Consider the following 144,179-nt stretch of genomic DNA (forward strand, 5'->3'; position numbering starts at 1 on the left):
ATTTGAGTTCCATGTATTTGACCTCAGTATCTTTTCTTCGAGCTAGGGGACGCCAGAGGACAAATACTGAAGGTGGCAGTCTTTGTTGACGTTGGCGCCCCTTAGTGTAACCAATGATGCAGAAACCACAGACTTAAATGATTTATCTTTTGCTCCGCGTGATATGAAGGATTTTCAAAGCATTAAAGAATATAATGATTTCCATGAACTACCCTTATCTATCCGGTTTTGCAATACTGAAAAGTCTTTAATTTTTCATCTATTAATCTGATTGTATGGTTAGATGTTGTCTGGGTTTGTAATGTTTTCTAGCTTTATTTTTGAGGGTAACATTAAGTGTGTAACCTGTATTAATTGAAATTAAAATGATTGAAAAAAAAGTGTCTTTTTTGTTGTTCCAACGATAAACATACAATTTAACAATCATAAGAATCATTTAAGTCGGACTTAAATCTTAATTTGTATTGTCTGAAATGTCACTTCTGTGTAGGTGCAAAGAGGAACTGGAGCATAAAAATAACACTTGTTTATGTTCAGCATTCCTTGAATGTTGCCATGCAGGTTGCCACCATGAACACAACCTGCTCAACTTGTGCACTAAAATAATTGGCAGTTGCTTGCCAACATTACCTAGTGACTAAACCTGATAACAAACATTGGACACCTCCCAAAGGTGCAGCTTTGGTACACCAGCACCCCACCCAGCTAGGAATTTTTAGATAATAGGAACACATTACTGTACAGGAAGTAAAGGCTAATTAAAGTGCACTTACAAAAGATTTGTGCATAGTCACGCTCTTGTGTCTGTAATCATTACAGTATGTTCAAAATGAGAAAAGACACAGTGACATGAAAAAGTGACAAACAACAGCGCAGAAAGACCCATTACCTTTATTTAAAGTCTACAGTTTTGACATCTTGAGTGAGCAATATGAGATGATTCGTAGTGAAGGAGCGGACATCGAATCGTGTGAGAGTTGACAGACCAGTCGGTGGTGGTCTTCAGAAGCACTTCTGATGATTGCTCTATTACCTGACCAGTTTATTAATGACCGCAGTTTATCATAAAAAAAAAAAAAAAAACTGGAAGCAGAAGTTTAAAACTATTCAAATTTGATATGGATAAAGAAAGAAAACCATTGCAAAGCTTAATTTTGCATTCACCAAACACAAATGATATAACATTGCTTCACTCTCCACAAACCTTACAGTAGTCAGGGTTGGAGTTATCAGTTCAGACAAACAGTTCTCAAATCTTAGAACAGATTACCATCAGATTATACAGTATAGAGCGATGCAGAGGCAGAAACAGGTAGTCTCCCTTTAAAGAAAATGATATGCAACTACTTTGCACGGTCCTTGCATTCAATGAAAATTGGTAATTGCATGTGAGATCAGTAAACAGAGACTTGGAAAAACAAGAAAAATCAAGTAGGCAGTTAGAGAATGCCAGCCAATGAGGCTGTGGTGAAGTAAAGTGAACTGCCTTCAACCCTTTCTGACATCTTCTCCCCATCTCAGCGCCTATAATAAAGGGACTTCCAGGAATGGATTCATCATACTATAACCTTTAACTTTTTAGGCTACAGTAATCATTAACAGCCTGGAGCACCACAATGAGAACGGAGAGGGGGAGCCAGATGTTTGGTGATCTGCGTCAAAGACAGCAGCTGCTGGCCGTATTGCATCTCTGCTGGGTTTCTATGAAACAAGGTTTTATCCCAGCCCGTTGTTTAGCAGGGTTGGGGCTAGACCTGAGATGGCGTTGGCAGTATACAGTTGCACTGGCCTGTCTTGATGCTGCAGGATTGAGGGAGGTTTACATGATGACGCAGGGTGAACGGGATTTGGTGATCTTCTGCATAGGTTTGCCATCGGCGGCATTCTGGATTTGTTCCATTACCTGTGGCAGGAGAGGAAAAACATAAAATCAGAGTGTTATTGTTGCGATTTACCAGCGATGAAGTAGAATCCAGATCCTTTATCTAAAGGAACAGTGTAACATTTCGGTGGATTTATTAGCAGAAATGGAATATAATATTCATAACTATGTTTTCGTTAGTGTATAATCACCTGGAAATAAGAATCATTGTGTCTTCGTTAGCTTAGAATGAGGTCTTCATTTGTTGGAGGCAATGTGGAACCTCAATGGCTGATCATTTTCATATTTTTTAGGCATGCACTAAAATACAACCATATTGGCAAGATGCGGCATCTGAGATCCATAAAATAATGGGAATAAAGTTAAAGTACTCATTCATTACACTACACTTAGGGAAAAATACCAGAAATTGTTTTACACAAAGATAAATATTTAATAAAAGATTATCTTGGCAAGTAGTAAGAAAGCCATAACTCGAAAGTGGATGCAGACTGATCCTCCAACATTACACAAATGATGGGGTATTGTAAATGAAATATATTGTATGGAAAGACTCACATTTATTTTAAGGCTTAAATTGGAAAATAAAGTATTGAGTACTGGGAAAAATGGATCGTGTATTTACACCGTTGATTGAAGTGTCACATTGTATATTAAGTATCTGACATTGTAACACCCATGATGACCTCATGTTCTTTGTTCTCAAATAACATTTTAAAAAAGAAAAACTGGAAGTCATAATCTTCGTTCTATGGACATTTTGCAATTTGTTGTTCCCAAAGTACGGACTGAATTGGGAAAGAAAGCTTTTCGGCACCTACTGCTTGGAATAATGTACAATCTGATCTTCAACTTCAAAACTTAGTTACCTTGAATGAGTTTAAAGCTCTGGTGAAATCGCTGCAGTCCAGGTTGTCTGTGTGCAAGTGTTTTGTAGGAGCAAGTTTTAATGTTGTTAATCTATGTGTTGTCTGTTACTTTCACTATAACTGTGTTGCTGCTATCTTGGCCAGGTCTCCCTTGTAAAAGAGATCTTTGATCTCAATGGGACTAACCTGGTTTAATAAAGGACAATAAATAATAAATAAAATAAATAAAGAGTTTAAAAAAAAAGAGAAGAATGAGCCCTTCATATCTACATAGGTAGCTTATGTCTGTGAACCAACAGGTGAAATGCTATTTCACTTGTTTAATTGGCTCATATCACAATGATTGTATATATATTTTGTCCTCCTTGATTTTGAAATCTGTGATGTTGTACCCTAATCTGACATAACCTGATATTTTCAGGTGGACTTTCATTCATTCATTCTCACTGTGCAATTTTGTTAATAGTCTGTTTATTGTCAATACTGTATATACTGCTCCTATTTTTATACTTCCTTCTATTTAAATGGTTCATATTTTTGTTACACATATTTTTCCTATTTTTACTGTATTAGCTGATGCATCTTGTTTTTTGCACTATCCTCTTTGCTGCTGTACACTGCAAATGTCCCCACTGCGGGACTAATAAAGGAATATCTTATATCTAATGACACTTTTATAACGTTGAATATAATAATAATAATTAATTTATTTATATAGCACTTCTCAAAACAGATGTTACAAAGTGCTTCACAAGACAATAAAAGCAGATAAATAAAATAAAAGATATGGTAACTGTTAAAACAGAACATATCAATAATAATAATAATAAAAGAAGTGGTAAAATGGTAGGACAAGTTCATAAAACAAATATACAGTATATATACATAAATGTGTATAAATGTACACATGCGTCCAGAAACGGATGTGTACATACACATATTTATACCCTTCTACTTATAGGAATGCTATCCTAAAAAAATGTGTTATCAAAAGAAATATACTTGGTTATATATTCCACCACTGTGGTTTACATTTCATGGGCATGTTAATATGTTTACTCACGGCATCCTCATATGGGAACCCCCCTAGCTCCTTCTTGGAGAAGACCAGCTGCCCATTGATTGTAATCTCAAAGCTGCCTGCAAAAAATCAAGACAAGACACATTAAGATCAGACACTAATAAATCTGATCAGAGTTCAGTTATCATGCTCTCTCTCAGCTGATAGTTATAAAGGTTACCTTGTCTTCCCACGGAGCCGGACACATCCGCTTCTGGAAACTCAGCCTTCACAACCCGGGCGAGCTCCTGATAGCGGGGTCCGTATCCTCATCCTCCGCTACAGGGAAACAAACGCACCTAGTTTAAACACCAGTTGTTGCTAGGTAGCGTAGCTTAGCTGTTAGCTGTGTGAGCTAATGCGAGCTAATAACCGTCTGTACAGAACATAGACAAACATAAAACAGACAGAGGTTAGATAAACACTTTCACAAGACAAAAAAGATGTAATTACCAGTATTCAACTTCTATTTTCAACAACCCCATCGTGTCTGTTGTTCGTCCGTTGGTCCGCGGTGAGAAGCGGAGCTGTGATGTGTTCGGTGGTTTCCTTGGATGCGGAGTGCTCGCTGGTTTTGTAACACGGGGCAGGGCAGGGCCGGGCAGCGGGGCGGGGTTTAAACTGGGAGACGTCACATCAAGACAGATGAAAGTAGTCAGACCGGAACCCCAAATGAGGCAGTTTCATTTACAGTATAATAGTCCATGATACCTACATACACATATATGCACACACAGTATATACACATACAAAAACACATATACATATAATCAATTATAAAAAAAAATCTGTGTACAATTCAGTCATCATCCTATTCTATTTCCCTTTTCACAATCATCCTGCTCCAGCAATGATATTATTTTTATTCTTAAAAACAATACAAAGTGTAAATTCATTCAGATATGCTTTCAGGAGTAATTATAGAAATGTCATCAAAATGTGGTTTTCACCACAAAAAAACACACTTTACACTTTGTAAATCACAATTTACACTTTGTATTGTTTTTAAGAATAAAATTAATATCATTGCTGGAGCAGGATGATTGTGAATAGGGGAACAGAATAGGATGATGACTGAATTTTACACAGATTTATATGTGATATGTGTATGTAGGTATATATGTATACAGTATATATATGTATATATAAATAGATTTTATTTTCATGTTTTTAATTATTTATTTTTTTACTTGTGTATATATTTTTTTACTTATTTATCTATTTTTTGTATATAATATGTTTTTCCTGTATTTATACTGGCTTATTTTGTATTAATATTAGGTTTGTTAAGTTTCTTTGTACTGAGAATGTTATTATTGGGGACGTTTGTGAATGTTTGTTCTGTTGTTTCAAAATGAACAAAAAAGCAATAAATATAATATTGAAAAAAAAAAGAATACAAATAATTTTCATGAGTATATTATTTTGAAAAGGCATCACAGGAAACTTGGTCTTTTATTCTCTTATTCTAACTTTACAAAAGTCAGCATAATCATTAACTGGGGCCACATATCAGTGGTGGTGCGCCAATACAAGTCCTGCATTCAAACTCTTTCTCCAAAAAAAAGGTCACATTCCACCAATGATGACTACCAAAAATATTTATGGCCTCCTCCTAGTTTCCTGTAGTCTGAACTATTTCAGTTTTCTTCATTCACTCACCCAGTTATTTTGGTCATTTAATTGAAAATTCGTGATGGAGTTTGTACAACTAAAGTCTATCATGTGAGACGGGTCACCTGCTGTGGTCCTGTGTCATAAAGTAAACAAAAGTTTTATATTGTGCTCACATGGTGCACATCCCTAAATAAAGCTGTGTTTAATCAGATTACCACACGGGGTGACTCGCACAATACACCATAACAGTTACACAATACACCATGACTCTCACCATATAAGTGTACATGATGCATCACTCAGATACAAAGCTTTGATATGAAGCATAAATGTAATTGTGTAGGTATCAGGTCACAAGAATCATTATCACTCAACTTAAAATAAAATAAGAATGTATGTCTCAAACCTCAAGAAGAGCTAATGCTAACTGAAATATGAAACATACTGTACAAACAACTTCACAAAATATGCATCAGAAAATGTCACGTCGTCATGTTTAAGCTTATATATTCAGTGAAAGTAGCAAAACTACAATTTAAAAATACTCAAGTAAAAGTCAAAATTGTCACCAAAAAATCAGTAGGCCTATGTATGAGCAAAATGAAATTAAAGGAACCACATTACTCATATTTCTAAGTTATAGTATTTGCATATTATATTTAAGGATCATGATTACTTGGCAATGGGATGGCAAGCAACTGCCACAACCGCTATGTTCATTCTTTGCGATGGGTGTGCCGCATATTTTGCATATCTCCAGAACAAGTACTCTACCGTGTGCGGACATTTTTACTACTGCGGATATTCCGTATCAAAGCAACCAGATACAATCAAAGCGTCTCAGCTGGAAAAAAAACTGCTGCACCTTATTGTCCTTTTGTGTCCTGCATTTAACAATAAACAAGTATTTAATTAGTTTTAAAATGGTCATCTTTATCATTTAAAAAGCAACAATATACCTAATAATAGCCTAATAATAAAGCTTATTCATATAGCACTAAAATCAGGATAAATTAAGTCATTTGCAAAAAAAAAACAACATTGAGCCAATCCTACACCACGACACCAAGACCCTAGGTACTAGTAGCATTTTACGGTCAGTAGTCTATTACTGGAGCCAATTGGTAGTCAAATGTACTTTAACAAAGGATATTAATCAAATAAAGAGACAGAAGAAAAACGTAATTATTGTTAGAGAAGTAAAGAAACAAGTAAACACTCCTTCTGTTGTGTTTGTGACACACTCAAGTTTTTGGAACTGACCTACATGACCAGGGAAAACTACCCACAAAGACATTTTAAAGAGGAAGAGCACTCCTTCTTCTCAAAGAGTCAGGGAAATTCCTCTGATCATGCTCATGTAATCATGTTAACCTCCCCTGATCATGCATAATGTAATCGTGTTAACCTCCCTTGTGTTTGATCATGAGGAGAGGACTCACTGTGAGGGAGGGAGAGAGGCGGACTATGTTTCTGTAAGTTATTAATAATAATTTGAATGTCAACATTATGAATGAAACTTCAAATTTTTCGGTACAGCCCTTATTATAAACTCGGAAAAAAAAGTTTGGAAATCTGTGTTTGGTTGATTATTTCTCTGTTGTTACGATGCTAATTGGCATTGTATTTTACATCGTTGGAGAGCCTGTTTATTTACCTTCACAATGATGTCCAACTTGAAAAGATCATCCATTTGTGGGATTTGTGGGATTCGTGGAAATTTGTCTTTGAAGCCAAAGAAAAATTGATGCTGGACATTCTTAGGAAAACGCACTAAATATCGTATCCTACGAACCGTTGAATGAGAATATGTTAAGTCTATACACATATCTTTTGTTTTAGAGACATTTAGTTGTAAAAAAAACAAAAAAAATTACACCAAGAAATAAAATCGCCAACGACCAATTTCATCACCAAAAATGCTAACAATTACAGTCATCAGTTGACGATGTCTCTGTTTTCATAATGGCTACAAGAGAGGGGAGAGAAAGCCACCCTGAGGTGAGCCGTTGGATGATGTTAGCTCACTAGACTGGTTCCCATTCAACCTTACTCTCTGGATTCTGTTAATGAGGACATCAAGAACCCAGCCTTCAATACTTGAGGCTAGGTTAACTCGTTTTTCAACTAGCATGTGAGACTGAATAGTTGTGAAAGCCGATGACGAGTCAACAAAAAGCAGCTTAGCGTGGTTCTTGCTACCTTCCAGGTGCTTATATAGGAAGTTAAGCCAGATGATGCTAAGCCTCTCCTTTAACTAGTTTTTCAAATGCCTTCATAACCAAGGAGGTTAAGGCAACAGGCCTGAAGTCATTAAGGGCTTTGGGGGATTACCTTTAGCAACAGGCACCACGATAGACCTTTTCCATAGAGATAGCACTCTCTGCTGAGTAAGTGACCGTTTGGGGATATGGTTAAAAATGGAACCGAGTTGCTCTGCACATAATACAAGCAGACGACCTGTATTAGCTGTGCCTGAGCTTTTCCTGGGTCTACAACCTTGGAAACATTTTATCACACTACGCTTATCAAAAAATTTATTAAAAGGGGGCGTCGACAAGAGACTACTTCTGAGAGTTTGTCACTGAAATCATCAAATCTCACATAAAATTAATTAAAATCCCGAGCCAGCTGCTGGTCTGATTTGTAGCCATTAAGCTCTACATTACCCCTACTACCTTCTTTGAGCACTACACTTTTCTGTAGTAGCACTTTAAGGGTCTTTGATACATACTTGCTGTTTGGATAGACCGTAACAATTTTATCTGAAACATGTGCGACCCATTAATAAAGGAAATAATGAATAATATCAATGAATGTCAGGTCTAAGAATTAACTCTGTTTGCAGGGTAGGTGATTGACTACAATTTAACAACAAAAATGGGGAAAAGTGGTGGCAAACCTTTGACTGACAAGTATGACGGTGCTGATTCCTGTAAACAGCTTCCTTTGTGGGTGAAGAAACGTGGATTTCCTGAGAGTTTTAGTGTAGTCAAATACAGAAGCTAGAAGATAAAATGGAGAAACAAGAGGAAATGAAGGGTGAACGCAAAATAGACTGGAGAGCATTTATGATGTGGAAAATTGAGTCAGACACAAGAAACAGACAGCAAAGTAGGGGCACAAGAGGGAGGAGGGGGATTTATAAATGTTCTCAGCTCTCACATTCACAGAAAGAACTCTCTCTTCTCTGCCTCAGACGCACATCAGAGATGTCAAAACCAACAACCTCTTAACTCGTACCGAGAAGCACAAGACCAGTTGGCAGCAAATAAACCAACTGCCTCCGCTCTACCTCCTTATCGCCTGAGTGCAACCGAGGCCGCAGCCCCCCTCGCGTGCTGAATCCTGAGGCTGGCTCATTCGGCCCCATCTCCTGGAGATCACAGACAACCCACGCTGTTGTACAGTATGTCTACAGAGCCTGGAACACCAGACGAGATGCGCTCAATTGCCAGTGAGGGGTTGTAGTTGTTTAAGTGCTGTCCCAGATTGTACAGCAATACAGACCAAGTTTGAGAGAAATCAGAAATCTTCTACTTCAGAGCATGAAACTAATAATAATAATAATAATAATACATTTTATTTAGTGGCGCCTTTCTGGACACCCAAGGACACCTTACAAAAATCTGTTAAAACATAGACAGATAAAAAACAATATAAAAACAACAGGACATGACAGAAACATATTTGTACAAACACATAGGATGGGTGATGATGAGTTCTAGAGAGAGTAGGCCAGTTTAAACAGGTGGGTTTTCAGGAGGGATTTGAAAGATGTGATATTGTCAGACTGCCGGATGTGTGGGGGGAGTGAGTTCCATAACCTGGGAGCAGAGCAGCTGAATGCCCTGGCTCCCATGGTGCTGAGGCGTGAGGTGGGGGTGGTCAGAAGTCCATTCCAAACTGGAATGGGGGAGAGTACAAGGAGACTGGCCTGAGGAAGACATGCGTTATAACTGGGATGCAGGCGACGCTGGATATGGTGGACATGTAGACAACCTCTATGAGAAAACTGCCAGCATGAGATGGGGAACGATAAAAGACTGTAAAACAACAGCCTGGTGAGATGGTGGCAGACTATCTGTTCAGAAAATCTTCAAGGAAAATAGTGGAATGATGTCACCAGCAGTCACATTAACTGACTCCTATACAAACAACAACTAAAGAACTGTTTCCTGGAAGGTATGGATGAGCAAATCAGCAAGCAGGTATGCAAACATTGCGTAGGCTGGGATACAGATGAGAGGCACAGCAAGCTAAAACCCGACTGAATGACTCCGGATGGCACAAACTGCTGGTAACAAACAGAGGGCGTGGTGGTCCCCCTCGGAGCAGAGGAACACGCAATGCAGGCCCTCGGGATGACGGATGCTGGAGTTGTGGAGACCCTGACCACTGGGCAAGAGACTGGAACAGATCAAAGAAGAAAAGGGCCCCCACGCCATGTGATTGTCACTAATGCGAGAGGGTACACATAAGATGAGGCATGACTAGCGATGGAGGCGGAGGAGTTTCCAGAGTCTGGTGAATGCAACCCCAACACCACACACACACATACACACACAAATACTTGGATTTGAGGTTTTCCCTGAAATAACTCTACTAAATATTACATTTCTGGTTGATTCTGGAGCTGCTGTTTCAGTTATAAAACAATGTGAATTCCTTTGAAATTAAGTGACAAATATATTCATACTGTAGAGGCATCAGGCAACACAGTAAAAGCAGCATACACAACACCACTGTCTGTAGTCAAAGAAGATGCAGACAGGGAAAAGCATTCCTTCCTCTTTCCCAAATGTTGCTTTAGGCTTGGTTTTGCATTTCACAGAAAAAGGAGCTTTGCAAATCAACATGTACAACGAAGGTGTTGTAAGCCATTCTACATATACCTGTTGGACCTGCTACCCTCGGGGCCCAGGTCTCGCACACACACACGCAACATCACACAACATCAAAGCACATGTTCATACATCTGATTAACATTGATTGTTGATAAGGTCGGTTAATAAATTTAAAGATAAGGATTGGGGAAATTTTTCTCAGACAATCATTGACTCAGTTACAGGAAGTGCCACAAAAGCTATGGGATAAAGATAAGGATGAAGTGGGATTAACACCTAAAAGCACGTACGTTAGATCACCTATCTTTCCTGTTAAAAAGATAAGGCCAGAAAATCAACCAGCAGGGTGGGGGGTTCGTACAGGATCTGCAGGCCGTGAATGCAGCAGTATTGTACATGCACGAGCACCCATTGTGCCTGAGTGCCAGAGTCCCAGTACAACAAGACTCTCAGTACTGGTTTGCTTTCACGTTTGAGGGTAAGATTTAGACTTTCACCCCGATGCCTCAAGGTTACATGTGAGTCTGAAGGACTTGTAATTACCAGCAGGGAGTGCGCTGATACACTATGTTGATGCTTTAAGAATCGGTTCCCCAACAAAAGAAGCCTGTAAGATCGACGCAGTAGCATTGCTAAAATATTTAGCAGACTAGGGCCACATAGCCAGTCTGACTAAACCACACTTTGTTCAGGAAAACGTAGCTTTCCTAGGTCATTGATTTTTTACAGTGGTAAAACATTGAGCTCAAAGAGAGGAAGCCATCCTAAAAATTCCAAAACCGCGTACCAAAAGACAATTAATGACATTTTTTAGGGATGATAGACTACTCTTGTTTATTATGCATGGCCATGGACTGAGACCAGCTGACAATCTGACAGGGACACAAGATGTTGACACAGCATTCACTCGACTTAAACAAACTACGACGACTACACCTACACTGGGATTACCAGATCCAAACAGACCGTTTACACAGATATCTGCTCTATGCACACACAGGTGACAGCAGCACTTCCACAACCAATGGAGGGTCAGCAGAATGACCTCAAACCAGGAGACTGGGTACTGATAAAGGACCTGAAGAGGAAACACTGGAGGAAAAGTGGACAGGACCCCACCAAGTGCTCGTCGTCACACCGACAGTGGCTAAAGTGGAAGGGAGAAACAGCTGGACACACAGCAGCCGTTGCAGGAAGGTGCTACCCCTCGAGACGGAGGTTCAGAGTCCCGCTGTGCCCACAGACGAAAGGGAGGCCGCTCTCACTGTGATCGAGAGCCAACGGCTGCTACGAATCGGGGAGAGAAAGCAGTGGAGAAGAAGAAGAAGAGTTTACTTTTATGATTAATGAAGCATAATCAAAAGAATGGATTGTGAGGAAAATTCTCATGATCATGCATAATATAATCGTGTTAACTTCCCATGTGCGTGATCATGCTGAATCGTGTACAATATAACCTTTGACTGAGTGAATCTTGGCCTAAATCAGTGGTTCCTAGCCTAATTTTGAACCCCCCCCCCTACTTGTATCTAGGAAAATTAATATATATAAAATAAAAAATAGTAAATGAGTTAGTCTTTTTTTTTAATTAAATCAACTTTTTTGTAATGAATGAATTAATTTACTATAATAGTGTTATAGGGTTTTTTCCTGGCTAAAAAAGGGGCGGAGGTGGTACCATCCAGGATTTTATGAGACTGTCTTCGGCGGACCTCGGACCCTCTAGGGGGGTCGAGGGGAGCAAAGACATTTTTTTTACATTTTAAAGTTAAATGCATCAATCTGGTGCATGTTAAGAGCAAAATTAAGAGGCTAGATCTATTAAAAGATCTTCTGCTCTTGTAAACAACTTTGTGCTCTAACAGTGGTGGAATGTAACTAAGTACATTTAGGCCAGTGGCGGCTGCTGACTCAAAAAATTGCTGACCGCGTCTCCCCAACCATTTCTCATTCCGACTCGTTTAGCCTTCTACTTCTGTTTTTTCTCACTGCAAAGCATCACTACAGAAAGTTGTAGCACCACGTCAGTCTCTGTTTAGTTTACATCTGCTTCCCTATGAGATCACACGAGGGATCATGTGAGGTCTCTGCCTCGGGCACGATAATCTTAATAATAGCCTGTAGTGTGTGATGCGCCATTATTTTCAAATCTTGTTGTGTGTGTGCATGTTTGAGATTAGAGAGAAGAACATACTGTATGTGTAAATACTCTTTATGTGTGTGATGCAACCCAATTTCAAAATCGTCTCTTTAGTAACAATAAATCTTTTTAAGTAGTTTTATATACAGAGTTTTGTATAAATCATCCAGTAAGTGTGTTATTATGATTTTAGTTATACATGTGTAAATCTAATTTTGACAACTTCAGAGCAGACAAATCCTGGCGCACCCCCTGTGATCTTTGGCGCCCCCCTATGGGGGGTCCAAGCCCCAGGATGGGAACCAGAGGCCATTGTTGCCCACCTGGATGTCATCAGAAGATTACCAGAAGGCTAATGAGCCTTTTGTTTTTTAACAAAGACATGCAAGATACTAACTGAAAGAAGCCACAAGAGTGGGATGACCAAGCCAAGGTATAAAGAAGGAGAACAGCTTCCCATCGGGGTGCACATTTCAACCAAACCCTTGTCCTGTGTACCATGCTCTGAGCTTTAAAACGGAGATTTTTGTCTCGTTCCTTGTGTCAGATTACAAAATTGCCACAACATCCCTCTACTGTACAGAAAACCTGTGTGAGCAGAAAGACTAAACATAGGTGGAGCATTTCTCAAACATCACAAGTTCACGGCTCAAATAAATGTTGAAATAAAAAAATAAAAAATAGGCTCCATGACATCAAGGTAGAGGTAAATTTAACCACTGCTGTGTACTGGTGGTTTAATCTACAACAGAGCATCATATTTCATAAACTCATCATATGTTTTGTGTTTAAAATCTTAATCTAGTAGTCTAATTATAGCAGTCAAATATTTCCATTCGCACAGTAGTGGAGTAGAAAACTAAAGTGGAAAAGGAAATACTCAAGTGAAGTACGAGTACTTCAAATTGGTACTTAAGTACAGTACTTGATTAAATTTATGTATCCAACAAAAGCTCAGTGATCATTAATCACCATGACGACCAGCTTTATATATTTACAGTCCTGTATTTTGATTATTTTTCATATTTTTTTCCATATTCAATGTCCTGTGGTTGTAAATTCACTTCACTGTAATGCTCAGTGGATTATACAAACTGAACTGTCTTCACTAACTGTCTGTGTTTTTGGTGAATAATAAACGTTTCTCTTCGGAGTGGACTGTCGACCTGCTGCTGAGAGGTGTGGTTCTTATGGTCCACTGCATGTGTGTCTGATTACTCATTACAGACGACCTTCAGACTCATAAACACATAAAACACAAACTTCTACAGTATCGCTGCTTCTACAGAAAGCTTTGCCCACATTCTTCACAAAGAACACGGAAACGTGGACGTGACTTAAGAATAAATGATATTTGTTTTATAGTCTATATGTTTTTAGATGGTACAGAATGTGAGATGGCGACCGGCGAGATGTCACCATGTAAGTTTTAATTCTTGTTGTCTCATAATAACTTTAAATGGCTTTTTAATATTTTATTTATAATCTATTGTTTTTTTACTTTTTTTTCCTCCACATTTTGACTTTTTTTTCATCCCAAGTTCTTACCTTATTTTTTGTGCATTTTAATTTCACCAATTAGCCTATAGTTTTTGGATTTTATATCATTGTCAAAGTGTGATATAATGTAAGACAAGGTAATATTATAATTTGTTCAGTTTATAGTATTCATAAGACAAAACAGAATCAACTCAGTGTACTTTTCTTTGTAGTTTTTATGTTATTTTCGGGACTAATGTTGCACATTTTTACAATTATTTTTATCAACTAATCTGCCACTTATTTCACAATTAATTGTTTGGTCTATAAAATGTCAGAAGATAGTTAGAAAATGTTTTTACATACCTTAAAAACTTTAAGATATTAAATTCACTACTATAAAAAAGAAAGAAAACCAGCAAATATTCATATTTGAGAAGCTTAAATCAGTGAATATTTTGGCACTTCTCCTTAAAAAAAATGACTTAAATTATTAATTAATTATCAAAATTGTTGCCACTTAGTTTTCTGTCAAATATATTCAAACTCAAAGATATTTAAAGGTGCTCTATACAATATTCAAAGTGCTTTATTTACCTAGTCAGGCCGGCGCGTGCCTTTTAGTGCACTTATTTTTTGCCTTAAATACGATCATTAAATTATCAAAGTTGTTGGTGCTTAATTAAAAGTAAAGTGACTAATTAATTAATTGACTGATTGTTTCAGCTTAATACATCTGGCTCGTGTTTGCTCGTGGCATGAATGCATTTGTTATTTTCCTCCTCAAATGAGAATCAATCCATTTCTTTTCTTTTGTCAGGGGACGGCTGGTGCACATCACAGTTAAAGATTATCCTTCTTGGTGGCAGAAACTCTGGAAAGAGCTCAGTGGGGAACTTAATCCTGGGCAAAGAGGAGTTTGTCACCAAAGAGAGGACCTCGTGCTCCCGGAGGCTGGGTGTGGTGGCCAGTCGGTGGCTCACGGTGGTGGACACTCCCGGCTGGTGGTGTGACTTCAGCTCACAGGACACATCTGAGCTGGTGAAGAGGGAGATCGTAAGCAGCGTCTCTCTGTGCTCACCAGGCCCACATGTATTTCTAATCACAATCAAGGCGAGCTCAGGCTTCTCTGAGAAGCGTCGGAGGGCTGTGGAGGAGCATGTAGCACTGCTGGGTGAGAGCGTGTGGAGTCACTGCATGGTGGTCTTCACCTCTGATGACAGGTCCAAACACACAGAGCCTGAAGAGCTCATTCAGAGGGGGGGAAAGGCCCTCCGCTGGCTCAGAGAGAAGTGCAGCCAGAGGTGTCACAGTGTTATCTCGAGCGATGATACTGAAGAGCTGATGGAGAAGATACAGCAACTTGTTGCAGGAAATGGAGACGGAGTGTTTGAAATGCAGGAAAACATTTTACAGGCGACTGCAGAGGAGAAGAGGAGGGTGGAGGAGAGGGCTCAGCAGAGGTTGGTGAGGATGAAGAAACACAGATCTCTCATGAGAGGTGAGTTCATCATAATCTTTGAAATGTTTTGCTCACAGAGAAATCTCCACAATCCGGCTTCCGGTGTTTGTACTGTCTTTATATGTTCTGCTCCAGGTTGGGGTCAGTCCTAATTTGTATGGCTGTTAATGTTTAATACTATTGCAAAATCGTAAATGCTTATTATTCTGGAACCTCTCAGTTCATCTTTTGATTTCCAGGTAGGGTCAGTTCATTGTTGGTTTTGGTCTTTTCATAAGAAAAATATAAAATATCACCAGACTTATCCTGAAATATAGTCTGAAATGCTGTTGAAACAATAGTTATACAGTAAGTAACCCTAAAGTCTAAAAAACTTTCACTATTTAAGCAAAAAGCCTGGTTTTAAAGGAATAGACAATTTAGGAAATACTCCAGGAAGTTACTATGCCCAGACAAGAAACAGTCCTGCACATGATCGCCTATAAAATTACAAATTGACATATTTACACTTCGGTTTTGTACAGATTTAACAAACGTGATATAATGTGTTAATTGTCAGTGGTATCAATATTGACATCTAACTCTGTATTTATCTAAATGTTGAATTACTCCTGTGTCTCAGTGGTTTCTTTACCTGAAAATCATTAAATCAGTGCTACCTGGAAATGGATTCAATATAGAGGTCTGAAAAACACTTCATTCTTTCAGAGAGGTCGCGGCCCGTTACTAATATCCGGATTGTGTTGGTGGGAGCAAAGGGTTCTGGGAAAACCTCGGTTCTGAACACAATCCTGAGCAGAGAGGGCAGCCAGCGAGTGAGGAGAACGGCCCGGTGCGAGGTTGGAACAGGAGTGGTGTTTGGGAGACAGGTGACCGTGGTGGACACGCCGGGCTGGTGGATGAACTACTTCTGTGACGAGAGTCCCGTCTTCGACCGGAGGGAGCTGGTGCTCAGTTTGTCTCTCTGCCCTCCGGGGCCTCACGTCTTCCTGCTGGTGATCCGTGTGGACAGAGCCTTCACCGAAACCTACAGGAGGGCGGCACAGGAGCACCTCCAGCTGATCAGCGAACACATCTGGAGTCGTGTCATCGTGCTGTTCAGTTTCGGGGACTGGCTGGGAGGCACGACCACGGAGCAGTGCATCGAGAGCGAGGGAGAGCCACTGCGGTGGCTTGTTGAAAGATGCAACAACAGGTATCATGTCCTGAACAATAAAACTAAAGGGGATGGATTTCAAGTCAGAGAGCTGATTGGGAAGATTGAGGAAACGTTGGCCGGCTGCAACGCTGGCCAGCATTATGAAATGGAGAGGGAAGTGGTGGAACAGCTGGAGGTGAAGATGAAGAGAGAGGAGGAGAGAGCCAAGGAGAGACTGAGGAGGAAGGAGAAACAAAGACAGATGGCGAAGGCTCAGCTGGGTGAGTTAGATACACTTAAAAATGATAAACAATGTCAGCGTGATCTTGTTTTACTTATTTAATAAACACTATTTAATTCAGCTGTTGTTGTATTTTTGGACACATCCAGAAGGACTTTGTTTGATTTGTAAAACCTTTCTCCAACAGAGAAGCTCAACCCTCTTCCAGAACTGAGAATAGTGCTTGTTGGCGGCAGGAAAACAGGCAAGAGCTCATGTGGAGACACCATCCTGAGCAGAGAGTGCTTCCACACAGAAACCAGAACCACTTCCTGCTCCGAAAAACGAGCCAAAATCAGCGGCAAGACGGTGGCAGTGCTGGACACGCCGGGCTGCTTCTCTGTGACCTCTGACCTCCTCGTGGCATCCTGTGCCATCCTCCTGGTGGTCAATGTGAGCGCCTCGTTCAGTAGTACCCACATGGAGGCCATGGAGAAACAGCTGGAGGCAGGAGGAGGCCAGATGTGGAGCAGAGCCGTGGTCCTGTTCAGCTACGGCGACTGGCTGGGCGACACGAGCATCGAGCAGCGCATCGAGAGCGAAGGAGAGCCGCTGCGGAGGCTCGTTGAGAAGTGTGGGAACAGATATCACGTCCTGGATAATAAACACCGAGGCGATGGAGGTCAGGTTGACGACCTCATCGAACTGATGGAGGAGACGCTGGTTGGAGAAAGGCTGGCGATTCTTCAAAGAGGTTATCACATGTGGAAAAGTGTTTCATCACAAGATGCAACGCCGTGCCAAAAAGATTTGAAGATGGTCACGAGCTGCAGACATCAGCTGTCCCTTGACCGGGGTGAGTAAACCTAATGCACTTCTTTTCCTCTGATGTTTGTAATGATGTGGTTGTTTTAGATCAGTGGTTCCCAACCTGGAGGTAGTGACCTCGCATTGGGGTCGCAAGACAAATCGAAGGGGTTGTGAAACAATAGAGGATAGAAAGGAGAAATTATACATTTCACTAATCTTGTCACGGCCGTTGAATTCCGGAAACAGTAGGAGGAGGACTCAAAAGAGTGAAGGGAAATAAGAGACAGACTTACAGGTTGGCAACAGGAAGTCGGTCCGAACCGTCAAACAAATCCAAAGGGGGGCACGACAGGTGAGCAGCAACCTCAGGAACGAGGTCACACAAGAGCAGGAACTGGAACAGAATCAGGTTTGGGTTTGGGTGGCTGGAACACACAGAGCAACAATTGACAAGCTGTCAGTGAATGAGTGGAAATGGGCCATCCAGAGGCCATCTGGTGGATGGAGGGAGAATGGCATTGCAGGGGGCTGAAGGGAGTACCTACTTAGTAGGTGTACATTATCAGGAATTAATGGACACCCTGCAGCCAATCAGAATCAAGTATTCACCCAGCCCATGGTATAAATAGGATACAATCATGTAACAAATACAGAATATGCACTATACAAAACAACATATTATCAGGTATTAATTAAAACATACAACAGAGACGTATACAAAACACAGAGTAGGCAGCACGTACAGCATCAGGTGTAACATAGGGAGGGATCAACTCAAAACTGGTTTATGGTGTAAACAGTGAGGTAGCAGTAGTGAGATGGGCAGATTTATATCTCAGGACGGGTGGAGACGGTTGTTAAAGGATTTGTTGGAATTTTTATGGCTCTCATGAAATCACAGCGCCTTTATTATCTCCTTTACAGTGTTTGAATTAGCCAATCCCACCACTCAAACACCACTAAACTACCCAGGAGGCCCAGGAAATGGTGGTCAGATAGTGGCACTACCAGCAGGACGGACTGGAGTCAACACCCTGGACAGAGACAGCTTCCTGTCCTGTTTAGCCTCTATGTTCTCTGGTAAAGAAGCACTGAGGTGGACTATAAATCTGCCTGTCTGGTTCCCTGCTGATGATCTTCATCTGAACGGTGAACGCCGTCTGTTCTCATCCACACATCCAACGATGTTTCTGGTTTTACCTCAAACACAACGCAGGATGCTTGCGGAGGACATCAGTGTGCGTTCCCTCTGCCATCCTGCAGTGAGAGAGCGGACTCTCAGGAGGCTCACTGAGTCCGGAGGTCTGCAGGCGCTCATGGACCGGTGGGACGACAGCAGCCTGGAGGAGCTGGAAGCCTTCATCGACTCGTACTTTGAGATGATTTGGGAGCAAACCATGGGGTCATTTCAGGAACCCGTCTGTCCCACCGCAGAGCAGGATGCTGCCGTCGAGGAGGAGGCCGGACAGCAGGACGTGCTCTCATCCATCGACAGGAAACTCTCAAAGCTGGAGCTCCTGGAGGACATCAGGAGGGATCTGGCCGAGCTGAGGACGAGTCTGGACAGCAGCTGGAAGGTCATACAGGAACTCAGAGAAAAGAGTAAACAGGATGAAAACAACACATGTTGATATACAAAGTAATCAAAGATGGAGTAAATAGTTATCTCATACTGTCTAAATTAATTTATGTTTTTCTGACTAAGAAGTAAAAAAACAAATAGTCAAAACATGTCTTTGACTGAAGGAACTACATGTTTGTTATGATGTGTTTGTTTGATTAGCTGTATTTATCCACAAGGGGGAGCTGTTGTATAAGAGTAGATTGTCATGTGGCTGCTGAAACATCACGAATGTGGTGATGGAAGTACTCACATCTTTTATTTAACCCTTGTGCATCACTGGGGACATTTTTGTCCTCAAAGACAGTGGTTCCTAAACTTTTTCTAAACTGAAACAAATTATACCACGGACCCCCATTTGATAATATTTTGTCCCAGGGTCCCTCATCTGGTAGGACTTTTGCTTTTAGATGTTTTATTACAGAAAGTGTATGAAACCCAATGACCAAAATAGTCATTGTATTACTCATGGATGGAATTATAGTGGAAACAGATTATTCCCTGGACTCCTTGGAGCCCCCTCAAGGACCTCTGAGGGTCCCCGGACCCCACTTTGAAAAACACTGCCCTAAGGACATCAGAGAAACTTAAAGTGAGGCACAAGAAAGTAGCAATACCACAGTGTAGAAATACTCTGTTACAAGCAAAAGTAATGCATTCAAAATGTAAGTAAAAGTACAAAAATATTACCAAAAGTACCAAAAGTAAAATTACTCATTATGCAGTATGGCCCAATTCAGATAATGTATATTATATTATTGGATTATAATTATTGATGCATTATTGTGTTCATCACTTTAATATTGCAGCTGGTAAAGGTGGGGCTAATTTTAATTACTTTATTATCCATAATTATGTACTTTACACTGCTGGATAGCTTGTGGATCAATAAAGTTTGATCTTAATCTATAATAATACATAATAAATGTATTTGTTGATTATATGTTGTATTAATAATCTCAATCTGCAAATTGATAAATAAATGCAATTGAATAGAAAGTACAATATTTCCCTCTGATATGGAGTAGAGGTATAAAGTACTGAAGTAAAGTTCAAGTACCTCAAAATTGTACAGTACTTTAGTAAATGTAGTTAGTTACTTTCCACCACTGTACATAGAAGAATAGAAACACATTTTCTCATATAAACAATATGCACTACAGGATTTGGCCAAAGGTTTGTGGACACACGAACTTCACTTTAGTTGTTTGTGTGTTGACCCAAATGTCAGGTAAGTTTTAAGCCCCGAGACATACCATATGGCCAAAAGTATGTGGACATTTGGACATTACACCCATATGTGATTATTAAACATGTTATATCAAAACCATGGGCATCAATCTGCCCCTATAACAGCCTCCAACCGTTGGAATTTAGTGAGGTAAGGCAGGCATGCAGTCGGCGTTCAAGTTCATCCCAAAGGTGTTGGATGGGGTTGAGGTCAGGGCTCTGTGCAGAACAGTCAAGTAAAATCTGTACAGCATATGATACCCTCAATCCTTCCCTCAACTTAGGCTCAGACTCCCCAACAAAACCTCTTTAAGAGGAAAAAAAGGAAGAAACAGAAGATAAATCCCTCTTCCAATGCAGACAGACATGCAAGCAATGTCGTAGACAGACATAACAATAGTAAAATGACAATAGGGAGAAATTAATCAACAATATCAAGTAGATAGATTGTAAAACATACCAATATATGAAGAATATAGATCCTGGAAGATGTCGAGGAACTTCCAGGTGCTGCCTAACAAGTAGGACATGAGATGCATGACATCCTCTCTACCATGAAGACCTGGAAAGAGTACTACAAACACACAAGAAGCAAAAAGAATGAAAGGTAAGATATGAATTATTAAAAGACCATAGAACAAGATAACATTTCTAAAGCTATTGGGAACAGTAGCCTCTCATTTGTGATAAATTAACAATATTCGGCATTGTAGGTCCCAGAAATGGCCAAAGATCTTTAAAAAGTTTAGCTGTTAGGGGGTCGAGAGAATATTTATGAATCATTATATAAGTTTGGCAACACAGGGTCTGTGGAAGTAACCGAGGATGACGAACTTTAAAAAGTGTAGACAGAGTGATCGTCATTAGGCGTTTGACCCCATGTTGGAAGCACACTAGTTGTGTCCAAATACTTTTGGCCATGTAGCGTAACACTCAAGAGGAATGAAACAGGATCTAAATACAAAAGTTAAGATATAACTGACAATGAAAGGAAGGGATGTGACTATTTGTTTCTCACGTTTCCTATCAAATAATTCCAGCTTCCTGCACACACATTAAAGCTTTGAATGGTTGACATTAACCGTGTTCATCTGTGCAGGAGAGTCCACATGTGTGCTTCTCCCTGTTTACAGCCAACCAGTGGTTAAAAACAGGAACCGACCCCGCCGACTATTTTCTTTGTTGAGAAAATCTGTTGCGGCTTCCATCGTCGTTTTTCTCTAATGAATTTATCGAGAGCTTTTAAGTGAGTCACACACCGAAATACAAACCACTGCAGAGGCTAAAAGGGCTCTGGCAGAGTAAACACTGCGCTGTCAAGAGAGAATAAAGATGTATGGTAACACCAGCAGGCAGGTGGCCATTTATGATGTAGCTAAAGCTGTTTGATCTAGTTTCCTCATCCGGATGTGTGAACAGTGAAATATCTGAAAGCTGAAATCATCAATTTAGTATTTTCAGTTGTATCTCTGCTCAGATCTGATGGGTTCATTCATTTCCCTTTTATTAAAGCTGCATTAGGCAACAAGAGATAACAGCTTGAAAAATGTTAACCTCAGTAAACATATATCATGTGAGGTGATGTCACCACACACTCTGCCTGCAGTGTGATGCTTTATACGTTTGACTCGCTGCTGTATAGGAGTTTTGATTTTGCAGTTTGAGCGGTCCATTGACATGTGAAACCAACGCAACGCAGACTTATTTTGCTGTAGTTGTTATATAACTTTCGTACTTTACTAACGCCAGTTACGTAACAAGTCTTTTATTTTACATAACAAATGTACTTATTTGAAGCCAAACCACGATCTTTTCCAAAACATAACCAAGTAGTTTTGTTGCGTACGTAAACCTAAAAACTAAGTAAATCTATGTTGGAAGTGTATTTTCAAAAGATACTGTATGCATGTAACAAGCGGAAGCTGACACGTTGTCCCTGACAAACTCTCGCTATAGGGGTACCTAGAGCGTCTCAGTTTGAAGCGTAGGGACACTGTCCAAGCTGTGGTAATTGACGCGTTGGGAGTGACAACGTGTTGGATAAAAACCTTGTAGTTCAGCTTTAAATATACCTCTCCTGTCGTCGTACAAGTGAAGTTTTCTTTTCCCGCCTCTTATCATCTACGGTTGTTTAACTCTGACAGATAACCCTGATGTTCAGCCCAAAAGCTCACAAAAATGTTGTGTGATAAAAGACAATAGGAACCTCAACTGTGGGGATACAGGACAGGGACAGAGACATTTGGAGGATGGACTTACTGGAGGCATAATAGCAACGGAGTGATTTGTAGGCAATCATGGTCTATTTATCTCTGTCAGTCTTCATCTCGGGCCTTTCTCTCTTTGCATTATACCTCTTTGAATATCATTATTCCTTCAATCCCCTCTCCCTGCTGTCTTATCATCTATCTTCCTCTGTTGTCAACATGTCATTCCTCCACTCCTTTCTGCTGCCGCTCATTTTATCTCTTTTCTGTCTCCCCACATGTCTTTTCTGTCTGCCATCCCATTCTCTCTGCATCCCGCGGTCTCCCCTCCTTCTCTCAAATCAAGTCGTGAGTGCTCAGCTCCCCCCCCCACACCCCACCCACCTCCTACTTCCCTCTCATTAAAGGAGTTCTGCAGCCTGGGAGGAAGCGCAGGAGAAATGGATCTCCCCTCTCTCTCTCTCCGTCATGGAGGCTGTTCGGGAGACAATTCTGAACCCGCATCCATCTCCATTAGCGGGACAGAGCAGCGACCGGCACGACCCCCCCCCACCCGTCGCCTTGTATCACGTTTCACTGCCTGCTATTTTTCCAGGTGGAAAAAAAGAAAACCAGTCGGAGAGATGGGCAGAGGCTGAGAACATGGATGGAGAAGGGATGATTTAGACCTGGTGTAAAGGAATCGTCCATCCTCCACTTCCCTTCATGCTCTGATACGATGACGTCCCCCGGGGGGTGATGTCTGGGACACGGTACGGCGTCGACCAGTGCACCTCAGCAGGAGGACTGAACTTTTCTACCCTTTCCAGCCCATAAAGAAAGTCTGCATCAATCGCTTCACAAGAGTTATAAGCCTGAAACAGAAACAGCTGTATCAGGTGGTCAGGCCACGTTGTGGTTGTGTGATGCAACTTATCAGGTTGTTAGGGCTCAATAACTGAGGCTGAAGCTAAAGTCAGGTCAAAGCTGTGATAAACAACAGGGAGTGGTTTTAGTAATGCCACAGGAAGTGTGGGCAGGGAAGCATTATTCTTAATTTTCTTCCTCTTTAGGCTCCAGTAGTCAATTTCACATTTATACCAACAACATTTTCCAACCAGAGCTTTTTCTTTAAGTGTTTTGGTGCTCGTCCAAAACAAGACTCATTTAAATCAAGACAAGTTCAAGTCAAATCTCAAACATCTCGAACAGGTTGTGGGGGTCTTTTGGGCAACCCGATCTCATGGGAAGGCGTATAAATAGCACGACATTACAAGGACATGAGGACACATTTTAGGCTTTTCACGTGTCATTTGTACGCCACACAACAAAACTGAGGTAATGTCCGCAGTTAGTTTATGAAAAAAGTCATGGTTGGGCTTAAAATACGTACAGAAACAATGCAATAAATGTACGGAAAACACGTCACAAACGTCACTAACGTAAAGTCCTGTGTTTTTGGTTTTTGGCTACTCTCCCGCCTGCCATAAACAGTCTTTCTCACGTTTTTAATCTATGTCACTAGCTCTGACTGTAGCATATTTACACGGATGCGTTAACATTGCAGCCAGTGCAGACTTCATGGCGTAAAAATGACACGCCAAAAGCAAGAAAGCCGTTCTTATTGCAAGCTATATGCCTTGTGAATTATTGTGTCATTCATGCGCCTTTTCGTGCGACCGGGCTGCAAGAAGAGACGGTCCGAAGGTCTCGCAACTCTCTATGTCGGCAAGCTTTTACCTATTCTTCAAGTGTGACCACTCAGAACAGGTATAAACAATTTCACGTTCAGATGACACTTTGTACGATCTAGATGGTTTGAAGCATACCGAACCCTTTACAGTAGTCAAGTCCAAGTCCCCATTTAAGTTACACATCTGCTCTTAAATCCCAGTCTACAGTAAGTGGTGTCATTGCAGTTAATCCTGGAAACATCTTTGCTTTATTCTGTTCATTTGGGTCAAAGCACTAATGATGATGTGTAGCTACACAAAGTCCACCTGTTGCTGTCTTTTTATTTTATCGTTTCAGTATTTTACCAGATCAAAAGAGACTTGAAAGGTTTTGCTTTAAAGTTTCAAATGAAGTGATTGAATGACTGAGAAAGCCTCTGGATCCCCCAGGAGGAGCTATAGGGAGAAAGACTTCTGGGCTACCTTACGATGGAGAATAGATGGACAGAAGGATGGATGTAAATCAGGTCAAATCTTCATGAATCAGTCTCTCAGCAGCCAAGTCCACGTCAAGTCCTTGTTTTAGTGACCTAAAGTCTGAAGTCTTCAGCTCTGATTCCAATCAATCACTCAAGGAAACACAAGACATTAACGTGGGAGCTTCTGGCCTCGTTGAGAACCCATTACAACGTCACATTCATGGGAACAATTTAATGGGAATGGTTCAGGAATAGTCTGAATAAGTCCAGGCTTCAAGGAAGTGATGGAGGAGTGTGTCAGAAGTAAATGAGGTACATTTGACTTTGCTGCCACCTGGACTGGACCAGCACCAACCACACACACATGTGGACTCACCCTCTTCCATCTTCCCAAATCCACGTCTGTCACTGAGCCCCATCAGGATACGCCGGGTCAGGGAAAACCCCGAGGGCAAAGTTCAGGAAACAATTAAGGGAAATGACTGCACACCAGTGGTCCGAATTCCAGCTCCATTTGAATATGTTTCTGTTTCTCAGAAGGTCTCACTCGTTAAATCATTAACCTTCGCGACTGGAGACCACAAAAGAGGGAAAGCAACACAGTTGTACGTTAAAAGTTTAGACGCCATCTGCTTCGCAAGTGGCTATTACAAGAGCTATTACGGAGAGGGATGAGAGGAGAGCCCCCTGTAAATCAATGGAGGCTTACTGGGTTCGTGGTTTGACCCTGAAGTCGATTTCACCTTCAGACATTTAGCTCCCAACGACGGCCAACGAGGCAGAATGCTTTCACAGCGTTTTATCACTGCGATATGTCAGAAGCACTTAAATAAGATATATATCATACAGAATCTAAACAGCTGTGCTCTGACAACATGTCCACTAGATGTGTGCAGATTATCCAGTTCAATATCTCAACATCTACTGAATGCATTGTGACATTCATGGTTCAATGAATTGGTGATTTTTCCTCCAGTGGCACCATGAGGTTGACTGTAATGGATTTAGTGAAACTATTGAATGGATTACCATGCAATTTGGTTCAACCATTCTTGTTCCCCTTGGGATGAATTGTAATAACTTTGGTGATCCCTTAGTTTTTCTTATAGTGCCGTAGTCAAGTAATTTTTTCCCCCAATACTTATGACTAAATACTTGCAAAACCAATGGCATTCCCATCAGCCTTAGAAGTAACTTGTGTTTATTAGTAATTAGCTAATGTTAGCAGATTCGCGAGATGGTTAAGGTTAGGCATTGACCTTGAGTTAGGATATTAGGGTATTAGGTTTTTGCAAGTTTTTGTAAGTTTTCGCAATTTGTGGGGTTACCTTCAAAATACAACCATGAAAATCTATCTAGTCAGCCTTCAAGTAATGCGTTTCTGTCCGGCAAGCCAGACCACGGGCCAATCAGCATCCTGTGAGGAGCTACTGGCAGCTACAGGTGTTAGAACTGTTCGTTCTAAACCAACAATGGTGGCTCCTGAGGAGGTTGGCTTAGATGCTGCAGTAGCATCAGTTATATCAGAACTGGAGAGTATTTCTTCTTTGAAAGAAGAGCAAAGAACGGCACTGAATGGCTTTTCCCGATGGAAAAGATATTTTCGGTCCTTTCCCAACTGGCTTCGGGTTTGATTGACAGATTCCTGCCGGTTTCCAAACCATTTCCAATGACGGCTTCTCAGAGCTTCCAGCTTGGCTGTAGACTTCTAGTCTTGTTTTATTTGTCTTGTTAAATAGGCTACTGGACAGTTTTCCCTCTTTATGCCTCCAAATGTATTGTAATGAAACAATCTCTGGAGGGAAAATCACTTTATGGTTGAACTGCATCCAAACATGGTAGGAGTCATAAAGCCAGAAAGTGTGGGAACCACATATTTATTGGCTGGAGTGTGCATGTGTTTATTTGCGGTGACACATTAACATGCTAATAGTGGTTGTTTTATACATGGCGGGATCCATTAATTTATTCTGCCATCGATACAATCTTTAGCATTATATTTGGATGGCTGATTATAATCGTATATGAAACTGCAGTTCTTCTTTTTCCCCCGAGGAAGAAAACGTATGGTTGAGAGGAGAAGCCTGAGCTCTGTGGCTTGAATGACAACAACGTATAGGGACGTAAGGAGGTTATTGAGATGCATGTTGTGTAAAGAGAGATATGTGATGGCGCTTACTGGAAAACGAGATAATGGGAAAAACAAGAACGAGGAAGAAAACCAGGCGAATGAATACAGATTTTATGTTTAGAGCCGGGAATTATAGTAAATGCAATAAATACAATATATGGCCTCATAGATACGCACGTACACATTCATCCACCCACACACACACACACACACACACACACAGCAAATGTTTATTTTGTGTCTGTGTTGAGGATTTCCAGGACATTAGCAGCCAGACATGTACGCTGGTTGAGTGAACATGACTGGCCCAAACAAGGTCACGGCCTTTGATCACTGCCAATGAGACGAAAAGCATGCTGGGACGGGAACACGACGACACACCTGACAAACATGATACCCAAATGCACCTATTAAACCAACAGTGTGTAACATTTCGGGGGATTTGTCAGTAGAAATGGAATATAATATTCATAACTATGTTTTCATTAGTGTATAATCACCTGAAGGCCACCGTAGTTCTCCAACACGCTTGTGAAACCGTGGTAACGTGAGCTGCAGAGTGTAAAACCATGGTACCGCCAGCCGCCGTTTGACTTCCGTTGCACCCAAAGTAGTTCTCTAGACTAGAGTTGGAGAGGGAGGAGTGAGCGGAGGGGAACTCAGTTGGTTGCGATCTGCAACTTCACCACTAGATGCCGCCAAATCCTACACACTGTACCTTTAACTTTGCACGTTGCATGCAGTAATAAACTCCAATCAAGTCGAGGAAATGCCGAAATGCACAAATGGATTTACAAGAAGTGATTAAGCATCTGAATTAAAGCCCTCATTACTCAATATTATTTATTAGTATTGAGCTGTTTGTGGAAGTCCGGAGCTCAGGAAGATCACATTTTGGAAGTAAAGGATGCTTGGAGGAAGATAGAGGGAGAGGATCAGGTTATCTATGATTGCTATTCAATACCACACAACCAGCTAATCGTATTACTCCCCTTTCTGTGCCCTGCTGTCAATACTCATCCTCGGGTTGCTCCGAGTCAACAGCTCACCTTTTGACTACCATCTCTTTTTCTCTTAACACCTCTTTTCATTTATTTCGATTTCTCTCCTGGCCCCTGCCTTGTCTCCTTTCACATGATGTTCCAGGTGCTTAAGAAGTCAAACAGCAGCGGCCTTTATGATCCCAGGATGCTCAGTACAGACCAAAGGAAGCCTAAAACCACAATGTCTTGCTTTGTTAAACTCCTTTGATCACAAGACGTCGGGCCTGCGTGAGACAATGCATGCGAGGCAAGTGAAATGTAAATGTCTCCGCCTGCAGGGGTATTATGCAGATGCTCTATTTCTTCTATTTGAGCAAACAGCGAGAATATAATTGCAATTCTCAAATTTGAATATATTTGAATCACAATTTGTGCGTCATAACAATGGCTCTTCTGATTGATGCCGAGGAAATGGCACATTTATCTGCCGAGGTGCTCGATGCACTCAGAGAGCAGGGAATATATCAAGGTTTAAAATCACACCAACGCCATCAATATTCCATCACCGTCACCTTGAGTGAAGCAGCTCATCCATTTGGCTGATTATAGTGGTTAGCTGAAGAGGACAGAGGAAAAAGCCGGTAAGAAAAGCAGATAAGAAGTACTTCTCTCGATTACAGCGGATCATAAATGGTCTCATCTGAGGCAGCGCTTCGCTTCACTGCAGTGAGAGGAGGAATAAAGGAACTGTGTTATTACTTACTGGCAAACGGATGCTCTCAAAACCACTTTATGAACTTATCGTTATTGTCATTTTCAAGAGGAACAAAATGATTATGGCAATAACTCGGATGATTAGACAATGAAACATGACAATTAAATTTAAAGTAGGCCCTCTGGGATAATTAAAAGACTGGATTATCCAAAAAAAAAGATAATATACAGCAGAAGGAGAAAAAAAAGTAAACAGACATCAAAGCATCATTTGGTCCTCTGAACACTATCAGACAGACGACATGGGCTCCAAAACGGCATCGGCTGCTTTCAGTCAGTGTGTTTTTCTAATTCTGTCGGTGGGATTTTTGCATCGATTGGACCCGTTCTCGGCACACAAAAAAGCCATTGTGAAAATAAAGAACACACGAAACAAAGGTGGAGGAAACTAAAAATAAAATGAAAACCCTCAGTTTGCTAATGTAACAAGTTGGGCAAGTTAACTACACCTAACTGACAGACAGATAAACAGATTTATCAGTATGCAGCTGCTCAGACGCAAACGAGCATGACGTGGGAGGATGACGTATGACTTGCAAGTTCTACTATAGTCAGACGTCATATTCCCATTTTAGGAACAACCCTCTTTATTTTTCTTTATTTTACTTTGAGCACAAAATTCAGTTACTTGTCAAAAACAAATTGGCAAACAGTGTGACTAATCAACTTAGTCTGGAAATGACTCACACAAATATGAAATATCACAGAAATGCCAAAATACACTGCAGGGGGTTTTAAGTGATTTACCATCACAGTTCTCCAGTAACTTTTAAAAGTCTCAACTTTTGAAAAACGAATCAAGCTTGTTTTCTAATCTTCTTATCTAAAGCAAGGTCAAAAGTCATCTCTTGGAAAATTCCACATAATGTTCCCAACAAAACCATTTAAATGATTTTCTCTTAGTTCAGTCTTTTTGTTTTAATTTCTAAACTTTTAAAAAGACAGCAATAGCATTTTAGGCATTAAATCAAATTATTGGTGGAGGACAGCAGATGATCTGAGTATATGATCCTTCCTGTTTACTGTAAATGGGAATAGAGTAGTGCAGGAATGAGCCCTAAAACCCAGAAATGAGTTATTAGTATTTTAGCACCTCTGGTTCCCTTGTCTCAAACTCAATGGGTTTTTAGTTAGATGCCTGAAATAAGGTCTGTGGTTAACATAAGCTTAAGAGATTTAACATTTTGTTTTAGGACATGAAATAAATCAATAAATACTCCACTCATGAATTTTGAAGCTTTTAAGTGGTTTCAAAAAGGCGGTTGCCAACAAGTTGCTAAATTAGACTACTTAACATCATCATGCAGAACATTAATCCACATTTAGCTAAGTGGTGGTGACGTGAAGTCATGCGATCGTAAATGCGACTTCAAAAATCGTAAAAGTGGTGTTCATTTGTGGACATTTTTTTATGGAACAAAACGTGTAAGTATCATAAACGTTTGTTTGCCACAGAGTTTATTTTCTTCAATTATCCAAAACCCAATGGAAACATCCCATTGGCTTTTTGTTGAGGGAACCCATGCGTTTCTAACTTCTGTGTTGGCCTACAAAAACATGTCATCCCTGCATTACTTTATTGGTATTATGTTTGAAACTATTCTCAGTCCAGCTACAGAACAGCAGAACAATGTCTATGTAGTCCCCAACACTAAAAATACAAGATTTCATTTAAATAAATACAAATTAATTAAAAGTGTTAAATGGGCAGTATAACATAAAATACATATTTTTCCATGTACCCTCCTGATTTGGTTACCTGAAGCCTTTATCTAGCCATACAGATAGTGTCTGTTTATCTTCCCCAGTTTTGAGAGATCTATATCTTTCTGCTGCTGCCCCTGATACAGTGTGCAAAAAAGTAAATTGGATTTTGTTTGTGGTGCTCGAAGCACTGAGGAAAATGAAATTAAAAAAACTCAACAGGCGCTTTTCTTTCCAGAACAAATATCTTGGGTACTCGGGATAATCACAGGCCTCACTGTCAACACAGAGGACTATTTCTTCAGTAGAAAGTAGTTCCAACTGTTCAGTGAGGTCTGTGATTATTCTGAGGAGCCGGTACACATTATTGTTTTTCTCGGTTACTCTGGATAATCCAAAAATGACTTACTAAAAACAAAAAAAAGCACCTAACAACTAACCTCAAAAGATTCAAATTATGTGCATGGCTTTACACCTAGGGGTGCAGCCTGGTTGCACGATAATGTGCAAGGCAAAAGTGTGCAATGAGAACGGCGTTCTTGCTTTTGGCGTGTCATTTGTACGCAATATAGTCTATACTGACTGCAATGTAAATGTATCCATGTAAATATGTTACGCTCAGAGCTAGTGACGTAGAATAAAAACTGAGAATACAGTCGATGGCGAGTGATAGGGGTTAGTAGATGGGTCCAACAAACACAGGACTTTCAACCAGGAGACCGGTGTTTTGTTTTCTAAGTTACATTAGAGACGTTTGTGACGTGTTTTCCGTACTTATGTTACGTTGTTTCCTTACATGTTGTACTTAGTTTACATATTACTTATTTCAAGGCCAACCGTGATGTTTTTGTTGCCCCCTGCTAGTACTGCACCTTCATACATGGGTGTAATATTCACGTCTCCTCGATGCAAAACATGACACTGACACGCTGTCATCTGGTGGACAGGCGGGTCTATCACACACTCTGGCGTAATACGGGGTTGGGTGGTATGTGAAGTGATCCATTAAGTCTTATTTTCCTGAAATAAACACATGTGACTTATCTCCCCCTCCTGAGAGAGACTTTCCACTTGTACCAAGAAAAATAATTCAAAAACTAAACATGAGATGAAATGAGTCGTTAAAGATGGACATTTTTTGCAGCGAGTGTGTGAGTAAAATGATCTGTATACAGTTTTTCCTGAGCATCACCTGTGTAAATACAACCTGTCTTTGCACCTTTCAGCTTCTGGCTCCCAGCTACATCAGGGTCATCTACTCTGAGGGGGTCACATGTTTTACAACATGGTGCTGCTGCCTCCACACACGGTGACAGCAGGGGATCTGAGGGTGAAGCACGCTCCGACCACCCGCCATGTGGAGACAGAAACGGGAAGACTGTTTTTTTTTTTTTTTAAACGGCTGTACGGGACTGCCACAGTGCACCTGCTCAGTGATACCATCCCCTGTATGTCTCAGTCTGGTTTTGTCAGGTATGAAAGCATTGGTGTTTAGTGTCTGTGTGCGCTGGGTCAGCAATATGACACTAAAGTTGGACTCGAATGCTTCACTGCACCTCTGCTGCATCCTGTGGCTGTCTGGGACACAGAGGGAGGGCAGAACACGAGCCTCTGGGGTCTGCAGAGAATCCAGCCACTCTGTCAGGAAATATAAGGCTTTCTGACAAGATATAGTCGTCCTGCACATGTGGATCAGAGTCATGAGTACCACTCTGATGGAAGTGCTTATGCAGGACCTGTAATTTAAATGTCAATTGATGATAATTTACAATTGGGTGCACAAAACTCTGAGTAGGAAGAAGGAAGTTAAATGAATAGCCTGCCAAAAATGAACATGTCACTTATTTGCTCTCACTCACAACAACTAATGCCATTTATTTAAGGTTATATTCCTATTGTTATACAAGTTGGAATCTCACCTCGCACCATGATGTCTGGAGATTTTTTTTATTTTTTTTTATTTCTGCATGAGATAAGTGAGTTTTTTGGACCAAACGCCACATTTCCCACACAGAAAGTTGGATGCAAAATGTGTCGCTTAGTCCAAAACACTCTCTTATCTCATGCGTCATAAAGAACAACCTCTGGAGATCTGGTGTGCAGTTGTGCTGGAGTAAATAAATTTTTCACTCCAGTCTAAATTATTGTTCTGATTAGAGAAATAACTTACATTCAACAGGAAATACATGAATAGAGATACAGACCACATTTTTAACAAGCTTGCCAGCCCCAAAGCACCAGTTTTACTGTATCAAGCTGGAACATAAGCCATGGTCTTAATAATGACCACATATGTCATGGGACAAGAGGGGTTTTATGCTTGTTACTGGGAATGTATGACACAAGGCAGCATGAGTCTACAGCCGAATTCACGCCAGATCAGTGGCGAACTGTGGCCTGTGGCGAGCTGCCATGCATTGTCTATATAAAGTTACAGTGGCTGCTCCCAAACTCAGCGAGGTTCGACCGTTTGACTCTGCCTAGAAGTGTGGACAAACTAAAAGTTGGGAAAGGTTTAACACTTTAAGAAATGGACGTAGTCACCGTGACGTCACCCATTAGTTTGTGGACTGCCGTTTTGAATACTCGAGTTCGGCATTTTGGTCTTCGCCATCTTGTGTTTTTGCAACCAGAAGTGATCTTTCGGAGGTTGTTGCAGGCTCAATTTTAAAACTAAATCATATGAAACTAGAAAAAACCTAAGGAATCCATTGGTACCAACCATGTCATACTAACTTGTCGTGAAGGAGGCTAAATAACGCTCCAAACTTGCACTCAATTTTGGTGAGGAAAAACTGACATGGCCATTTTCAAAGGGGTCCCTTAGGGACCAATGGGTTCTATGGGTACCCACGAGTCTCCCCTTTACAGACATGCCCACTTTATGATAACCACATGCAGTTTGGGGCAAGCCATAGTAAAGTCAGCACACTGACACACTGACAGCTGTTGTTGCCTTTTCATGTTAAATGCAGTACCTGTGAGGGTTTCTGGACAATATTTGTCATTGTTTTGTGTTGTTAATTGATTTCCAATAATAAATATATACATACATTTGCATAAAGCAATCACATTTGACCACTAGACTGACTGCTGCTTGCATGGCTAAACAGTATTCATCATATGTAGAGCACATTAATGTACATGTTGATGCTTATTGCTTAACATACTTGTTCATTATATAGTATTTTGTAGTCTGTTCCCAAGTAACGGAAGTCTTTAATTCAGATTAAATCGGGAGCTACTTGGTGCTTCTTGTTAATTGGCATTTAGTTGCTGATTTATTCCTTGTTTGTTTCTTGCTATCCACTCAGGACTTTGTGTAATTTATGTAAACTGTTATGCTAGTAATTCTACTTTATACTTTCTGATGTGTGCCTCCAACTTGGCGTCCCACATGAGCTGTTGGCTGCGGGTCAGCTCTCCTGCTCCTTCACTATGGAATGCATTGGAAGTATAAAGAAACAATGCTTTGAACATCCAAGAACAACAGATGAGAGAGAAACTGCATGATGAAAAGTCCTGAATTTTGACTCTCTGCTTTGATTTTGTGCAGAGCAGCGTTTCCAATAAATTTTGCTTGAAGTCGGAGAGAGAAATCTGGCTGTGTAAAAAACGCACAGTAAACATGAGTCATTGCAACACATTACCCAGGGGACAGTTTGTTTCACAAACAAAGAAACGCACACTCCTTATTAAAACAACAGAAAGAGAAATTAGGGTTAATCCTGTTCAGAGGATCCAAACACAGTGGAAGTCATTAATCACTCACCTACGGTAATGAGCAAGGGACTTCATTTATGCTTCACTAATTCACTTAGAACTGCTGAGAGTGAGAAGAGCTGGTAAAATCACGTTTCTTTAAACAAGCAAAGTGCTGGTAGATTAAAAAATAAAATACTAAATATATCAGCCCGTTTGCACGAAAAGGCGTATGAATGACACGATAATGTGCAAGGCATTTAGCGTGCAATGAGAATGCCTTTCTTGCATTTGTGCGCCATGGTGTCTGTATTAACTGCAATGTAAATTCATCCGCGTAAATATGCTACGCTCAGAGCTAGTGATGTAGAATAAAAAGTGAGAAAGGCCGCTTATGGCGGGCTGGTGGGGAGGAGGATGTGTTACAGCGTCTGCTATTTCTTTATAGCAGACCGTTACTATGTACAACAAACCGTTGCTATGGGCGCAGTTCTGATGTTGGACTCTGGCAGACCGTTTTTGTGTCAAATTAAAGATTTTCTTAATAAGCGGGATAATGTACAGCTAGCGGGTCATTGTCGTAAAATAAACTCCTTCAGGGCGATGCATCTTGTCAGGGTTTATTTCACAACGGCTCACTGTACATTATCCCTTACATTTCACATGTTTTTAGTGATGTTTGTGATGTGTTTTCCATACTAATATTACGTTGTTTCTGCACGTATTTTTCATAGTTTAAGTACTTATTTTAAGCCCAACCATGAAATTTTTCCTAATCCTAACTTTGTGGTTTTGTTGCGGACGTTACTGTAATTTTGTTGCGTGGCGTTCAAAGGACACGCGAAAAGCCTGAAATGCGTCCTCATGACACGCTCCTAATGTCGTGCTATTTATACGCCTTCCCATGAGACCGGGTTGAAATACAACAGCAGGAAATGTAGTTGATTGTAGGGAGGCCACAGGAAGGAGAAACCACTTCATTGGCCAAATATTCAAACATATTGATTACAGCTTGTCTGGGGTAAAAAATAAACCAGGAATTTTGAGATGAAAAAGTTCGGTTGGCATTTACTGTACCTGTTTTACATAAATATATGTAATACATGGGGATATTTCTGTAAGAAAAGCTCTTTGGTTCCCATAATAATGCTGTAGCGGCCAGATAAATGACTCTGATAGGGCTTAAAACTCTATTTTTATTCTTCTCTTTGAACCTCGGATATTTGAGCTTAACGTTCTGGACGTGGGCAATCTTTCAAAGTTAAAGTTAACCAAGGAGAAAAAAACCCAAACCATGAATATGACAGCGTAAAGACAGCCTGCCAGGAGAAAAGTGTACGTTCCCTATGCAGCTCTGGCTCGGCTCCAGCTTTCAGCGTGCACTTTTTGTGGTTCATATTTGCGAACGATTTGTGAAGGGTGAATGCATCTCCTCCTATGATTTGAGTGAAAACTATAACTCTTGTTTTTAGATGTGTAACCAGTCACAGGTGATGTCCTATCCCCTACTTGGCAGTGTTCAAAACATGTGGTGTCCACCCTGTGGACTCAATACGCCTCCCCGAGCGGTTTCCTCAATGCATGCTGGGCCATAACTTTATACAGTGGCCATCCAACTCTTATATCAGCTCCAATCTGTCACAGCGACAGCACCAAGATAAGAAATCACTGCACCGTTGTAACATCACACCAGGGTCACACTGAAGCCTCTTGTCTTGCCTACACTTATCTGTGTCTAAACAGTACATCTGTATTTTATATCCACCACCGAGTACTGCATTAAAGAGAAGAAATACATTCCTTCAGTTTGAATACTTCACCGGCTCCCTTCAGATCTCGAGCCACGTTTTTAACAAAGTGGAGGCAACCTGGACTTTATTTGTTTCCCTCCTGCAATCGGGATGCAAATGACAACCAAGAAGTGATTGATTATGTGGATCATTTATTTCCTTTACATGCATGGCCAAAAATCATTATATTACGTTTTGAGCTTGACCCGACAGGAGAAAGCCCGTCTGAAAAAACAGGCAATAAAACCTGAAGTTCTTCTAAATACAAACGTGATGTTTGAGGGGTTTATTGGGACTGATTAGAAGCACAGTGCAGCATTTAGAGCATTTAGAGAGTGACACATTTTCTTTTGGTTTGGCTCTGAACTTATTGGAACCAAAATGAAACGATGACTGTGGTTCAACACATGACTTTCAACTATAATTTGAGGCTGTTTGCACCTAAGTGGGGGGAACAGTATATGAGTTGTAGTCAAACATTAGAGGGAATATGTATATAAAGGCCCATAATTCCTAGACTGTTCATTCAACATGGATGTAAATACCTTCAAAGACCCTTAAAGCTGAAAGTCATTACTTTAACCCCCGTCGTTATTTCATTTCATTTCCAATGTGCTGCAGCGCACAGCCCAAACAATGTGTTTCTGTCCAAATACCATAGTAACATACAGATTTGAGGCATTTCAACGTCTAACAAAACAATGTATTTGACCAAAACCTATGAGTTTTGTTGTACTCACTATTGTCCATCACAAAGAGATGGAAATGTATTGATCATTTAGAAAGTGCCCCAAAGTGACACATGTTTACATTAAGTGGCAAAGCCATCTGGCGGCTGTAGGAGTTATGATGGGAGCAAAGGAAGAAGTCAGGTATTATATTGTAACAAAGTCTGCATAGGGCCGAGGTCAGGGTGGATGGATGGGCCAACTAAACATCAAACTTTAACACATAAGGCCGCTTTTCCTTTCCTGTTTCAATTGTTTTGTAGATTTGAAAGATTATCCAACCGGAAAACTATTTTCCAATGAAAGTAGCTAACAGCACTAGCTCCAAAAGTCTCTAAATCTAGCCAGAAAGATGCCAAGTCAGCAACACTGACAGCCCAACCCTTCAGGCCTCCCTCCAAAGACACTCCCCCAAAATGATCATAATGAACGTAAAAACGTAACATGGCTATTGTTAGTACTCACAGTTGTCAAGCTAGCAGCTTGTGGAAGACTCCGGACCCAACTCTGGATGACATTTTGCCGGTCTGATGTATTATAAACATCACAGCATCTGCGAAAATAGAATGCATTAGGCAAGGCAAGGCAGCTTTATCTGTAGAGCACATTTCAGCAACAGGGCAATTCAAAGTGCTTTACATAAACATTCAAAAACATTGCGACAAAGTGCAAAAGAACATTAAGGCATAATTAAAACAGTTATAAAAACATAAAAACATTAAAGATTAGAAAATAAAAACAAGCTAAAAATAAAAGCTAGGATAGAAGCTGAAATATAATATAACACACAAGAGTAAAAGCTCTAGTGCAGTATAAGATCATTATCTGGTTTAATAAAAGGCAACAGCAAACAGGAACGTTTTAAGCTTTGATTTAAAAGAACTCAGAGTTGGAGTTGGTCCTGCAGGTTTCTGGGAGCTTGTTCCAGATATTTTGTGCATAAAAACAGAACGCTGTTTCTGCATGTTTAGTTCTGACTCTGGGGACATTAAGCAGACCTGATCCAGATGACCTGAGAGGTCTGGATGGTTCAGAACATAGCACATATTATGAACCATCAGTAATCAGTAACCTAATTACTAGTATGTATCATGTATACGGAGAATATGAATTAATCTGATTCTCTGTGCTCATGTAAACACCATATCCTGAATATGATCAAAACCGGGATAAGCCTCATAAACGGGTTATTCATGTCCATGTAAACGCACAAAAATCTCCATTTTAGTGACCTAAAACTCTGTTTGCATGTGGACGAGAAGTCAAAACGTAGAGGATTTTAAGGCTTTAAAAAAAATATATGTATAAGTGAAGACAGGGCCTTAAAGACCTAGTGAAGCTTTTAGAACAGACTCAAAACCGAGACTTGACTATCTTGATGTTATTGCATCCATTATGTACTTTATACAACTGTTTTATGTCTCCGTGCCGGCGACAGCTGTGGCCGGAGGCATTATGTTTTCGGGTTGTTCATTCATCCGTAGTGAAATGTATTTTAAATGTAAAAAAAAGTTAACAACTAACAGCAGGAATAGGCCTTTTTCTCAGAAGACATTTAGACGTGGAATGAAAAACACAGGTGAAAATAATGAAATAAATGATGGCTGAATTCCATTCAGCTGCTTTGATATCAGGTTCCTGGTATCGTGCATGCTTTCTCACTGTCACTGTAACACCTGAACAACAGAGCCATCGTTTGTTGTTAGTAACACCTCTTCCCACTGTGACAAGTCAAGTCTGCTGTTTCCACACAACAAATAAAACTGTGTTCCAGTGAATTTCATGTGTTGCTGCCCTCAAATTACTCACTGTGACGACTTCCGCCGGGCGGCAAGTCGTCTTCATCAAGATTGTATTTTATTAGTGACCTTGCGGGACTGACATGACATTTCCTTTCGCTGACCAATCATACGGCAGGAAATGTGATACGTACAGAGAAAAATACATGTATCCTACCAGAGGCCCCTGTCAGCACATATCCATATATCCATAACACTACTAATAGAGCACACATTCAGAGGACATTTTTCTATTTCTGGCCGTTGGCTGGATACATTTCAGCCTGGAGTTGTAGTACATCTCTGTTACACTGTTGTTGGGATCAAACAATATCAACAACATGCCTGGTTAATATTAATTATTAGCATGTATTTGACGAATGAGGTGGAGCCTATGATTGACTATCTGCTCAACCACGGTGATACAGTGGCTTTACTCAGGCTGTGGTGATTATGGACAATAAATACTGAGTTCGACATGTGAATACAATATCATCGAGGACCGTATTGATGGAAAGGAGCGCTGTCAGAGTCATCAGAATGGGGGTTAGTCGGAGGTGCTTCAGGGGTGATCTCAAAGGAGGATGTAGGAAGTGGGAAAATTGATGTGTCCCAAGATCAATACTGGAGAGCATTTGGATCTACAACAGTGTAACTAAATCACCCTGTGGCTGCGTCTGCTTCAGGGGCATCGGCCTCGCCGTCCCCTGAGCTGGTGATCGGTGTGGAGAAGGTGGAAGTGGCGGGGTCAGGTGGATCGTACAGACTGGAGATCGGGAAAGGTGGGACGCAGATAAAAAAATTTTGGCGACTACCACTGCTTCATCGTCACATCGTCTTGGATCAATATCCATCAACACTGGTTTTCCTTAAGTGTAAAGGCTAAGTACCTCAACGAGCATCAAACACAATTACAATGCTTAGATGTGCATTAGTGGTTTTGGAGTGGCCTCACCAAATTTAGCATCATCTTGACAAAAAAAAACCATCTGTGATGCAGCAGGCGGCGCTTAATGGATTCAAACCTCAACATGTTCAGCAGGTTTCCAAAAAAAACATACTTCAGACTACAATCTCTTCAACAGAAGTGCTAAATACTGTATGGTACATGGAAACGATACTATTAAAATCATCACAATAAAATGTAAAAAATAAATGTCTTGCAATCAAAAAGTGTAGGCTATTAAATTAGACGCCAACTGTTTTGATAATTGGTTAATCAGTTTGAGTCATTAAAAAAAAAAAAAGTTTAAATTCTCTGATTGCAGCTTCTTCAATGTGAATATCTTCTGGTTTCTTTACTCCTCTATGACTGTAAACTGAATATCTTTGAGTTTTGGACAAAACCAGACGTCATCTTGGGCTTTGGGAAACACTGATCAACATTTTTTACCATTTTATAGACCAAACAACTAATCTATATAATCGAGAAAATAATCAACAGATTAATAGACAATGAAAATAATCATTAGTTACAGCCCTACACTTTTTAGCACAACCGACACAGTTACAGTACAGTTCCAGGACACAGATACATGAAATCTAAATTGCCATGTTCTCATAGAGGCGACTGTAAATACATACAGTGCTTTACTGTGCAACAGTATGATACAGTAACACATGAAACCTGAGATCAGTGAAAATGATGCCTTTTCACAGAGCACATCCCTCAGTGAAGTGAGGAGGACAACACCATCCTTCATTGTTAAGCTGCTGCTGATCTGAGCTCAGCTGAGTCGCCCTCTGGTGGTACATGATGAGAATGCACCTTATAAACTGACTGATGGGAATATGCTTGGATTTTGCTGTTTGCTCAGTAATTAGATAAAACTCACAAGCCTTTGTTTTAAACATAAAGTCATTCAGTTCATTTTAAAAGTGAGATTTTGTACAACGTATTCATGAGATAGTGGGAGTAAAGCAGTAGATAGATCTGATATAGAAAAATAGAAACACCTGTTATGCCTGCAGTCCTTGAGGTTTCTTTAGTTGTTCGTGTGGTGACCCAGTTCTCGGGACAAGTTTTGAGGCTCTGTGGTGGTCTTGTTTATGGAAAGGTGTTTCTAATACTTTGCCTGCCTCATTTACATATTTGGGGAAGAAAAAAATATCAGAAACACACGTTGAGATAATTCAATCCAGCACGACGGCGGCACAGACGGCAGCCTCTGGCACAGTGTCAACACTGGAAATTAGATTAGGTGATGAAGGAATATACACTAGCACAGACTGTGTGGCCAAAAGTATGTGGACAGTAAGGTGACTGTTAAACATGTTATTGGCTGCAGGGATCTGCCTCCATTTAGCCACAAGCGCATTAGTGAGGTCAACCACTGATGTTGGCTGATAAGACCAGTTCATTCCAAAGGTTTTGAGGTCAGACCAGTCAAGTTCATCCACACCAAACTGGGAAAAAACATTTTTTATTTATGGAGCAGGCTTTGTGTATGCGGGGGACTGTTATATTGAAACAGGGAAAAGTCTTCCCCAAATTATTGCCACCAAATTTGCTGCAGCATTAAAGGAGCAGTGTGTAGGATCTGGTGGTATCTAGCGGTGAGGTGAGGAGCAACCAACTGAAGCCTCTCCTGTGTGCCAAGCGTGTTGGAGAGCCACGGTGGTTGATGCAAAAACGCGAATGGTCCTCTCTAGAGCCAGTTGGAGCAGAGCCAGTGCGTAGAGTGGGAAGTGAGTGGTGAAACAAGAGAGAGAGAGTGTTGGCGATGGGAGTGAGTAACGACGAGGAAGTATCGAGTATTGGTTTGTCTGTTTCTGGGCTACTGTAGAAACATGGTGGAGCAACACGGTGAACTCCGTGACATGGATGTATAAAGAGAACTGGATACAGCGTTGGAGGCGGGCTCTCGTTCATTCCTATGAGAGTTACTCAGTGGCACATGAAGCCAAAATGGCTCGACTGCCGAGAGATAAAGAACCCGGATCATCCGGCGATCTCTGCAGTCATTGGGCCCACAGAGCCGGCACATTAGCGTTTCTTTTAACTCCGTCTCCCAACCCTCGCTCCAGCCTCGGTCTGGGTCTCATTCACATGAACGGAGGAAGGGAAATAACTCTGGATTCAGCTATTAGTGCATTTTACAACTTTTAGGACCCAATGATTTAAATAAGGGCTATTCAAGTGTTCATACTGGGAAGTTGATTTATCTAAAATAGAATTATCCGTTACAGACGTCTCTTTCCCAATGCAAGTCTATGGGAAAAAAGTCTTTTTGGGCCCAATGGCATCACATGACTGACACCGAAGTTGTAGTACCACCGTTTGACCACTATGAAAATTTGCATCAAAGCCCGGCGCTCTTCCTGGGGGCTTGGTCCGCTCGATATGTAGATATAAACGATTCATTCTAAGGTAACAAAAACACAATGATTCTTATTTTCAGGTGATTATACACTAAAGAAAACATACTTATTAATATCATATTCCATATTGTTACACACTGGTCCTTTAAGATTCCCTCCTAAATTGCTGGGACAAGCCCAATACAGTAGATGCAAAACAGACCCCAGACCAAAAGTACACTAAAGTAGGGGTGTCTACATACTTTTGGCCACATAGTGCAAATAATAAAGAGAGAGAAGTGAAGTGTGCGTAATGCTGCGTAATGTTTACAATGAATGTAAAATCATTTTTATGTCACTTTTTGCACGTTGAGTCAGACCACACAGTGAGATTAAAGCAGGAGAGAGAGAGAGAGAGAGAGGGTGGAGGGAGGAGAGGAAGAGGAGCAGGTTGTATAGTCTTACTGCAGGACTATCAGGGGTAATAAAGTGGAGGAGAGACTTGCCCCCCTCTCTTCTCTCCTCTCCTCTCCTCTTGCCTCCTCCGCAGTGCACTTGCAGCTTCGCAGCACTCCGGACAGGACGGTCTCCTCCTCCTCTTCTTCATCCTCTCTTCTTCAGTGCGTATAGTGGTGTTGGAGGTGTTGAGGGGTGCACCAGACAGCCGCATCTGACTCCGGTCCCGAGGTCCCGGATCGGTACTCGTGATGGTGATGGTGCGGACTCATTGATAAAAAGCTGCTGCCTGCCTCTGGAATTAAAATGAGCAGTTTCTCCTCCTCCACATAGCGCTGCCTCCTCTCTGCTCTACACCGGCTTCTGTGTGACTCCAGCAGGCGACGCAGGATGACTACTACCTTATCACTGCTCATTCTGTGCGCTTTGGTAAGTAGCTTATGCAGCATGTGCGTAATGTGCTGTAATATTCTCATCATGCTGCTTTTTTAGACTGTAGATGAGTTTTATAGTGACCTTATGCACTTTGTGATATGATTTTTTCATTTCACTGGTGTCTAAAATTGTATAGAGACCTTTATTCTAGTGCTTTAATAATCCTGCTGGGACTTTTGTGTAGAGTTTTTCTGGACTTCAGAGCTCTTCATGGTACTTATAATACATTTTGTGATTTTATGATAATTTCATATCAGCTCTGTGGTGTTTCCCTCTAAAAAAAAAAAATATTAAAGGACCAATGTGCTGTTTCCCCCCCCCCTTGCTAAACATGCAGATGCTGCATGCAGCTAAACAACAACTGATTTGCATGTGATATTATGCCCAGCTTATATTATATCCCCTCCAGCTCCACACATACACATGCAGCTACATGCACACACACACACACACACACACCTCCCTCTTGGTTTTCATCCAGGGAGGAAAAGTTGCTCGGATTAGTTTCTGGAAAATTGAGATTTCTGCTTCACATTGGAAAGCATCCAGATATCCAGGAGCAGTCTGCTGACAGACGCGTTGGCCCAGACTCTTAATAGCATTAACAAGAAGACGTATTTACGTCTAATTTTTTAGCTTAATTTGGGGGTATTAGGATAAGAAGAGATTAAGATGCTGCAGTTTACAGAAAGTAAACTGATTCATTAAATTCTTATACGACATCAGCAGATTTTAACGTGAAATTTGTGGATAAAGTTGATTATTGGATGACGATGGTGATAAAGCACACAGAGCAGAGAGGGCACATCCTCCCGGCACTCTGGTATGTCCACAGCAGCTGGTCTAATTGGGCTGTGCAGCTCAGTCATCATGTGAACAGCCCTGGATGTGAGGGGACACTCTGTTATGACAGCTGGTTTAAAGGGTGGCGACGGTCGGGTGCACTTTGCTAGAATTAAATTTAGAAATAAACTCTCAAATTGACCATGAAATTGGGGAGCGTGCAAACCAAGCATATCACAGCTGGGTCACCGTACGTTGTTTTTGTGAGTGTGGACGCATGTTCCCGCTGCTGGTGGACCAATTTCCCGCTGATTCTGCCATTAATCTGTGTTTGGGCTGAGTGGTATTCCAGGGAGATGTCACAGGAAAAGGGAGTTAGGGGACATGAATCCTTCCACTGCATATATACAAGAGGGAACTCTCTTGAGGGTTTTGGACTGCATCCAGAGTTCGTTTTTGCAGACAAAAACGTGACTTCAATCCTGATGATGTACTCAAATAAAACCTGAGATCTGTGCAGAACTGTAGGTTGTAAAGTCAGGAGGAGAAATGCACCTAGAGAGCAGATGACAGAAAGAGGGAAATGTTGAGCAAGAGGAGGGAGAATGAGAGAGAGAGAGAGAGCTGCTGGCTGCTCAGTACATCTGTTTCTGAATGAAAGCAGGGACAGCAGAGCGAGGATGGAGGGGAGGGGAGGGACCAATGAGAGAGAGAGACAAGATTGAATTGATGTCTCAGCAAATGTGAATTAAGTGGAAATGAGCTTTTGCTCGTTACATAATAAGAGCCACAGGACATGAAAGTCTTTCAGTATAATGATTTTCTTTGTTCTAGAAAATGTCTGGGTATGAATTCCTTTTATTTAACATTGTTGCGTACACACCAGTGGAACAAGCCTCAGTTCTTCTGCCAGTAGAGCTGCGTGGCATTTATATCATATCATATATAGCATGCAACAAGAGAGAAGGGAGGGAGGGAGGGAGGGTGAGAAAGTGATAACTGGAGTAGATTAGGCAGATTAGACAGGATGAAGAAAGTTAAACCAATCCATGTATGGATTTATATCAGGAAGACAGAGAAACATACAGCAAATGAATGTGTAATTGCAGTACAATGGCTCCCTGCTGCAAGTGGTTGATATGCAAGTATGGACAGAGTTATAGAAAAGCCTAAAGAGTCTTATAATTAGTGTGTACATGAACCAGTGGGCAAACTCTGCTGTTTCTGAAAAGTGAAGCTAATGCTGAAGTGCATTCAACTTGCATTCTTTCTAATAGCCAGCAGGGGGCGACTTCTCTGGTTGCTAAAAAAGAGTCTGATTGTATAGAAGTCTATAAGAAAAGGAGCCTACTTCTCACAGTAAACATTGTAAACATGAGTTTATGGTCTGAATCGCTAGTTCCAGGTCTTCTTCAATACAGCATGATGTTCATTTCGTAAATTATGGTCCCATTTAGAGTAAAATAGACCATAAAGCAGGGGATGCCTTAGGGCGTGGTTACCTTGTGATTGACAGGTCGCTACCACGGCTATCTGTTCACACAGTCACATAATCTCATTTCCCAATAGGGTATAAAAAAAAACAGTTCCCACAAAGTAAACCATTAAGTTGTGCTATTAAGACTTGGTTAAAGTTGGGTAAGTCAATTCAATGTCCTCCTAAGTTAGAAAAAGTGCTGTCTTTGTGAGGACCAATTTGAGTTTTAGACCTTCAGGACATTTTTGGAAAGTGAGGACATTTTGGTTGGTCCTCACTTCATTATTCTGCTACAGGATTAAGTTTTTCTTTTAGCATTTAGGGTTACAGATGGATTTAGGCTAAGAGAGAGATTTTAGCATGCAGTTGTGATGATAAAAGTTTGGTGGTATTGAATGCATTATTCCCATAAAAAGTCCTCTCTAGTATAGCAGTGCAAGTGTGTGTGTGTGTGTGTGTGTGCCCATGCTGTTCGGAAGCTGGGGTTGGCGTTCACAGCTCCTCTCACCTTTAGACAGTAATTAGGACGGGCATGTGTATAATGTTGTGCACACATGATTTTATGGCCACTGCCTCGACCATCATAAGTTTACCATTAGAGCTGATGTGTCTCCAGGGGAGCTATTAGGGCAGTTTAGACGTGTTCAAAGTGTGTCAGGTGGACACAACATGATTTATGATGAATCCTGATAGCGGTTGGATTTAAAGAACAGGTCGGACACATGGCAGTAATTTTCATCAATTTGTTTTGCTGTGTATGTTTAAGTCACAGTGGCCCTGCGCTGTGTGTGTGTGAAAGTGCTGCTCTGATGTACTGTACCGCTGTCCCGCTGTGCCAGGTGGCGTTAGCGCTGGCGTCTAAGACGGAGCGGTCGGTGCGGCTCCCCTGTGACTCCGGCACGTACACCACCAGTGGAGAATGCTGCCAGGAGTGTCCACCAGGAGAGGGAGTGGTGAAGAAATGCGGCGCCACGCAGACCCAGTGCGCCCAGTGTTTGGACAGTGAGTAGAGATTTTATTTAATAAGTTATACAGTTAAAATAAAGACTGTCAACTACTGCACATACTGATCAAAACAAAAACAAAACTACCATTTTACGAGTTGTAACAAATGGTTTAATTAATTAAATCATTAAATAATGCATGTAAACATATTCTAGTAGAAACCCAAAATACAAGTATGCATGATATGTCCCCTTTAATAGTATAAAATAATGGCAACTTTATTCAATAAAATCTGAAGAATAAGTTTATTGACTTTGGAAATCAATAAAATGCTCTCACGTCCGTGTGAAAAAACATTAACAGAAGTTATAAACTGTTCTTTATTAGAGAAGTGGTACCAAAACATCCTCATTTTCTTGTCACATGGTTTTGTTTTCTGAGGTTTTGAGATATCTTCCTCTGAAGTTTGTGCAGCCAGACCCATATGTGGTATTCAAAATGACAAATTACATTTAAAAAAACTCAACAGCATCAAGCATTTCCCGCAAACAATGTCGATTAAATCTCACTGTCAACAATTGTCCTCTTTGGTACAATGTGGTTCCAATGAAATTTTCTCACTGTCGGATCACCAAAATGCCAACTTCCTGTAATGTGTCAACCGTAAGAGGATTACATTCAATCTGGAGACCATCAAAACACAGTATACACATGTAAACTGCATGTCATCACCAGCGTTACACACACTCACACCCGATTAATGCAAAGTCTCTGCACTTACATCATCTTTATTTATACATCCACTTTCATTTTCTGTGCTTTTAATGGCAGCTCGGGCCCTGAACTCCAAACAAAAACTCCCATTGTCCAATTTGCTCATCTGTATGAAGTGTCTGTTTTGCCTTTATGGAGTGTCCTGAGAAATAAGACAGGAATTCATATGTTTGGCACTTGTAAGTGGGCCCAAATGTGTTCGCTCGCAGCTTCGGCTCAGGCTGTGAACCATTAGCGCTCGCTCTACAGACCAGAGGTTGGTGAGGTGCCAACACCGCAACATCCTCGAGAAGAAGAAGAGCCAAAGCTGGAAAAAAAATGTGTTCTTCTGGATTCGGGCGTCTTTTTGCATCACTTTCCAGCAGCTGTTTTTGCCCTTTAAGATGTTGGTGTATGTCAGGGCGCCAAGTACACGTCAAAGTATAGGTCAAGCATCTCTGAAGAATAGCGGTGGGACAAATGTGGCACCTTTTCTTACCTTTTGAAAGCACATGCACGTGATAATTGTGTCAGTTTGAGATTTGTAGTGAGTGACACAGAGCAGAAAACACAAAATGAGTCTTGTTTGGAGTTCACGCTGCGTTGAACATTGATTGATTGCATTAATCCACACATGCCACATGTAAACACTGGCAAATGGTGCGTGTAAACTGGATGTCATTTTGTAGGAAATGATTAAATTCTGGAGGAATGTTCTCAGGCTGGCAGGAACGCTCTTTGTCCAGAGGAGAAAACCGATACTCCGATTATCCTTGAACTTCTTTTGCACAACAGATGCTAATCTCTGTGTTGTGTTATGTTATTAAGAATCTCAAGTCTGGCTGATTTCACCCCTTTGAAGTTTTTCATTCTTCGCCTAGAGGAACTCGAGAGCCGCAGCGATGGGTTCAGGGGCAGAAAGCCAATTCTCTACATCTAGAGCGCGACAGTGCCACAGGGTACAAAAAAAGGACAGAGTCAATTTCATATAAACCACCTCTGTCAAACAAAGTCAATGTTAGAGGAGGTAGTGGCGTGAAATTGGCAAAAACAAGTTTGTTTGTGCAAAAATAAAAAAATACAAAGTGGACGTCTCGCGCTTTTGCCACAGTGTTGTTAAAAATCCAGTCACACCAGTGGATGGAGAGTGAGCAGAGTAATTAATAGTCTTCATAAACGTTAATAGACTGGAGCAGGAAATTGCTTGAGTGGAGGTGCCTGGAGTCGGTACAGAAACACGTCGCAGGCTTCACAAGCGTCTGGACTTTTTCTTCAGTTTGACGTCATGAGGAGTTTGTGTTGCGCGTCATATTCCTTTTTCATATTCCTGCAGTAAACAGTGGCAGACGATGCATAGTTGGTAAACCGCAGCTCCATTTTCCTATAATGTGGCCTGGCCCTCAGGACTGTAGTTATTTTTTCTCATTCACTCTCTTTTCCCCCCCACCCCTCCACACCAGCGATCCCACCAACTCTAGTCGTGTCTCCTCTTTTCTCCATCCTGTACTCGCTTTTCTCAGCCAGCATCCCCCCCTCCTCCTCATCCTCACTGTTGCTATGACTCATCGTCTGTATTAGCGGATAAAATGGTATTAGAGAGCCAGGCACCAAAGGGCACGATCTGCTCATTCATCATGCATACTGTTACATCAATGCATCTTTACTCATTTGATCCAGCTAATTAAACCATATTGAAAAGCCTATTGTGCCTCTAACATTGAACAATTATCTTGCTCTGCAGTACAGGAGCCGTATTCACCGCTGATAAACACTCAACAATTAAGCTCAAATACCCAGGAGGTTGCACTCAATTTCCGGTACGAATGCATTTTCACTGGTTTCAATATTGTTTTTGTTTCAGCAGATAAAATCTTAATGTACCTGAGGCCCAAAGGAGCACACACACACTACAATAAGGCTGGCTGGGATTTATATGGAAGTTAGAGGCTCAAACACTGACCGTACCTGGAAAACTACAGCTATGAATACACTTTCTAAAGTGCAGGAATGAATAATTGAAGAGTAAAATTCAACACATCCATTTCCTGTTTCACGGTAAATATGGGTGAATCTTTATTTACCACGACCCCCCTTAATTCCCCACTTCCTGTCAGTGTAATCCCCCCCTCCCAATCCCGGCGCGGGACGAGTGCCAGCATCAGCAGCGCTGAAATATTTAGCAGTCTCCTCCACTTTTCTCTGCTGTCATGGGAGACAAGACAACCGGACTGGCCTCACTTAGTGAACCATTCAGAAAAAACTTGCCCTGCAAACTGACTGAAGATCTGAGAGAAAAAAGCCAGAGCCTCGCGAGTCAACGTAGCGTTTAAGAAGAGCCCCGCTGGCCGACTGGACCGGACCTCACTGGGGATTTAGAGGAGGAAGGAAAGTAGAATCCCAGCCTCGTCTGACTGGTGAGGGCTGACAGAGAGCATCAAGAATCGCTTCCAATGTTGGATCATGAGGGATAAAGAAAGGGGAAATGGAGATTTCCCCCTCTGAGGTGGTTTTAAAGGAAGCTTTGTCCTTACATGGCACCATAATGAGGCAAAAAAATACACCTCAGCCCAAGATACAAGAGCAACTGTTGATTGTTAAATTACAACTTCCCTCCTTTGGTCTCCTAATAACAGCTTTGGTAATATCCTAAAACACCTGTTTCAAATCTGGAGGGAAGCTAAGTGGGCCAATGAAGCGCGGCGATAATTACACACAAAAATGTTTCATGTTCAAAAAGACAAATAAAGCCGTCACGCAGCTCTCCAAATGCTGATGATTTATCTGCAGTCAGCAGAGGGTCGGGAGCAAAACTGAAACGTGGACCCTGACGCGCTGTGTGGAGTGGCAGAAATGGCCATCCTCGCTAAAAGCTTACACCTAAAGTGCTGATTGTGGAGATCACGGGGCAGTTTCAAGGCCGTCCACAGCTACATTATTGATGACACTAATGGGGCCGAAACACATCAGTGTTCGGAGGGGGGTCTTCACGGGGCTGAAGTGGCACATTTTAAGTGCACCATCCCCCGGTACACCGCCACATCTCCCTTTACCAACGGCCGTTTTTTACTGCCGAAAATGAAAACTCTTACCGAGATGCACCGGTCATCTCTCAGTTGGGGGCAATTAGAAAAAGGATAATATTTTATTAAAGAAGACTCTCTCCACCTGATTCTCGGTGGCCTTTTACTTTCTTCTTATGGCCCACACATGCAATCGCTGACACATAAACCACACACACCTCTCATATGGTGCATATGGTCGCATTTAGACGTGTTTACACACACAAGGACTGCAGAGGGGCTCATGCATGCGAGTTAAAATTAGCCGAGGAAGCCTGCGCGCCGTGGGATAATTGAAATGAATGAGGAGGGCTTTGCCCGGTTGAGCCTGACTGCAAAGAAAAACAAAGGCTTCCAGCTCACAGATTCCAATAATCCTTTACCTCTGAGGTCTGCTATTTGTCCGGTTCTGGATCGTTCCGTCGGTGTCGCTCTGCCTCCAGACAGTAATAAGAGCAAAGGTGATGACAGATAGAGAAGATAAAACTCTGAATGTAGTGGTGTGCGGGTCTAATCGAGAAGGAAACTGAACTCACTTACATCCCCTGACCTTTCCCCTTCCAGTCGTACGTCAACACTTTGATCATGTTTTTCACCAGACCACCCTCAAAGACTGTTTCCGATTGAGTCACGAGATTCATTCGAGCAAATCAAGCCGCCGCTCCCACCCGCTGGTCTGCCTACCTGTCTCTATATCATTACCTCCGTCTGCTCCCCTCAGTCGGCCTGTATAATGTGACAGCTTTCATCGTCGGCTTCTTAGCTGTGCTGCTGTTTACAAGGTGTTTAGAGCGTCAGTCTGTGCCAGCGTTTACAACGCAAAGCAAGTGCTGGGACATTGCTGCGGGGCTTTTCACACTGACAATATGCTGTTGCTCAACACGACACCCACTAAGCACTCATGAAAAACACACACAGACATGTGCATATGCTGATAAGAGTTGCGTAAAAAACATAAATAAAAAAGTCTCACACTTCCACACAGTCATGTGGCTTCATTTACGGTTACACCCAGTACGAATGATCTACTTCACTGTAAGACAAAGGGCGTTTAACCACTACGGAGATTTTAAAACCAGTGTTAACTTGATCAAGAGTGAAACACGCAATCATTTAACAGTTTACAAAGCTGTTTCGACATGTATTCTTGTCTCATATTGTAAAACTTTGGTGTTGGATGGATGGATGCTAAACATCCTGCTGAACTCTGCCACCCCTCTAATGTTTTCTGTATGCAGCAAGGCGTAAAACGTCACACGTGTCTGAACTGCGGCTCTCGCAAGGTGACCGCTCTCATGTTAAGCACGTCACAGAAAAAGTGAAATGTGATTTGGAGAACAGTGAAGCCGCCCCTGTAGTGAATCAGAGCTGTAGATTTATTTCCCTGTCATCCTCTCTACTCCACTCCCATCTCATTCAACCACTAAAACACACCCACGGCCCCCCCCTCCCTCTCACCGTATGCATAATTCAGCAGCAGGCATCCAATTATATCTGAAAATAATTCTATATGAACATGCAATATTAATAGATTACTTTGAGCCCCTAGGAACTCTCAGTGTAAGAATAAGCTAATTTGAGGTCATCGCTTCCTCGGCGATGAACTCTCCCAAATCCTCCCAATGCAAACGTTCCTGGAGAGCAAATCTGAAGTGTTTGAAGTAATTGAAAAGCAGCAGGCAATTAGTCAGAACGGATTTTACCTCATTCTGTTCAACACTGCTCTCCACAACTCAGCTGTGGTCTGCTATCTCTTTCGCTCACAACCTATAAAAAAAAAATCAATATAATACAATGGAGTCGTTCTTTAAAATGGGCGTCCTTTGGACACATGCATTGATTAAAAAGGCACTCATTTTTTTTTTTTTACATCCTTCCAGAAAAAGGACACATCAATTTGCAGAACAACACATAGCACACACAGACTCACATGCACTAATATGCACGTGCAACCAGACCGGCTACGTCAACAAAGCACAGAGAAGCTCAGATTTCAACACACACAGATGGAGAGAGACTTCATTCTCTGCTCAGGTTGCCATTACTCCTCTATATCTTTACATAGCAAATAATAATAGCAAATAAAGTTTATTTTTCAAAACTATAAAAGTTAAAAATGGTTACTCAATAAACAAAAACGTTAAGCAAAGACTAGTGTGTCCTTAGCGTCATCAAAACTGACTGAAAAACAGACACAAGTATTAACCAATCAGAAGCCAGAACTGTTTGAGGTTGTTACTGGTCTTAATTAAATATTCTAATCAGGAAGTATAAACCTAGTTACAAAATATATTTTTTTACAAAAATAAATTACTCAAGAGCACAACATGTTAAATCAATTTTCTATTTAGCAAATAAGTAATCATAATAAATTATATAATTTAAAATGATACACACATTTTCAAGCGTCCCAGAAATGCTCCATTTTGGCAGACTGACTCGTTAAGACTCTCTAAAGCCTATAAGTATACCCGAGTGATTGCTTGATCACTTGGGTATACTAAACACAAGTCTTTATCATCTGTGCATCAGTGTGAGCATGTCGATGCACCTGCACTTCTCTCTGTGTGTATGACTGAGATTAAAGCAGTTTACTCGGCGCAGCACAAACACATTGGGATCGATATCGTAATGAGCACAGCAGGCCTCTGACTCGCTCCCCGACAAGAGCACCTTTCTTGTCCCGGAGCACAAATCACTAAGAGCCCAGTGGATCAATGTGTCCTCCCTTCTAATGAATGTGCAGTAAACATGATTAATGTCATTAGACTCACTGTTTATCCCTCTGTTTATCTCCTCATATTTCCCGCTCTCTCCATCTTCTAACCTCCTTTGCTCTTTGCCCCTTCTCTCGTTTCCTCCCTCTCACTTTTCTGTCTCGTCTCTTTCGACCTGTCCTCTCGTGTGCAGGTGAGACCTACTCAGAGAACTACAGTCACACAGAGCAGTGCCGGACATGCACAGAGTGCCTCGGCCTGATGCGGATGGAGACGCCATGCACCGACTCCAACAACGCCATCTGCGTCTGCAACTACAATTTTTTCCTCGACGGGATATCCGGTCAGTGCGTGCCGTGTACGGTGTGCCCGACGGGCCAGGGCGTGTTCGCGCACTGCGAACACGAACACGACACGGTGTGCGAGGAGTGCGTGGACGATACCTACTCTGACCGGGAGAGCTCCCTCGACCCCTGCCTGCCCTGCACCATCTGTGACGAGGACAGTGAGATACAGCTGGCTGTGTGCACACCAGAAAGTGACTCTATCTGTCATAGTAAGTCTGCCACACACGCAGGTCGCTTTCACACCTTCAGTTGAGGTAACTCGGTCCAGACCAAAGACAAGAAAGAGATCTATTATGTGTGTGTGACTTATCACAAACAAACCAAGAGGTGCAAACATGAACTCAGACGACTGACGGGTAAATCATTCATTGGACAGTTTTGTTGACTGTCATTGTGCATCATCAGCATCACATAGACTCACTGGGGAAATTTATAATAGAGCTGTAATGATTAGTCGATTGACAGAAAATTGATTGGTAACTATATTGACAGTTGATTAATCGTGGCAGTATTTTTCCAAGCAAAAGTGCCTCTAAATATTCTCTAATTCCAGCTTCTAAATTCTTTAACTTACGTGACAGTTAACCTAATATCTTTGGGTTTTAAACTGTTGGGTGGACAAAATAAGTGATCAGAAGATGTCACCTTGGGCTTAGGGAATTTAAATAGTGAAAATGTGTGATTTTTCACTATTTTCTGACATTTTATAGAACAAACAATCGATTAATTAATTGAGAAAATAATCATTAGTAACAGCCCTAGCTAAAATAAAGTAATGCCGCACAAATTTTAAAATAATAAATAAAAAACAGTTTTAAACACATGATTAACTTTGTAAATTGAAACAAAACAAAACAGAAAAATGCAACAACACTACTTTGTTATGTTTAGGTAACAAGGTTTAGTAAAAAAAACATCATGGTTTGGCTTAAAATTACTATGTTTGTTACGTTATTTAAAATATGTCAATGTTGACTTTCACACGGGACACAAACAGCGTTCTCCTTAATGAAAGTCCTCTGTTTGTTTGACCCATCCACCACCCCTCCCATCTGCCCCTAGTGGACTTTCTCGCTTCTTATACTTTCAATAACGATCACTCGATGTACGTCTCCTGCTCTGGCCATCGCTCGTTGTACTACGCCACTTGCTGCGGCCTTCCGCGGACTATCATTACAAACATATTTGTGATACGTCAAAGACAAACGTAGTCCATGACAAAATACGTTTCCATCCAAACGTAATTGAGAATGCAGTTTAGTTGTATGGTAATGTCATTTTTAGGAGACGGGGCTGCACAAAGAGCTCACAAAAGAATAGTTGGTTATTAACATTATTAGTTGAGACTGCAACTGGACTTCACCTGTCATGACAGCCAGAACCAGGATACTCAGATATAATGGGGACAGTTGCTCTGCATTTCATTCATATTTTAATAAGGGACTCCCAAAATAAAGTAGGAGCATACATGCATAACACACCTCTGTGTTTACCTCTTTTTACTTTCTGTTGTATCAGTCCCCTGGAAGCAAAGACCCTCCTTTTCAAGCTGCTTGGTCTGGTTGTTTGGTCCGTTACAGAGTTCAACTGACAGCGTTCACACGAGCCAAAATGACCTGAAACAAACAAACAAAATGCACCAGAGGTTGTTCCAACTGTACCAGACAGGTTAGGTGTGACCCTTAAGCACCCTTAAAACAGAACAAGAGCAGAGGACATGCTGCACACTGGTTGTCAGGAAATTTAAAGCTGTGTGTCGGAGCCATCATATACGTCTCAATCACATTTGAACAAGCCACAAGTGACTCCCACATGTGTCTGTGGGAACCGGCGAGGTCAGAGGTCGGTGCTGGTCATGTTTTCAAATGGCAGGAGGTTGAAAGCTTTAGCATTAAAAGGTCAAAGACGACTGCAGTGTCAACACAGAGACAATGAATAATCTGCTCTCCCACAAAGCAGAAGGCAAGGAGCAGAGTCGAGCTGAGAGTAGAGGCAGCTTATAACTAAGGAAGCTGTAAATTCTCGGGTCAGACGAGGCATGAAATCGACCTCATCAGGAGGCCAAGAGGCTCAAATGTGGGAGGTAAAAATGTCTTAGGTAGCATTGTTCTCAGTTTCCTTGATAGAAATCTGCTATCTTTCTCTAGAGCAATATCAGATATGTGAGGACAGTAAAGTAAAGATCGACATCTTCAGCACTCGCAACAAAAACAATCTTTTCCAAACAACAGACCCTGATTTCAGAGGAAGTTTGTGGTCATCCCTGAGAAAAGCTCTTTTCCTTCCATGCAAGGTTTTATTATGCAAACTTTGACCACAGAGGCACTTAGGTTGCGGAATGATTAAATGCTTTGAAGAAGGCGCTTAATAGGTGGAGCACTTGCTAATGCAGGGCATTTATCGATCTCTTGTGTGCATTATAATTTTTAAATGAACATCTAAATAGCAGCCTCTGATGGGAATGTTGGGATTTATACTGGAGCTGCAACATTTCTCGTTCTAAGGCTGACTTGGTTGGGATTTCACGGCCTCAGACGCTGGCAGGTATTTGGATCCACCAAGTTAATGAACCTCAAAAATCTGTCAACACCCAACTGCGTAGTACAGAGGATGTGTTAGCACCGCATGGAGGGTGTAAATTCCTCTTTTAATAGACTGTAATAGCACTGACAGGCCGTGGGGAAATGGGTTGGGGAAAGATAAGAGCAGGAGCCGCAGATGAGGTGGAAGAGGGGCTAATAACATAGACGATGACTTACCACCTTTCCTTCCACGTGTGCTAAACATCAAAGGAGCCACATTTAGACTTTTATCATCAATGAATCATCACCAGTTATTTCCAGCACAAACAAGACCTTTCAAACTGTGGCTTCTGCTCGGCTCTGCTCTGCATTTTAAATCATGTGCCACCGGGTCAAATTTTGCCAGGATTTATTGACAAAAGGGAGAAAAAAGGACGAATGTGATGTTCTTCCAGCAAAAACAGATACATGTTTGTTTTGCAGTTTTTAGCCATGATGCATAACAACAACGTCAGCCTGTTTCTCCATCCACCTGTTTGGTCCAGACTTAAGTATCTCAACAACTATGAAATGGGTTGCCATGAAACATGACATTCATCGTGCCAAGAGAAAGAACCCCTCTGACTTTGGCGACCTAAGTTTTCCTTTAGCGCCACCAGTGAAATGTCTCAACAACTACTGGATGGATTGCCATGAAATTTGGTTCAGACATTATGTCACCCTCCAACCCGGTCTCACGGGAAGGCGTATAAATAGCACGACATTACAACCCTAACCTCTAACACATTATTTTAGGCTTTTCGTATTTCATTTGTACGCCAATCAAACAAAACTACGGTAACGTCCGCAGTTAGGTTTAGGCCACAAAACCACTTAGTTAGGTTTAGATAAAACATATGGTTGGGCTTAAAATAAGTAAGTAAAACACGTATGTAAACAACGTCACATGAGTACGGAAAACACGTCGCAAAAAAACACGTGACAAACGTCACTAAAGTAACTTACAAATCACCGGTCTCCTGGTTAAAAGTCGTGTGTTTGTTGGACCCATCCACCTCCCCACCTGCCCGCCATAAGCGGTCTTTTTCACTTTTTATTCTATTATTGTCATTCATACGTCTTTCCATGAGAACAAGCTGCACCCTCAGTATGAACTGAAATATCTTTGGTGATCCAGCCACCATCAGGCCAAATTTGTCAAATACTTTGGCTCATGACCAAACTAATGACATTCCCATCGGCCTCAGCTGTACTTTGTGCCAATTAGCCAATGTTAGCATGCTGACACGCTCAACTAAGATGGTGAAGATAGTAAACACACCCTGCTAACCATCAGCATGTAAGTATTATCACTGTGAGCATATTAGCATGCAGATGGTAGCATTTAGCACATAGCACTGCTGTGCCCAAGTACAGCCTCACAGCTGCTGGCATAGCATTAGAAAAAAACAGTTCATTGCACCTGGCAATGTCCACATCTGTGCCAGCTCAAGCTACGATCAAAGTTCAGCCTTGTTGAGTTTTGTTTATAGAACAGAAGAACCTAGTCCCTGCAGTATTCAAACTTCTTGAATCATGCAACAAGTCTGAGGTTGGAAGCCCTGTGGAAGTCCTGGAAGCGAGTGTGCATACCAAACTTCACATGGTGGGACGCCAAGAATGACTATTTTCCCAGCTCTTTGCAAAATCAGCCTTATTTCTTTCATCAGATCCCAAATTCCACATATATATATATATAGCCAAGACTGTACAATAATGTAGTCTGGTGAAGTCTTACAATGTTCCTCAGCGAGGATGGAGGACGCCATGTGACAGGACTGACAGCCATCAAAACAAACTGCACCCTGTGCCCCCTAAAAACACGCAGAACATCTACTGTATTCTAGACATGTCTGATGGACAATAGGCCACAATACGGCCCTTTGCTGCCCATTTGGCGCCCACCCATGCAGCTGGTCTCACCTTTGACCCGCCTTGTCCTAAGCGATAGTAATGTAGCGGCAGCGGCGGTTGCGACCGGAGATGGCACGATAAGTGACCTTGTGGGACGTCCGTTTGAAAGGAGAGCCCTGTCATGTAGCACCAGTGGGCCTGTGGGTAACGGCTGTAGTCACATGTGCTGGTGATGATGTTTCCAGGCCTTCCACGGTGGTCTACGATGCACACGAATATGTTTTCTGCAGCAAACAGGAAGCTGCCTCGCTGGGATTCTCATCCTATTTGCGTATTTTTTTTAAGTCAGGAAAATGTATTTTAATTCCTATCTTGCTGTCTCAATCTTTCTTCGGCACGCGGTAAAAAAATATGATTGGGGTATTTTAAAATCCCTAAATCCCCAGTTCATATCCAGCTGTCACCCAGTGTCAATTACATGATACAATCACAGAGACAGAAAGAGCGCGAGAGGAAGAAATAGAGATGAAAACAGACAGTGAGAGCTGCAGCATATGTGCTGTGCTGGTATTCTATGCTGAGGGGTCGATTCGAGTCCTGGGATTTCTTCTGCTCGTGCTCAGGTTTCGCTGAATGACCTCTATGAGCACCCACACTCCACTGCAGGACACACACACACACACACACACACACACACACACACACACACACACACACACACACACAGGCTTAGTCTTCACCAGCTTCAGACACACACACACTTTTTATGAGCATCCAAAATCAATACAGCCGATAGCAGGCTTACTCGGCACACGCATGCTCTTCCCTCCGCCAAGTTAAACTTTTTTTCATTAATCTACGGACACCGCACATGTGTGAATCTCTTTGATGTGAAATTGAAAACACCCCCATGCGTGTTTTTTTATCGAAGGTCTCTGGCCGCTTGGCCTCGGCACAGCTTTTCCAAAAAAGGTGGAGTTCGGTCTCCAGTTGAGGAGATTTGCGTTGGAGTGTTGAGCGTCTGTTCAAGTGTTTGTCCTCGAGAACAAGAGAGGGAAAGATTAAAAAAACAGATAAAGTCTTCTCTCTTTATTATCCTGCTCATCACGCTCACCCCTCCCTCCCCTTCGTTCGCTCTCTACATCTCTTCCCACAGCGGCCCTCGAGTGGCCGGGCTAGCGGAGTGGTGGAAGGTGGCCAGTGTGCATTCAGCGCCTTCACCGCTGCAGTATAATTACTCCTGCTAATCAGAGCACTTTACAGCAGCTCCTCTGTTCATCTGCACCCCCTCCTCACTCTCTCCCAACACTCTGCCTCTCTGTCTGCCCTCCCCTCCGCTCTCCCTATTAACCCTCCCTAATAGAAGACAGAGCGCTCACTTGAATAATTTGTGTGTGTGATGGATGTGTGCGCGTCCGGCGACAAACACAAGAGGAAGATTGAGATAGAGGCTGCGCTGACAGAGAGGGAGTGTTTGGCGGCTGATAAAGAGGTCATTGTGCATGTGCTGCGCCTGATAGTTGCTCATCTCCACCCTGAACTGGCAGAAGCCAAGACACCAACCTCTGCACAGGACCCTGGGGTTAACTCCACCATAAAGACCTCAATGGCTCATAAAAATTAAATCTTTTTTTTCTCTCCCTCTCGTCCACACCCCGGCTAATAAACACATCTCCCTGCACACACACACAGCCCCACGCTCATAAAATCCCGGGCTAGTTTTATTTTGTTTCATGAGTGTTTTAAACCCACCGAAGCCAAAATGAAATTGTTTAAAGCTCCAACGCCGTCTTTAAGCTCCAATTCTGTTTCCAGCTGAGGTATGCACCCTCTGGAGCTCCAGGTTTATCCTTTGGTCTACAGTCAGTTGTGTTTTCTACATCAGCCCAGAGAAGTAGAGGGAAAGAGGGGGAGTTACTTTTAAGATGTAGTATACTGTAGCTCTGCGTTGAGTCAGTGTTCTCCCAGGAGAGCTGTCATCTTGGCTCAGAATGAGAAAGACAATTTACGGCGGTGAGACTGATTCATATATACTGTACATTTGTATGGAGAGAACAATCACTGCACCTAAGAAAGGCACTCACAGCAGTGCAGGATGAATGATAACTTTGACAAACTGGATATAACTCCAGGCCGTCTGCACACTTTCACACCTTCCCATTCACAATTTATTCCATTTGCCAGCTCGTGTTGCATAGCTAATACCATTAGCCGGCCCTGCATTAGCTGGATGATGTATGGCGGAGCTGAGGAAACCTGACTACATCCCAGGAAAGGTCAAGAAATGCGTGTAATACAGACACCCGTGTTCCACTCCTCCGAGCGCTCCCTCCTTTTAGACGGATCCGAATCAATAGCGCCGCTTTAAATAGGCCTCTGCATTATTTCTGTGTTTCTAAGTATGGCACGCACATGTGCTGTGTTTTTCGGTCCGTGAAAGATACTTTCTACCATTTCTGTAAACCAATCCCCCCTAAGGGAGGTAGGAATGCCCCGTCATCACCGACCTCGCAGACGGAGAGACCAACGTGGACTCTTAACGCCCAGCACAAGTTTTTCAAACATGTCCACATAAGTTGCCCATCAAAGTCCCATCGGACTATTAAAGCGAGTAACCGTGCGTAAATAATGCAACAAATCAATGTGGAGAAACTTGACTATGTGCCATGTCGGTGAAAAGAGAATATATGTGTAGACAGCCTTCGTCCGTGATGGTCCACTGAATTTCTTCTTCCTGGCATCTGACCACATCACTGGTCACACCATTCACTTCATACATTTTTTTACTGCATTTAGCATAAAGAATATGCTCAAATCATAACATGGCAAACTCAAGCCCAACAGACAACAACAGCTGTCAGTGTGTCAGTCTTCTGACTTGACTATGACTTGCCCCAAACTGCATGTGATTATCATAAAGTGGGCATGTAAAGGGGAGACTCGTGGGTACCCATAGAACTTATTTTCATTCACATATCTTGAGATCAGAGGTCAAGGGACCCCTTTGAAAATGGCCTGCCAGTTTTTCCTTGCCAAAATGTAACACAAGTTTGGATCGTTATTTAGCCTCCTTCATGACAAGCTAGTATGATATGGTTGGTACCAATGGATTCCTTAGGTTTTGTAGTTTCATATGATAGTATCTTCCCTCTGGCTTTAAAACTGAAACCTAAAAATCGCAAGTTGTTTGAATGCGTTAAAGAAATTTGTGGCGTTAAAATGAATTTGCGTTAACGCGTTATTATCGTGTTAACTTTGACAGCCCTAGTAACGATAATAACTTTAGGAAGTGGTTTAGGGTTTAATCAGCCAGGTTTTGAGATATCTGTCTGTGAGGTTTATGCTGTCACGCTAAGCAATGAAAATGGCATTCAAATTCAAATTCAACGGCAACATGTCTTGGCTCAAAAACATCCCCCATCACTCTGTCAACAGTTTTCATTCAGACTATTCCTTCGGTTCAAAGTGGTTCCAATGAAAACGTCTTGACAGTGAGGTCTGTGGATTATCCAGCGTAACCAGGACATTGTTTCTGGAAAGACACAAGGCTGTTGAATTATTAAAATGTATTTTTTACAATCCTGGAAGCAGCGTAAAATAAATTTCATTCACCCCCAGTGAATTGGGGTAGAGGCAGAAATGTAAGAGGTGTGCAGTGCTAGTATAGATGCCAGTAAAATCATACTTAAGATTCTAAAAGTTCAGTTCTATGATTTAAAAATATGAAAGTAATGAATGAGTAAATGTCATGCATCAGTAAAGAAGAGTGAAACCTTGTTAAAATACATGGCAATCATATTGCATATTGGGTTTATCCATCACATTTTAGAGTTAAACCTCTAGAAAACAGAACAATGTAAAGTAGGACGACCCCTGAAGTATTTTGGATAGAGCGCCCCGGTCTTTGGCCTTGAAGGAAGCCTCGGGGGTCTCCACGGGGTTAATCCTGTGAGCGCCAGTACGGAGCTAATGAGGAGCAGCCTGAGGTTCTGCTGGGAATTACAGGCTCAGATCTGAACCAGGCTGCACATTCTCCATCCCCAACCAGGCTGCTGAGCTCAGAGGAGGTTTGGTTTTGGCTGGACAGGCCCTCTCCCCGGCCTGCTGTAGCGTACCCCGAGGGAGGGTATAATCTGCAGACTACTCTTTGAGCCTTTCCACCGTCTGACAGAATCACTGCAGCGTTAGTTACGGCGCTTTTCAAAACACAAGTCTAATATGACAGGACGTGTAGGAGAGATTTGATGGATAAACTCTGTTTCCAGGACCAGTAATGCCCATCAGAGTGGGCACGGCACTGCTGCAACATAGGAAATTACACTGAATCATTAATGGAGCTCACAAAGAAAGAGGAAATAGGACAATTTATGAAAATGACTCTTCTTTCCAGGCTGTGCTATGATAGAAACCAGACCCGTCCAGTAGCACAGAGCCTTCCTGCCTCTCTGGCCTCAGCAGAGGCTACACTCATAGTGATGACCTCCCTAAAGCTCTGGACTTTGTTCTACACGGATCCACATGGTCTTGATGTCATGCAATGTGCAGAGATCACTTAGATCGGGACGTGGTGAGGAGAGACCTGGCGTTCATGCAGGGCCCAGGCCTGGTGTGTGGTGGGCTGCTGGGTGACAGATATCTGCCCCCCTCGTCGAGGAACATTCCTCTTCTTTCTGCACACAGCAACTCAGCCAGAACCCATCTGTCTATCAGGAACAGCTGCCACATGTGTGCAGTGGATCAGACATCTGGTTGGGGACTTGGTGACTACTCCCCAACAAACAAGCTCTCAGAGAAGATATCAAAGTGTCCCGTCTTCATAGGAGTTCTTTAGCCATGGCTCTGTGGACGGCAGTGCTGGTCTGTTGGTCCATCACTTTGTTCCAGATGGAAATATCTCAACAACTACAGGGTGGATTGAAATTTAGTACATTCATGGTGCCCAGAGGATGAATCCTTATAATATCCCGACTTGAGAATCACTAGCACGTCAACGTTTTCACTTATCCAGTAAAATATTTCATCAGATGGATTGGCAATAAATCTTGTACCGACATTCATGATCCCCAGAGGATGAATCCTAAGAACTTTGCTGATCCTCTTACTTGTCCTGTATGAGATTGACATTGAACATGAATTACCATGAAATTTGGTACAGATGTTCATGTTCCTAAGGATGAAATGTACTGTACTATTATAGTGATCCAACCTGATATGACGCCAAAGCGTGTAGTAGACCCGCCTGTCCACCAGAGAACAGCGTGTTAGTGTCACATTTTGCCTCGCAGAGGCGTGAATATTACATGTGTGCATGGAGGTGCAGTACAAGCAGGGGGCAACAAAACCATTCACTTAGGTTTCAGAAAAATTTACCGAAAACAAGTCACAAACGTCACTAAAAAACACGTCACTAACGTAGCTGACATAGCTGACATAGCTGACATAGCTGACATAGCTGACGCAGCTGACTCACCAGTCTCCTGGTTGAAAGTCCTGTGTTTGGTGGGCCCATCCACCTCTCCTCCCGCCCGCCATAAGGGGTCTCTCACTTTTTATTGTAGGTTGCTAGTGTTGGTGAAAAATCAGACTCAGTAGGGAAAGGTTGCTGGAGATACAAAAGACCCTTTATTTGCATAAAAGATCTGAGCTTTGCGTCTCTGCAGTCAACAACAAAACTGATTCGTATTTTCGAGTACATCAGTATATCAAAACAACATAACACACACCCTCCCTTAATCAAGGTAATGATTAATCCCCTTCTGACAGGTTTTTCTCGTAAGTCCCAGATCTGGTCTGTTCTGGTCTAATACAAATAGGAAAGCAGATATCTCAGGATCAAAGTCTAATGTCTGTTCATGTGCTTTCTAGAGACCAGGTCACTAATGCACTGTCAGAATGGTTTGACATTAACCCTTCTATGCCAGCATATTGAACTGTAGTTATATATGTATCTTTACAATGATTAACATACATGTAGGCCTGGAGCATTTTTCCACCACGCTAGCTCTGAGCGTAACATATTCATTCACCTTACATTGCACTCAGTACAGACTATGTTGCGCACAAATGACACACCTTATTACACGTTTTACCTTACGCATTATCGTATCATTCACACGCCTTTTCGTGCAACCGGGCAGGGTGATCCCATATTACTTTAGTGATCCCTTAAATTTTCATCTCGCACCATCATCGTGTCAAAATTTCAGTTTGGTGCTCAAATTTTGACATCCTAACACGCTAAACTAAAATGGTGAACATGGTAAACATTGCAGCTGCTAAACAGCCAGCGCTGGAAAGTAACTAAGTACATATACTCAAGTACTGTACTTAAGCACAATTTTGAGGTACTTGAGTATTTCCATTTTCTGCTACTTTATACTTCTACCCCACTACGGTTCAGATGCAAATATTGTACTTTCTACTCCACTATGTCTATTTGATAACTTCAGTTACGACGCAGATTCAGATTATTAACACAAAATATAATCAACAAACAAATGAAGAGGTATAGATTAAGATGTATATGGATGTATAGATTAAGATATGATAAGACTTAATTGATCCCAGGGGGGAAATTCACGCTACCCAGCAGTATATTAAGTAATTAGTCAACTAGCTTGACCGTAAACATTAAAGTGATGTACACATTAATGCATCAACATTTATCATCTAATAATGTAAAGTACATCCTGCATAATGGGTACTTTGCTGAATGCAGGAATTTGACTTGTAACAGAGTGTTTCTCCATTGTGGTATTGCTACTTCTACTAAAATACGTGCTTCTTCCACCACTGTAAACAGCTGCATGTTAGCATTGTCATTGTGTGAGCATGTTAGCATGCTGATGTCAGCATTTAGCTGAAAACACTACTGTACTTCAGCACAGCCTCACAGAGCTGCTGGCATGGCTGTAGACTTAATTTAGTTTCTTTCTCAGTTGTATTATCTTTTCTCACCGATGCTCCCTTTTCTCCAACACAGATCCTCTCCTCCCAACATATTTTGCTCCCACCTCCGACATGGACCTGTCTCCTCCCTCCTTCACCAATTACTTCCTCCCCGATGGCTCCGAGAGCCCGTTGCCAGGAGAGACGACCACGTCTAGCGCCGGCTCTCCGCGCTTCCTCGGCCACGGGCTCAACGAAAACCTCATCCCCATCTACTGCTCCATCCTGGCCGCCGTGGTGGTCGGCCTCGTGGCCTACATCGTTTTTAAGAGGTCAGTCGGTAGAAAATAACGAGATGAAAAGATGCCTTGTGGTTAAAGACATTAGCACCTCATCCACAATATAATGTAGGACAAAGAGAGTGATGGAGATAGTGGTCTGGTCGGGGGTGTTGGATAGAGTGGCAGATGTTGCCCCGGGCTATAGAATGTCAGTGAGGTGCCTGATGAAATATTCAGGCCCGTGATGGTCAAAGAGCTTTTAACCCACTTCTAGAGAATCACTCACATGTACCACAATGAGTGTTTCTAAACAAAACAATAAGGTCACAATGCTTAATGCATCACAGAGGTCACAAACACAAACACACATGCAAGCACTCACACAGACAGATACAAGCTCGGGCTGAAACGCGTCTGAAACAAGTAAACAAGCTCGTTAGTGGCATTGATTGTTTGAAAAGTGCCGACCAGGGTGAAACTCAAGTGCTAGATTTAACAGCAGTCATGCACACATCTGGCTCATAATCCTCATGTACTTGTCGTCATGCAGAAAAACAGACTATGTGAATCTCTCCAGCACCCAATATTTCATAAGTAAACACTTAAGCCTGGAGCACACAGCCCGCTTCATGCTCGCGTGACGGCAACGTCGCGTGTTGTTTTTTATTTCGGCGTCCATGTTAACAGGTTAGAGTGGACACACTGCCCGCATGAGACGCACGTCAGACGCGCGTCCGACGCGCGTCTATTTTATAGAATAGAAGGCTCGCCTATTTTACACGCGAGCCGCTTACCTCTCGGCTGCGTCTCCCAGCAGCAACAGACAGTGAAGGTGATCTATTGACAGTATATGAACATCATACCAGCAAGATTACTACAGTTTCCATGTCTAGACATCTGTAGAATATGTCACAGACAGTGAAAGTGATCTAGTGACTGTATATTAACTTCATACCAGCAAGACTTTACTTCAGTTTCGAGGTTTATCTGTAGAATATGTTACGGAGATGAAAAAAAAGTAAAGTTAAGTTAACTATAGACAGAATCCCTTCATTTGTTAACACGAGGCTTTTATACTGAAATATGAGCAGTCAGTGCTGTGGAACACGCAATCACTTTGGGGGCTGCAAAAATTTATAAAGTTTGGGGTTTGAATCAACACTTCCTGCTTTCATTTCGAAATAAAAGCCCTAAAGCGGGTTTTCTTTGCACAGAATTCCTTCATTTGTTAACACGAGGCTTTTATTCTGAAATATGTGCCGGACAGTGATGTGGAACAAGCAGAGAGCTGGAAAGCATCATAAATGAATACAGTACGGAGTTTTAATTGTGGATTATTACTATTATTTACTAATTACCACACGTTTCTGAACCTTTCTCTGTCTAAAATAAATATAAATTATATTTATCATGAAGTTAAATGGCCATTAAAAGGCAAACTCTATGTAGAAAGAAAGGGCTGACAGCAGCATCAGAAACACAGCTGACAGGTAGCCGACAGGCTCCCGAGACGCAGGTAACTCGCGTCTAGTGTGAACACCCTAGGTGGGCATGACGCGGCCACGACGTGACGCTGCCGTCAGGCGAGCCTGAAGCGGGCTGTGTGCCCCGAGCGTTAGAGGTGTTAACTGTAACACTCAATACCTCATGCATATTTCAAACATTGATTCACGAGTCATTCATCTTCTAAAGAGAAGCATCAGTAGAGAATTGTTAAGCTTTTTCATGACGTATTATGAGCATCTTATTACAGTTTTCTATTTGTAGGCAAATATGCTTGCTTTATGCAAATGTATGTAGGCTATATACTTATTATTGGAAATCAATTAACAACACAAAACAATGACAAATATTGTCCAGCAAGTTTGGAGCGTTATTGAGTAAAATCGCAAGTTGCGTTAAAGAAATGTTAAAGAAAAATGCTGTTTCCACTTATCAGTTATTGTTTTATAGCTCATAACTGCTGTGAAATCCAAATATAGAACTACAGACAGGATCACATGACTGTAACATATCGATCGGTTCGTTCTCCTCCTCTGACTTGCCACTTCTCCACAGGTGGAATAGCTGCAAGCAGAATAAGCAGGCAGCTAATAACCGCGCGGCTACAAATAACCAGATGGTGACGCCGGAGGGAGAGAAGCTGCACAGCGACAGCGGCATCTCGGTGGACAGTCAGAGTCTGCAGGAGCAGCAGCAGCAGCAGCAGCAGCAGGCCCAGGCTGAGGTCCAGGCTCAGCCTTCACACTCACGCACACAGGAACAGATAGGTACGCCTAAAACTACCTCTTTATCTTTCTGATTAACACAAGTATGTGAATATTTTCATGATGCAACCTGGGAATTAATTATGCCTGGGCAAGAATCCAATATTATTGTAGGGTGTCATGTTTGTGCAATTGTTGTGAAACAATAGATTTTTATTTTAGATGTTTGAGGAGTTTTGTGTGATGTAATGCTTAATGCAATACAATGCAATCAAATCATGTATACGTCACAAATTTGCCTCAAGGGGCTTTACAATCTACGGAGCATACAACACCCTCTGTCCTCAGATCCTCGATTCGAAGGAGGAAAAACTCCCCAAAAAAACCTTAATCATTGTATTTCACTTAAATTTTAGTATTTTTATATGAAATTCTTGCATACATTTGCTAAGATGTGATATACACTCAGTATCCTCTTTATTAGGTACATCTGTACAGTCTAATGCAATCCAGTAAAACTGTTCTGCCAGTCTACTTTTACGATGCCTACAATGTTAAATTTTTTGACACTACCATTAAATGATTTAGCCGGTGGGAAGAAGTGCCTTAAACTTGCATTCTTTCTAATAGCCAGCAGGGGGCGACTCCTCTGGTAGGCAAAAATAACCTTGTGATTGACAGGTCGCTACCACAGCTTTCACAGTGTGTTTTCTTTCAAAAAGTTAATTGCAACATTATGGTTGCCTAAAAATGTCTTATTCAGCATTCGGTTGTACTTAGCTCCACCCCCTTGTGTCACTTCTGGTTGCAAAAAAACAAGATGTGACGGCCAAAATGCCAAACTCAAGGCTTCAAAATGGCAATCCAAAAACCAATGGGCAACATCACGGTGAATACGTCCACTTCTTATATACAGTTCTTATGTACTTATTTCCAATAAAGTCACCAAAAACTGAACATCATGAGCTTCGTAAAGATAGATGTTATGGCGCGCTGTTGTACTGGATTGCATTAGATTGTACCGGTGTACCTAATAAAGAGTCCATTGAGTGTTTATTGATATTAGAAAAATATCCTAATCCATATTGTAATATGGATTTCAAGACTATTTTTTGTGTGTTTTCATACAAATGTCCAGCAACATGTGTCTTCACAGGAAACAACTTGGTTAGGTTTAGGCAACAAATCTATGTAGTTAGGTTTAGGAAAAGATCATAGTTTTTGTTAAAATAACTCAGGAAGTGGCTTAACTTAAGTACGGAAGTTACATAACAAATAAATCAACTTTATCTCACACGAGGTACGAACATCGGTTTCCTAGGCGAAAATCTGGTGTTTTTTGACCCATCCATCCACCCCGAACTCCTCCCTACACGGCGTTTGTCGCTCATTATACTTCCCCATTCACGATTACGTGGATTACATACTAATTGATCTTGTGGGATATATACAAATTACAGTGCATTACTTTTTGTAGGTATAGCTACGAACGGTGTATGAGACCAGCCTGGTTAAATATAGAACTTCTGAACAGACCAGGTGTTATTATTTTGGTTAAAGCGATTCCTGGCAAAAACCCACGACTTTATATTCACCACAGAAACTCTAACTTAACACAAGACGCTCATCCAAGTCTGAATACATTCCAGCTTCACACCTTGATATACTAGCTGTCATTATTGATTACATCAAGATACTCTGCAGAGATTTTTGCGGGTAGTGGTTTTCTAGCAGTGTGCAAGTCTTTTCTTCAGAGCAACACGTTTCTGGGGATAGAAATCAAAAACGATATATCACCTCGGAGCAGGACTAACACCTAGCCGCCAAGAGCAGCCAAATCTCACATGTATGATGTATTAAGACTGCAGGAATGTAGAGAATATGATTGAGGCACCTGTAGTAACATGAATGTGAGGCGAGTACTGAACATTGTTTTGGCTGTATGCCTCCTAATCACAAATGTTGAGACAGACCATCAATATGAGGCTGAAGAATTCAGTGCTGACAGGCGTTGAAACAGTTTCTATCTTAGTGTACAGCATTAAAAATGAGGAATTGTAATGTATAAGGCGGTAAGTAACTGCATATGTTTGATCTATATTTGCCGTTACTACTCTTACTACTCCTTTACACCTATATTTGTCTCTCTTTGACTCATGAAGTATTTTGGGTGTATGTCTGCGAGACAGACTTTGCCGCGTAGTCTTGCAAGCCAGACAAAACCTAAAAGGTTTTGTGAAATTAACTCAGTAGATCATGTCTGGCTTGGAGGGATAAAAACAACATTGTGCACTTTACTGATCTATTATAAAGCAATTTACCATGAGCTTAATTTACTTCCTTCAATGCAGTGCATTGGGAGAGAGAAACAGTTTTAGTTGTATTGCTTTTTACGGTCAATATGTATTTTGCACAATTTCCCAATCTCTCGTAATTAATCACATATTTGTATTTGAAGGATACCACAGGCTTTTTAAAAATATTTTTCTTATTGTTAAAAAATCCCATGAAAAGAGCAAAACCAACTACTAGGTAGGATGTAAATCTTAAAGGTTTACACCCTACCTAGTAGGTGTAAATCTTCCAAAATGGGTAACAAATATAACCTTTCATTTAAAAAAAGGCTAGGTATTTTCTTAAAACAGCTGACACTGCAATTTTTTATCAAACATTACTCAAATCAGAAGAAATAGTGCATTTGTTAGTGATATATACAGTATATGGGATTGATTCATAAACAACATTTTAATAGTTAACAGTGGAGGTCTATAGTAAAGAGGAATAAGTTATATCAGATTTCAGCTACAAAGCCAATACTTGTTATTCTGATTAGAGCTGCAACAATTAATCGTTAAATTAGTTGTCAACTATTAAATTAATCGCCGACTATTTTGATAATCGATTAATCGGTTTGCGTAATCTTTTAAGAAATAAAAAGTCGAAATTCTCTGATTCTGTCTATGACTGTTAACTGAATACCTTTGAGTTGTTGACAAAAAATGACATTTGAGGACGTCATCTTGGGTTTTGGGAAACACTGATCAACATTTTTACCATTTTCTGACATTTTATAGACACAAACAACTAATCGATTAATCAAGAAAATAATCAACAGATTAATAGACAATGAAAATAATTGTTAGTTGCAGCCCTAATTCTGATCAATTTATTGTTTTGGTCTTTTCATGGAATTTGTTGACAATAGAAAACAAAGAATATCATTAGCATCGCCCTTTAAACTGTAGCAACTTCAACAACAAGGGAAAAATTGGTGATTTATGCATCGATATTTGTATTTCAGATCTATCAGCATCACTTACACTAGGTACTAACACAAAAAAAGAGGCTATAGGTGCATTGTGGGGAATCTGCAAAGATACCAATAGAGGATAACCTTTAAACAGCTCGGAGAATAAAAGCAAGTGCTACGGGAACGAGATGTGACCTCAGAGCAGTCTACCTCCCTTCAAATAGCACTTACATTAAAGAGATGAAACCCTCTCTCCGCTCTCACTCGATCTATACGCATAAACCTGAGAGGCTTTTTACCTGAAGAAGAAGTCTCAAGTTTGGTCATGATCTTGTTATTCACTCAGTCATTCATGCTTCTCTCTCAGACTTCCCTTCTAAGGATCTCATATGTTTCCTTCCTAGTCTTATTGTGAATTATACTAAAGCCTAAAAAAATAGTTATACAGGGATAATGCGCTCTCGAGCCCAACAGCTGATAAATCCACATCACTGCGTCTCTTCTGGGATACCCATTACATTCTAATGAGGCTTGGGAAAAGCTCATTTTGTTTTGTGTTTTGTTTGAGTCCCTCTTTCCATTCTTCCACTCAACAAATGCAAAGCCTGCTGCACGTCCAAGAAAAGGAAGGAATTTCTTTTGGAGGAACGGCTCGGGATTGGATCATTGAGAAGATGACCGCCCCGTTAACCCCGTCGCCTCTCTAACTGATTGGCTCATTAGCAGGTGTTACGGGACGGGATCCAGGCCTGCTCTCGATGCCTTTCAAAATCTGATCCGGCGCCAGCGTTTAGCACGTGCTAATTGGCATTAGCACCGTCTGCGGAAGCCATTAAAAAGGCAGCAAATGCTCTCATGCTGGGGGCCGTTGGTCCTTTTCCACAACCAACTGGTTCTGTTAAAACCAGTGAGAGGGTGAGAATATGCACAATAAATCCACGATAATCGCAGGGGGGTTTCCTGCTTCCAGTGAACCATATTTTACAGCCAGCTAAAATAATGGGAACACCTCCAGTTAAAACAAGTCAAATAAGCCTTTAAAAAAAGAAATGGAGCAATGAAAATGTCTTGTGTTTTGAGTGACAACATTCAGAGAGGGTTTTCCCGGTATGAGTCACCGGTGAGGGGGTGAGAGCTCCTACATGAAGGGTGCTCGGCCTCATTTCGGTCTGCTCATCTCCATTAAAAAGAGCCGTCTATCTGCGCAGCACCCCTCCCTCCCTCCCTGACTGCTTCCCCCTCTGAATCGTGCATATTGAATGTGTTTAAAATTTAAACAAGACTCTAAGCCCTCACTCACATCGGCCGTCCGTGCATCCCTGTCCTGCATTTGACCTCATAGTCTATACAAAATGGAGTTAAGGCAAATGTCAGTCAAAAAGCCAATTGAAGGAGGGAAATTTTGATTTTGACAAAGAATGGGAACACATTTGGGTGTTAGCTTCAAAACTGACTGAACATCATACAGCTGCAGGTGTATAATCCTGAATATAAGTAACACAGATTGTTATTCACCAGAATAAAGAGTAAAATCAGTACTTTTGTTTTCATGTGAAAGCCGCAAGGAAATAACGATACAATGAAGCCTCACTGAAAACCCTGAGGGACGAGGGTCTTTATTACAGCACTACAATCAACAGTTATCGAGGGGCTGCACTTTAGTTTGTGATTCTGGACGAGAGCCTGAGGGACCTGCAGGAGCTCAACAGCACATTCTGTGTGTAACATTATCCAGCAGCAAGTTACAGTAATAATGTAGCTGAGTCAGGTTGCGAATTACTAATGCAATTTCAGTAATACAGGATAGATGACTCATAATTTCTCCCATATTTTGATAAAACTTAGGCATAGGCAATATCAGTTTCCCTTGTTTATTTAGAGGTGACGGAAATTGCCTCTAATGACACCTCTCCTTTTTGACCTGGGTGGAAGTGGCCTGCCGTGCCCACACCCATAGGCCTCAAGGGTCCCAAAGCCAGAGCTTAGTGACTCAGGAACTACACTAAGAACTAAAAAGCCCTTTTGCACATTTCTGTTTGCATTTCCACCGCATCTGAGGAACCGCGAAGATTAAAAAGTAGTGCGATAACAGATTGAAAAATGATGCCAGTGAAATTGAGACACGTTTTTTTGTGAGTCAAAAAGTCACAAGACTCCACCAAAAGTAGAGATGACCCAAATACGTTAATTTAGAATCTGCAGAGTCTGATCAAATATTTATTCTTATTCTATTTGAGATAATTTCCCCCCTCTACATAATACAGTTACATAGTGCAGACTTTAGGTAAAAGTAAATGTACATCAAATGAGTAAAGCAGGCTGTTCTCTTACACCGCTCGTAGCTATACCTACGAAAAGTAATGTACTGTAATTTGTATATATCCCACAAAATCGATTTGTATGTAATCCACGTAACTGTGAAACAGCTCGTATAAAGAGCGATAAACGCCACGCAGGAAGGAGGTCGGGGTGGAAATTTGGGTCAAAAAACACCAGACTTTCGCCCAGGAGGCCGGTTTTCGCACCCAATGTGAAACCAGAAGTCAACGTTGATTTGTCACGTTACTTCCGTACTTACGTTACGTCACTTCCGGTGTTATTTTAACCCAAACCACAATCTTTTCCAAAAACCTAACAAAGTAGTTTTGTTGCCTAAACCTAACTAAGCTGTTTCCTGTGAAGACGGAAGTCACGTGTTGCTGGACATTAGTAGGAAAACAAAAAATGAGGAATAACTTTTATTAAGTTATCATACAATCCGTTAATTAGCAATTTATTATATTTGGCAGTGAAGATGAGCAAATTAAATAAAATATAATTATAAGAAAATACATGTAGGCATTTGGGGATTAGATCAAAGATGATTGTTAATATTTGCTTGTTTACAGATTAAACAAATGTAACTCAAACCAGTGAGCACAGAGACAAAAACAAATGCGTAAATCTCTGGATTTAAATAAACAAAACTAACTTTGGCAGAACGTACTGGGTTCATGTGGCATCCCACCATTCATTGTCATTGTAGAAGCTAATTGAAAAAATAAGTTTTCAGGGCCTTTAAAGGCAGGGTCGGTAATCTTGAGAAACTAGATTTTAAAAATGACCCAACCAAAAAACCCAACTCTTTTCCAATGAAAGTAGCTAGCAGCACTTGCTTCAAAAAAGTCCCTAAATCTAGAGAGAAAGTCGCCAAGTCGGCATCACTGACAGCTCGTCCCTTCAGACCTTTGAACAACACTACCAACCCTACATTTCAGAGTTAACATTATCTTACACAATACCCCCGAAAAAAAAATGCAAAATGACGGCGAGTGAAGGGGTTGGTGCTCCGGTAGTAAGAGGAGGTGTCCGTGTGTTTGGGGGTTTAAATGGAAAAGTAATAAAATAAGTTATGCAATGAACCTCTGTCCACAGGGAGCGATAAGTAAAGTAACAAAACAAGTAATATGTTTTTCAAATTAGTAAAACAATCCCAATGTCTGTTAAGTTTTTCCCGGGAGTTCTTGTGATTACCAAGAAGCCATCTCAAACTCAATCCCAATCAGCAAATTTGAAAGCCTTTATCGTGGCTTAGGGTCCAATCAGGATTGTCTGAATGTGCTGATTAAAAAAAGAAAGAAGAAGAAGAAGTCTGTAACAAAGCTCTGCTGCGAGTTCACATTTCAGAGCGGATTGAACTGGTTCAGTGAAAGACAGCTTGTATTGATTCCTAGAATGAGGTTGAACTAGAAACATCGGGCAGCCATGTGGTCACTATCATCACAGCTGCCTCTAAAACAAGGTGCAATGAATGTTTCACTGAGGTAGAAGTACAGGTGCAAGCCACTGTGTGTTACGGATGGCTGTGCTCTGGCCAGCATCAATGTCTCTCTGCTCTTTTGTCACCGCTGATGCCTGTAGAGTGTCTGTTTAAACAGGAAGGAGGAGAGAGGAGTGCTATGGACTGTGGCCGTCACTGGACACAATCACTGTGGATAGAAACAGGGAGCAGAGAGGCAGCGTAAAGCAATCCAAGTGTGTTTTATAAGAGGACAATATGAGGAAAAAGATGGGTTTTTAGGAAGGGGAAAGGAATGAAAACAGAGGGAGGGTATGACGTTACGAGTCGACAAAAGAATCCCCCTCTTCTAAAGCTCTAAAATAAACCCTCTTGTACTACACTTCCCTGGCACAAGGATGCATTGATAAAGCCGAGAAAACACCCAGCGGACTCGGGGGTCCTCTCTGAAACGCCTCTGCATTCCTGAGGCGTTTCCATGGCGTCCCTCAATTGACAGCAGGTTAAGAGGTTTGTGGGAAAAGAGAGCATTTGTCTCCCATCCTCATCCGGCTAATGACTCCAGTTTAGCAGGATCAGATGAGTGAGTGACACCACAGAGCCCTCTGCAGGGAAATGTGGGACTATCAGGGAGCTTAGAGTTTTTCAATGCAGAAAGTATTTTGGTGGACAGGAAGTTATAATCTTTGTGAGCAGGGAATTCAATGAAAAACATCCAGAAACTAATCAAGGTGCCCTTAATCAAACGACTTCCCATTTACTAAGGAGGAACTTCTCAGTGGGAAAGAGAATATGCATAAATGTGTGATTAAGAAAAGGGTTCATGCACAGAAATATAATGAGAGTCTTTAAAATCAACAGGATGACCATGATGGTCAGAGCGGCGGCCATAACTGTGACCGTTGTAGCCAGGCCGTTCTCATTCCCAGGGCGTCATATACTGACGCTTTGTCAACGCTGTCGGCGCTCAATACCGGAAGGTACGAGATGCACTGGGTTTTCCATTAACTACAATGTTAACCCATCTGCGGTAACAGTAAACGCTCAAGAAAAGTGCCGCGGTGACGTAGTTTAAAGAGCAAAATCGACACACAGGGCAGGTGGGAGGGGAGGTGGATGGGTCCAACAAACACAGGGCTTTCATCTAGAAAACCGCTGTTCCTGTCCCGTGCATTAGGTTTCACTTTCACGTTACAATCTGTTCGTTTGTGTCAAGTCACATTTTGTACAAAAGTAGTAGTTTTAAGCCCAACCATGTTGTTTTTTCCTAAACCTAAGCAAGTATTTTTGTTTAATTCACAACATTAAGCATGGGTTTACTTGCCACTAAAAGTGATGCCGAGGGGTCTGACAAAGCGTCAGTATGTGACAAGTTGGGATGATAAATGTTTTGTTGTAGCGGGCTAACTTCTGTATAAAGTGACTTGCATCAAGTCGCGGACTCACTGAGGTGAGGATTTGTAGTAACGACCAAACAAGCAGTGGAGTAGTACGAATCACGGAGAGGCCTCTGTTGCCTTCCTCAAGAGAGGAATAGAGGACTGCTGGATTTAATTGCTTCATATTGCTATCGGTAGGTTTGCAGCATATTTGTTTGCATACCAAAACAAAGCAGCAGAAACACAACAACAAAAGAGAAGAAGCAAGTTGTGCAGGGGAGATATAAAAAAAAAACCTCAGGGCTTATAGGAGGAATCTCACCTCAGTAAGCATTATAAGCAAATACAAAAGCCATATAATCAACTAAAGTAAACAAACAAGCAGCCGTAAGTCATCAAATTCTATAAAAACCCTTTACTGATGTGACCATGACTACCAACAATCACAATTTTCTTTTAACTACTCAAATGACCATGGCAAACAGTTTGACGCCCGTTCTACTCTTGTTCTATTTTTATGGGGTTCATGTAAAAAAAAAAAAAGAACCACCGCTGATTTTAATATCACCAGACATCACCTGTGTCCTCTTCCAGAGCCTGACATATCTCTTTTTACCTTCTCTCTGCAGTGGTGAGGGTGGATGGCGGCCCCCAGCCTGACACGCCTCCCCCTGAAGTCTGAGGAAGAGGAGGAGGAGCTGAAGACGGGGAGAGGAGAGTGGAGACTTGAACCGTGGACCAAAAAGAAAGCAGGGGGAGGGGAGGGAGAGCACATGGGAATGTAAAACTGACTCTGATTCATATCTGAAGTGGCCACAGAGCAAAGACTTGACTTGTATGGACCTCCCAGCACCTTTGGGCCACAGGCTGACTCTTCATCCCTGCATATAGTGTGCAACTCTATCAATCAGTGTGTGCCTGGACACGACCTCTACGGCAATATCAACCGCGATCTGTACCAACGTCACTGCAGATGCATAATCATAGATATACGCCAGAGCATCTCGTATTAACGGACTACTCCAGTATCTAATATTGACATAATTCTCACTAACTGCCAACTTAAGACTCCTCAGCCCCTTTAAGCTTCACATGTCCCCCTTAATTCCACAATCACTAGCCATGAAACATTATGTGCCTGAAAGGTAAATAGGCAGAAAGGTTCTCCGTTATCTCCTCTTTCTTTTCCTTGTGCATCAAAGAGACCTTCTTCCTCAGAGACCGGCCTTTTCCCTCTCACATCTTCCTCTGTGGCGTCCCCCTCTCAGATTATCCTCTGTCTCTCTCCATAGGATTCGCTCTATTAGACCCCCGCCGTCATCTGCGATACAGAAAGCAGCGGGGGAAGCCGTGAGTCACTCCTCAACTTCTTCTGAAGTTCCTTGTTCTTTTATCATTTAACCATAGACGCGTTTCATTGCATGTTGTATTGTAAAACATGTGCGTCACTGTTTGAGATTGGCTGCACCGACTGATACAAGAAGTGACTCATATTTGGGAAGAAAGGTCAATTGCTGTGCAGCCAGCTCGGTAATCAACTATTTTTCCTTGGCGATATGCTTCTTCCTGCACTCGACACAGACCCCCTTCTCAGCGCCTCCAGGAATTGTGTTTCAGTAATTTCATGCTTTTCATAATGTAACACACCCCCAATGTTTGTGTCATATTTGTGGTGCATTACTTTCATTCCGTGGCTTGAGTTACGCGGCTGATTCAGCAGGGTGCCTCCGCGGTCCTGGATGTGCAACATGAGAGAAACATCTCTGGACTGTGGAGCTCTGCTGAGTCACTGCGACGATGTCTAATGACGTCATCGGTGACCCAGTATATGGAGCTGCTCGTTAAACAGATGCTTAAATGAATTTGGTACTGAAAAAAAATTTGCAAAAAGGAATCTGTCATTCTTTACGCTTACTGAGAGGAAAATTGGAACACCCCTCAGAGGCAAGCTCCTTTCACTATCCTCATCTCACATTCACCACCACCCTCTACACACTCTTACAGTCTTGCGTACAGCTCTGTCTGCGTGATAGAGCCTGATAAACAGTGCTGAGGCGCTAATGCATCGGCGGCAGCGGCGGCGCTCACGTCAACACGAGGCCCATTAGAGAGACGTCCCGACAGGCAGGTAGTAATTACCTCAGGGTTTCAGCTTCATTTACCCTCTGCTCGGCTCGACTCAGCCACTTCTCATCGGGGGTTAAGGCTGCGGACAACCAAGGGGCGACGCGGCCCTCTTTGAAGCCTCAGCGTGACATTACAGATCCCTTATCCAAGTCCGAGGCCGCTGACATTTACTATATCGCCATGGTGATATAAAAGCACTTAGTTGAAAGGCAGGGTGGCACCTTTTATCACACAGGACCACTTTTATGCTGCCTGCCTCGTGCTGCTTGCAGTAACTGTAAAAGCAGATAGATATCTTGTTAAAGAAGTATACTGTAGCTGAGTTTGACTGCACTGCTTTAGCGTTCATTCCTACAGGGGCACGTACTTTCTCAGGGTCCCTCTTGTTGTGGCGTGACTTTAAGATTATCCAGAGATCTGTAGAGGATTTCTGTAAACAACCTGTAGATGTATGATAGAGTAGGTAGGTAGGCAGGTACAGATATAAAGCAGCTGTTACGTTGAAACAAGAACAAATGAAGAAAGATACGGGTTGATATGCTAATTAGCTGATCCCAACATGATTCAGACGTTGAAGAATTCAAAGAAATAGTTTGACATTTTGGCAAATTATTCACTTTCTTGCCGAGACTTAGATGAGAAAATTGATAACACTTGTGTACAGTAAATATAAAGCTACCGCTAGCAGTTGGCTTAGCTTAATTTAGCATAAAGACTGGAAACAGGGGGAAAAAGCTTTAGACAGAGCCTCTGTCTAAAGCTAACAAAGTCCACCTACCAGCACCTTGAAAGCTCACTAATTAACACGTTACATCTAGTTTGTTTTAGGGATGTCACGATACCAGAAATGTAGTAGTCGATACCAATACCAGTGAAATTCAATGATTCTTGATTACCAATTTGATACCACAGTAAAAAAACAAAAGTAAAACAATAAGTCCAATGTACTTCAACATCCACTCCCTTATTACTGTTTGCATACTGGTTTTTGTTAGGAAGTTAAACAGGTCATAATTCCCTCTCTATTATCTATCTTATATTACTGTGAAAACATCTTTCAAGATTACATTTGAACACATCATAACGTTATAATTTACCTTCGCCCAATACTCATTTTTACTGATTAGAGCCTGGATGCATCATAATGTAAATCAAATGGCACGTCCTGTGTTGAAATAGGCAGAACGAGAGCTAGTTAACGTTAGCGGTTAGCAGCACTGTCTAACAGTGATTTCAACACAGATTTGTTGTTTGCAAATTAGCATTATCAGGGGAAAAACAGGGTGTGTCCCAAACACGTTTTCTACCGTCCCCGAGACGCTGGGACGCCGTTAGTCTCGAGCCTTGACAGCAGCTACGGTGCTGTAGAAAAATGAGTACCGTCACGTTTTCAGAATTTTGGCACCGACTTGGTACCAAAGTATCGGTTCTCGTGACATCCCCAGTTTGTTTAATACAAAACATGACACGTTGGGATTTTACAGTCTGGTTATGTGCTGGACTATAATCCCTTAGACACAGTATTGATCTTCTCATGTAACTCTGGCAAAGAAAGCGAATACGTGCACAATCTATTACCTTAAAGGAGAGATATGACGTGTTTACTTGTCAGCAGAGCTTGGAGAGTTTAGTGAGCAATAGACAGATAAGAAATGTCAGGAAGACGGAGAAAGTGACTCATTATATCCTGCTGCATGGATCGGTCACATGGTCACCAACATCTCAAGACAATTAAACTTTGTGGTCCCTTCACTTGTGATTCATCCTGTATCACTGCAGCGTTGTGAATGGAAACAAATGAAACGCTGCTGTTCTGTTGCTCACAGCTCCTCAGATGATGTGGGCATGCGTGTGACCATACACACACACACACAGAGCGACAGTGTATGATTCACTCCTCAACTGAGGGAGCCGGTGTGATTCATCCTGATCCTCGCTGTGGCGGTGACATCAAAGCGCTACAGTACGAGTGACCAGAGTGTTGATTTAAAGAAACGAAACTCCTCGACTCGGTCTCCCCACAAGGCGAAACCAACCCTCGAGCAGCGCACTTATTCTCTTTCTCCTGCAGCTTGTGAAGTGAGACACACAACGTAAGAATGTACAACCTGAATATAAACAGAAATATGCAAGAAACACATTCAAGGATAAGGTTTAAGTTGGCCCTCATTCTGTTACTGTAAAGTTGTCTTTACGTTTTCCTGTTGATTTATATTATGAATAGTATTACAATTTTTGGAGTCTGTATTTTTTCTAACTGATATGTTATTTTGTAGCACTTATTAGATGTAATATGAATGCACTCAAAGAGTGTACCACAGTTCAAGTGCCTGTGTACAGTGTCAGGTGTCTTTAAGTTCAGAAGTTTGACTATATATTTTTTTGCAGTTTTTCCACTTATGATTTTATGTGCACTTCTAATGAAAGTTTTTAGTAAACAGAAGTCAGACGAACTTTGGAGACTCAAGCAAACTGTATAACCCTGGCACTAATATAGAGAGACTTACAGAACACATAGGTTGCCAATGAAGACATACTGTATGTTAACATGCTATAAATACTGGCAACTAATATGGTAATGTAGCATTACAAAAACATACACATGTCACCTGAGATGTCTACTCTAAAACTCACATATGCTATTAGTCAATAGAAATCAGCTCTACTGTGCAGAGGTTTTGCATGTGCGGTAAGTTTCATCATGTACCTCCATTTCAGAGGCGAGGAGACATGTAATCTGCCCTAACATGAAATCTACGGGGAGGTTCACTGTGATTCTCTGTGACATCGTTACAAACTTGATACAGATGGATCTTCAGGACCTGCTCCCGAAAAAGCTGAATGTCACCTGTACTTACCTACTAATGTAAAATGCATTGTGTAAATGTGAATTTCTTAGAGTTGATACAAGATACAGAAATACACTATAAAATGTAAAAAAAACAAAAATGTGTGCAGATGAAATGAGCATCTATAATACAATAAACAGAGATGTCATTGCATTATGTGTCCAGTTTGTCTTTGTAGCTAAACTAAGACCCCCTTTACACCTGGATTTAAAATGCATTTTGGGTTATTATTATTATTATTATTATTATTATTATACAGCATTGCAGCAGCTATTCTTCCTGGGGTGCACAAACACACTTACAATGTGACATTGCAAGAATAAACAGGACAAGACAAAAACACACACATAATAATATAACATAACATTACAGAATAAAACAGCACAAGACTGAAACACAGACTCAGACAAGACACGCTCCAAAAAGTTGAAAATTTGAAATAGTCCGTTACACTCCATTGTCCTGCAGTTATTGCAAATCATATCATACATCCTTCAAGAAGTAAGTAGCCTTCATGAAAAATAGCCTTTTTCACCACAGAGTTCCCGGTCCATTGACTCAGACCGCCCCTTCACATCCACCAGACCAGTTAACATGATCCAACTCACAGTATATATCATATACACACAATTTGTTCTAAACTCAGCCAAGACTAACATGTTTCACTGTCTCATATTAAAAGATTCAGATCGAGCGATCGGATCTCAATCAGATCTCGATGTGGACACTGGAGACACATATTGATACCAGGTGTAACTGTAATCAGGTTAAATCATATGTAGATACAATCTGGATACGAAACGCATTTTAATGCAAACATGCACAGAGAAATATGATGTTAAGTGTTAAAGGAGTAGTTTGACATTTCGGGAAATATTCGCTTCTTTGCTGAGCGTTAGATGAGAAGATCGATACTCTCATGTCTGTTGATTAAATATGAAGCAACAGCCAGCGGACGATTATCTTAGCTTAGCATTAAGACTGTAATCAGGGAACAGCTAGCCTGGTCTACAAGCACCTCTAAAGTTCACTAATTAACACATTAAATCTCATTTTAAATCCCTGAAAACAACAACAATGAGTTATTTTTAAACTAAACTAGATGACCTTTGGAGACTTTCAAGTATTTATGCTAAGCTAAGCTAACCAGCTACTGGAGGTTGCTTCATATTAACTGTACAACATGGAAGAGGTATCGATCTTCTCTTTTATGTCTTCGCAAGAAACCGTTTAGGCATATTTCCCAAAATGTCAGACTATTCCTTCAATTCAATATTGGGTTTAGATACATGAAGACATAAGAGGGTTTGAAAAAACCTCAGTGAGATCGTACTATGATAGAGAAACATTTTAAATTATTTCAATTATTCCCACGAGTTGACTGTATAGACCTCAAAATATGTGGAGGAAATGTCCACAATATGTTACACAGACTTTATGTTAAGCTATAGAAATGCACTTTTAGTATTCCCCCCCCCCCCCGCCCCCCCCCCCCCCTTTTTACCAAACACCCAAAAGCATTTGTGAAAATTACCTCGAGCAAATGAAAATAAAATGCTGAAACCAGAAAGTATGGCGTGGCAGACCGAAAGCCAAACCACAGTCAAAAGCAGGACCATATGTGTGGGTCCATATTGGACGCAGAGTGTGGTTCCCTGCAGTCTTATCACCACTTTAACATTCGGAGGTCCAACAGAGTTTTTATTCCTGCTACGTGTCAGAGATGAATCCTCAGCGATAAGGTCCTCTACAGAGACGTAAAGAACATAAGAGGAAGGAAGTCACCAAATGCAGCACAAATGTCTGTAGTTACTGCAGTTTTGGGGGGAAAAACACTACAGTTTTAACAATAGTACTTCAATTTTTACTTCACTGATTTTGTAGACAAGTTGGTCTTGAAAAACAAAACAAAATCAGCAGTGTGAAATGTTTTTGTGCAGTTTTTTTTTCCCATCCTTGACTGGTTTCTATATGAGGGCCTGAAAGCAGCGAGCCACACTGAGATGGGGGTGACAGATAGACTGCAGAATTTTAATTTGATCAGCAGGGAGCACTTATATGGAGACACTAATCAAACTACGTTTCTCCCTCTGTCAAGATTAATCAAGACTGCAAGTCAGCTGAAATGACAGAGAAAAAAAAAAGAAGTCTTAGATAGATAAAAGGAAACAGACATGCTCATTGTAGGACAAGCAAAGGCGCATTAAAATATGCTCGGGGCGATAAAACTCAAACACGACTCAACTCATGAAGAAACGTCATCATCAGCTATAAGATGATGAATGTCTGTGCTGCTGTTGTGGCATTTTATTATCAATTTAAAATCAATAAATTATTGCTGAATTCAGTCTAAGACACTCGCAGAGTTACATGAATTACATGAGTTACAGCCTCCAGCAGTTACAGCCTCCAGCAGCACCTGCTGCACTGAAAACGACACGGTGCAACATCGCGTCTGATTGTTTTACAGCTCAAAGAAGAAGATGAAAACATGTATTTACAGTGTGAAATACTCAGATTTTAATGGTAGCTCTTAAAAGTTCATAGAGGACCACAGCTGTATTCGGCTTACATCAAAGCAAAGAAAGAGGCTGTCCTCTCTATAAAAACGACATCATTGGTCATTGTTGAAAAGCCTGAAATCACAATGTTTACATTCGCATGATGAAACTCTTTTCTGGTTGTGCAAAGACGGAAGAAGCATGAGAACACTGCAGAACCTTTTAGGGGTGGATGGACGGATTAACAAAGTGCCTGACTTTGACATGTGCGACTGCTGTTCACATCCGGTCTCAAATTAAGAGACATGGCGCAAGTCTTCTCGCACTTTATTTGGGTCGTGTCTAGAAGGTAACCCACAAATTGGGAAACTTGCGAGAGGGTTAAGGTTAGGCTTCAACCTTGAATAGTTGAGGTTAAGTTTTGACCTTAAATAGTTAAGGTTAGGGATTGACCTCAAATAGTTAAGGTTAGGTATTGACCTTGAATAGTTAAGGTTAGGCTTTGACCTCGAATAGTTATGGTTAGGATAGGTCGTCGGGCAGCGAGACTCATGAGAGTTTTAGCAAGATTTTGCAGATTTCAGATAAGATTTTACAATTTGCAGGTTATCTTCTAGACATGACCCTTTATTTGCCAAAAGTGTTCAGCTATCTTGCCTTCATCATGCCATTCTCTGGAGCAAGCTACAAGCTTTTCATTTGCCTACATGCCATATTTCCTATTCAAAAGACAGAGTTTTGGTGAAGTATTCCTTCGAGACCCAACTTTATTCCGGTTGCAATATTACAACAGCATATTATCAACTTCATGTCCTTGCCCTACAATATCTGAATGAGTATTGGCTGTTATTAGTTCTTATACTTCCTTTTACTCTTGAAAATAACTGAAGTGACAACAGGGAGGAGGGGAAAACAGTTATGTACCCTCAGACAGGAAGCACCAGGATTTATGGGAAATGTGGCTCTCATTTTTAAAACATAAAACAGTACATGTCGCACCTCTAACTCAGAGTTCCCGAGCCCAATCAGAGCCCGTCGAAGTGAAATTAAAATGCTAAAACACTGACACACATCTGTACCGACACATCTTGGACTGCGGCTTCAGTCACTCAATCTACATCTGCACACAATGTGAGCTGGCGTCCTGAGGGAGGATATTTTTAGGGAAATGGCGTCCTTCCACGCTGTGGAGGAAGGAGTGTTTTTCAATGTTCTCCAAATGGTTGAACTCTTTACTCTGATGTCGAAACACCTGACAAATAAATATACAAGACATCGGGGAATAAAACACTGCACGCATACACAGAACAAACTGGAAACACGGGGCCATTTCTACCACGATCTCTAGTATGTTTTAGTGTTTTCATACAGGTCTCTACAGGGTGAGAAATCAGTGTGGGAGAGCTGGCTGCAGGCTTGGATACAGCACAGCAGCAGTTAACACTTAAGCAAATCAACCAATCCAGTCCTTGCCTCTTCCATTTGCCTGCATCCCACGTAGGAACAAGGGGACCACCCTGTCCCAACTCGCTTAGTTTTATGTATAAAGACAAAGGAACGAGAGTCAGAAAAGATAGAACTGTAGCTGGAAAATAAGACCCGAGAGTGATGGCGGCCAGCTGTGGGAACCTCATCCTGTAACACCTCACACTCTGGTGGATATAACCCGACCCACCAAGTCAAACACGCCCAACCACAAACCCTCATCAGTCGGCGTTATTCTAATTTATCACGTTGCACTTGTTGCTGTGGGACTTTTGAGGCACGTCAGCTGGAAATAAAGTTAACAAGAAGAGAGTGTTTTGTCTCCGTCTAGAAATAAGAGCCTCTAGGTATCACACCGTACCACATATAACTCATATAGGGCTGTACGAATGCATAAATCAAATCCATATGTATACAGACCCCTTCTTCTATTTACACCTTTACAATAGAAAAGGTAAACATATAGTCGGCTTCACTGTATAAATCATGTTCTTTTAATCAACAAGACGAATGAAAAATTTTGCCTTAGTTAAATTATACGTATTTGTTTAACTCTCTATTTTTAGATTCACTACAATAACTCAAATATGGTTCTGTTCAGCGATGGATTTTCATGCATGGATCTGGTTTGCTTATTTCCTGCTCTGCTATAAACTGGTGTAGACAACATAGTTGACTAATGAAACGTTCGAGTGAGACTCAGTGGGATTCAGTTTGCCCACATCCATTACTTGACTGTCGCCTCGTATCAAGATAGAGATGAATAATTTCAGGGCAGGGTTAGACTTTCTTTTCTCAGTTCCACAGAGAGAGAAACATGAAATATGGGTCTGTAATGTATGCACCCTCCACTTTATGCCGAGAACAATTATTATTATTATTTTATTTAAATGTAGTACAATACCATTGTTGCACAGTAAACAAGGCAGGAAGGGACACAGAAAGCACAGCATTTCAATGGGAAATAAAAAGAAATGACTCACATTTGAAGAAAATACAGTGGAGGTAGATTATGTGAGAAATAACAACAAGCATAATTTGCAGCAAAGGGTACCAATATAGACAGCAGCACTTTTGAATGAATTGAACAAATTTGCATTTCAAAAGAGTACATGCTATTGCTCTTTTTATGTTTGTTTGCTTTTGGCCACACAATGGGTACAACGAATGTTATCAACAGGAGAATTATGCAATGACTTTCAGTGTAACAATCTATTTTACCATATTGAAAGAAATAATTATATTAGACAGTGCGGCTGTGGCTCAGGAGATAGACCAGGGTGTTCATTAATTACAGGGTATCGCAATGTCCTTGCACAAGACACTGAACCCAAAATTTCTCCCGAACTCAGTCCCAAACCCAGCTGATACCGACACATTTGAGACGTGAAGCAGGCCAATTACTGACTCTTAGCTCGCATGCTACATTTCCCTCTTCCCACTGGGTGGGGCTGCACGATTTAAACAAAATATCTAATTGCGATATGATTTGCGATATTAGAGTATGATCATTTTTACATAATTTTTCATTGAAAGACATTAAACTATAAAATGATAATGGTGTGATTTTTGCAAGGATCTGTACCAAACAAAGATGTTTTCCTAAACCTGTAGAATATGATGTGTAGGCCAGGACATCTATGCGGCATCCCAATATGTAATTTAAAATGGTATTTTGACACACATTTTACCTTTAACAATATTGCGATTTCCTCCTCATCCTGTGATTTGAAAATTGCAGCAGGCCGTATTGCGATTTCGATAACATTTTTATTAATTGTGCAGCCGTACCACTGGGCATCGCGTATCGACTTGCAACCATAGACTGCATATAAGAAGTGGATGTAGCCACGCCCTAAAGCATCCCCTGCTTTATGGTCTATTTGACTCTGTATGGGACCATAATTTACTAAATGAACATCATGCTGTATTGAAGAAGACTTGAAACTAGCGATTGAGACCATAAACTCATGTTTACAATGTTTACTGAGGTAATAAATCAAGTGAGAAGTAGGCTCATTTTCTCATAGACTTCTATACAATCAAACTTCTTTTTGCAACCAGAGGAGTCGCCCCCTGCTGGCTATTAGAAAGAATGCAAGTTTAAGGCACTTCAGCATTGGCTTCATTTTTCAGACCCCGGAGGTTGCCCACTGATGTCATTTGTGAACGATAGGGAAACCGTAAAACGATTTCTTCGCTAAGGTAGGTACAATCCATTTACTATTTATGCAGATGAATATCAAACCAAATAACTCAAATGCTTCTGAAGGGGTCTAAAAATCTGCCCCAAACCCAGCTGATACTGACACATTTGAGATGTGAAGCAAGTCCATCACTGACTCTAAGCTCAGCTACGTTTCATCGCTTTCCCTCTTCCCACTGGGCATTGTGTATCTGCAACACATGATACACATGGACACAGATAACTGGAAACATCAGAGACTGAATGAAGGAAATTTCTCAATAAATTACATTGAGAAATAGGAACCGAACCCGACCTGTGCCTCAAGCTTTATGCAACAAACAGGCAGAACTTGCTTTGACTCGTCTTACTTGATTTTTTAATACTGGATTTACTACATTAGTGTTAGTCTGATTATATTAATCCTATTGTTGGATTACAATCGCATTTTGTAATATTATTTACTGCTACATCATTGTGTTCATTGTTTTCCTTTGAGACAGTTTGGGCTGGGAACCATTGCTGTTGTGAGCCTGTAAAGCTCATTGAGACACTGTATATAACGCTGAGAAATACCAAATAAACTAGAGTTGACATGCTGTATACACGCAACAGATGATGCAACCACCCTATAACTCTGTCTTTGTTAAGGAGTAGCATTCATACAAACCACAATAACAGCGCTACGCCATATATTTATCTGTGACACCCACGGGTGGCAAAATGAAACATGAAACCACTTATTGTCAACAATAAATTCCGTACATAATCTTTTTTTCCCTCTAGCTTCTCTCACCTGGTTTTATGTACTCAGAATTTACTTTTAATAGAAAGCAGACAGAACACACACACACACACACACACACACACACACACACACACACACACACACACACACACACACACACACACACACACACACACACACACACACACTGTGTTGCTGTTTGTGAGACACACCTTCTCCTCTGTTTGATTACAAGACAAGGCATGATTTCTCCTCTCTAATCATCTTGGCTTTTCATCCTGATGGCAGTTTGTATATGACAAACAGATCAAACACACATACAAACATATATTTAATTAAGCCTTTCCCCTTGCGTACAGACGGCCGTATGAACCACACTACCTTCATGCACCTCGGGCTACTGAAGCTGATCAGAGGCGTCACACCAGTTTGATGATATACAGGAAAACAGGGCAAGGTAAAGTGATCTTACAACGTCACACTGGTCGGAGCTTCACAGAACACTGTTGATATCAGTTACATGAAGTTAAACAGTGAAAGCGGCCTTTCAAAACTCCTCTTAACAAAACAAACACTGACAAACACTGAGGGACAAACAGAATCAAGCGAAGCGAATTCAACAATCAGGTTTACCTCATTACTTTGCCATTCTCACCTCGTAATGGACTCTATTTCTGTCAACAACAATATCAGAGATGTTTTATTTGCAGTGACCCTCTGCTGGTGCAGCTGCAGCGCCCAGATGCTTTCAGCTCTACGCCACATGAATACTGAATATCCAACACATGCATAAAAAGATAGATAGGTGGGATCCCCCGTGTGTTTACTCAGTAGGTGTGTGAAGAAGATATGTTGGCAACTCAGCAACTGGAGTGTTTCTGATGAATAAGGAGTTGTAAATATGCAGGAGTGCATGATAAAGAGAGGGAGAGGAGGGGATGTTGTTGGAGATAGATGGCAGCCAGCGACGAGTTGGGCAGCTATAGAGCCTTCTCCTCGGGCTCGAGACGCTGGGTACCCACAGCACGTCTTGCTGCATCTGTGCCGAGCGAGCTGGCAGCGTGGGTGACAGTAAGCAGACAGCTCGCTCTGCTCCACAGCACACCTCTGTCCAGCGAATGGACCTGGAAATCAGTTTTATGATAAAGCATTATCTCCTGCATGTGTTGGGGCAGAGACCATTACGCTGAGACAATAAAGCACTGTCTCGCTGTGGAAGGAATTATTTCCATTTCTCCCTGCTCCTCTCTGAATAAACTCTATTTCGGGGAAGCCATCATTTATAAAAGGCAGAGAATAGTAAACGGCCTACAGCGACTCGCCTCCCTCAACCAATTTTTAATACCTGAAAAGCAAAGCGTTAAGGGAAATACAGCTTTCTAAAATGACCAAAACAAACTGGGATTTTAAAAGGCCAGCTTTCTATAAAAAAACAGCACTGTTGGATAATCAAATAAATTAAAAAGCCTAATGTGATTTTGGATCAAGACCAAAGAGCACGACTGTCCCTACTGGTAATAAGGCGAGTCCAACTCTTTTGTCTTCTGTTTGTCTCAGTTCTAACATCCCTCCAATGTGGACCCCAGGAAGACTAGCTGTGCTTTAGGGCACAACTAATGGGGAAAATGTCCTCACCGTGGCATCCCTAATACAGACATTTATGTTCCCCAGATGATGAATACAATTGACTTTGGAAATGATCTGACTTTTACTCTATAGTCACCAGCAGGTTGACAAATATTACATGGATTGCATTGGCATTTGGTACAGATATCTATATTCTCCAGAGGATAAACCCTGATAACGTTGGTGATCTCCTGACGTTTCCTCAGCTCCACCACCGAGATCGGCATGTGGTTTTGAGTAAAATGTCTCAACAACTATTGAATGGATTAAAACCATGAGATTTGGTAAATCCATTCATGATTCCCTCAGGATGAATTATAACCACTTGGGTGATCCCTGGCAAAGCAGTCCAACACCCACAAGTGGAAAATCTTAGACAACCACAGCCATCCCTTAAATCACCAATTCCAGCTACTGCCCTCAGGGCAAAGGAAGCCCTGAGCAAAGTAAAACATCTATAAAAAATTGTTGGTTCCTGTTGCCGTAAAATATCTTAAGTAGTAATATCTCTAAGTAGTGGGGGAGTCTATCCCAGCATGCATTGGCCTATAGGGGCTGTGTAAAGATCTAACACACACAGACACACTCCAATTCATACCTACAGGTGACTTTCCAATTCATCCAACCTGCATGTCTTTGGCCTGTGGGAAGAAAAGAAACCCATGCAGACACAGAGAGAACATAACAGAACAGTCGGCAGCTCAGTGGCCTTTACAGAAATCCCATCTCCTACCTGTTACTTCACCTATTAACACAGCTGTCAGACTGAAACAGGCTCTGCTGTGATGTCTGGCAGTAACAAAGCAGGACCCAGCAGGCACACACAACGGACATGGAGGAGAGTGGAAAAAGCTTTCTATAGAGACATGCCATCACATGTAGCTTTAGATTAATAAGGAACGTGTAAAAATGAACACTCAAAAACAGTCAAGAGTAGTCTGGCGGGCAAGAGCGACTGAGCCGAGAGAACAGAACGTCTGATTAAATTATGTCTGTAGCCCCTTTTCTGGTCATGTCTTCTCTATTCTGTCTATGGCAGTTTATGAAACTGCTCATGTCTCCAATATTTAATAAGGGGAAGCTAGAGTTAAAGTAAAAACACATTTTTCTGGTGGACATCAAGGCAAAATAAACACTAGACTGAAAACAAATTAGAGGGGATCAGTGAACATTTTTGAAAATGCAGAACAAGGACCAACTGGTACTGAGGTTTAGTGCTTGTGAGAGAGGTCTGGTAACACATACTCATGTTGCTGGGTTGTATCTTGGTAGTAGACAGTGCTAGAAGTGGGCTGGTCCTCACCGGTACACAGTATCGGCACTTCTACATTTTGCTCCCTGTCGCACCGTGACTTTTTCTTGTGCACCAGATCTTCTCGTAAGCTGCCATATCTGGTTCTTTGGGAGATTCATAATGGCGATTCATAACCCTAATTCATAGCCAGTGTTTTTGCGCCATGCCTTATTAAGACATATAGACATAAAAAACAATCTGGAGAGCATCTGGACGAGCCGACGCACAGCACGGCACGGCACGAGGGAGGAGGGGTGAGAACGACAGTGCTGTAATTTATCGACACAGTGTTCACGTCCTTCTTGTAAAATAATTAGTAAACTGTTCGTCATTAATTTGTGAACAAAAATAATTAATGAAACATCATTTAAAAGTTTTCTGAATCCGTCGCTTTTCAGTTATAGAATATGATTTTATAGGGCAAACATTTCCAGAAGAATTAAATGTTCAGACGAAGGTTGTGATGTGTGTAAATAATAAAATAATTATTTAACTTTGGCCGTTATCAAGCCTAATAATTATGGTTGAAAATTATGTAAAATTGCATAGTTTTAGGTCAAAAACCTTCAAATTTTCTATCTCTTAGTATCTTTTATTCACTGTTGAAATTCAGAATGTGTCTCTATATAATATGTAGGCACATCCTAACCGGGACACTGCTCCTAAAACCTGAATGAACCGCTCACACACCTCAGCTCTGTGTGTATACCTGCCTGTTTGCCTTGCTGGTGTTGATTATAGACATCCGATAATATATTACAGAGAGATACTCTGGGCTACAAATAACTCAGGAAAGCACTCTAACTATTAACACTATGGGTAAATATACAAACACACCACCTTAACCCTATAATGTTTGTATTGTAGGCCTACTACAGAAGATGCATAGCCTAAGAAAATCAATAGAATCACAGCTGATTATGACTGACACAGTATAACATGCTTAAATAATAAATAAATAAATAAATAAATAAATAAATAAATAAATAAATAAATAAATAAATAAATAAATAAATAAATAAATAAATAAATAAATAAATAAATAAATAAATAAATAGGAGCAAGAGATTGCTGATACCGACACACCCGCCAACATGTGAATAAGGGGAGTACCGGCACTTATTTTTTATCCACTTCAAGCACTGGTAGTAGATAACAAAGTCAAATATTTAAGTTGATCTTCAAGGAAAAATGATTTGACATGTTTCTTTGGTCTCATGGATTACAACGCATTTATTTTGAATTTCTTTAAAATGTGCACTGCTCTGTAGCCTATGAAAAGCATGTAGACAATCCACATCTGCAAATATAAAACCCAGAACTGAACCAATATTTTGTGGCTTTGTTGATTTGCTGGTAAGGACAGCTGCCATAAAGCTAACCAAGAACGCATGGCAAAAGATTTACTACAGTAAAAAAACAAGAATTAAGCAATTGCAGAACCAATATACAAGCTTATGAGGAAAGTTTGCTGCTCTAAAACACACATGCAAATGAAAATCACACTAGCTTGTAAAAACATGGAATTCAATTAAAAAGTTGTTTTGCTAAATGGGTTTTTTAGATTCAACCCCAGTAATAAGATTGAGACACATTACATGTGCCCTACATACTATTGCACATGTATTGATTAATATGAAACCACTTGAGGTTGAGGTTACTTCTTACCATCACTTAGGTCATTACGAGCCGACTTTCAGGACAAACAGAAATCCCAGACATGCATTTTAGCTGACCATCCAGAGAACGTCTAATATCTCTGACAGGTCTAATGGATAATTACTTCTCTTGTGGAAAACCACAAACCGACCACAGTGGCTTTTATTGTTCCGAAAAGCCAAGCTGAAACAATACTGGATTTCACAACGCACTTGGCAAGTCAACATATTTGCCATAAAAAAAAGCTTTACTTTCCCACTAGAATCCTCGGCTGACCGATCCCTGATTGCTGACTCTTCTTAATGAGAGATTAAGTGGTGATTAAAACACAGAGAGGCTGCAGGATCCATTACGGGGAGAAAGTAGACAATACAAAGTTGAGATAAAAACTGTCTAAAGACTTTGTGGAATTTTTTCCACTACAAAGAAAACACCTCCGTACGTCACCCTTGTGTCTTCGCAGGAAACGAGTTTCACTCAGGGGACACCCGCATACTGTAAATGAACCCCAGAGCACCGGTGTGAATGCGCAGTCATCAATCAGAGCTCTGCAGCTTCATCAACACCGTGAGGATGTGGGTGTGTTGAGAAGCCTCTCCCACTAAGTCAAACATAAGATGTCTTACTCTGCATCTGACACTATTTATAACCTGTTACTTGGCCAAAAGAATCAAGTGTCTTTGTCTGGTCGCCACATGGTGCGTGGCCGAGGGTCGCGGCGTTTGAGCGATCAGGTAACAATAAGCGGTGTTTGGCGGCAAAGTAATGAATGGCTCAAGGTATTGAGTAAAGAGGACAATGTAGAGCGTGAGTGCAGCAGTCTGAAAAGTTGACACAAAGTGTGTCATGTTAACTCCCAGATGAGGTCATCAATCAGCGGCGCAGTGCGAGGGGCTGACAGCTGCTAATTTAGGGGGAGGGATGAAGGGATAGTCTGAAAGAGAATATGACTGAGCTGCAAGTCAAACTGAGCAGAAGGCAGAAGAGAGAATATTTTTGAATCTTTTTCATGTATTTGTTCTTTTTTTTTTAGCCCCATCTGTCCCATTTTCTCTTTCCTCCACTGCTGCCTCTCACAGCATCACACTGAAGCTTTTCCTTTTGAGGGCTTATCAACACATCTGTCTGAAGAAGTTAGTGTTCCCATCCATATTTTACACCGTGTTTTCCTAAAGCGTCACTGGATCCCCGAACAGCTCTGTTAGTTTCCCCTTCAGGCCTCCCGGAGTAAAGAAACCAGGGTGTGAAACTAGAGTCCCCCGACTGACTGACCGCTTCACAGTAACCTGTAGAGACTCCCTGGTCTGATCAGAAAAAGCTTGCGTTGTTACAGCATGGGAACTAATGAAGAAGGGACATGGTGCAATGGATTTCACTGTAGCATGCTGCCTTTGCATGAACAGGTTGATCTATAAATGTGGTCGAACATCTGTTAAGTCAGGATTCCTTGTTAAAGCTTGCCACTCTTAAACATAAACTCTCTTTTACAGATGGAAAGCTAATGGTTTCCAAGTGGCATGCCGTCACCACATTTATTTGTAACAGTAATGGTAATGACGGCCACACACTACAAGAGAATCAAGCCGATTTCAGGCCTGATTCCTCCCTCCCGACGATCATCAGCAAAGCCCTGATTTTTTGATTTCTAACGATTATCTGACCAGATATTCCTGTGGTGTGACTGAGGTATGAACAAGGTATGTTTTTACATCCACCGATCAGCTCGGAAGTCCATACTGGCCGCATCGATTATACGAAATATTACACATGTTCAATATTTATGATCGAATATCCTGTTGTGTGTTGGGAACCCCGAGGACAGCCGATGACGCAGTCACATGGAAAAAAACGCTAGTCAATTGAGAAACAAGCTGGAAGCGGAAGGACAACCACCACCGTCATGGTGGCCACAGCTAATGCATGAGCTAATGCAAAACGCAAAGCATAAAGTAGTAGTAAGATGGACCTCAGAAATAGAGGAGGAACTTGTTGATTTGTGGCAACAACATGAGTGTTTATTTAACGTGTCTCCATGACTTCCTCCATCCATCCTTTGTGCATTTTCAGTACAAAGTAGTGCAAAAACTAACATCGCTAATTCTTCCTGCATGTCTTCCACCATGTTTTTTTACACGTTTCATCACACGTGATTACGTTTTTTTCAGTCGGGACTCTTGTTCATGAATGAATCTGTTAGTGTGTGGTGTTTTGGCTGTTTTGGCCAAATCGTTGCCCTCCAAACTCTATAGCAAAAAACTGTTTGAATTTTACATGTCGTTATGTGTGGGGTCTCTCACATCTTCAACATCTGTTAAGATTTGAAAAATCTTTTAGTGTGAGCCAGCCTTAAACTGTGAAGCATTGGTGAACTTTATCAATGAGGTTTTATGCCGTAACACCTTCATAAAGCTGTAATCTGATACAACAAAAATATCTCACTGCAGTAAGTGTCTGAGCAACCCTTGGAAAAAAATTTTCCATCTAGAAACCGCCCCTCAGACATTGGATGAATATATTATTTCGCTATTGACATGTTGTTGCCAAACGTCGTCTGAAAATGACTATGAATAGACGCAGTGGTGGTTGTCTACCCGAAAGAAAAACAGAAAATTTGCAAGCAGAAGAAGAAGGCACATCCAGCAAATCTGAACCTAAGGAGCACTAACTGACGGCCAGACAATCATTTTCTACTGAGCTGAGGGGATCGGGCAAATTTGCAGATGCAGCTGTGCTTGTCGTTAGTCAGCCCACGTGGATCCACTCACCGTCTTTATGGAAGTGCTCTTACTAAATTGTATTATATTAGACTGCAGCGGTCCTCCCCTCCCTTCCTGTCTGGTCTCACACTTCTTCTCTCCGAGCAGCACTCGGCTGATGCTGTACAGTCGGAGCAGAGAAACTGTTTCTTTGGCCAGCAGTAGAGGACACACTCTTAGCAACTCATTGTCTTAATAGCAGGGGAACAGGACTACTGGACAAACCCTGCGTCTGTATCCAATCAATGGGTGTGAGAGGTTGTAGCGATGATATGGAAGCTCTCCTTTATAACAGTAAATATGCTAAAATACCCAGAGGTCCTGTTCACCACGGCAACACAGATACAGTTAAGTTGCGCTTAGAGAGAGTCATTAAAACTGCATTATTGCACTAAGTGCTGTGAGGAGAGTAACTAAATGAGCACTTGTTAGCTTTATGGCACTGGTGGTATTGGCATAGAGTCTGAAATCTTCAACAACATTGGCTTCACGGGCCACAGATATATATTTCAAACGAGGTTGTCGAGGTCATTTTGAACCAACTCTGAGTCATGCTAAATCAGCATCAGCAAAGAAATTACAGTATATTCAAATTTGGATTAGTCAAGTTAAACCAATTTTATTTATACAGCCCAATATCACAAATTTCCCTCAAGGGGCTTGATGAGTAAAGCATTTTTAAAAGAGAATAGAATTAAAATAATGAAAGTAAACGCGCCATGGACAACGTCAAGTAAAAGCATTAATATGTGTTGACACACTTTCGATTTTCTTTTTCTCTCAACTTCAATTAAAAAGCTTTGAGTTTAAAAACTCAGAGTGATTTTGGGCTGTAAAGGCAGAGTCATTTTTCTGGCACATATTCACCTACCTTCAAGGTGTAAAATGAAGTCTGGGCTTCTTAAGGGTAACGGTTCATATTCGCCTTTAGCGTAGCTTCTCTCTCCTCTCCGTCGATAGGACGTCATTCACTCGAGGCAACTATGGCAAGAGAGAAACAAACATTATTGCGACGTCTTCCGCAGTACAGATGGGCTTTCTCACAAGGTGCATGGAAACAGGAAAACACTTTCTTAAGGGGACAAAATGAGAGCATAATTGTGTGTTTATGTTGTGTAGCCTATTGTTGTGCATGGTATGTGTTGTCTTATACACCAGTGCCAAAGACAAATTTCCATTTTTATGCAAATCTAATGGGCTAAAAAGTAATCTGAATCTGAATCTCAAGCAACATTTGTAGTAGGGGTGGGGAAAAAAAGTAGTGCGATATTTTGCATGGCAAATATTGTATTGATACAGGGATGTCAAGTATCGATCTTTTATCACATAAACTATTAACCTTTTAACAATCTGATGGCTCGCCTGGTATCATATGAAACTGGAAAAACCTAAGGAATCGATTGCTACCAACCATGCTAACATGTCGTGTCGGGAATAACGCAAAATAACGCTCCAAAGTCACGCTAAATTTTGAAAAACCGGCATGGCCATTTTCAAAAGGGTCCCTTGACCTCTGAACTCAGGATATGTGAATGAAAACAGAGATGAACAGAGTGAGAACTGTATCTTATTAGATAAAACAGATGTTGACAAACTGCACAATTTGCAGTTGAAAAAAGGTGATAAATCACAATATATCTGATCGCAAGTTGTGACAGAAATGTGGTAAAATCTTTGTTCATCAATTGCACTGAGACCAGTCTGATTTAAAACTTTGGAGCCCAAAGTCAGCCCCAAAATTGCCATTTTGAAACGTCAGAAATTTAGGACCAAATTCTCATAGTGCGACTGTTGCTACTACGACTACCATCTACGAACCAAACTATCTGAATGTAGCATGAAATGACAAAAAAGAATAAGACGGAGAACAAAATAATTTGGTTGGAGCACACAAGCACTACGGTGAAAGCTTGTTTTATGTTTTGCTGCATCTCAATCTGACATACCTCAAAACTGACAACATAGAGTCTGACATAGATAGCAAGCAAGACTTTATTTGACTCATCTGGCACAGTGTGACATGCAGTGAACCTACAGGGGCACTGTTATTGCACAGCGTGTCGGGACCTTTAAACATGAAGGAGGAGGTGATTTTCTCCAACAGCATAAAAACAAGCACCTCATAGAGCAAACCATTTAGACGTGATTTGTATTCAGCGCAAACTACAATAACATTACGTGCTAAGAGCTGCATAATGCAGCGCTAATGCACAACGTCGTGATAACAGTAATATGTTACCGTCTGGCTTTAAATGCGTCTGCGTGGAGACGGGTGGCTTAATGTACTAAAGAGTCACATTGTGCAGCAAGGGCTGCTGGGCCAGATTTGACAATGAGTCTCATAGAGCTGCTCCTCAGCATGAAAAATGAAGTGACTCATTTATGAGTGCATCTGCTGAAAGAAGCGAGTTAATGCATCAGACAGCCGGGGGAAGATCAAAAACAAAGACCTGAGTTCATGTCTGCAGGGCCGTCCAGGAGAGTAGACACGTTCATCATAAATGCCACCCTCAAGAAATCACTCGAACGCATCACGACTTTAGATAGCTCTCCGTCTCCATAGTGAGCCTGGACGTAAATGCAAAAAGTGCATTAATGGGTTTGGATGAAAGCATCTGTGCATAAAGCTCTCTATTTCTGTCCATAATGAGCTCAGTGATAGCAAAGTTAAGAACGTTAGTTATGTAAACTGCACTTTCAGTTTGGCGTCACTCAGCTGTTTGTATTACTGTGGCTCTATAATTAGGACAGTGCAGGGCAGACATCTGATTTTAAAAAGGAAAAAGGTCACTGAGGATTTATAGTAATAAACTTTAACTGTCTAAAGTCAAAGTCAGAGCTAACGAACGCTGAGGTACACGCAAGAAATCATCCAGTGAAATGTATTCTGGCCGTCTCTGTTGTCTCCACTGACGTAGACTAACTGACGTGACTATCTCCAATATCACCAAGCCTCCAACATGCGGCATGTGCTGCAGGTGTACACCATATTCTGTGGTTCAAAAGTTTCTGCCTCCACTCCTGTCACCATCACGGCTGATGTATTCTGCAGCTTACAGACAGCAGATGCTCTCCTCTGCATGGTGCAAGCTCATCTTCACCTTCACCTCCATCCACTGACACTTTCCATCAACTCGTGCCAACCCGTGAATCAACCATTATCCAGGTCATGAGAGCCGTATAATGTCAAATGTGGAACTAATATAGCATTAGGCTCGATCAAAAACAGGACTGTAAGAGAGGTTTAACCCAGTCTTCCTATTATAACTGATAGGGGTGGGGGAAAAATATCGATACAGCATAGAAATCGCGATATTTTGCGTGGCAATATTTTATCTATACGCGAACGTCAAGTATAGATCTTTTATTATATAAACTATTAACCTCTTAACAATCCGACGGCCCAGCTGCTATTCTGTCTTTCACAGGTTGTAGCGGGCTCAGTCTTGAAGTTATTATATGGTATAGGTATCATATGAAACTAGAAAACCTCAAGAATCCATTGTTACCAACCATGTTAGTTTGTCGGGAAGAACACTAAATAATTCTCCAAAGTTACGCGAAGTTTTGGCGAGGAAAAACTTGCATGGCCATTTTCAAACCTCTGAGATGAACAGAGTGAAACTGTATCTTATAAGATAAAACAGATGTTGACAAACTGCATAATTTGCAGTTGAAAAAAGATAATAAATCGCAATATAATGCAATATATCTTATCGCAATTTTCAGCATATCGCAAAATGTTTAAAATGTTGTGGCTTAAATATCGTGATAATATCGTATCGTGTGACCTCTAGTGATTCCCACCCCTCGTAACTGAGATGTTTTGGATCCAGTTTAGTGGGAAATCTGGTGTTGGGTATAAAACGAGGGGAAAACTCTCTCCACTCCAGTCTCTTAAATCCACTCTCCATTGCATTTTTACACCAATTTAAAGTACTTAAATTAATGAGAGCACTCCTTCCAAGTTAAATTTCTTGCATGTGCGAACTCACTCGTCCCATAAATCTAAAGGTTATTTCCATCCAGAGAATACTACATTCTCCTGAAGCACATTGGAAAAGTTAAGCAGGCTGCAAGAAAGGTACACTTCTACCAAAAATCATTTCAGATTTGTAAATTAAAAAAATATGTTGTTTGCATTATTAGAGGAGCATTAAGTTTTTTTGTTTTTTTGAGCATTCAAACAGTTGTCTCTTGAATCCATGCAAAGCAGGTGTCTAAAAAGGTTTTATTACATAGATTCAAGGACAGTAATGCACATGGTGGTTTTATAGGTTGTATGGAAAAAAAGGTTAAATGTAATAGGGAAACACAAAACATACTAAAACATTACCTGCAATGAACTGTGTTGTTGTTAAAGGTCGGATTTCACACCCATGGAGGTATTCCATCCAACCATGGTTACAAGTGAAAACGGTTTAAATCAAAATGTGAAGTAGGCATTGTCATCAGTAATGGTTTCATTATTGTCTTAATTTAACATTGTATTAGGCATAAAATCTCCTGACGCATCTCTTCAAAGGTACGAAACTCTGAACCTGCCTGGATCCAATTTCAATTAAATAGTTTCCGAATCGTAAACTCAAGATCTGGTTGAAAGCCTTCGCAGCGTTAGAGTAACAGTAGGTGCAGTCAAAGCTATTCGCTAACCACAGGCCTTTCAACTGGTTTGGGGGTAGATTCTTCTTTTACTGCAGATTGGGGAACAGTTTGTGATCCCACACAGAAGTATTTACTGAAAAGGCCTAATTGAAAGTACGGAGACGCTGCAGTTGCTGGCAGAATAAGTAGATGTTATCTTTATTGTGTCAGATCTACATGGTCAATCCTTTTATTTTTGTCTCTGTTTATTTCTCTCTCTCTCTCTCTTCCTTACTCCACTCTTTTCTTTCTTTGTCCTGGTGCGTTTCTCTCACCCACACCTGTTCCTCGTCCTTAAATGCCTCCCCGTCTTTTCTCCCTCCTGCAGCGAGGCAATATAACTTCTGAGCAGGTTCCATATTATCTCAACGTGGTTTCCAGGTGGCACTGATTAGCTCATCAAAGGTTAATAGGGATCTGGACCAGTTCTACTGTTTTGAAGGTCTTGAAAAAGGCTGGAGGTCTAAAATATTGATAGTAAAATTTAAACTAGATTAAGTCTACAGGCACAGGCTGTTCTCATACCGCATTCATATCCATACCATACCATACGTAAGATATATGAACCGTTGTATGAGGATATGTTTGATACATTTTTTTTTTTACAAGTGTTGCATTTGTCAAAAAAGAGTTGATGCACTAAATGGGTTATGGAAACACCTTTGCTGTATAAATTCTGACGTAGCAAACATTTAACTTACATGACTTTTCAGGTGTTTCTCCAGTCGGTGTCTTTCTGTATATTCCCATAATGGGCGAATGCTTGTCTTCGTCACTGGACAGCATGAAGCATGGCCAATACTAGCAACCTCTACTTCTCCTCTGTTTACTGGCGGATCATGCAAGCCTTTAGCGACAACTTCTGACCAAACTAAAGTAGTCGAGTTTATGTGCGCCAAATCAGATGATGTAAATGTCCGAATTCACATTTATTTTTCAAAAGTATGTAGTAAAATTGTCATCAAGTTTTTTGGGAGAAAGTTAGCACTTTGTGTCCACCATACCAAATTGTTTTTTCACTATTAAAAATCTGTCCATTCTCCATTCATGCTTAAGTTACACTGGTGCACAAAAGTACCACATTAGGTAAACATACCAGCATACAGATGTGTCTGAACACACCCAGACAAAAGGTCATGCCCTGAAATTAACAGAGCCTCAGTCTCTGCGGTGTTGTGACAGTTGAAACAGCAGTGGGTGTCTGGATGGACTGACATGTGAACAAAACTCCACAAAGTCCCAGCAGGTGTTTCAGCTCCAGTCGGAGTAGTGAGAAACCAAACCATGTCAGGTGTCGGGCACAGACGGGCCCAGAATTACCTCCACTTTTATTCCCGATGGGGCCAATTCCTCTTATACCAAACAGTGAGGTCTCTACCAGGTCCTGCTCCCACTGCTCTTATTATGCAGCTGTCCAAATTGATTACACAATAGTTGTAAATAGGCACCAGCTGTCAGGAGAAGTAAGAAGAACATAATCAAGCTTTTTAAAAAGGTAGTTATGTGAATCAGTGTTTAAATGTGAAGAGTTTAGAGAACCTATGCTCCTCTTTTATGTTCATTTTCAATCCCTGCTTTTCACTGTTTGCTCAACCCATTACCCTCCATTTATGGAAAGCTTTCACCCTCCTTTTATTTCCCCTTCAATAGAATAAAAAGCACACACCAGTATGAGTTGATAAACATCCACATCCACCACCTGCCTTTCCTGCCTCACTAAATTGGTGAATATACTAAATCTCATTTGGCCTGTAGTGCAGAGACCAGTACATAACGTCGGTGTGGTTTGTTTGTGAGGCGGCACGGAGGCTGGAGGTTATTTTCCCAGCGCAGACATGCTCTCAGCCCTGCGGAGGGGGAAATGCAGTGGTGTGGAATAGAGAGCTTTTTAAAAGCCAGTGAATAAAAGCTTTGACATCCCCTCTGCCCTGCGTCCCCACCGCTGTTCCCATCTACTGTTTCCTCCAGCCGCCCTCACGCCACTGTTTCTACCAGAGCACGTCGAGATGCAGCGAACACAATTAAGCCTGATGTAATGAAATCACACTGTGCTCTGGTTAATGGAGATGTTGGTGAACGGGGTCAGCGGGTGGACTCTGTGTGACTGTGTGTGCAGGGAACAGAGGTAGCTGTCAGGGGTTTCTTTTACGATTCTACGAAATGGACCACCAGCCTCACATCTCTCAGGTTAAGGATCTCTAGTTGAAGTGTATACACTCCTATAAAAATCCCCCCACTTAGATATGAAGTTATCTCATCAATATAAAGTATCTATTTGACAGAGATATCACGGTGGATTAGAGTGTCTACATACTACATTTCCTTGATTAACCTCGTAAAGAATAGTGCTGTTTAGTCTGGCTGATGGACAAAGTGAAGTGATTATATCTCAACCTTTTATGTGCTGCCAAGAAGGACAGCTAACAAATTACCTTGAAGTTGGTGCACAAGGTAAAAAATCATTTAACCACTGCGCGCCGAATAATAAATGTAGTTTTAACATCACTGCCAAGCAGCCCACTAAAAAACACATTACAGCGAACATAACAACACTTCATTATACTCCGCACGACCTTCCCCAGCAACACCTCCATGCAGAATCCGATAGTTTAAATACTCATTGACATTTAATTCCCGCATCACATCGTAGCGAGCTGGTGACCTCGGATCAGCGCGGCGTGAGTCAAACTGCCGCCTCATTATACGCTGTACTGTAGATGTCGAGCCCTCACACACACAGGACACGAGCAATGCTCTAAATCAGGAACCAAACTCCTTTCTCGACCTCTGAGGATGTTCGAGTGGCTCTTGAACACAGTGATCCTGAACAGTAAATCAGCCAGATAATGAAAAAGGTCCATACGAGCAGCAGCAGAAGCACAGGACCGGATTAATGGACCTAATGAGGTGGATATGTAGCACAGCAGCGCTGGGCGGGAGGCTGTTTGGGGTATTAAAGACATAAGGTCATTTCAGCATGTTCCAGTCTCTGTCAAAATACAAGCATGCCTGTGTTACAAAATAATGTGTCATCTAGCAGCCAACTGTCCAGATGTTGGAATTGGAAACTAACAGTAGACAGTTGTCTGTTTTATTTGGAGGTGGGTTGTAGTTTTGTTCTGTGTGGAGGAAAAGATCCAACCATAATAAAACGGTTTCTTTTATGGATGGACTGATGATGATGATGATGTAGGACAGGATTGATGTCCAATGTGTAAAACCAATAAAAAGTTGAAGATGAGGAATCGGCCTCATCGTTGGCCTCTGTTTCAGAGTTTCAGAGTAGGTACTCTCCCAGCACAAGAGGAATAGTGAGTGTCGTGAGTGATGAAAGCGTACGATGACTGGTCAAAAACACGAGCCAATGCAGCTACGGCAACCGGTAATTTTTAAAAACAAGTTAGCCGTGTAAACAACAGACAACAGACAACACAGACAGCAGCTTGTAACGAGATAAATGGATGAAAACACGGACTAATGGACCGACAATGAAGTCCAGAAGTTAACTCGTTCATGAGCACACATCCACTGAGCCGAAGAACGATTTGAACTGAAATCACAAACGGTACTTTCGTGGCGGCTATTTTGCTTGAGTTTATATGATTGAGGCATGTAATAGAGTTGTTTATTTATTCTTATATGACTAAAAAAGCTTGTGAAACGTAGCGAATAAGCCGTTCACCAATCTCCCAGTTGGAGATGTGTTCGAGTGGTGCCGGTCGTCTCATGTCATTGTCGGTGCGAATGCAAACAGAAAAAAGCCGTTGAAGGTATGCAGTTCTCGGGGGAGCTCCCCAGGCAGTTCCTCTCAGGGAGTCCACAGGATTATTTAAAACACCTTATGTCGGTTAAACTGCGATATAACTGTGCCAGTAGTGGTTGCTATAGCAACAGAATATTCAACTGAAACTAACAGCTGGTGGCGGAACAGTAAAATGAAACTTTGTTTTCTGTTTCTTAATCTTAGTACTTTAGATGTTGTGTTTTTTTTTACAGTCTGTTTCCTTGTTCTTTTTATATATTATCCTGCGTCTGTCTCTTTGAGTTCCTTCTTTTCCATTTTCTCTAATCTGTAAAGCGCTTTGTAACTACTGTGTTGAAAAGTTCTCTAATAAAAGTTTGCTTTGGAAACATTAACTTTACATCCTACCCCGAACATTCATTCATTTTGTTGCCTAACCTTAACCGCATCTTAACCAAGCAGTATTTGACACACACTCAACAAACTGCTCCGTACTTGTGTTTATATTTGGCTTCGTCTTAAATGTCTTAAACTGGTGCTGAGAGATTTACGGATGAGGGGAGAGTGCCGTTGACAGACTACTAAGGTGCTGCTCTGTTCTGTTTCGGCAATTACTGACATTTAGTGGAGGTGCTGCTATAGTATTTGTGTTCTTAATTGAAACTGTGGTGTGTAAACATGGAAAAACACAGTTCCCTGCAGTGTTTTGCACTAGTTATGGTTTATGTTCAAGTGCTTGTTGCTTTTATGAACACAAATAAAAGTATTACGGTGTGTAAGTGTGTGCTGGACGGAGGTGATTTATTGTAGCACAGGTCTCTATCCGCCCTTCTTTCTTCCTGACCCCTCCCTCTTCACCCTCTCAGACAGGAGTAGTAATGGGCAGGCCGTTGGTTACCGGGTCCTCTGGGGTATTAATCAGCTAACTGGCTGCATGGAGGTGAGTGAGGCTCCGTACACTGATGCACAGGCTTTTTAATCAAAACTTCCTGCACAAATTGCTGTGTGTTTGAAAGACTGATTAAATTACCGCTTTGATCTCTTGAAGCCAATTTAGCTCTTCCTGCCGGATCGCACACGTATGTAGGCCTATGTGTGCAAACAAACACACATACAAGAAGATACATGTGAAAGAAAACCCACAAGAAAGCATGTTGCGAAGCCGCACACATACCTTAAAAACGGGACAACAGTTAAGATTTATGATTCAGGAGCATCAATGCAGCATCAAATTCAACTTTCTTCCCCACAACAGACCCTGAGAATTGTTCTCCCGTGGGGGTTTGTGAGCTGCAGTGAAATCTCTATTGGAAATAATGCAGCATTTTCATCTGCTTACCGAAAGCCTAACTCAGGTGCATGATGCAGACATCCATCTAACAGCCCGTCTGTTGCCGACGCTGGCTCCAGACCAACATTATTATTACCGTCTCTACATTTAAAGCCTCACATATGGCTTCACCCTGAAATGATTTGTGCGTCCGGCCGTTTTCACACTTCAGAGCTCCAATCGAGAGCTTTAGCGAAATGATTCGAAGAGATTTTCAAAAACACTCACCTGGGGGATTGTACCCAGGGCTCAGTGATCACATGACACCTGAGACGCTGTAGGACTGACGGAGGAGAGGGGTAATCATGAGATATGTGATAGGAGCAAGAGGTCATATCTGTCAGCGTTGGCATTGACGTGGTGCATTTGTTGCTGTCTGCTGCTCTGTGTGGGTCAAACGGTAATTTAGAACAACTTTTTGCATGTGTTTAACCGTTTCTGAGGACTTTTCTTGGGAACATTGATAGCATAAGGTGAGGGCTTGTGTCCATGTAGCGTCTTTTTCTGGCAGAAAAGCGACCGCAGGACGCTGGGGAGAGCTATCACCACTCTAACCACCGTTGTATGATAGACTAGCATTGCCCCTTTTATTATCTATTTGGGCTATCTATTCGTTTAACATTGTTTTTTCACCATGAAGACCAACTGGAGCATGCATGCCCTCATTCTTTGTATGAATGAGCTTGTCACCGCTCAATCTGACAGTCGTAGGGCAAGGAGGACGATCCGTCAGACACAACACGTACGGTGATAGAAGCACAACACTCACCAGCAACATTCAGCGTCCGCCCGGCTGATCTGCTCCTACAAATTGGCTTTTCGTTCTTTGTTACGATAATGTCTGTCTCACATATAAAGCTCAGTATAGACAAAACAAGCTACTCCTCCGTGTTCTGCAGTGACGTCACAAGTGATTTTCAACGAGTAAGGCTGTAAAAAGCTGCACAAAAAAAGTGTAGCGTAAAAAAAGGGTGCAGCGTCTTTTCTCTAGGTGGGCGCATGCGGCCGCATACGCTCTCTCCTGATTGGAACAATTGAAAAAAAGTACTGGCATATAGACACAGGCCCTAAATTGACATAACAGAAAAGAAAAAAAACAACTAAACTGACTTTTTGTTCTACTTGGAAACCTCCACACATACGTGGCACCCAAGCGAGCTCACACAAACCGCAAAATGCATTTGCAAATGTAATGTCACCCAGCTCTTGTGTGTGTACTGTTGAAACTCATCTGTAGTCCATTAAACAGCCCATTCAGGAAGAGTACTTCAGTTTCCTGGAGAGCTTTTCTGTCTGCTGTAAACTGACTGTTCCCTTTTAAGAATTATAAGCATTTTAGTACAGTACAGTGAGTCCATTTCAGTTATCAACAACGAAAACAGCGGCCACACACCTCCCACAAGCAAATGACGCAGATAAAAAAATATCAAAACCAAATTAGGGGTGAATTTAATCCGTCCCGTATAGAAGCACTTTGTACTGCAGGAATCCAGGAAGCACAACACTTAAACAGAGGAGAGGGTGAGTGAAAGGGTGGAAAAGGAGAGTGGCTGATGGAGAGGTAATATAAGAGGAGGGAACACACTGCAGAAGAGCAGTCTGGAGAAAACGGCATAGAGAGCAGAGAGGGCTCCTCTTTCTCTGTGGACGACTGTCCGAATGAATCATGGGGTGGACCAAATGCCGTCCAGTTTAAACTAATGGGGAGGGAATTTATGGTAACACTTAAAGAATGAGATCAATAGGGGCAGTGCTTCCAGCAGGGAGGAGAAGGAGGAGACCGCTGGCCCAACAGAGAGGGTCAATATCATCCAAACAGGATCAGTTACAGTTCTGTTATAGCAGTCAGAGAGGAAGAAACAAAGGTCAATACCAGTTACATGTGGCCTTGTGACAGGTTGAACAATCTCACAAACACTCTTTTACCATTTTCAGTCACTTTACTTAAAGTGCCACGTATGCAGAGTTCTTTGTGTGCCTGAATTTGCAGCATCTTCTTTACTGAATGGCCTAATGTGACTTTGGGCTGTGAAAGTGGTTGTAACAGTGATTATTTTTATACAGATGGATTTATATAATGCTAATGTGTTTTTTTGATCTGAAATGTTAAAGCTGCCTGGATTATGTTCATTACAGTGTTTTTTTCCAGCAAAGTAAGTGCTACATTGTTGTGCCGCACGCAAGTTGGGAGGAGGTGGTCAGGGTGGAAAGTGGGTGTATGAAGCTCAGGAATGTGACCATGGAGACCGGGGTCAGGGGAGTCCTGTCTGTGGTTAGGTTTAGGCAACATAAGCACGTAAAGTTGGGGAGAGATCCTGGTTCCGGTTAAATGTCAAAAAAGTGAACATCATATGTCGTGCTAGAAGTCACTGTAGACGTTTTCAACATTAAGCCAAAACCGCAGTTGTTCCTTAATAACAGAGCACTGAGAGCGCCAAAACATGACCATAAAAACGTTTAATAAATCTCATACAAGGGAATATTTTTTTGCATGAGCGGATATTGTAGGAGACACATTAAATACGTTTTCAGTGAACATTTTACTCATACATACAGCGTTATCATTTTGCGACTTGCCAGATATGACATGGATTTGCTATAACGAATTATTGGTATATGAGCATACTTTCTGGCAAACATGGATGCCAGATAAAAGTTTTTTATGATTATTGCATCGGATTCAACTGTGTCTTATGTGCGTTATCAATCGTTATAAGCCTCATAGATGTGGGTCAGTAGGGGCCTACTATGTTGTAAAAGTGAAAGCGCAATTTAAAAGCAACACGTTCTAACATGTAAAACTGAATGAAACATTACGTTTGTGTTTTGGCTTAAAGGCAAGGCAAGGCGGCTTTATTTGTATAGCACATTGCAGCATGAATGACCAATATGTAACATATTTGCTTCTACAAAATCATAAAATGACCATGATATGCCCTCAGAGAAAAAGGAAACATGCTGAATTGAAATACAGGCTTCTCCGACAACAATGCTACAGCCAGTATGTTCTCCTTTGAAATTTCCATTCGGGAACATCTGTTTTTGTTTTGACTGGTGTGATACTGTCCACTGCCCATTGCAACACCCGGTTGCCACATAAGAAACAAACAGCCACGCAAACACAGCCTTCTGCAGCAATGGAAGCAAGCTAATGAACTGGATCAACAGAGATAACATAACATTAAGTTCTACCCGACCTGAAAGGCCTCTGCACATCTCTCTGTGGTCCGTGTGCAGCTGGGTTATCAAGGCAGCGAGTATTTGAGACACACAGCCGGTGAAGTGATTCCGATTACTGCTGCTGGCCAGTGGCTAACGCTGTGATGCTATCACATGCTAACTGCTATCAGTCACACCGGAGGAGTGGACGGGCCACGGCTCCAATGATTTGAATTTGGACTTCAGACCCGTTTTAAAACACTAGCTGTCAATACTACATATTGTTCCTTTAAAATAACTGTTTGAAAAGTGAAAATGAAACTTAAGGTTGTGAACACAAAGACAACTACCCGTTGTTGGTTTCACGTGGGATGCGAGTCAGGGTCTCGTGTTTTATGTCCCATCCATCGCCCCCGACCTCAACCCCATATGGAGTTTCATGCTGTCTATACTACAGCAATGTGAATCGATGATAAAAACCTACTAGTAGGTGTAGCAGGCCCCAACTGACCCACATCTATGAGGCTTATAACCACTGATAACACCCATTTAATGACCTCATAACAGTCTAACCGGCTGAAATTTAATTTTTGTTTGATTTGACTTTGGCTTGTAAAAGTAGTTCTAAATCAGATTACCTTTGTGTAGAAAAAAGCCTTTTAAAAAAAGCAGGATTCAACATTAATATTTGCAGTTTCAAAATCACAAGTTCCTGGAGGGAATGCCACGCGACCAGAAAATGTTGGATAATACTGCAAATCTGCAGGTTATGTTCAGTGACAACTTTTTAAAAAGTACTTCTTTCTACAATATCTACACATGGAAACTGTGCTGTGGTTAAAGCTCGGGACAAAAAGAAAAGAAAAAAGAGGCCATTATTAACTGTTAGTGAAGTGACAGGACATTAAAGTTGGATGTGCAACATGTCAATCCACCACTTCAACCACTATACTTTCTGCTTCATTAACTAAACCTGCTTCATGTCAGATTCACACCTTCACCTCGTCCCAGAGGAGACCCTTCTTTTCTCAATCTGATTTTCTCCTGACCCTGAACGGCGTTAAGAAGGTGCTAGAAGACGCTTGCTGGTCTTAGGACTCTGATTTGAGGGGGTGGAGGAGTACAGTGTGTGGGGCTCTACTTCCATTAAAAACAGTTGTGCAGGATAGAGTCACGGCCTCGCTACACACTGGATATTTTTCTGGTTTTCAACAACAATTACCCAAGGTGTTTCTTTTGATATTCACAGTAAAATGCCTTTTCATGTGTGCTTGGCTACAGTTAACATTGCATTTACCCAGGCAGTGGGTGGATGTGTTTTTGAAGACATCAGACTGTGACATTTAAACAGTGAGGTAAAAGCTTTGGACATGAATGAACAGTTCTGGTTTTTATTTTGCTCTCTCCTTTTCCTTTTTTCATTTAAGGCTCTGAACCAAAATACTGAACTTAATGACACAATGGCTCAAATCCCAATTGAACATGTTGCACTCATCACAATGTAGGTCTGCATCCAAAATAAACTCCTTTTCTTTTTACCATTCTGAGATTTTAAGTCGAGACACAAGCGCCAATCCGAGGTCTGTCTTTCTTTTAACTTTTTAGTCAGCCAGTGTCGACCTTTAAGAACGTGATATTCTCTATATTTAGTGTGGGAAAACTGGAGCCTGGGATAAGATCCAAATCGCTGAAGAACTTCATGGACCAAGTGTCCCTGAGGATAAGAAGTGAAGGAGGAAAGAAAGGGGCTGAGATTTCAGACAGCTGTCAAACATTTTATTTTATGATTTCAAATGGCCCACCAGCCAGGTTGGTAGCTAAGGATTCTGGGTCCCAGACGGAATATCGCTATGCCCCCTCGCCAGCAAAATACCCCTGCATTTAACCAAAATAATCCTCCTGGAATTTTTGTGGTCGAACTCCAGCTGTGGGCACCAAGAACCATGACCACCTTCCTCGCCTCTGCCACCAGACAGTGTGTGTGTGCATTCAGCAGTTTTTGCATAATTTAAAATGTACTTTCTTGAGAAAGCACACATGGAAAAATAGCGATTTACAAGCCAATTTAAAGAAGTCAAAAAGGTTATTAAATCCTTAAATTCTTACTGTAACTTAACAAGAAGAATTTACGCATTTGGAGGTAATTTTCTTTTGATTTAATTCTCAATGATTGAAAGCCATTTTTCTGTATCGCTCCTTTGATACCTTTAAATCTCTAACAGCAATACGATGCACACATGGAAAATGTCAACCATCATGCAATTATTGTACACTACAAGCACTGTGGTCTGGAAATGTGTTGGAGAAAGAATCACTGACACGAGACAAAAGGTGTAAAGCACTAAATATGTGAACAATATGGCCGCTTATTTCCTCGGGTTTCAGGTCTGGCTTCAGATATTTGCACTTAAACGGGTCACATGAAAAGAAAAGACCCAAGGGCATTATTGCGATACATGATTGGTTCAATACATTTTGGTTTAGCCTCTTTTTATATAAACATTTTTAATAATAAGTTCCATTTTCAAGGACTGGTAAGGCCTTTAAGTCTGCTTGTGATCTAGAGGGGGAACACTTTAATTCACGAGGTAGTTTGATGAGAGGTCAATGCTTTCCATGCACAGACACAGTAAAGAGTCCAATAAAGTAGAGCCCAATATTACTATATCCTGTGTCGGCTGGTGCTGTGCATTAAGGTTGGAAACAGGGCGACATATGCTGCGTATCAGAGAGGAGTTACCCGTCTGTCTCTCTGCAATTTGGCATGTGTTTGGCTTTGGTTTGTGAGGACTGGGACCTGCTGTCTGAGTGATGGAGAGTGTTGAGCTCCGGGGGAGGAGAGGGTGATGACAGTGTTTAATCCCTCACTGTGGCACAGGCCTGCTGTCCACATCAGATCGAACTCTTAACCCTGCAACCGTGCATAAAGACGACCACACTTGGGACGCAGGAAGCCGAGAAGATGGGAGTGAAGAACATGCATGTGGGGGTAAAAGCATCGGAGTGGATGTCTGGATGGACACCAAGGTTATGTTCTCATGAGCTGGCTCTGGAGAAAAAACTCCCCTGCAGTACCTTCAGTCTTACCGTACTCCATTAAATGCTCACTAAATCCAACGCGGACCTCTGGTTTTTGCTCTGTTGTACTGTACAACATCGTGCCCAGCTGGAAGTAGGCATGTCTGTTTCATTTTAAAGATCCAAGAGTCCGCGGCGGCCAGGGGCTACTCTGGGAAAGCTATTAGGAGGTGTGTTGTGAGCTGAGCCAGCCTTGGTGTGGTTACAGTAGTACAGGGCTCTGTCTAATGACTGGAGTGGCTCGTCTCTGCACTGTAATGAAGGCAGGAGCTACTTAATCTTCGGCCTGACTTTATAAGGTGTCCTTTCAACCCCATTGGAGCAGGGATAAGTGTAACATATCAGAAACAAATCCTTATAAAGATCTGCAGTTTGACTGACACAGAGCAGAGCTGACAGCCGGCCGACGTGCAACACTCGACTACGCTTGTAAGGTCAGACCCACTCGTGCATCCATTATGAAAAGTACTTGTTTTACTGTTGCACGACATATTGCATTCCACGGCAGCAGTGATTGGGCTGTAAATCCACTGACGATGGGAGGAACGGTGCAGCAGAGAGGGCAGGAGAAGGGGAGTAGGACGAAGGGAGGAGGGGTTGCAATTAGAGAAGTGAAAGACCACCAGGGCGGCTGCTGCCCGAACTCTCAGCTGCCACACATGCAAAGAATTCAGAAAAACATAGCAGCAGTACCAAAGTCAGTGACAGTGAGTGAGAGTGAGAGAGGCAGAGCGCAATTTGAGTTGTACAAACATGTTTTGGGTGGCAGAGCCGCTCTGGGACAGAAATCATCTCATTGGCTGAGTTTGAAGCTCAGTGGGTGGAGAAAGAAAGACACTGTGGTCATCTCGTACAGAACAATAGGCACTTTTAATCTGCTCTGTTTACTGTCATGTAGGTTTTACTGTTTGTAAAAGTCCCTGACAGGAACGAAGTCTTCATGTTAGCCTCTGAGAGTTAATTACAAATAGGATGAGTGAATTTTCGGTGCGGGAGTAAGTTAATAAAAAATTTAATTATTACGAACATTCACAATAATATAAATCAGTACAACTTGTAGAGAGTGAGCATGTTCTGCTACAGGTTTTTTTCCATGGTTTTCAAGGATTGATAAATATCTTAAATCCCATGTAGATAGTGGAGATAAAAAATCTTTAACTGTAACACGTACTGAATATACACTGTGCCAGGTAATATACTGTATATGTAATCCCATCCACAACTGTTTTGATTCAGTGCTGTCAGGTATTATACTCTGCCAAGCATGTTAGACAAACTGTTCACAAATAAGATGGGAAAAAAAAGATGATTCATCTTTTTGTCCCTCTTGAACTTTATTATTAAAATACGTCTACATTCATCAACCAGAGAGCAGAGAGACAGTAAAGCTCCTTTCCCACTGGACAAAAAACACACTAACATCTGTCTTTTGTCTTCAGTGGGAAAGGTTACAATTGCCATTCATTTCCAGGACAAATCACTCTGCAGTAGTCACAGGTATCTATCGACTCCAGCTCTAGACGGCAGTGATGGAAACACGACATCCGGGTGGACGTGCTAATATTCACCCCTTTTCCAGTGCGATACTATGTGAAGTTGATAAATATGATAATTTATTAATGTACAAAACATACAATTAATATGTGCTCCTCAAAGCCACCAGACTCCAGTCAGACAACAGTAGTTTTACCTCACTGATCATCGTAAAAAACACACATTCAAACAAGGGATGCGCCGATACCGATACTGGATTGGATATTGGGCCGAAACTGACTCAAATGGTGGTTCATTTGATTGAAACAAATACCTCACTACTGAGAGTCCTCCAGGAGCCATTCTAACCCGTCGTTTCCTGCCTTGATGGGCGAAGCACCGAGCAGCTTTTCCGTCCTGTGCATCTCGACAGAACAAGTCGCCTTTAACGACGGTTGTACTGCTTATTCAACTAATTGGCGTGTTTGCTTATGATGGAAACACTAGCTTCGGATGGGATTCTCACTCAGAGTTGCTGTTTTGACCTTTTCTTTGGGGCTTCATCAGGAGAGCAGAAATCTAAAACGATTAATATGTTTACTTAAAGCACAGGCCGCTGATTGATACCTTGATTGATTGAGTCGGAGGCCAATTACATGAATCAAAAGATCCGCGCTTTCCAAACAGCGTAAACAAGCCATTACCACTGAGCCTTTCCTTCCTTATAAAGCTCAAGTACAAATACAGGTAGTGCAACACATTTGCAATCGATATCCTGTTGGCTTTCCATTGGTCTAAAGTCTACCTCAAACCCCCTTAATGACCTGTGGTGACCTTTCTAATGGGCAAGGGCATTGAAGAATGGACATGACCACCGGTTCTCCATCACGGCAGAGAAAATAACGAGGAAGGAAGTAACAACCTGGAGAGGGTTGATGCTTCCCATATGTCAGAGCTACTGGGACTCATTTCTAATCATGGCATAGCCTGGAGACGTATACGGTAAGACAAACTTTTAAATAAACCAATCACTGGTATTATTCCCATGACGGCTATTAATATAAGGAAAATGATGATGAAAAAATGATGAGCAGAAGACACGATGAGATGAGACATCTAACCCTGAGGGAAGAGATCTAAGATCTCATACTTACAAACATTTAGCTCCCCGTTAACAGAAGGCACACACGTGCAGCTTTGAGGTACTGTATTGCTGCCTCTTGAGGAAACACAAAGCCCTTGGAGCTGTAATGCTATTTTAAGGCAACAGTATTTACATCTCAAGCATGTAGACGAGTGTGAAATCGTGTGTATGTGCGTTTATGGCCCTCACAGTCAATACACAAAGTGGAAGAAGTCACCACACATCAAATTAGAGAGGCAACCATGTTGTCAAACACGCGCAGGAGCAGCGCTCTGAGTGACGAGGGTTTACCATGCATGCAGATATTATCAGAGAAGGAATGCTACGTCACCATTAAGCTTTTCTGGTTTCCTCCAATCCCTTCTTGTGTCAGAAGAACCAGTCGTGGCGAACGTGTTTTCACAGCATCAACTCCCTCCCCAGTGAGCCAGAACAAGAAGATCTCAGTTTAATAAGGAACCACTTGGAGGACATGAGTGAGCCTATATAGACAATTCATAACAAATCTAGAAATACAACATCCCTGACATGAGGACTTAATAGAAGTGGGCTAAATTAGTTTTACATGTAATATCATTGCATGGCTTCATCGACCACATGGCAAGTCATTCTTCACTGTCAATAACCTCGCAGGCATTTTTCCTGTATTTGTAGCTCACATCACCATCCATCACGAATCAATTACAAGTGATATGAGGCTCCACACATGTTGTACGGCTTAAACACTCTACTTATTTCTCTCGATGTACAACAGGATGTCAGTCAAACAAAGCACGGTTCACTGCACAGAGTCCAGCACCAGGCACCTGCTGAGTTAATGTTCACTGGGCTGCATTACCGCTCGCACAGCGGGTAGTAACAGTGTTCCCTGGGACCCTGAAGCCATCAAACCTCACCTGTCTGCCGGCTGAGTGGGAAAACCCTTTCAGACTGGACCTCAGGCTGTCAGTGTGGATTATACAGCCAGTGTGTCTGATAGGCATGGGACAGGCCCCCACCCATCTCCTAAAGCCTGGTTAATGGTTCCTCGACCAGACCTGTTTCTGACTCATCCCCTGTCCGCCAGAAAACATCCACACTGATCCACCGCAGCTTGTCATGACATAAGTAATCCTTTGTGCAGATTTGTACAGATAATATACAAACACTGCTATTAATAATAGATTCAGAAAGGGAAATAAGTATTGAAAGATATTCAAAAAGTTTTTCCAGATTTTTCGTGCGTTTTCCTAGGAATGTCCAGCAACACGTGATGTGTGTGATTTCCACTTGTCTCATGCATACAGTCTTCTCAAAATAAACTAGAAAACTACTTAGTTAGGTTTAGGAAAAGATTGTGGTTTAGCTTAAAATAACTCCATGCATAACTTCAATACGGAAGTTACGTAAGAAATTAATCAACTTTCTGGTTTCACATTGGGTACGAACAGCGGTCTCTCCTTCTCCCTATGCAGCATTTGTCGCATTTTATACTTCCTGGTTCATGATTATGTTGATTACATACAAACTGATTTCATGGGATAAATATCCGCTGATTTACAGACGTCTCTTTCCCAATGTAAGTCTCTGGGAAAAAGTATTTTTGGGCCCAATGGCACAGACACGGAAGTTGTAGTACCACCAATTGGCCACTATGTAAATTTGCTTCAAAGCACAGCTTGGGCTTGGTTCATCCACTTAAGGTGGACCTCGAGATGTTACATTTTGCAAATGCTTTTTCTAAGATCAAGAATGAACCGTCTACAAAGTCCCCAGTTGAACTCCCTCTCAAATGTAAGTGCACTTTGCCCCCGACACTGTTCACGATTACGCTACTCATACACCACCCGAACCTCCTCCTTATGTTCTTGTTTTTTGGTATTGTTAATTTGACAATTAATCTTTGATGTTTTCAGGGGGCGATCAGTTCTCCCAGCAGAATCCTTGTTGCTGCTCATGTTCTTCGAAAGCTCCCTCAAAGAGCAGAGCATTTTATGTAAAATCTAACTCTACAGTATGACCATTTGCAGGGCTCAACAATAAGGAATTACTTAAATGATGATTAAACATGACAATTCACTTTGGTATTTGTTTGAAAACCACTAATAAATAAACAGTAACGTTTAACCCTGATTTGCTATAAATGACTTGAACTTCTCTGATTGAGATCGCTCTAAATGCTGCTGGTCCTGCGGCAGTTCCTCCAATCCCACAGCAAAAACAATGGCAATGCATGGCCAAACTGACAGCAGGATGTAAAACAAAGTTCATGAAACGGGTGAGTGAACGGGCTGCCAACATGAAATTAAAATGTCATCACTGGCACATGCCTATGGCGTAACACCTGAGAGATTCTCATTTAACAGCAGAATATCAGCAATAAATAAGTTCGCCGTGACGTCTGCTGCGTCTGGCCCTTTGTGAATTATGGCGGTGAGCTGTTAGCAGTGAACTGAGAGATGCGATCCTGACGGCTTCATCCCGGGGTCAGCGCACTCAGCGGAGCCCAGTAAACTGTCCTTCCCACAGGCCGGGAGTTTAATGACATGAGGTGGGAGAGGCAGGCTACACCTGGACACCATCCAGAATGACATCTCTCTAGCTGACTGTAAAGGAAGGCGCGCTATGAACTGTACATGTGTGAGTCAGTGATTTTACTGAATGTCAGCGCGTGGGCGATTAAGATGCTTCAACTTCATGACATCTGTGAGAGCGAACCCTCGATGAACCACTTGAGCGGGCCTCTACTCGCGTTGATGTCGGTGAAGCGTCATATCAACACTGCCAAACATCTTTGTGTGTGTGTTTGTTGTTGAAACCAGAGGTGATGGTTAGTGTGTAGGATGTTTATTTCATCGACGCTGTGGGTATCCCGCTGCAAAGCATGCATGTTTATGCAATCTGGACAGAGGTGGCATCGATAGCACTGACAGAGCAAATGACACAACAGCCTCATTTGCAAACAAATGGACATGCATATGCTACACTGCTGTTGCTGTTTCTCATTAGCACTCTACATCTATCGTAGTTCTTTCATCTCAGTTAAATGGGAATAGAACAAAGTTGAAAGAAACACAATTGGCCTGGGACACTTTAATTAATGTTTGTAAATGTGGACAAATCTCTCCCGGAGCTCAACACTGTCATGAGTTACAGCCTGGAAAAGCTCCACTGACAATAAACCGGAGATTCACTGGGTTGACTCATGGAATGTTTTCTGAGGTTTTCTACCTAAACAGTATTTAATTAAACAGTAGGGCCAACAATTACGAACCAAAATGAGAACCCATTCCAGAAAACCCTTGTGGCTTCTGTAAAATTACCAAATCCATATTTTTGAGCATGTCTTCTGGAAATATCTGTGATATTAGTTGACAAGCATAACAAATCTTCTCTGGGATTAATGGGGACATTGTTGATCTCTGTGGGGAGATTCACTCTTCTCTTGCTCACTTCACTGGGAGGTCAAAGGTCAGGGGCTACAGAACAGCAGCCACAGAGCTGGTTGAGGTTCAGTCAATTTTGTTTAATGGATGGATATGTTAGAGTTGACTGGAGATTCACTTAGAGATTAGTTTGGGCCATAAATTTAGATGATGAGATGGTGTCCCTTACGCCCACTGGAGGTCGTGAAGGGGGGGGGGAAGTGAAAGTAAAAAGTATGCTTTTATCAATGTGGCATAAAAATTCACTTACAGGCACTCAAGTGGATGATTTAGAGTAAAACTTATTCAATATATATGGGCTAATACATCTAACTATAAAGCAAGGAATCTCTGTCTGTATGTATGCCCTTCACATATCTCAAGAACCACTCATCCGATCTACTTAACACTTGGACGGGTATACTGCTGGGGACCAAATGGGGTGTTTCAAATTTGATGCAATTTGGACATGCGAAACGTTCAATATTAATAAACTTTGAATAAACAAGCAAACAGCATTCTGTTCAGCAGCGGGGATGGGGCTTCAGGTCTCTGCAGGCTCAAGTATGTCGTCTGCAGCGGGCAGACTGCGGCTCAGACGGCAGTTCAATTTTGCTGCCGGATGCTGGATATACTAACGTTACAACCAAACTGGTCGTCACTTCCCTGGAGTCCAACATCAGAAACACGCGTCAGAATATGGTCTGAACAGGTGATATTTTCTGCATTGACTCATCTGGTTTTCTCACTAGACTTTGGGATGGTTTTATTTTAAGTTCTTGGGACGGTTCCATGTGCATGTTCGGTCCATTAACACCTCCATACGGCTCCCCCACCACCATCGCCATCTCCTGTCCTATAACTCCCAGTTAAGAGACAGCCTCGACCTGCAGTCACTATGGAAACCTACCTGAGAATGCCATTTCCCAAAGAACATCACTCTATCAGTGGAAACACACTTTACAGCACTAGCTTGAGACTGAGCTTTTATATACGTGTCACATGGAACAGGTCAGTTTTTCACTGGGGTCATAGTAACTAAGGTCCTCTAAACTGTGTCACATATATTAGTCCCAGATGATCAAGATGAATGATGGATTATTCATCCCACAGGCTTTCTTGAACTAAAGTATAAAAGCTCTCCAACAACTTTCCAGTCTTACAATGCTGTAAAAATGAAGCTTCATATACTACTCAGGACATCCACCATCCTAATGCAAAATTAATGAAGTTGAACTGTGAAATATTATTGAAGTTATATCTTTTGTCTCCTCCTAACACAGTAATGACATTATTGAGAATGGGCCCATTTGTATTTTTGAATTATATTGTTATGAGTTATGAAGCAACATCTCCTAAAGCATTTAGGATTCAAATTAGATTCAGAATCTCAGCGCAGAATGTGTTGAATAGTTTAGATAGATTCATTTATTCAACAATAATACAAGATTTTTGACTGCATTCATCCTGTAAAAACATACAAATAAATCATTAAATTATACTGTAAAACATCATACAGGAATTTAGTGGAATCAAATAATCTTTTGCACATATTGTAGACCCTTCTGTCTGCTTCTCTCTGAAATTGCTTTTTTGTTTTTACAAAATTAGATCATATTTCTTCAGGGAGTTAGAGAGTGTGGGCTCCATGCTAGCGCTGACAGGGTCATGTCTAGAAGTTAACTGATGAGTTGAGAGACTCTCACAAGATGGTTAAAGTTAGGCACTGACCTCGAATAGTTAAGGTTAGGCATTCGGGTTAGGGTTAGGGCTGCAGTTACAAATTCAAGTCTTCTTGGTTAAGTCTCTACAAGCACCTGAATTTGTGTAGTTTCTTTCAAACTGGGTCAGATTGGATTTTGAGAATGTGTGAACTGCCATGAGGTCTAAATACTTTCTTAACCCACTGTAAACTGGACTTATTTCCATTAGGGGCTTCTTTGGAAAGATGACAGACTTTCAGATCTGGTGAAATCTGATTAAAAAAAATACAGTAATAAAAGAAAACCCATTGTAAACGTGCTATGATTGGATAAATAAGGAAAAATATCAATGAAATATACTTGAGTAATTGTATAAGGGCCGAGCCAAGTATTCAAACGCTATACAAGACAATAAAAGAAGACAATCTCATTAGCTTAAAAGAAAAGCTCGTCCCTGAGAACAATAGCCACAATAGGATTCACAGGCGGCTGATTGTTAGTCTGTATGGAGCACTTATTTCTTTGGACATCTTATTTTTCAAGGGGCTCTGTCTTTGTTGAAACAACCACTGTCATTAAGACGGAGAGGGTCCTGCTCTGTGTATCCTTGGCTATAATAAGAAACAGGATGGATCTCCAGGACTACTGTTCCGTATGTAAACGCGATTCATCACACAAGCAAAAAACTCACACGGAAAGTACACGCCATCGTCATCTGACAGTGTCTCCTGAGTTCATGCGTCTCTGCACTCAAGTTTTACCACCCAGACGGCAGCAGGGAAAGACGAGAGGAAGGGGTGCGGGGTTGGGTGGGGGAGATAAAGAAGGGAATGCATTCATCTTCTCCTCAAATGGAGATGCTATAACAAAGAGAGCAGCGCATTCACCCCAGGGATTTTCAGGCATTTGGACAGAGAAAAGTGGATTGTACACATAAAAACACACACACTTCTTCAGACCTTAAGTCCCCGAGCATTTTGCATGCTGCATATATGTGAGCGTCACGCTGTTGCAGTTTTCAGATGCGTCTGCTGAAACACGCCGCTTTCAAGATGGAGCGCAACATAATTGGATGTGACTACATATGAGTGAAATTGAGATGGATTGGGACGCGGATCAATATCAGTAAGTGACCGGGTGTGCTGCGCCGCTCCGACGGACCCGCACTCTCTATCTCTTCTTCTTCTCTCTCTGCGTCCAGCTCTCATTTTCACCACAACATCATAACCCACTACTGGGTGTCTATATAGGCTCATTAGTGGCTGATATGGAGGGAGGATTGGGGGGGTGAGAGGAGGCGGAGGAGCAGAAGCCATTACAGGAACCACCTGCCCTCTACCCAGCACATCACTCTGCCCCCAGCCTCTCACCCATAATACACACTGTATACCAACCTCAATACCATCCACTTAAAAGCCCTCTCACTCTCTATATCAGAAATCCACTTTTATAAGATTAAAGCGGACCAGACACCAGCACAGAGGAGATAGATGATGGGGGAGGATATGTTGTTCGGGGTGGTTGGGTTCAGAGGAAGAGGAAGAGGAGAGGGGGGTTGAAGTGACACAGTCCGACCAGTCTTGAGTAAAAAAGCGAGAGTGGTGAGTAACACAGTGGCCTTGGGTAGAAAGCCCTGTCATCTACAATGAGAGTGCGGGGAGAGGCAGAGAGGAGGAATGATTGAGGAAACAAAAGAGACAGAGGGGTGATTCAACAGCCGTAAATGAAATCTTTATGAGGGCCGCGTTATGCCGTGGAGGCTCCTAAAGACGTGTGATGTCCATCCATGATTTTATATGAAGAGGGATGAAACCGCCCGAGGGCTTTTTGGCACAGAGCGGAATGTGAGACCCGATGTGTGTCATGAGCGGATTGGCACAAAACTTCAGTGTTAAAAGTGAACGTTGGGTTGAAGCATGTGGTCCGCACATTGCTGAGCTGACCATGAAACAATCACAAGAAAATGAGAACACTTGTAAACAATGAGCATCCCAAGGCTGTGTATGGACATCACATGAAAATGACTGTAAATGTTGTTTTAAAACAGTTCCGATCCTGTTTGAATTAGCATTGCTGACTCAAACAAATGGTGATGGCTGTGAAGTGATGCATTATTCATATCTGGTATAAATTGAGAAAATTGGCCATGACAGCTTGATCAAAGACAACAGAAAGTTAATACACAAATGTAACATCATATGGTCGCCTTGTGATTTAGATAAACAAAAACAGCCAACGTCAGGTGAAGGAGTAAGAAAGGTGAGATTAAATCAACATGTGTCTGACATTTTTATTCCCACCAGGCAGCGACTGCAATTCAGGCTAATGTTGAACTTGAGGATTTAATCGCTCAGACTTTCCATCTGCTCATTGGACCTTCTCGTCTGTGAGTACATATCCCACAGTCCAGCTCCGAAGAGATAGAGAACAACATAAAGGCAACATCCATTTTCCAAGCATACCTCATGGGATAAGATCAATGCCACCTCAGCATTGTTCTTAATCCCCTACAAGAACTTTGTTTAGATGGAAACACAGATGTGGTTTCACTAACTAATGAGTAGCACACACAGACTAACCCGCAATACACTGCGATGCACAGAAAATATACAGCAAGCCTTTAGTTTCTCATCCCCAAACACTATCCGATCCTCAGCATCTGACATTCGGTGGATTCAAGATGTTAGGAGAAGTGATTTAGAACAGCTGCAACTGTTTCTCAAGCCTCTTTAAAGACGGCAGGGATCCTCTGTGGTAATAGAAGCTATTCAGAAGCAGAGAGCTATGGATATGGACTGTATTACATTTTGCAAATCCATGTGTGAAATCTGTGTAAATTAAGTTATTTCTACTTAAAGAAAACATGCATTTGGATATGTTTAATATTGTACATTTGTTCAGTATATTCAGTTTTTCTTTGTTCTGTACTTGGCTGTGCTTCATGAATTCCCATGAACTCATTCACACTGACTGTATGTTAAACTATAGAAGGTAAATTATGTAAGAAGTGGACATAGTCACGTGACGTCATCCATTGGTTTGTGGACTACGGTTTTTAAGCCTCGAGTTTGGCATTTTGGCCGTCATCATCTTGGTTTGTTGCAACCAGAAGTAACACATGTCACAGTGCCCTCTGGTTATACCTCATTTGTGCTTGCATTATAAATGATACGTTAGGTTTAAATGCTATTGTTTGGCGTTTTTGCTCTATTCTTAATTTGTATTCTGTTTCTGCTTCGTGCATTATAATCTTTGTAACACATGCTGTTGTAATGATCAAACCGGAGAAGATTAAAATTCCACATGACAACTTTGCACTTTGGTAGGATAACTATTTGACTTTTGAAAGTTTTAAAAAGGAGTCCTGACTCCAGCGCCCAGATATCCTTTGATGTCACACACCTGAAGCGATCTCTCCTCTAACAAATGAAAGCCTCAACTTCTAACCATCTCTGCACTACAGTACAAAGCACATCTCTCTCAGACAAAGGGAATCATTCTCACAGTTGAATCCCGAGGCATCACATTCATTCCTGTCACCCAAGTCATCATCATTGCATGAGGGAGTCTTCATATTGTCCTCTGTTTTTGAATGATTTTACAAAATTACTTTAAATTAGGGCTATCAATCAATTAAAATATTTAATCACCATTAATCGCATGATTGTCCATGATTAGCAAATTAACGGCACATTTTGTATCTGTTCAAAATGTACCTTAAAGGGAGATTTATCAAGTATTTAATTCTCTTATCAACATGGGAGTGGACAAATATGATTGCTTTGTGCAAATGTATGTATATATTTATTATTGGAAATCAATTCAATCAACACAAAACAATGACAAATATTGTCCAGAAACTCTCACAGGTACTGCATTTGGCATAAAAATATGCTCAAATCATAACATGGCAAACTGCAGCCCAACAGGCAACAACAGCTGTCAGTGTGTCAGTGTGCTGACTTGACTATGACTTGCCCCAAACTGCATGTGATTATCGTAAAGTGGGCATGTCTGTAAAGGGGAGACTCGTGTGTACCCATAGAACCCATTTTCATTCACATATCTTGAGGTCAGCTCAAATAACATTTAGCGTAAGTTTGGAGCGTTACTTAGCATCCTTTGCGACAAGGTATTATGACATCGTTGGTACTAATGGATTCATTAGGTTTTCTAGTTTCGTAAGATGCCAGTATCTCCACTCTAGCTTTAAAACTGAGGCCGCTACAACCTCCGGAAGTCGATTGCGTTAATGTGTTAAAGAAATTATTGGCGTTAAAATTAATTTGCGTTATTATCTCGTCAACTTTGACAGCCATACTTCAAATGTGTAATTATTACATAAGTACACGCAAGAACATACTACGACCTTTCTTGTTATTGGCAGCAGGTCAGCCATTACCGGTGAGTCTCACTGCCATTTAGAAGATGATCTTGTATTGTTGCATTGTCCACAATATGGTCCATAAGAACCATAACTGATATTGAAAATGAATCGGATACAAGGAGTGAATGTGGGATGGCAGGGTTTGTAAGGAAGATGGTGGCTCTTTTCTATTGTAGCCCAAGTCATTTAGACTGACAAGTCCCTCCTTTCTGTGTGCAGAGTGTACAGTGTCCTGATATTAGCTGACCGGGGTCTTGTGCTCGTGTCCTTTCATCCTGAACCACGGGGCCGCAGGCGGGGGAGCTGGCAACAATAACATAAGAGCCCAGCGATAAAGCAGACTAATTTTCACGGCTGTTCAGGTTGGCTGTGATGGACACTGCCAAGGTGCAGGCAGTGCCAGCGCCACACTGTGATGAATGGGTCCTGCGGTGCGTCGTGACTCACTCCGCCTCGAGCGGGCACTGTGCCCACCCCCACTGCTCCACTCTTGGGTGCTTTTCCTCCCGTTCCCCCTCTCCTGCAGCAGATGAGTCAGAGAGGCTGTTACAGTAGGAGATGGGCTGAGCAAGGAGAGGGAATTAATGAAATAAAAGAATGAGAAGCCTGCCATTAGGGACCCTCCCTGGCACGCACTGATGGCACACTTGATTTAATTTAGGGTTTTTAATCTAAGGAGGGGGACTATGCTTTTATATCTCTTTTTCTCTCTTCTTGGCAGGCACCATTTTTTGAGCTTTCCAGGGAGTTCTAATTGTTTTAAGCGCTTCCTGGGCAGGTGTCAGCCGTGACGGCCTCGCTTTGGAGGAGAAAGGAAGGGTAGTGGGCACAGGCTTGTCTACTGCGCTTAGGAGAATGAGCCGAATGTGTGTCAGAAAGTGTTATAAACCATGCGAGATGTGAAACATTGGGGGAGGGCTTGGGGACTGTAATGTCTAACACCTGACAACTATTCAAAACAGACCAGCATCAGCCAAGTTGTCTGTAATAGTTACAACCCTCCGCACACGGCCACATGTCCAATCGGCTCACACACGCATCAAAGAGTGTTACACAGGTTGTGGCTTACTTTGTGACCTTCATCTTCATTGCATCCGTCATTACTGAACAGGTGTGAGATCGCGAGCTGTTGAGGCTGTGGGGTCGCGATGAGGAATTTCTCATTTTGCTGGTGTTGACTGAATGACAGAGCTGGCCACTCTCTGACATAATGAGGATCTGCCAGAAAAGGGAGGAAGGGCAGCTCCAGTCATTCTAAGAATATCAACGTTGTTACTGGCGTATCTATCAATGACAACAGCGGAATCCGCAAGTGATTATATTTATATCCACCAGTCATCATAACCATTTCACAAGAGGTAAACAAAACTACATAAATATAAAAGGACTAAAGGATAAAGACTTTGAAGGAGCTAAATCACCAACACAAACACTGCAACCAGGGTGGGTCGGATTAGGTTGCATGCCAATCAGCAGTTTCCTTAAACCTTAAATGTACAATGATTCATCAGTTTATTAGGTACAGCTGTACAGTCTAATACAATCCAGAGCAATATTGAAACTTGGTTCTCATGTTTTGTCCTCCCACTTTTAAATTAAGTACATGAGGGAGGAAGAATGCATTTTATTGCCGGGTTGCCCTATTGGATAGCGTTACATAATTAAGGTAATAAACTCATACATCAGGGAACTGTGTTCTGTGTTGCCATGTTCCTGTTGTGATAATCATCAAGTTCCCCTTTACATATTAAATAACTTCATAACTTTGACAGATGCACCTGCAATATTGCCACAAACCATTTAGCCTCTTTGTTGTTTCTTTTTCATGTTACTTTTAAAACTTGTAAAATCAATTTGCTGATTGCAAAACTCTATTTTTGACTAGTGTAGCATCCAGAAACAGTCTTGTCTCTCATGTCTCATGTATAATTTCTCATCTCAATATGTCATTTCATGCCTTACTGGACGTCACAATTCTTATTTTTCATGTCTCGTCTCACATATCTCGCCCCTCGTATGTTATCTTTCATCTCAACTATCTTATCTCATCTGAACTGTCTAATCTCATGTATCATCTCTCATTTCTTATGTCTCCTCTCAGTTCACAACTCGTGTTATTTGTCATATATCTCGTCACTCATATCTTTTCTATCTCAGCTCTCATGCCTCATGAAGGGGCGTATTTCACTTCATATCTCCTCCCTCATCTCTCATGTCACCTATTTTATAATCTCCATTAGATAGATTCCTGATTCATATGCAGAATCTGTAGGCAATGGTTCAAGGTTTTGGTATCGGAAGCGCTCTGGTTTCCGTTTGTAGTCCGAGTAGTATTGAACAATCACGTTCGAGCAGGCTTTGGTTGAAAGCAGGTAAACAGTTAGTGTGGAGAGCAAAAGAGGCGGAACCCATCGGCTATCGTCTAACGATGATTTAGCTTTTTACTGGTTTAAAATGAGCTTGTCTCAAGTTGCTAATCGGACTGTAAACAATGAGTAGCGCACGGAAAAACAAGTCTCTGCTCGGATATCCACTGGCTACACCGGAAAAACAAATATATAGCCACTTGCCCCCACAGCCCCCCCGTCGTAATTCATATCTCATTTTTCAATTGTGTCTTGACTCAAATCTCATCTCATATATCTCACATCTCCTCCCTTTTGTCTCATCACTCATCATTTATTATATCTTATCTCTCATGTCCCATATCAAATCTAATGTCTCATATTTCATGTATTATCTAACATATGTCACATCTACTGTCCCAGTGGTTGTCAACCAGGGGGTCTGGGGACCCCCAGGGGTTCTTGAGGGAGTTTCAGGGGGTCTCCAGAAAAACGGAGAATAGTTTATTTTTATTTAATTCACTATAGGAGTGATCCTAATGTGAGTAAGAGTCACAAGAGTGACTATTCTGGGAGGTTTCACTTCCTGCACAGTTATCTCCTCAACAGTAGTTGACAACTATAGAATTCTTAATCCTCTAACAACCAAAATCTTTTCAGATGGAGGTCCCTGAAGCAAAATCTTAATGAATGGGGGTCCGTGACCTAATGTGTAACAATTCAGGGGTCCTTGACACAAAAAAGGTTGAGAACCACTGCACTATCTAACGTCTCATCACAGCATTTATCATCTCACATTGCATAATTCAAAAACCACAGAATTACGATCATTCGTTAACATCTCACTCAGGACCTTTTCTCTACATAAATTGTTCATTCATAAAAATCCTTAACAGCCCTGTAGTTCCCTCATTTTCACCCTATAGCTCAGGCAGCCAGCTTAAGAACAGCGGAAACTCTCACTGTAGTTGACAGCCACAGACATGGATAAAGTTAAATTTCTCCTTTTAACGAATCCAGGCAAGACTCACTTAGGCTGCAGTAATGAGCAATCCATTACCTTTGGTCAGCTCATTAGAGTAGAGCTAAGTCTGATGTGTACCTGAGCTTTCATCTGGCTGTTTGTTTAGAGTATAGTCAGTGTCGGGGGAGCTGCAGTGTTACAGCATGGAGAGCAGCGGTGGTAATTGAGTGTGTGTTAATATGTGTGTGTGTCTTTGCAAACGTGCACAACTGATGGAGTGAATTACTCTATGTGCAATAAAGAGAATGACAAAGTGAGCGTCTCTGTGAGTGTGTGTTTATTTTCCAGGATGTTTGATCCATCATGTTCAATTGAAACCTGCAAACCAGCACCCCGCTCCATCCCCCCCAACGCATAGAAAAATAAACCTTGAAAAACAAGAAAATCTTTCCACTTCCTTCGGGGCCTTGACATTCTCCACTGACCCATGTCGCGAGTGGACCGGGCTTCGACTCGAACCTCTTCCTCCCTTCACAGCGGCAACAGATCCACATGCCCTAAATCACAACCCATGCCCCTGACAGCGTGCGATGGTGCTGAAAACATCTTTCCCAGCTTGTGATTGTGACAGATTAGCCGGCGCATAAATCATACCACAAAAAAAGAAAGTTGTCTCGGAATACGACGGTTGGTAGAAAGGAGGGGGTGTGCTTCAATAGCTGAAGCGAAACCACTGATGAAATGAGCCTATTTTTCAATTTCAGAAGAAATCACATGCTCACTATAAATTACCTCCAAAGACTCAAACCCAATCTCTAAAATGACCACCTCCCCCAACACTTTACGCCGCTGAGTAATTCCTGATGCTCACAATAATCATAAAAATGACATATACATCCAGGGCAAAGGTCAGCATTACATCATCGTAGGGATTCATTGGCTGTTTGGCCTTCTTCCATAAATACCGCCAGGACCACAGTGAAAGACCTACAGTGTTGTATCCTAGGCGTTGTGTTGAGATTTGGGGACTGTGAGTCAATATAAGCGCCTCATTTGACACATGAAAGAATTGTTTCAAAGGTATTGAAAGCTAATAAATAACAATAATGGGTTCGCAAATCATCCTGCTTTGTGTGAGAGCGTGATTGAGTCCAGCAAATCTTTCACATGGTGGGACTGTTTCCTCTTAGCCCAGTGGATGACACATGTAACGCTTGTATGTACGAGACGGAGAGATGAAGGGATAGATAGTGTTTGTGTGCTCGCAAGCATTCCTGGAGATATTACTGAAACTCTAGTGAGACAATCATGAGAGTGAGTGGGAGCAGCAGGGGTGCTGATTGGCTAAAGCGGTGCAGAGAATTGAAGCAGGCTGTTTCTTTAGGGATCAATTCATTCCCTCCTAGTCCCCGACCGGGCATGAAACACATGGAACCGATAAAAACCTGAGAGTCGTACGGTGTGGCTGAACAAAATACACAGACTACACGCGGGAGGCGCACAGAAAAGAGAGATCACGGGGGAGGGAAAGAAGTCCATTACTGTTTGTCCAAAATGGCAGGATTGTCTTTCACTTATATCTCACAGCAACAATCGAGGCTATTCTCCTTATCTACCAAGGGAAATAAGATGAAGGAGTTCGTGGTGGGTTAGTGAAAGCATGACAGCTACCATTTGGTCAGCCAATACTGTATTGCCTTTTGCATAGAATCAGCCAATGAACTGTTAACCCTTAAAGAGGGATGCAGAATTTATGAGAATAAAAGAAAAATAAATCTAAGTAGCTGATTAAAGGGTGTAATAATAAAACTAAAAGCACAATGTACACCAAGCATTATATAGGGGTTTGCAAGCAAAACACGCAACTAATAAAAATTCTGTAGGGGAATTCAGCATATTAGCAGGCATGCGTTTTCCCTTTCGCCTCTCACCCTTACCAACGTAGCAGAACGTATAAATATTAAAGCCTTTCATTGCTCCATATGGCAAACAGTTCAACCAAAGTGTGTTTGCAGAGTCTAATCAGGCTGATGTATAGTTTATCTCAACCTGCTTACACAGAGCTTGATTTTGTCACAAATAGTGCCCTAATGCTGTCACGGCAAAAGCAGAGAGACATAAAGTTTATTTAACAGGGAGTTGTCGGTACCACCCGTCTGACAAGACAGAGGCATCCATCAAATCCACCTCCCACGCTCATTTGCGACTATGCACTCAGCTTTTTCTCGAATCACATTCACATGTGGAGCAGCAGAAGGTGTAGAAGGGAGTGGAGCTACAGCAATTTATCCGTGACTGATGTGAAGCTGCTCCCTGGTGTGGAGGGAGCTACTGGTCCGGGCTGACAGCTGGTAGTTAACACAGGTATCGTCTCTCAGACACTGAGCTCAGATCAAACGCAGCGGAGGAGAATGGGGAGCGCCTCCCTGCCATGACATCGTATAACACAGCTGACAAAAGGACCACACTTAACCTCAGTCCTGAGGGCTTTAAAGAAACAATGGCCTGGGGGTCACTGAGAGCCCAACCATCATATTTACATTGAAAAGATGCTAAAAAGACCCTAAAAGATGATTGATGATATTACAACAAAATTAGGGCTGTCGATCGATTAAAATAGTTAATCGTGATTAATCTCAAATTAAACACACATCTGTTCAAAATGTACCTTAAAGGGAGATTTGTCAAGTACTTAATATTCGTATCAACATGGGAGTGGGCTAATATGCTTGATTTATGCAAATGTATGTATATATTTATTATTGGAAATCAATTAACAACACAAAACAATGACAAATATTGTCCAGAAACCCTCACAGGTACTGCATTTAGCATAAAAATATGCTCAAATCATAACATGGCAAACTCAAGCCCAACAGGCAACAACAGCTGTCAAGGGATCTCTTTGAAAATGGCCATGCCAGTTTTTCCTCGCCAAAATTTAGCACAAAGTTTGGAGCGTTATTTAGCCTCCTTCCTAGTATGACATGATTGGTACCAAATGGATTCTTTATGTTTTGTAGTTTCATATGATGCCAGTATCTTTACTCTGGCTTTAAAACTGAGCACGCTACAACCAGAGGGCAGCAGTGGAGTGAGGATGATAAGTTAGTCCGTGCTTTAATCCAATGCAAAACATCTCACGTCTCCGGCAATCACTCTCTGACTCTGTGGCAGAAACCCTCATCCACGCTTTCGTCACCTCCCGTTTGGACTACTGCAATGGAGTTCTGTCCGGGGTTCCCAGCAAAGCCCTGGACAGGCTCCAGTATGTGCAAAACTCGGCTGCCAGGGTTCTCACCCGCACCAAGCCCTGGCAGCACATCACCCCCACCCTCATCCACCTCCACTGGCTCCCGGTCAAGTCCCGCATCACCTACAAAATCCTCCTCCTCACCTACAAATCCCTCAACGCCCTGGCTCCTCAGTACCTATCTAACCTCCTCCACCCTTACACACAGCCCCGGAACCTTAGATCCTCAGGCACGGGTCAGCTCTCCGTCCCTCACACAAGAATGAGAACTTTTGGGGACAGAGCCTTCAGTGTGACAGCCCCCACCCTCTGGAACTCTCTCCCCATAGAGCTCCGCAACGCACCATCTCTGGACACCTTCAAAAGACTCCTCAAAACCCACCTCTTCACCAAGGCCTATGGCCCCTAGCTTCTGTTACATTTGTTGTGTTTATTTATGTCTTGTTAAGCGTCCTTGGGTTTCATGAAAGGCGCTATATAAATCCAAGCTATTATTATTATTATTATTACAACCTTAAAATTGCAAGTTGTGTTAATGCATCAAATAAATTAGCGGCGTTAAAACAAATTTGTGTTAACGCGTTATAACGTTAACTTTCACAGCCCTAAAAAAAGATAATTTCTTATTTACTTTTAGTGATATCTTGCAATGCAAACACTTCTGGTTTTAGATAAGTAATTTAATACTTTTAACATCCTCACAAAATAATGGTGGTCGACCGAATATATATTTTTCTGTTGAACGTGGATGAAGTGATCCTTTAAGTATCTTTCTATACTTATCTAAAATGTAGGATTTTTTACTATGACATTATACCATATCATGGAAATGTTTTACTTTTTAGGGCAGTCCTAGCTTTGTGGATTCTGTGTTGATGGATGTGATAGTTACAGTATGATGGCAGCCTCTCAATCTAACTCATGAAGACCTTTGGAGAATTAGTGAAGACTACTGTGTTATTTTTTCAATATTTGCAACTTGTGACCCTGCAGGATGAATGTATGTGTGTTTGGGAAAGAGTATTGTTTGTATGACAAAAACAAAAAAACAGACAATTTCATGACTATCTAGGAAACAGAGGGCAGCAGTGGAGTGAGGATGATAAGTTGGTCCGTGCTTTAATCCATTGCCCAGCTGCAGGTTGGCTGCTATTGCCGGAGCAGATCTCGGTCGATGGCAGCACCCTGGATTAAATTACAAATTGAGTTTAGCGGGGCTGCTTTTCCCCTCTTTATTTCTGCAGTGTCCCCCAATGAGGCTCCACTGCAGGCTATTTACGGTGCCCTCTTCCTGGGTAAGTTAATAATGTGAGCCCAGCCTGGACGCAGCTCGACACACAGGCCCGCACTGAGTCATTTGGGCTGGAATTGCTCCGACACACCCAATCAATCATGAAGTGGGAAGGGGTCATCCCCAGAGCAGCCCCACCCCTGCACCTCATGGCCTCTCACACCGGTCAATACCAGGCATTATTCTGATCATAATTGCATTAGATTTTTCACAGCGCGCAGCAAAACACCATCCCCCTGGACCTACTTACTGGCAAGAGCTTTAATACGCTATTGTTGATTCATGTATTTGGCTAAATTGCCTTATTGACCATGCTCATTGTCTTTTTATTAATGGATTCAGTCTGTTGCACTTATGGTCAAACACAGTGACTCTCCACAATCAAAATGTCTAGTGATTATGAAAATGAGGGATGTAGTGAACCTGAGGGGGCTTTTGAGCAAAGCTGAAGTTCAATAAGACACTCCGACTAAGCCCGCAGGTGACCCAGCACAAGCTGCTCTGGGATCTGGAGTAAACAAACCATACATCAATATCACTTCATGAAAAAACACACGTTTTTCCTGGTGCATTTCCATTGTCTTCTGGCAGTGGTATGTGGAGACTATTGTATCGATACACGGACGTCAAGTATCAATCTAATATAAATTATTAACTTCTTAACAATCCGATGGTCGCAATTCTGTCTTTCAGAGGGCTATGTCTTAAAGCTAGAGTGAAGATACTGGTATCATATGAAACTAGAAAACCTGAAGAATGGATTGGTAACAACCATGTCGTGTTCGAAAAATGCTAAATAACACTCCAAAGTTACACTAAACTTTGGTGAGGAAAAATTGGCATGCCCATTTTCAAGGGGTTCAGAGAAGAGTGAAAATTGTATTTTCTGGTGATTCCCACCCTTAACAATCAAACGTATATGCACATACATTTCCAGACTATGTTAGTGTAACATACTGTACATTTCACTGTTTTGAGACTCAGGAGGTGGTGATGTTGGCAGTGGATGTGAAAGAAGTAAAATGCTTACTGTCATACTGCCAGGATTGTTTTTATGTAATAATAAAATCGCGGTTCATTGCCCGCTCTAAATTTGATGTTGAAGCAGTTTTTTTTTTTGCAAACCTGTGCTCATAACTGGATGGCAGTAGGTTTGGCTAATAGCTATGTGATGTGTATTTAGGTTACGCGTGGGTGAGGAGTCCAGGGTAAATACTGTGTGGCTCACTGGGGGCCACATACTGCAGCTGTTTATGGGCTCCACCGCAGGAGTCTAATGAGGGAGATGCAGTCAGGGTAATTACACTAGAGGTCGTGTTTCCCTACCATCAGAGTTAAAGGTATAGAGAGAGGGCGCGGCAGTGGGAGTGGAGGTCAGGCATGAGTTGGTGTTGTTTGGCAGACAAGTGTGAAAAAAGTCAGTGCAAGCAGCCAATTTAACAACCTTTCTTCACAAAGCCTAAACCACAGCCGACCCACGGGTTGCATGAGTCGTACCCTTTTCTTCCTTTCTGCCAACGCCCACGCTGCCTGCAGACAGGCCTGGAAGTCACATGACAAGACAGGGCCCTCACTCCCCGAGAGGATGTCTGGGGGCTGAAACCACATCAGCCCGCCGCAGAGTGGTGGTGAGCGCCACTCCGATCGCAAACACAAAGTGATGAAAAGGCGCTATGACAGCGTGAGAGAGAGAGGGGGAGAGATACAGCATGAAGAGATTGGTTTGTCAGAGAAATCTGGACTGTGTGCAAAAAACAGAAGGGGATTTTCACAGTGATGAGCAAGTGCAGAGTGGCCTCTGTGAGGGTAGTGGTTATATTCTGTAGATTACAGGACTACACATGAGTTACTGTAAACGTTCAGGGGTCATGCATTTGTCAGAGCTTCTTTTTTCCACCATGGAAGACATCAAGAAACGTTTTCAGGTCAGTGATCTTAGCCGACACATTTCACTCCTTCATTTAGAAACTAAAAATGCATTATTGTGTACGTACATGTAGTAACATACGGTCTCTCAGGTGTGCTAAACAATGTCTACTAGATGATTCCACAACTTGTGTTGATTTGACATGGAGGGAGACAGTGCCCCTAAATTTGGAATAAGTTTAAGTAAGGGATAAGGCACAGCGAGCCGATCATTGTTGTGAAATAAACCCAGGAAGGGCGATGCAAGACCCCTTTTCGAAAAACTTCTCAAGACTCGCTTCTATTTTCTGTCTTTTTTGGCCCATTATTCGGGGGGGGGGGGGGGGGTGGGGGGGGGGGGGGGGAGCTTATTTTTATTTTTATTACATACAACTTGGGTGTTGGTTTCGTAGTTTTAGCCTTGATTTCTATTGGCAAAAATATCATTGTACTCACCAAATGAATTGCTGATATCTGGGAGAATAACATCAGACGGGTTTTAGACAAACCCACAGGTAAGACTACCTTATCTGGAAAAGAAAACAAAGGTGAGCGACAAAGTTATTTCCCCAACTGTCCATTGTAAAAATCCATCACAGTTTACAGAGCGACTTCCTAATTCAACTTGACCCCCTATACTTTATACTTTAGTGACATTACAGCTGCGCTTACTTTTGTGATTACCTCCAAAGACAGTGTTTCGATAATCTGGATAAACTGTTGTTTTATTTACAACCAGCCTGACAGTTTGACTGCTTCTGTTTCTGCCAGACTTTGTTGTCGCCAGAGCTCAGAACTGACTTTGGCGAGTGGATAACCGATAAGCAATGATGGCCAGAACCACTAAAATAACACCCAAGTAGTAATAAACAGGTTTGATTATGTAGCACTTTGTCACTTTTGTGATGAAAAGTTTCTATATAAATAAATCTGGGCTTAGTATTTTAATGAGGCACGCCTGTATTTTTTTCAAAGCTGCGGTGAGCATGCGACTATTAATTTTTCAACCTAAGTTGTGACTTTTAAAACATCTGCCAAAATCTTATCCTCATGTGCAGAACATTTCATACTGTATGTCATCACCAACGATGCGCGCTGGGACTGCGTTTCATAGGGATGAGGTCTGAGGTAGACGGAGACTGTGAATTGAGGGGGTGGAGGGATGACGGGACAATCTGTAAGCGACGAGGGAAAGACCCACAGTCTCCTCGCTTCAACCACAATCACAACCACAGTCTGCCGTGTTGTCAAAGAACATAAAGACCGGTCAAAGGTCAAATGTGGACACGTTATGAGAGCAACCCCGAGATTTCTTAAATCAATAAGCCACTCTGCTATCACATACTTTGATGTTTATCTTAGAAACTCACCATGGAAACCAATAACATGCAGCTCTGCATAATTGCATGAGAAAAACCCAGGAAAAGTCTGCTGATGGCAGATTATTGAGAATGGGGGAGGAGGGATGCTTTGGAGGTGATAGGGGAGGTGGAGGCAGACAAATTGAGCGGCAATTACAGTAATCATCATTAGAGATTTTTGTGTTTCATCTGACTAAGAATGACAAAACCTTGCTATTACACAGACTGGAATCAGGTGAAATGGACACATTTGTCAGCCCACCAAGGGAAAAAAAAAGAAGAAAGACAGCTTCATTCAAAGACATGACACCAACCCATTTTTCAATCTTTTTCAAAGAGACTCAGAAAGTTAGCATTCTGCACAATGAAGACATGATCATACCTGATCCACAGCTAAAATCATCCCTCTATGTGTCGTGTGAGTGGACATCATGGCAGACACAGGGATGAGTCACTGCCTGCAATCACAGACGGAGAGAAAGAATAACTGAAGAGAGAGAGAGCTGCCGACAGAAGCCTGGGGTTTCCACCTTTGTATTTTCATGCAAATGATGGTGCATTGAATTAGACAAGCTGAATGGGAGCTGTGAATCTAGAAAAAAACATTTAACATAAAAATGTAAATGAGGGAGAAAATGTTTTTATTGTTAAGGAAATTACGTGTAAAAATCTGCATGATGAAGGCTGAGCACAATCAGTCCAGCAAATTGCTTTTGTCGATGGAAATCAGTTCCTAATTGGCTTTTGTCCACAAGCAATTAATGTGCAGTCTGTCAGTTCACAGCGACCCTCGAGAAATGATGCATGCGCTATTGTTGCGCTTAAAACGATCTTTAATCATAAGAATCATACAGTAAGTGGTACAAGAAAAGGAAGCTTGCCTCATCGTCATCGTACCTGGGGGCTAGAAATAACACTCATTTGTTGTGCTGGAACCAACGTCTTGTCAGTCATGTTGTTGCTATGACAACATCTAAATCAAACTTGGTGCATCTGCTTTTAATGGTGCCTTCAAATGAAACTCATGAACTTGTGTTTACAACATGGGAAGTCGTATTCACGATATGTTTGCCGTTCAAGTCGTGAAGAACACAGCTGCTACACAACGGCAATATTAACGTTACGGTCGGTGTCTAGAAGCCACAGAGGCTAACAATTTAGCATTCTAGCAAGTGGGTGACATAATGTAGTGTAGTAAATGCAAAGGCCTAATGACAGAGGAAAAGGATGAGGCCGGTGAGAATATCAACATTTTCCTCAGACTTATTACAAAATTATGAAGAAAAACAATATACGACTAAAATTACAATATATTAACTTATTATGCACCGAAAAATTAATTTCCATGGCCGCCGCCATTTCTGACAACATCAACAAACACGTCACATACATTTCTGCACAGAACGGGTACTGTGGACTTTGTCCTCCATCACTTACATTGTAATCCCACTTGGAAGGGTTCACAGGAGGAATGATTACAGCAAGAAAAACTGTTTCAATGTTCATATGGGCACCTCGCTATTGTTTTAAGACAGATGTGAAAGGTTGTGCATTTATCCTTTGAATACGATCCCGCATGCACGAGATATACTAAAGAGGCACCCACTCATATAAAAACAGCAGCTACAGTACTAAAGGTCAGAAACTCCACAGGGAACCTTTTAAGAGCAGTGATAGAAGCACACACACAGTCTTTAAAGTTAACTATGTTTTGCTTGAGGCAGAGCTCTGTGTACTAAACGCTGCCTCTCACATTAGCGCCTGCAATGATCTAATTGGGCCTCATACGTTACATTAAACACATGAGGTGAGCGCTGGCACACGCCTTAACAAGGTCACGCTCCAACGAACCCCCCGACCACCAACACCTCCACCACCCGCCATCCTCCGCTCGCCACCAGTGCCCACCGCACACATACACTGATGTACAGTAAAGATCGTACAGTAAGGATACACTTATACTGCAATGCACAGACACATTCACACAAGAGCAAGTTCTTGGGGATCAATAGTATGATATTACAGTAAAACATGAATATGATATGATGGATTATGCAGTTAAGTTGACATTTTCTTCATTAATAGAAGTTGACCTGACTGCTATATGATGTAGGAGACTGTAAGAGCATTGAGACATCTGAAAGGAGTTGAATTTCATCAATTAATCAAATTACTGCTTTGTACTTTGAGTATATTTGGGATTGATATTGTACCGCCGGATGTATAATTTTCAGAAAATGTTAAATCATAACATACTATAGAATTAATGTGACTATTAAAAAGCACCACAATCAGCTAAATCATGAACAGTAAATTACTTAAAGTATGCAGTATATATGCTTCAATACACATTGAACACATGGGAACAACCTTGAATGCCACTTATGACTAAATGGATTTAGGAGCAGCCTTATAGACAACATGCCATCCTACACCGCATATTGTATACCTGATGTGATTAAAAAGCCACGACGACATCCAGCAGAGTACTTCATGCATGAACACGGGTATGGCACACTCTACTGGCTCCCTGTAGCCCAGATGGATCTTTCTAATTATCGCAGATTAACACAGAGTTGAAATACCAGCCGAACCTCAAGAGACAACCACCCAACACTGCCAACTGCTCCGGCCTGGGGGCTCCAGTTGAGAGAATCTGCAGGCTGGAGGGTGTAATGTTTCGGCCTCAAACAGCAGCGGTCTGCATTGCGGTCAAACCACCAGCGACAACCGTTTACATACCGACCAAATCGGCCGGCATATCAAACGCACATGTTGAAACTGGACGGCTAGCTGTTGTGACAACCAGCAGATGTATTGTACAGGAAAATGGCCGTGGGTAACGATGCAGGATTCAAGTTGAAATAGAAGGCAGGATTTGACTTCTGTGAACCGCCCCTGTGTGTTTGACCTTCATTTTTTTTTTTTTTTACTTCACTCATGCAGGGAAGGTTAAGTCAGCTTACCTTCCAACAAAACCAGCTTCACATTCACACAAAAACCCCACAGTAAGAGCTTCTCCTTACTGCCAGTTGATCATTTAGCAGCTCCACTGGAGCGGCTGAGGGTTTGGAGGTGTTTTCACACTTGAGCTGATTAACTGGTTCTGAAGTTCAGATCACTTCAGAGGTGTTTTCCACCCTCTCAAAATTGCTTCCATACACAAGAAAAGATTTTTTTTTCCAAACCACAGTGTTTTTGTAAATCTCAACAAAGCCAGTAATTTCATATTGCAAACAAGGAAGAAAACATAGAGGAAACTTCTGTTTTTGTTTTTGCCACAGTTGATTTCATCGAGAGCATCAATTACACTGAGGTGTGTTTACAACTCGCTGAAACTTGCACGTAGTTTTGTACTTTTCCCCCTACAGTATGCATGCAAATGAAGGCAAGTTTATCACTAAAAACAGCTGCAGTCAGATAGGATATCTCTTCTCTTGGACTTGCAAGCTGCAAAACTCAACACTTCCACAACACATTATGTAACAATAGGAGAACATTTACAAAAAGATTATTGGACAAATTGCTTTAACACCTGCTGCACACTGCACTACATTTCCAATTAACGTGAATGCTAGATTTTTGTTTTCATTGAATCCCAGTCCACTTTTCTGGACTGTATCGGAGTTCTAAAACAGTCCGACACACTTACAGCCTCTCATGTGGAAAACACTTTTCTGAAGGGCACCACAAGGACGGCTGATGAGGAAAGAAGCGACATTACTCATTCATTACCCCCACCTCCCGTTGTCCAGAGATTCAAACCCGAAACATCCGGTTACAAGCCCACAATTAGAATAAATCAAATTCTCTTATGCATAATGCAGCGAAGCACTCACTTGATTAGTATTAGACTTCAGTATGACCGACTCACCATGCATTAAAACAGTCCCTTTTGCATAATTAATGAGGCACTTGGTTACAAGTACCAATTACGAGGGGTACAACGGCAGAGTCCAATTGAACACTGCAGCCATCTGCTCCAGAGCTGGGCTGCCTAACCAGGAGAGAGACATAAATAAAGCTGGATCAGCCGGCCCACATGCAGACCCAGACCAGCTGTGTCTTTGTCGATATGGAGCCGTGAACAGGATGTTTCCGACTCGGATGCAGAGACAGGAGGGAAGAGGAGGAAGAAGAGGAGGAAAACAAGTTGGGACATAGAGAGGACAAAAAAAGAGAGTTACAGTGAGGACATGGGGAAGTTACTGAGAGAAAAGAAAAAGTTTTGCGCACTTGGAACAATTGGTATAGATTTTAAAATGTCATGACATTGTGGTGGGATGCACTATTTCTACATGTGTTGGCAAAATCAAATAAATGATTTCTTTGACACTACTTTTAGGGGCTGTGTCCACCAAAGTGTTTTCTCCTGAGGCCAGCATATTTTTTTAATGCTTTCAATGGGAGCTCCGCATATTTACGCTATGGTAAAAATGCCTGCAGTGTGACGAGGCGCTGATCGTCTTTTCTGCACATTTGGTGTTTTTTTCAGGTCGCCAGGAGTTAAAAAATGTTTGGGTAAAACGCTATGCTGAAATGTGTTTATTATTATGAGTATGTTATGGTTTTATTGTGTATGATATGCTATTGTTTCTACTGTGGACTTCATGGTATCCTCCTCTCTGGAGCACTGGACCAAACGAAATGACCTGTGTGGTATAATAGATTTGATCCGAGTCTGTATCTGAACCGAACGATCGTACTCGCCAAGATGTTTCCTCGCCAACAAAATCTCATGAACCCACATAGATCGGCGGATCCGTCCTCTCCCTACGGGCTTCAGCCTTCCCTTCATCCATAGCAAGGGCCAAAGCAAGCACTCTACCTTGTGCCGACATGTTTACTTCCGTGGATATTCCATATCATAGCAACCAAAGCATCTCAGCTGAAAAAACGCTGCGCCTCCAAAGCGCTCTCAAAGGCTCCCAGCTGAGCATTTTCAGGCGTTTTCAGCTGGGAAAGAACACTTTGGTGGACTTAGATATCAACAGAAAAAAAAAATAACAAAAAAGCGACCTACTTGAACCACAAATGTAAATTTGAAACATGAAAATGATGTGTTAGTGAGATGCATAATTTCCCCAGGATTTCTCAACATCTAATCAATTCAATTCATGTCAGAATAAACAAGAGAGAAACACAAACATACAAAAGCACCAACAGCCAAAACATGGGGACAAACACACAATGGAATAACAATCCCAGGAGCCACGGCGGGGCCAGAACAGATAAAAACTGCTCTTGGTAGAGAGCTGATCACAGACGCCCTGATGAAAAGATGAGCCTGAAAGAAAACAGAGGTTGAAGCCGTGATGATCCACCATGGATGGCAGAGGAAGAAAGGAGGCGAGAAAATGGGGAAAAACAAAAGCGCAGGGTCTGTTGGGATGGATCAGTGTGTGTAGTTGGGGTTGGCTGTTGGAATGTGTCTGACAGTAAATCACTTCCTGTGAGGAAAAGTGAAAGCATAAGGGGATCGGAGGAGACAGCTGGGAGGAGGAGGAGGGTAAGGGGGGGGGCCTGAGCAAATCAGAAACATCTTTTGATTATTTCACTCAACAAATGTGCAAGGTATGCTGTTAAACTAGCAGTCTATATATACAGAAACATGATGATGTTGCTGTATACGACTCCGGTGGATGATGCAGTGGTTTAAATTGAGATAATCAGCAGTCATTAGTGTTCGGCAGCAATCCACTTTGTAAGCACGTCCATCAAGCAGCTGCCTGTGCCATAATACTGCTAATTCACCCAGAGCGCCGACAGCAGTGTGTTTCAATCTGCACACAAACCTGGAAATCAAACAAAAGTCATAAAATCTATTATTTTGTAGCTAACTTGAAGCGACTACAAGCTGAGCTTCATGCTGAGGGGCGACCGCAGTAAACAGACCCGCACACAATTGCAACCATCCCACGCAGAACTCTACAATTGTGCAGCATAAGGTATTTAGACCCAAAGTGAGCTTATTATATGGATTACAGAGAAGGAACTATGCTGGGATGATTTTTCACAAAGACAAACGGCTGCACAATAGATGGTGCTGCCAGCCAAGAGTTTTTGTTTTCTTTTTTCTCCCCGTTCTGTTGAGTCTTGGATGGGCGCCTTGCTCAGTTTAAACAGAAACAGAAGACTGTAATGGAAACTGGCTGCTTTCTCCTAAACAAAGGCATGAAATGAAAACAGTCTAATGTATTTTCTTTTACTCGTTTTTTTTATCATTTGTGATCAAATGCTGACAGAGAAATTTTCACTCCACTGTGACGATGTGGATTCTTGTCTGTATGTGTGTGTGTGTGTGTATTGGTTTGGAAGATTGCTGGCGTTATGAGCATGATGTGTATATGCACATTTGTGTGGAAGACGTAGAGGACCATTAGGTGCTCTAATGCGCGTCCTAAACCTATTGTCTCGGCCTGCTCATCGTTCACTCTGATGGCCCTCAACAGCAGAACCCTGTGAGCCTTTAAAAACAGATTAATAAAAATAATTTTCTTCTCCCTCTGACAGCAGCCTGGAAGGCATTACAGCAGGCAGGGAGGCGAGGCAGACCTCGGACGATCTCCAGAGCTGGATTAGCAGCATTAACCAGACAAATTAGGGCCTCGGCTCCTTCAAAAAGCCAAGACAGAAACTCCCTGACATTCATAAACAAATCTCCCCCAAGTTGTTAATCTAACTGCTATCCCCCTTTTGAGGCCACCCATGCAACTTGCCCTTATCCCTCCTTCCCTATTGGCTGCCCGGCTCAGCATGCTGGAGTCAAGGTCGTGTTCACCTATTTCAAGTCATGGAAAAACAAATAAGTGAGCATAAGTGTACTGAACAAAAATGGGTGTGAAAATAAACGACAACAACAGCCATTACGAGCCCCAGCAGAACAGTGCTTCATTTGTGGCCAAATTGCACTGTCGCAGACTTATTTGCTTTATCAGTCAAAGTTTAAAAAACTCTTCACAGATGTGACATTGATCAATTTTGAGCTCAAGGCCATTCTCATTTACATTTGCAATAAAACGTCTGTGTGAGTAAAGAGAGGTCGTGTTACAGCGCGTATCAAAGAACACAGCTAATGCCACATCGCAGAGTAGATTTCTGGCGCCTGGAGAAGCAGGAGGTTTGTTTCAGAGAGGTTGTGTTGCTGTGGATCACAATCACAGCACCTCTGCTCTATCCATCATGGGGCAGGGCACAGAGGCTGCCAGAGCAGGACAGAGGCCTCAACCCAAATAACATCTGATAAGAAAGGAGGGGGAGAGTCACTCGTGATGAATCACCTTGATGAAAACCTTCCCCTCTACCTACAGGAGGTGAAGAGAGGAGCTGTAAATAAAACTTCATCTCACCACCCGGTTTCACCAACATGCCTCAATTCCTTCAGCTCACTTGTCAAATACTGACTCTTTGTTCTAATCTAATTTTTTAATTTCAGTGACGGGTTGATAAAAGCAGAGGAGCTGCTTCCTAATTGTTGTTCACATCTTGATTATCCCATCAGAGTTATACTAGTATGTGACTCATGTCTGATGCCAATATAAACTTACAACGGCATGTGTGCAGAATAACAATTGTAATTTGGATGTATGATTTTTTGGGATTGTTTCAAACTTAACTGAACTCAAGAATACACATCATTACTGACTTAAAATAACTTTATATTTGCAATGCAAAACTATCCTCGATGCATCTCAATGTATCACATCCTCAATTTTCTATATTACTGCATATGTCTACTTTTTCATTATTGAATACAAGCAGTCAGATAATTCTGAACTCCCTTTGTATGTAGAAAATGCTTTCACAAATCTGAGTACAACAGTCTATATTATAAAAAGCTGTGTGACCCACCTCAGTACATAATCATTACAAAAACAAAACATAAATCCTTCTGAAGTGCATTACAAGTGTGCTGTAATCTACAAGAAAGCACAAATGTCACATTAAATCACTATTTCCCCATTCACAATATCGCTTACTTAAAGGCAGGAAAAGGGTATTCAATATAAATATCTATATACCTACAGAAATATACTATAAACTGTGCTTATCTTTTACCTGTTAAAATCTATTATTGCTTGGTATTTTTTTCTCATTCGCCCACCAGATAACTCTTGATGGCAGACAGGAGGTCTCACACCTATTAGGGGATTATTACTATACATTCAGTAGTGAACATGTGCCAATATAGCTTCTACATTCGACTTCAATCAGTATAAAAGTTATTGGTAACACTAGATCAGAAATCTGCAGCATGACAAATGGACATCTGGGGACAGTAGGGAGAAAACAGCATGTAGAGCCGGCATATTTTCACATCTACCTCAGCGAAATAAGAGTTTATCGCAACTAAACCAGAGTTGGTGATTGTTGGAAAGACTAACCAAGGCGGTTTGGGTGAGTTGTATTTTGTTTCTGTCGAGTTTGAATGAAGTGTGTTTTACGATGCTCTGCCGCTCGAACAGCTGATCTCCCAGCTGAAACTACACAGTGGCGAAGTAAAACGCTCCACCCTTGGTGACACACAGAGATCAGAGGATGACAGTAAAATGACTAGTAGTAAAGACTTACATTGAGCTGAAATTAAACCAAACTCCTGATTATGTTCCATCACTACAATGATGCAGAATCGTTCACTTCCGCATTGCGATGCATCTCAGAATAGAGAAATTTCCACACTTCTAATGGATACACTGTTCAGGAGGGTAATTATAGACAAAGATCCCCTACAATTTATGTAATACAATAAAGATAAGTGGTGTTGAACCTAACAGATGTCATGGGCCTACACTATTGTTATGATCAGACCTGAAGAAAAACGTATGCAATTCACTGAAAATTAAACACAGCTGTGTAGCTGGCTGCTCGATTAACTGTTTTGTTTGGGCCTGAAAATGTAAGAATCATTAGAATCATTAATCTACATCAGTCAAATGAGAGCTGGAATGTAAATTAAGGGTTCACCATAAACACACACACTTAAAATGGGGAAGACAATAGTGAGTCTAGATTTGAAGGATGTGAACACACAGCAGAGTGACAAAAACTGAATTGCCAATGTGAATGCAGCAGATTTAACCTGCTACGGGGTAAGACATGCTCTGTAGACTGACAGAATAGACAATAAAGTAATCATGATGAGAGAGCTTCCACAAGGTCGTGACAGATGCTGGTGCGCTGGGGTGCATGTGACGCATCTCCTGCCAAACCACAAGAATTATGTTGAGATAAGGTTGGCCCGCGGCAGTAAACCCACCCTGTGGCCCGAACGCAATCAAACAATGACTCTAAAGCCACTTCATATTCTTTAAACATAGCCAGACTGCAGTTGATTTGTGCTATGAGGAATAATCAATCTTACTTGTGAGTCACCATCAACATCATAAGCACCTAATGAGTCTCGGGGTGACAAAGTGTCTCGACAACAACTTCAACTCCTATCAGACAGCGAGTCACGTACGACTTTGTCATTAGTCATCACGTAGGACCGGTATAATCAGCAGAAACATAGGCAGGCACTCAGACACAATTCACATACACACATATATGCTGTAGCATACACAGTCTAAAATAAACCATAATATAAAAGGGGCAAGGCTCTGCAGCTCCTCAAAGTTCTCCTCCATCATGAGAAGTATCAATATCCCTGGACTGACGTGCGGTGCAAGAATGAAGCATTTCATAGTGTGCTATGCTGCTCAGCAGGTAGTCAACCTGTAATCTAGCGTTGAGAGCCGTCAGGAGGGCGTCTCTGCAGGATCTAGATGCAGTCGTCACGCTTGATTTTTATCCATCAAGTCACATTCATGTCTGACATGCTGTGGAATGCAGAGCAGCCCGCCGTTCCCACCGTGAGAGGCATGACCTGTTCTTCTGACCACGCTATTAATAGTGTGAATTATGATTATTAAAAGCTCATAATATTGGAGGATAACACCCGCTCTTTGCTGTATTGATCCATATCCTCTGTAGCTGAGCGAGTGCTGGATTAGCTGTGTTTACCCAGGAGTGGACTCAATACAACTCAAGGGCAAAGGTTTAACCCTTAAATACATTTTTTCAAACATTCCTATATACCCCGGGTCTTTAGTGCTCTTGTACGTATATTACGATTAAGCTGTATATTAAAATAATGTTGCTTGTAAACTTTTCCAGATGTATTATTAACAAGCAAAAACACACAAAATGATTTTTATTTATACAGTTAAAGGGAATGTATGTAAGTTTTTACACGTATAAACGTTTTTTTTAATCACATTTTTATTGCCAATGTGTGAACAGGTTGCAACATAACCTAAAAAATGAGACCTTCCGCGACTTTCTGGGTTTCCTCTATCAGCTTATAGACCGCTTTTAATGTGAAGAATGTGGGCCGGTTTTTCCAGGAAAATCCAACAGATGTGACATCACGCGTGCTCGTGAGTGACTTTACTCTCTTCAGCAACGCGTTCAGTTATAAATGGAGTCCACTAACGGCAACAAACAACCAGCCCCCACCACAATTCAGACTCCAACACAAACTGCACGGAAGCACAAATAAACCAAAGCTATATCTAGTGAAGCCCGTCTTGCAAAACAGGAATGTGACCGACGTCGGGGGAAAACTCGGATCAACATAGGCCGGGCCTTCGATTCATGGAGGGACCTTCGTTTGGTTTTGGGTATCAAAACGGACTCCAAGCTGGCAAGATTCCCATTGGACAGATAAGCTAACATTACTGCCAAGCATGTGAAATATATAGTGATATTGTGGTTCTAGCTGTCAGTCACGTTCAGTCTTGTGACTGACGCAGACTGTCGATGTATTAGCGGTCACAGGTGTCACTGTTAACAAGCAATTTCTGATTATTTTAAGGTATGAACTCAAGGTTTAAAATGTTTGCCAGATGCACATGGGCAACATTAGGGGGGAGAGTAAAATAAAGAAGGAAGAAGATGTGATCTTCAGAAAGAAGGAAAGAAGGATGATGATGTTGATGATGACAGGATGGTA

The 144,179-nt window shown here is 41.7% G+C and overlaps 3 protein-coding genes and 1 long non-coding RNA gene across 4 annotated transcripts; 2 read left to right on the forward strand and 2 right to left on the reverse strand.

Moving 5' to 3' along the window:
• Window positions 1-873: 873 nt before the first annotated feature.
• LOC141780877 (migration and invasion enhancer 1-like) lies at window positions 874-4,423 on the reverse strand. The gene is made up of 4 exons (XM_074656318.1): window positions 4,265-4,423; window positions 3,993-4,090; window positions 3,815-3,891; window positions 874-1,903 (listed from the first exon to the last, which is right to left on the reverse strand). Exons 1-4 carry the CDS (start codon window positions 4,294-4,296, stop codon window positions 1,820-1,822), a joined length of 291 nt encoding a protein of 96 aa, XP_074512419.1. The 5' UTR covers window positions 4,297-4,423; the 3' UTR covers window positions 874-1,819.
• A 9,262-nt stretch (window positions 4,424-13,685) lies between these two features.
• On the forward strand, window positions 13,686-20,054 carry LOC141780872 (GTPase IMAP family member 8). The gene is made up of 5 exons (XM_074656306.1): window positions 13,686-13,837; window positions 14,715-15,395; window positions 16,065-16,775; window positions 16,923-17,570; window positions 18,449-20,054. Exons 1-5 carry the CDS (start codon window positions 13,786-13,788, stop codon window positions 19,153-19,155), a joined length of 2,799 nt encoding a protein of 932 aa, XP_074512407.1. The 5' UTR covers window positions 13,686-13,785; the 3' UTR covers window positions 19,156-20,054.
• Window positions 20,055-20,909: 855 nt separating this feature from the next.
• LOC141780880 (uncharacterized) lies at window positions 20,910-54,225 on the reverse strand. Its single transcript, XR_012596732.1, has 3 exons — window positions 54,069-54,225; window positions 36,991-37,078; window positions 20,910-20,949 (listed from the first exon to the last, which is right to left on the reverse strand). It is a non-coding gene; the product is annotated as an uncharacterized LOC141780880 (long non-coding RNA).
• ngfra (nerve growth factor receptor a (TNFR superfamily, member 16)) lies at window positions 42,067-79,902 on the forward strand. Its single transcript, XM_074656320.1, has 6 exons — window positions 42,067-42,488; window positions 45,594-45,756; window positions 52,422-52,784; window positions 63,973-64,210; window positions 66,218-66,429; window positions 75,403-79,902. Exons 1-6 carry the CDS (start codon window positions 42,450-42,452, stop codon window positions 75,453-75,455), a joined length of 1,068 nt encoding a protein of 355 aa, XP_074512421.1. The 5' UTR covers window positions 42,067-42,449; the 3' UTR covers window positions 75,456-79,902.
• The last annotated feature ends 64,277 nt before the right edge of the window (window positions 79,903-144,179 follow it).

The sequence above is a fragment of the Sebastes fasciatus genome, chromosome 13, assembly GCF_043250625.1.
Source record: "Sebastes fasciatus isolate fSebFas1 chromosome 13, fSebFas1.pri, whole genome shotgun sequence".
NCBI classification, from domain to species: domain Eukaryota; kingdom Metazoa; phylum Chordata; class Actinopteri; order Perciformes; family Sebastidae; genus Sebastes; species Sebastes fasciatus.

Coding starts and splice junctions, on each gene's coding strand:
- LOC141780872 (XM_074656306.1), top strand. CDS start 13,786: ATGTTTTTAGATGGTACAGAATGTGAGATGGCGACCGGCGAGATGTCA. Junction 15,396..16,064: donor ACACAGATCTCTCATGAGAG/GTGAGTTCATCA, acceptor TCATTCTTTCAG/AGAGGTCGCGGCCCGTTACT. Junction 16,776..16,922: donor GATGGCGAAGGCTCAGCTGG/GTGAGTTAGATA, acceptor TTTCTCCAACAG/AGAAGCTCAACCCTCTTCCA.
- ngfra (XM_074656320.1), top strand. CDS start 42,450: ATGACTACTACCTTATCACTGCTCATTCTGTGCGCTTTG. Junction 42,489..45,593: donor TGCTCATTCTGTGCGCTTTG/GTAAGTAGCTTA, acceptor CCGCTGTGCCAG/GTGGCGTTAGCGCTGGCGTC. Junction 45,757..52,421: donor GTGCGCCCAGTGTTTGGACA/GTGAGTAGAGAT, acceptor TCTCGTGTGCAG/GTGAGACCTACTCAGAGAAC.